Source organism: Chiloscyllium punctatum, chromosome 9, assembly GCF_047496795.1.
Source record: "Chiloscyllium punctatum isolate Juve2018m chromosome 9, sChiPun1.3, whole genome shotgun sequence".
Lineage (NCBI taxonomy): Eukaryota > Metazoa > Chordata > Chondrichthyes > Orectolobiformes > Hemiscylliidae > Chiloscyllium > Chiloscyllium punctatum.
In genome coordinates this window covers 126,497,252-126,629,628 of record NC_092747.1, presented here as the reverse complement: position 1 = coordinate 126,629,628, position 132,377 = coordinate 126,497,252, and the positions used below count along the sequence as shown (strand labels likewise).

The window sequence follows — 132,377 nt, the reverse complement described above, 5'->3', positions numbered from 1 at the left end:
TAACCACTGTGCCACCGTGCCGCCCACATGTGACTTTTAAAAAACGTTTTGTGATTTACATATGAAAGAACTGAAATCAACATAGTCATTCTAAAAGATGAGAGACTTAAACAATCCAGGTCTTTTTTAATGTATAAAAACAATTCCATCACACTGTAAATGTTTGCTATAAATTCTGTGTCTTATGATCTTATACTCCACAACCACCTGATGAAGGGGCAGCGCTCCGAAAGCTAGTGCTTCCAAATAAACCTGTTGGACTATAACCTGATATTGTGTGATTTTCAACTTTGAATAAATTCAATGACCCATCTTCCACTGCTTTCTGGGGAAGAGAATTTCACAGGGTCACACCTCTGAGAGAAAAACGACATTCTCCTAATCACTATTTTAAAAGCCAGTTCTTCTGTTATCCAATCCCATTCCCTCATTCAAGACTTGCGAACAAGGGGAAAATTGGGTTGAATCTTAGATTCTTTTGGCTAAGTCCGAGTTGTGTTGAGTTAGTTATCTGGCCTCATTAATTACCTACCTTGCCCTAACCTCATTTCTTATCTCTAATTTCTGCCCCATATTATCATGTACCATTCCCAGAACAACTTGCTCATCAGCTATCAGTCCAAAGACCAGCATCCTTTGCACCTGTGCCATCTTCAAAACACAGCATTGCATCTGGATAAAGACTGCCATTCCAAAGCTGCCCTATAGGTTGATCGACAGAATTGGAATATTGTGGAGAAATGGAAGATGGGAGCATGCTCCTCTCAGGGACTTCCATGTCCTGCTGGATAGGGTGGTGCAAAAGCTGATTGCCTTCTTCCTGGAGGACTGGTAGAGGAGGCTGCACCAGCAGATGCTGCCAAGCTGGTCTGAGGTCACCACCTGAGTCAGTGCTGCCTTTCGGTACAAATTTATGGCCAATAAAGTAGAAGGATGGTCAGTGAACGTCTCTGCTTCTCCAGGCGACGTACCACTCTCTTCTATCTGCCACCTCACTTTCAGTCTGTCAGTGCCACTGAACAAACCTCCTACCAAGGTTCATGTCCCACCAGCCTCACTGTCGCAGCCACCTGTTCATCCTCTCAGTGTCTCACACGCTAATCCTTTGTGTTGCTTCCTCAGTGCTTCAGCACAGCCCTCAGATGGACCAGCCCTGACTGATGTGCCACTCGCTGACATCTCCATCATTTCCCTCTCTTTTTCTTTTTACAGAACATGGTAAAGAGTGCCCTAAAGCATGGGGTGGTTCTGCCAATCTCCTGGCAAGGTTTGCAGGAAAGAATCTGACTGTTCTGGCCCTCTGAGAATGGGAGTACAGAGGTCTCAGAGAAGGAGATTGTCAAAGCATCCTCCTCCAGGCCTCAACAGCCCCACAGTGAGACACCTCGGTAGGAAATGGAGATGTAGAGAGTATGATCTTACAATCTATTGAACATCTCACTGAAACTTAGGTGTCTGAGGAAGAAATGCAGAAGAAAGTGAGGACTGCAATGGGTCAATGCCTTATTTGCATTTAATCGATGGTCCAAGTCCATAGCTCCCTGAAAGTGGCAACACAAATGGATCAGGTGGGTAAGAAGGCATCCGGAATATGTGCTTTCATCAAATAGCAGTGAGTATCAAAGCCATGTTGGGAAGCCATGTTGCAGCTGTATAAGACTTTATTTCGGCCAGATTTGGAGGATTGTGTGTGGGCCTGATTGCCATCCTATAGAAAGGATTTGGAGGTTTTGGAGACGATACAGAAGCGTTAACCAGGATGGTGTTTGGATGGACGTTCTTAGCTATCAGGAGAGGTTGGACAAACTTAGATTGGTTTCTCTAGAGCATCAGAGGCTGACAGGCGACCCTGATAGAACTGCACAAAATTAAGGGACATGGCTAGAGTGGATAGACAGAGTCTTTTTTTTTCCCAGGGCGGAGATGCCAAATATCAAGGGGCATAGGCCTAAAGTGAGAGGGAGATGTGTGAGGTAAGTCTTTGACGCAGACAGTGGTAAGTGCCTGGATTGCACCACCAGGGAGGTAGTAGAAGCAGATCCATTAGTTACACAAGGCATTTAGACAGACACATGAACAGCAGAGAATAGAGGAAAATGGACCATGTGCAGTCAGATAGGATTAGTTTAGACTGGCATCATGGTTGGCACAGACATAGTGGGCTGAAGGGCTTGTTCCTGTACTGGACAGTTGTATATTGTGACCCGTTTGGAGATGTTCAGATCTTCCATGGGTCAGGAGAGACAATGCTAGGGGAAGAGCAGGAAGTAGACAGTGTGTATTCTGGTCCTCTGATAGGCTGATGACCTCTGTTGTTTCCCTTTTAAAAGCCCCTTTGTCATTGTTGCTGTAGCCCGTCTCTGATTGGTTGAGACACTTAACCCATCCAATCACAGTGAACTTACAGCCATTTTCTTCTAATTACATTCTTCAGATTCCAGCATGAGGGAAAGTGACAGTGAGCAATCTTTTGTTAGAAGCTTCTAGCATCTTCCTGACCATGTTAGTGATGTCCTAGACATCAACATCCCATTTGAAACCGGCCATCCATCAGCCCCATAGGATTCACCCTTCTCAATGTCTCCACCCAGACCCTGGCATACACCATGACCATGCCTGGAGGGATCACGCACAGAACTCCCTCCCCTTTGAAGCAATCTTGCTCCTGGCTACGGACACTTCCCCCTCTCCACCCCAACTCTTATTACACTCTTCATGGTCAATGCTTATAGTCCTTTTGAAGTCCTGCTGCCCCCACTTCAAAATCCCACTGCACCATTTCCCAGAGCCTGCAGTCTCCAATGCTGAAGACAAAGCTGCTGAAGCTCAGTGTTCCAGGTAAGACAGTTATGGTCCCAGCACTGATCCCTGTGGAACTGCACTGGTCATGGCTCCTTATCCCCAGTCGCTATTTCCTGCTCATGAGCCAATTCTTCTTCACCCAGAGAGTGGTGGCTGTGTGGAATGCTCTGCCCCAGAGGGCAGTGGAGGCCCAGTCTCTGGATTCATTTAAGAAAGAGTTGGACAGAGCTCTCAAGGATTGTGGAATCAAGGGTTATGGAGATTAGGCAGGAACAGGATACTGATTAAGGATGATCAGCCATGATCATATTGAATGGTGGTGCAGGCTCAAAGGGCAGAATGGCCTACTCCTGCACCTATTGTCTATTGTCTTGTCTTTATCCATGCCAATAGACCATCTCCAATGCCATAGGATGTAATCGTACCTAGTCATGAAACCATGTTCACTCTGCTTGATTCATTTGAGGATTTTATTGTGATCAATGGAACCATGACACACAACTCAAAGTATGCTTTTCTGTTGTAGCCTGGCAGCATGGTGGCTCAGTGGTTAGCACTGCTGCCTCACAGCACTAGGATCCCAGGTTCAGTTCCAACCTCGGGTGACTGTGTGGAGTTTACACATTCTCTGCGTGGGTTTCCTCTAGGTGCTCCAGTTTCCTCCCACAGTCCAAAGATGTGCAGGTCAGGTGAATTGCCCATAGTGTTAGGTGCATTAGACAGAGGGAAATGGGTCTGGGTGGGTTACTCTTCAGAGGGTTGGTGTGGACTGGTTGGGCCGAAGGGCCTGTTTCTGCATTGTAGGGAATCTAATCTGAAAAAAAACTTCATATCAGCCCAGACCCTTGGTGTCTGAAAACCATGTAATGTTTGTTTATAAGGATATCTCTAAGAAACCTATTTGTTGGATTCTTCAATACCATGACCTCAATCAGTTTCTAATGTTATGAGGGATAACATAAGCATTGCCAGTTGCCACATCATTTAAAATATGCTGCTGGAGACAAAATTATACCAATTGTCTAATAGATGAGAATATATGCAGAGTCTCCCACTTTGTTTGTTATGACAGATAAAACCAATGAATGCCAATTAGAATGAAACATATTCTTTGCTGGTCCAAAATAGTGCACGTTTTCCACATTGATTAACTCAACTTGGTCTTATTGTCCCAATAAGACCACAGCAGAAGGTAAAACAGTGGATGTGAATAAATACTTTCAGAAGTGTGGAATTTACATGACAAAATAATGCCCTGCTACGAATGTGCTGCCTGAATGTTTCTTCTTGCTATTCGTCCCTAGTACATCACCAGGAAGGACCTAAGCTAGAGGGGGTACATGGTGCGATAATAACTCTGTCCCATGATCACACTCCACCTCGGATGCCTCAGGCTGCTTCATCCTCCTCCCCCAGGGTCACACTCTTTGGCTTTGACCTCTAGCAGAGATTAGGGTCACAGTGTGGGGGAGGGGGCAGCTGGAAGAGCAAGGGCCCTCTGGAGTGTTGAGAAGAAGCTACTTAAATGTCTTGGAGACAGTAAGGACTGCAGATGCTGGAAGTCGGAGTCAATAGATGTGAAGCTGAAAGTGCACAACAGGTCAGCCTACACCCGAGGAGCAGGAAGGTCAGTGTTGCCTCACCTTCTCCTCGGGTGTTAAATGACCTACTGTGCATTTCCAGCTCTATATCTATTGACTTCTGGAATGTCTGTTTAATGCTCCTGTTCCCTATGGGTGCTTCCTGATATCAGGGCAGAGTCTGCTTCAGGACGTGGCTGAAGAGCTTCATGTTTGAAAGGATGGGAGACCTGGAATGAGGTTGTGGCCCTTCATTCCACCTTGCCTTGCCATTGAGGATGAAAACACACAGCAGGTACAATTAAGTGCAAATCAAGCAGCATTCCTTGACACTGAGTGATGTGATACCACCAGTCAGAGCATAGAGGGCAGCAAAGGCTCATCATTTGTGAGGATGAGATGGCTGTAAACTCTTTGACTCACCATGAGGCACGAGATCCTCACATTTAGGGTGTAGGTTTGCTCACTGAGCTGTAGGTTTGATATCCAGACGTTTCATTACCTGGCTGGGTAACATCATCAGTGGCGACCTCCAAGTGAAGCGAAGCTGTTGTCTCCTGCTTTCTATTTATATCTTTCTCCTGGATGGGGTTCCTGGGGTTTGTGGTGATGTCATTTCCTGTTCGTTTTCTGAGGGGTTGATAGATGGTATCTAGATCTATGTGTTTGTTTATGGTGTTGTGGTTGGAGTTCCAGGCCTCTAGGAATTCTCTGGCATGTCTTTGCTTAGCCAGTCCCAGGATAGATGTGTTGTCCCAGTCAAAATGGTGGTTTTTTCATCCGTGTGTAGGGCTACGAGGGAGAGAGGGTCGTGTCTTTTTGTGGCTAGCTGGTGTTCGTGTATCCTGGTGGCTAACTTTCTTCCTGTTTGTCCTACGTAGTGTTTGTGGCAGTCCTTGCATGGAATTTTGTAGATGACGTTGGTTTTGTCCATGGGTTGTACTGGGTCTTTTAAGTTTGTTAGTTTTTGTTTGAGAGTGTTGGTGGGTTTGTGTGCTACTAGGATTCCGAGGGGTCTTAGTAGTCTGGCTGTCATTTCTGAAACTTCATTGATGTATGGGAAGGTGCTTAGGGTTTCTGGCTGTGTTTGGTCTGCTTGTCGTGGTTTGTTCTTGAGGAATCTGTGCACTGTATTTTTTGAGTATCCGTTCTTCTTGAATACGTCGTATAGGTGGCTCTCCTCTGTTTTCCGAAGTTCGTCTGTGCTGCAGTGTGTGGTGGCTCGTTGGAATAGTGTTCTGATACAGCTTCGTTTGTGTGTGTTGGGATGGTTGCTGGTGTAGTTAAGTATTTGGTCAGTGTTTGTCGGTTTTCTGTATACACAGGTTTGTAATTCTCCCTTGTCCTTTCTTTCTACTGTGACATCCAGAAATCCTCCCATTTGCAGTCAATCACTCTTGATGACCTTCATGTGAATCGCAGATTGGTGGCCCTCTGACAGAGAGATGTTGGTGCCACTTACCCTTGTGGAGTACAGCAGATCAGTGGCATTCTTGTGCCTCTGCTTGTTGACTCTGTCTGAGATGTTACCATGGTGATCTCCCTGCCCAGACTGGGTGGATCTGCTGAGATGGCTTTCTTATTTGATCAGCTAGAAAAAGGTCTGGCCTTTGTTGTTAAACCATGCAGCTACAGCACGAAGCCACGCTCACTCAGCTTTGGAACCTACTTGTTCAAGCGTTATCACATTCATTCCCAGGATGGCAGGACTGACATAGAGTCATCCAGCAGCAGAAGCAGACCCCTCGGTCCAACCAGTCCACACTAACCATGTCCCCAAACTAAACTAGTCACATCTGCCCCCTATCCCTCCAAACCTTTCCTAATCATGTACATATCCAAATGTCTTTAAAACATTGAAACTGTACCCACACTCACCACTTCAGAGATGCATTGAGTCGTAGAGATGTACAGCCCAGAATCAGACCCTCCGGTCCAACCCATCCATGCTGACCAGATATCCCAACCCAATCTAGTCCCACCTGCCAGCACCCGGCCCATATCCCTTCAAACCCTTCCTATTCATATACCCATCCAGATGCCTTTTAAATATTGCAATTGTAACCAGCCTCCACCACTTCCTCTGGCAGCTCATTCCATACACGTACCACCCTCTGTGTGAAAACGTTGCCCCTTAGGTCTCTTTTATATCTTTCCCCTCTCACCCTAAACCTATGCCCTCTCGTTCTGGACTCCCCAACCCCAGGGAAAAGACTTTGTCCATTTATCCTCTCCATGCCCCTCATAATTTTATAAACCTCTATAGGGTCACCCCTCAGCCTCCGACGCTCCAGGGAAAACAGCCGCAGCCTATTCAGTCTCTCCCAATAGCTCCAACCCTTCGTTGTTCAGTATTTCCCAGGAGCCAAAAAACTACGCCATGTTCTTTGTGACAGCAACACATTATCAATGAGGAGAGCACCTCACCAAGACCTTCCCCACACCTCCACTACTCACCTTTAAACAACCACCAAACTTCAAACAGATCATTGTTTGTAGCAAGCTGCCTGGCTTTCAGGACAACTCCATACAACTCTGTCACGGTTGATGCTGCAAGACGTGTCAGAGTGTGGACATAGATACCACCATTACGTGTGGGGACACCTCCCACCTTGTACATGGCAGGTACTCATGTGACTCAGCCAACGTTGTCTATCTTATACGTTGCAGGCAAGGATGCCCGGAGGCATGGTACATTGGGGAAACCGAGCAAAGGCTACGACAACGGATGAATGGGCACCGCACAACAATCAACAGACAGGAGGGTTCCCTCCCAGTTGGGGAACACTTCAGTGGTCCAGGACACTCAGCCTCGGACCTTCAGGTGACCATCCTCCAAGGTGGACTTTGGGACAGGCAGCAGAGAAAAGTGGCCGAGCAGAGGCTGATTGCCAAGTTCAGTACCCATTGGGAGGGCCTCAACCGGAACATGTCACATTACAGGTGACCAACATTGCACTATATACACACAGGCACTCCTACACACATTCTCACACACACACACACATGTGCGCGCGCTCCCACATACACTCCTATACACAGACATTCACACACACTCCCACATTCACAGACTTCGACACTTTACACTCACACACACATAAACACTCTCTCACAGAAACCCACAACCCCCCCACCCTAGACACACACACCCCCCCAAACTCTCACATGCATCCTCTCACAGACTTAGCCCCCTTTACATTTTCTCTCTCACACACACAGACATACACTCTGTCTCACGGACACTCACAACCCCCTACCCCAGAGACACACATACACACACACTCCTACACACACACGCACACACGCACACATGCACACACACATTTGTGGGGTGAACTTGTACTTGCAGAGTTACAATGTATTTTGCTTCAAAACAGCATGAATCCATGTAAGACTCTGCTAATTCACTTTTTAGATTAGAATCAGTCTAAATATTATGGCACAGACAGGGAACACAGGTAGTTGTAACCTAAGAATGTAACTTTTAAAAAAGGTTTTGTGATTTACATATGAAAGAAGTGAAATTATCATGGTCATTCTAAAAGATGAGAGACTTAACAAACAATCAAGGGATTTTCCACTGTATAATTTCAGTTACATCACACTAGAAACTTTTGCTATAAGTTTTGTGTTTTACAATTGTGTAGATTAGATTAGATTAGATTACAGTGTGGAAACAGGCCCTTCGGCCCAACTAGTCCACACCGACGCGCAACCCACCCATACCCCTACATTTACCCCTTACCTAACACTACGGGCAATTTAGCATGGTCAATTCACCTTACTTGCACATCTTTGGACTGTGGGAGGAAACCGGAGCACCCGGAGGAAACCCATGCAGACACAGGGAGAACGTGCAAACTCCACACAGTCAGTCGCCTGAGGTGGGAAATAAACCCGGGTCTCTGGCGCTGTGAGGCAACAGAGCTAACCACTGTGCCACCGTGCCTCCCACAACCACCTGATGAAGGAGCAGCGCTTTGAAAGCTAGTGCTTCCAATTAAACCTGCTGGACTATAATCTGTTGTTGTGTGATTTGTAACTTTTTCTAACCCTGGCAATATCCTAGTAAATCTTTTCTGAACCCTTTCAAGTTTTACAACATCTTTCCGATATGATGGAGATCAGAATTGCTCACAATATTCCAACAGTGGCCTAACCAATGTTCTGTACAGCCACAACATGACCTCCCAACTCCTGTACTCAATACTCTGAGCAATAAAGGAAAGCATACCAAACGCCTTCTTCACTATCTTATCTACCTGCGACTCTACTTTCAGTGAACTATGAATCTGCACTCCAAGGTCTCCTTGTTCAGCAACACTCCCTGGGACCTGACCTTTAAGTATATAAGTCCTGCTAAGATTTGCTTTCCCAAAATGCAGCATCTTGCATTTATCTGAATTAAACTCCATCTGCCACTTCTCATTGGCCCATCTGATCAAAATTCCATTGTAATCTGAGGTAACCTTCTTCGTTGTCCTGTACATCTCAAATTTTGGTGTCATCTGCAAACTTACTAACTATACCTCCTGAGGCAGTTCATTCCAAACACAATACACTCTGTATTAAAAAGGTTCTCAAGGACAATTGTATTGAATGAACTTCTGGAGTTTTTTCAAAGCCGTTTCACAGAGAATTGTTGAGGTCAATGTTATTGATGTGGTGCGCATGGATTTACAAAAGACCTCCAATGCACTGCCAACCAACAGACTTGTAGGGAAAGTTAAAGGGTCATTGTGGAGATAGAAATGTGGATATAACACTGACTGAGAGATAGGAAACAGAAATTAGTAATTAATAGGTATTTTTTGGTCAGGAAGGAGGTTTTTAAGTGGAACTCCCCAGGAATTTGCCCTGCAATCCTTGCTTTCCTGGTATCGTATCATGGAGTCATTGGGATTTACAGCACAGAAACAGGCCCTTCAGCCCATCAATTCTGCACCAGTCAAAAACACTCACCTAACTATTCCGATTCCATTTCCCCAGCACTTAGCCCAAAGCCTTGTGTACCATGGTATCACAAGTGCACATCTAAATGCTTCTTCAACTGCCATCTGCCATGCTTTACAGACCGTGAGTTCTAGCTTCCCCAAACCTCTGGGTAAGCATCCAAACCTCCCGTTCCTTGTGAGAAATTGATCCCTCCACTAAAAGGAAAGGGTCCTTCCTGTCTATCCTGCATCATATCCATCTTAAACACATGCTCCCACAGTCTCCTGTACTCCAAGGAAAACAATCCCAGTTTCTCCAATCTCTCTTCACAACTAAACTTGACTCAGCAACACCCTGGTCCGCACTCTTTCCAGAGCAATCACATCTCCCCTGTAATGTAAATTCCAGAATTTGACACAATATTCTTGTTTTGGCCTACTCAATGTTTCATACAATCCCAGCCTAATGTCTCTGTGCTTAACCACTATGCCTGAGCTTATAAAGTGTACTATTCTAAAGGGGGTGTTGCAGCAGGGTGACCTGGATTTATATGTATCTAAGTCAGTTTGGTAGTAGGACCCGGTGTAGAGCTATTAATAAACAATGCAATAGTCTCCTCAATCAGTGCATAGAATACAAGAGCGGGGACATTATGCTGAACTTTGCTAAGAGAATACTAGATCTCAGCTGAAGTATGGTAGCACTCTGAGATCACTATTTAAGACAGATGTCAACATACAGTTTAAAATCATCATTAAGCTTGCATCCACAGTTTTATTTTCTAAGAGGAGTTTTCATACTTCGGTTATCATCTGTATGACAAATTGTTTCCTAATTCCCCTCTCACAATTTATTGTGTTAAGAATTATTGTGAGTTCAAATTAAATTCTGCCTTGATGCACAGACAAATGAAAATCACTGTGTCTTTTAATGCGTACTTTATTTTTAACAGGATACATTGGTACATTGTAGTGGGATATAAGTGCACTGAATTGATGAGTTAGTAAAAAGCAACATTTTCCCCAAAATCTATGAATATTCTGTTTTCACCATAATTATGTGAAAATGACACACAAACATTCACCTTAAAACAAACTGCATGCATTGATCATTTATGTTGAGATACTTGGAACACTCAAGTGTCAAATTGGCATTCTTTTAGTGCAGGTAAAAACAATGACTGCAGATGCTGGAAACCAGATTCTGGATTAGTGGTACTGGAAATGCACAGCAATTCAGGCAGCATCTGAGGAGTTGTAAAATCGACGTTTTGGGCAAAAGCCCTTCATCAGGAATAACTTTTATTCCTGATGAAGGGCTTTTGCCCGAAACGTCGATTTTACTGCTCCTCGGATGCTGCCTGAACTGCTGTACTCTTCCAGCACCACTAATCCAGAATTCTTTTAGTACAAGTTATGCGTTGCATTGAACAATTAAATCAGCTGATTAATCAATTTTAAACTAAAATGCAATGGTTTTATCGGAAAAGAGTTAGTGGTTAAACTTCATCGAGTAGCTAATTTCATTTTATACCAATGATTATATTTCTATCTTCTTGAAACGACATTCTCAAAGTCTTGGAACCCAGCAGTCTGGTAGAAAAGCATGTCAGTTATTCACAGTTTAGCCATGGTTGTGGTTCAAACTGCTTGATCAAGCGCCTTCCCCTGAACATGAACACAGAAGATCCACTTATGAGGTAACGTCTCCCTGTCAAATGGAAAAGAAATGTAAATATTATTTGCTTAAAACATGGGAACTACATTTCATTGTGAGGTTCATCATTGTTGTGTTATAACTCTGGCAGGTGACCAGGAGAACTCCCTTCCTAACAGGTTTATTTGGAAGCATGAGCTTTTGGAGTGCTGCTCCTTCAACAGGTGTTTGTGTGATCTTTAACTTTGTGCACCCCAATCCAACACTGGCACCTCCAAATCATTCCTCCCCAACAGTGTTGTGAATCTACCTACACCAAATGGACTGTAGCAATTCAAGAAATCAGATCCTCACCGTCACCTTCTCAAGGGCAGCTAGAGCTGGGCAATAAATGGTGGCCAAGCCAGTGACACCCACATTCATGAATGAATAAAACAGAGAAAACCTTCAAAATAAACAGATGCCAAATTCCAGCTGATCTGGGAGTTTACATTTGTTCTTGTAATTGACACACACTTCATATAATGTAATGATAGTGGTACTTTCCCTTTCATTTCCCCCAGGTTTCCCTTGAAGAGAGATTTATACCCATCCAAAAGCTCTTGCAAACTTGTTTTTAAGTCCACCAATTTCTGTATTCAGGAACATCTGAAAAATGCAGGGTAATCTCCTTTCACTCTGTACAGAGACAGTTCAGCACACTGATCCCTTCAGTAGCACCGCTTGTTGAGTGTATGCCCACAGTGTAATCTTGGCATGCTTCCTGGCAGGGCCTTTAACCACTCCTAAATATAGATTTGGGAATCAGAGACACCCCTGCAGCTGTATCCACTTCCACCTTTACTGTGTTCCTGTCTAATTTGGGAATGATTCAGAAACAACCAGCTTCAGCCCACAACTGACAGGATGTTTAACTGAAACTCTGCCACCTTTGAGCCATCTGCTTCTCCCACAGATACAGCTAACACCCAGTCAACTCAGCTGGTGGTGTGCACCTCGTGCCTTGCCCTCTGAATTCTCTCCTTTAGATACCTCTTGTCTTGCTTGAGTTGTACCTGGCAATTTCATGCAACATGACCCACTTGCTTTCACCTGTGGCACTGGGCTTCTCAACTCCAGTATATTGACTCTTTCTGGCCACTTTACCATATCAGCGATGACATTCAAATGTTTGTTACTGCACTTTCTCGAGTATCCAGTACTTTATACACCCATCTATAGACTGCATCTACCAGGCCCTCTGTCAAGGAAAGGCCGCCAGCATTCTCAAAGATCCATCCCATCCTGGCAATGCTTTTCTACAACCTCTACCATCAGGGAGAAGGTACAGAATCCTGAACATACGCACCAGCCGGTTTCGTAACAGTTTGCACCCTACTGTTAGAATACTGAATGGACTCACAAACTCTTAACATTCGCCTGTACCTGTGTTTTTGTTTTTGCCGCTGTTTACCTATTATTTACTATCTATGCTACTTAACTCTGTGATCTGCCTGTATTGCTCACAAGACAAAGCTTTTCACTGTGCCTCGGTACACATGACAATAAACTCAATTCAATTTTAGTCTCAGGTGTTGTCACTGGCAGCTAACTCCACTGAGACAGCAATTTTGAAAACTGCCTTCAAATGCAGGTACATCCTTGTTGGTAGCTTCCATTGGATGGCTTTGTATGTGAGGCTGAAAATAGCCCACTAGGAATCTTGGAGGAATCCTCTGAATTTGCAATTCTCATTTGAGGTGGCTACAAATTAGGCAAGGGACTCTCCCTCATGCATACTCGCAACAGTACTCCTGAAAACTGGCACCACGATATCATCAGCCATATTACTCACCTTTAAGAATGCTCCAAGTACAAATCAACTTGCTGTCTCTTCATCGAACAACCCCATTACGCCAAACAGCCCCATCACTTCAAACAGCCCCATCACTCCAAACAGCTCCATCACTCCAAGCAACCCCATTACGCCAAACAGCCCCATCACTCCAAACAGCCCCATCACTCCAAACAGCCCATTACTCCAAGCAACCCCATTACGCCAAACAGCCCCATCACTCCAAACAGCCCCATCACTCCAAACAGTCCCATCACTCCAAACAGACCCATGACTCCAAATAGCTCCATCACTCCAACAGCCCCATCACTCCATACGTCCCATCACTCCAAACAATCCCATCACTCCAAACAGCCCATTACTCCAAAAAGCTCCATCACTCCAAACAGCTCCCTCTCTTCAAACAGCTCCATTCCTCCAAACAGATCCATCACTCGAAACAGCTCCATCACTCCAAACAACTCCATCACTCCAAACAGTCTCATCACTCCAACAGCTCCATCACTCCAAACAGCTCCCTCTCTTCAAACAGTCTCATCACTCCAACAGCTCCATCACTCCAAACAGCCCAATCACTCCAAACAGACCCATCACTCCAAACAGACCCATCACTCCAAACAGCCCCATCACTCCAAACAGCCCCATCACTCCAAACAGTCTCATCACTCCAACAGCTCCATCACTCCAAACAGCCCAATCATTCCAAACAACCCCATCACTCTAAACAACCCCATCACTACAAATAGTCCCATCAATCCGTACAGACCCATCACTCCAAACATCCCCATCACTCCAAACAGCCCCATCACTCCAAACTGCTCCATCACTCCAAACAACCCCATCACTCCAAACACCTCCATCACTCCAAACAACCCCATCACTCCAAACAGCTCCATCACACCAAACAACACCAACACTCCAAACTACCCCATTACTCCAAACAGCCCCATCACTCCAAACAACCCCATCACTCCAAACAGCTCCATCACACCAAACAACACCAACACTCCAAACTACCCCATCACTCCAAACACCTCCATCACTCCAAACAACCCCATCACTCCAAACAGCTCCATCACACCAAACAACACAAAACACTCCAAACTACCCCATTACTCCAAACAGCCCCATCACTCCAAACAACCCCATCACTCCAAACAGCCCCATCACACCAAACAACACCAACACTCCAAACTACCCCATTACTCCAAACAGCCCCATCACTCCAAACTACCCCATTACTCCAAACAGCCCCATCACTCCAAACAAACCCATCACTCCAAACAGCTCCATCACTCCATATACCCCATCACTCCAAACAGCCCCATCACTCCAAACAGCTCCATCACTCCAAACAACCCCATCACTCCAAGCAACCCACTCACTCCAAACAACCCACTCACTCGAAACAGCTCCACCACTCCAAACAGCCCCATCACTCCAAACAGCCCCTTCACTCCAAACAGGCCCATCAATCCAAACAGCTCCATCACTCCAACCAGCCCCAACACTCCCAACAGCCCCATCACTCCAAACAACCATCTCCAAACAGCTCCATCACTCCAAACAGCCCCAACACTCCCAACAGCCCCATCACTCCAAACAACCATCTCCAAACAGCCCCATCACTCCAAACAGCCCCAACACTCCAAATAGCCCCATCACTCCAATCAACCCCATCACTCCAAACGATCCCTTCAATCTAAACAGTCCCATCACTCCAAACAACCCCATCCCTCCAAACAGCCCCTTCACTCCAAACAGCCCCATCAATCCAAACAGCTCCATCACTCCAACCAGCCCCAACACACCAAACAGCCCCATCACTCCAAACAGCCCCATCACTCCAAACAGCCCCTTCACTCCAAACAGGCCCATCAATCCAAACAGCTCCATCACTCCAACCAGCCCCAACACTCCCAACAGCCCCATCACTCCAAACAACCATCTCCAAACAGCTCCATCACTCCAAACAGCCCCAACACTCCCAACAGCCCCATCACTCCAAACAGCTCCATCACTGCAAACAGCCCCATCACTCCAAACAACCCCATCACTCCAAACAGCCCCATCACTCCAAACAGTCCCATCACTCAAACAATCACATCACTCCAAACAGTCTCATCACTCCAAACAGCCCCATGACTCCAAACAGCTCCATCACTCCAAACAACCCCATCACTCCAAGCAACCCACTCACTCCAAACAACCCACTCACTCGAAACAGCTCCACCACTCCAAACAGCCCCATCACTCCAAACAGCCCCTTCACTCCAAACAGGCCCATCAATCCAAACAGCTCCATCACTCCAACCAGCCCCAACACTCCCAACAGCCCCATCACTCCAAACAACCATCTCCAAACAGCTCCATCACTCCAAACAGCCCCAACACTCCCAACAGCCCCATCACTCCAAACAACCATCTCCAAACAGCCCCATCACTCCAAACAGCCCCAACACTCCAAATAGCCCCATCACTCCAATCAACCCCATCACTCCAAACGATCCCTTCAATCTAAACAGTCCCATCACTCCAAACAACCCCATCCCTCCAAACAGCCCCTTCACTCCAAACAGCCCCATCAATCCAAACAGCTCCATCACTCCAACCAGCCCCAACACACCAAACAGCCCCATCACTCCAAACAGCCCCATCACTCCAAACAGCCCCTTCACTCCAAACAGGCCCATCAATCCAAACAGCTCCATCACTCCAACCAGCCCCAACACTCCCAACAGCCCCATCACTCCAAACAACCATCTCCAAACAGCTCCATCACTCCAAACAGCCCCAACACTCCCAACAGCCCCATCACTCCAAACAACCATCTCCAAACAGCCCCATCACTCCAAACAGCCCCAACACTCAAATAGCCCCATCACTCCAATCAACCCCATCACTCCAAACGATCCCTTCAATCTAAACAGTCCCATCACTCCAAACAACCCCATCCCTCCAAACAGCCCCTTCACTCCAAACAGCCCCATCAATCCAAACAGCTCCATCACTCCAACCAGCCCCAACACACCAAACAGCCCCATCACTCCAAACAGCCCCATCACTCCAAACAGCCCCAACACACCAAACAGCCCCATCACTATAACAGCCCCATCACTCCAAACAACCGTCTCCAAACAGCACCATCACTCCAAACAGCCCCAACACTCCAAACGATCCCTTCAATCTAAACAGTCCCATCACTCCAAACAACCCCATCCCTCCAAACAGCCCCTTCACTCCAAACAGCCCCATCACTCCAAACAGCCCCATCACTCCAAACAGCTCCATCACTCCAAACAGCCCCATCACTCCAAACAACCATCTCCAAACAGCCCCATCACTCCAAACAGCCCCATCACTCCAAACAGCTCCATCACTCCAAACAGCTCCATCACTCCAAACAGCCCCAACACTCCCAACAGCCCCATCACTCCAAACAACCATCTCCAAACAGCCCCATCACTCCAAACAGCCCCAACACTCCAAATAGCCCCATCACTCCAATCAACCCCATCACTCCAAACGATCCCTTCAATCTAAACAGTCCCATCACTCCAAACAACCCCATCCCTCCAAACAGCCCCTTCACTCCAAACAGCCCCATCAATCCAAACAGCTCCATCACTCCAACCAGCCCCAACACACCAAACAGCCCCATCACTCCAAACAGCCCCATCACTCCAAACAGCCCCTTCACTCCAAACAGGCCCATCAATCCAAACAGCTCCATCACTCCAACCAGCCCCAACACTCCCAACAGCCCCATCACTCCAAACAACCATCTCCAAACAGCTCCATCACTCCAAACAGCCCCAACACTCCCAACAGCCCCATCACTCCAAACAACCATCTCCAAACAGCCCCATCACTCCAAACAGCCCCAACACTCAAATAGCCCCATCACTCCAATCAACCCCATCACTCCAAACGATCCCTTCAATCTAAACAGTCCCATCACTCCAAACAACCCCATCCCTCCAAACAGCCCCTTCATTCCAAACAGCCCCATCAATCCAAACAGCTCCATCACTCCAACCAGCCCCAACACACCAAACAGCCCCATCACTCCAAACAGCCCCATCACTCCAAACAGCCCCAACACACCAAACAGCCCCATCACTATAACAGCCCCATCACTCCAAACAACCGTCTCCAAACAGCACCATCACTCCAAACAGCCCCAACACTCCAAACGATCCCTTCAATCTAAACAGTCCCATCACTCCAAACAACCCCATCCCTCCAAACAGCCCCTTCACTCCAAACAGCCCCATCACTCCAAACAGCCCCATCACTCCAAACAGCTCCATCACTCCAAACAGCCCCATCACTCCAAACAACCATCTCCAAACAGCCCCATAACTCCAAACAACCATCTCCAAACAGCCCCATCACACCAAACAATCCCAACACTCCAAAGAGCACCATCACTCCAAACAGCCCCATCACTCCAAACGGCTCCATCACTCCAAACAGCCCCATCACTCCAAACAACCCCATCACTCCAAACAGCTCCATCACTCCAAACAGCTCCATCACTCCAAACAACCCCATCACTCCAAACAGCTCCATCACTCCAAACAGCCCCATCACTCCAAACAGCCCCATCACTCCAAACAGCCCCATCACTCCAAACAACCCCATCACTCCAAACTGCTCCATCACTCCAAACAGCTCCATCACTCCATATACTCCATCACTCCAAACAACCCCATCACTACAAACAATCCCAACACTCCAAAAAGCCCCATGTCTCCAAACAGTTCCATCACTCCAAACAGTCCCATCACTCCAAACAGCTCCATCACTCCATATACCCCATCACTCCAAACAGCCCCATCACTCCAAACAGCTCCATCACTCCAAACAGACCCATCACTCCAAGCAGCTCCATCACTCCGAACAGACCCATCACTCCAAACAGCTCCTTCACTGCAAACAGCCCCATCACTCCAAACAACCCCATCACTCCAAACAGCCCCATCACTCCAAACAGTCCCATCACTCAAACAATCCCATCACTCCAAACAGTCTCATCACTCCAAACAGACCCATCACTCCAAACAGCTCCATCACTCCAAACAACCCCATCACTCCAAACAACCCCATCACTCCAAACAGCTCCATCACTCCATATACCCCATCACTCCAAACAACCCCATCACTACAAACAATCCCAACACTCCAAACAGACCTATCACTCCAAACAGCTCCATCACTCCAAACAGCTCCATCACTCCAAACAGCCCCATTACTCCAAACAGCCCCATCACTCCAAACAGCCCCATCACTCCAAACAGCCCCATCACTCCAAACAACCCCATCACTCCAAACAGCTCCATCACTCCAAACAGCTCCATCACTCCAAACAACCCCATCACTCCAAACAGCTCCATCACTCCAAACAGCCCCATCACTCCAAACAGCCCCATCACTCCAAACAGCCCCATCACTCCAAACTGCTCCATCACTCCAAACTGCTCCATCACTCCATATACTCCATCACTCCAAATGATCCCTTCAATCTAAACAGTCCCATCACTCCAAACAACCCCATCCCTCCAAACAGCCCCTTCACTCCAAACAGCCCCATCACTCCAAACAGCTCCATCACTCCAACCAGCCCCAACACACCAAACAGCCCCATCACTCCAAACAGCCCCATCACTCCAAACAGCCCCAACACACCAAATAGCCCCATCACTATAACAGCCCCATCACTCCAAACAACCATCTCCAAACAGCCCCATCACTCCAAACAGCCCCAACACTCCAAACGATCCCTTCAATCTAAACAGTCCCATCACTCCAAACAACCCCATCACTCCAAACAGCCCCTTCACTCCAAACAGCCCCATCACTCCAAACAGCCCCATCACTCCAAACAACCATCTCCAAACAGCCCCATCACTCCAAACAGCCCCAACACTCCAAACGATCCCTTCAATCTAAACAGTCCCATCACTCCAAACAACCCCATCCCTCCAAACAGCCCCTTCACTCCAAACAGCCCCATCACTCCAAACAGCCCCATCACTCCAAACAGCTCCATCACTCCAAACAGCCCCATCACTCCAAACAACCATCTCCAAACAGCCCCATCACTCCAAACAACCATCTCCAAACAGCCCCATCACACCAAACAATCCCATCACTCCAAACAACCCCATCACTCCAAACAGCTCCATCACTCCAAACAGACCCATCACTCCAAACAGCTCCATCACTCCAAACAGCCCCATCACTCCAAACAGCTCCATCACTCCAAACAGCCCCATCACTCCAAACAACCCCATCACTCCAAACAGCTCCATCACTCCAAACAGCTCCATCACTCCAAACAACCCCATCACTCCAAACAGCTCCATCACTCCAAACAGTCCCATCACTCCAAACAGCCCCATCACTCCAAACAGCCCCATCACTCCAAACTGCTCCATCACTCCAAACAGCTCCATCACTCCAAACAACCCCATCACTACAAACAATCCCAACACTCCAAACAGCCCCATGACTCCAAACAGTTCCATCACTCCAAACAGCCCCATCACTCCAAACAGCTCCATCACTCCATATACCCCATCACTCCAAACAGCCCATCACTCCAAACAGCTCCATCACTCCAAACAGACCCATCACTCCAAACAGCTCCATCACTCCAAACAGACCCATTACTCCAAACAGCTCCATCACTGCAAACAGCCCCATCACTCCAAACAACCCCATCACTCCAAACAGCCCCATCACTCCAAACAGTCCCATCACTCAAACAATCCCATCACTCCAAACAGTCTCATCACTCCAAACAGACCCATCACTCCAAACAGCTCCATCACTCCAAACAACCCCATCACTCCAAACAACCCCATCACTCCAAACAGCTCCATCACTCCATATGCCCCATCACTCCAAACAACCCCATCACTACAAACAATCCCAACACTCCAAACAGACCTATCACTCCAAACAGCTCCATCACTCCAAACAGCTCCATCACTCCAAACAGCCCCATTACTCCAAACAGCCCCATCACTCCAAACGGCCCCATCACTCCAAACAGCCCCATCACTCCAAACAACCCCATCACTCCAATCAGACCCATCACTCCAAACAGCTCCATCACTCCAAACAACCCCATCACTCCAAACAGCTCCATCACTCCAAACAGCCCCATCACTCCAAACAGCCCCATCACTCCAAACAGCCCCAACACTCCGAACAACCCCATCACTCCAAACTGCTCCATCACTCCAAACAGCTCCATCACTCCATATACTCCATCACTCCAAACAACCCCATCACTACAAACAATCGCAACACTCCAAACAGCCCCATGACTCCAAACAGTTCCATCACTCCAAACAGCCCCATCACTCCAAACAGCTCCATCACTCCATATACCACATCACTCCAATCAGCCCCATCACTCCAAACAGCTCCATCACTCCAAACAGACCCATCACTCCAAACAGCTCCATCACTCCAAACAGACCCATCACTCCAAACAGCTCCATCACTGCAAACAGCCCCATCACTCCAAACAACCCCATCACTCCAAACAGCCCCATCACTCCAAACAGTCCCATCACTCAAACAATCCCATCACTCCAAACAGTTCCATCACTCCAAACAGCCCCATCACTCCAAACAGCTCCATCACTCCATATACCCCATCACTCCAAACAGCCCCATCACTCCAAACAGCTCCATCACTCCAAACAGACCCATCACTCCAAACAGCTCCATCACTCCAAACAGTCCCATCACTCCAAACAACCCCATCCGTCCAAACAGTCCCTTCATTCCAAACAGCCCCATCACTCCAAACAGCTCCATCACTCCAAACAGCCCCATCACTACAAACAATCCCAAAACTCCAAACAGACCCATCACTCCAAACAGCTCCATGACTCCAATCAGACCCATCACTCCAAACAGCTCCATCACTCCAAACAGCCCCATCACTCCAAACAGACCCATCACTCCAAACAGCTCCATCACTCCAAACAACCCCATCACTCCAAACAACCCCATCACTCCAAACAGCTCCATCACTCCATATACCCCATCACTCCAAACAACCCCATCACTACAAACAATCCCAACACTCCAAACAGACCTATCACTCCAAACAGCTCCATCACTCCAAACAGCTCCATCACTCCAAACAGCCCCATTATTCCAAACAGCCCCATCACTCCAAACAGCCCCATCACTCCAAACAGCCCCATCACTCCAAACAACCCCATCACTCCAAACAGCTCCATCACTCCAAACAGCTCCATCACTCCAAACAACCCCATCACTCCAAACAGCTCCATCACTCCAAACAGCCCCATCACTCCAAACAGCCCCATCACTCCAAACAACCCCATCACTCCAAACTGCTCCATCACTCCAAACAGCTCCATCACTCCAAACAGCTCCATCACTCCAAACAGACCCATCACTCCAAACAGCTCCATCACTGCAAACAGCCCCATCACTCCAAACAACCCCATCACTCCAAACAGCCCCATCACTCCAAACAGTCCCATCACTCAAACAATCCCATCACTCCAAACAGTTCCATCACTCCAAACAGCCCCATCACTCTAAACAGCTCCATCACTCCAAACAGACCCATCACTCCAAACAGCTCCATCACTCCAAACAGTCCCATCACTCCAAACAACCCCATCCGTCCAAACAGCCCCTTCATTCCAAACAGCCCCATCACTCCAAACAGCCCCATCACTCCAAACAGCTCCATCACTCCAAACAGCCCCATCACTCCAAACAACCATCTCCAAACAGCCCCATCACTCCAAACAACCATCTCCAAACAGCCCCATCACACCAAACAATCCCAACACTCCAAACAGCACCATCACTCCAAACAGCCCCATCACTCCAAACAGCACCATCACTCCAAACAGCTCCATCACTCCATATACCCCATCACTCCAAACAGCCCCATCACTCCAAACAGCTCCATCACTCCAAACAGACCCATCACTCCAAACAGCTCCATCACTCCAAACAGCCCCATCACTACAAACAATCCCAACACTCCAAACAGACCCATCACTCCAAACAGCTCCATCACTCCAATCAGACCCATCACTCCAAACAGCTCCATCACTCCAAACAGACCCATCACTCCAAATAGCTCCATCACTCCAACAGCCCCATCACTCCATACGTCCCATCACTCCAAACAATCCCATCACTCCAAACAGCCCATTACTCCAAAAAGCTCCATCACTCCAAACAGCTCCCTCTCTTCAAACAGCTCCATTCCTCCAAACAGATCCATCACTCGAAACAGCTCCATCACTCCAAACAACTCCATCACTCCAAACAGTCTCATCACTCCAACAGCTCCATCACTCCAAACAGCTCCCTCTCTTCAAACAGTCTCATCACTCCAACAGCTCCATCACTCCAAACAGCCCAATCACTCCAAACAGACCCATCACTCCAAACAGACCCATCACTCCAAACAGCCCCATCACTCCAAACAGCCCCATCACTCCAAACAATCTCATCACTCCAACAGCTCCATCACTCCAAACAGCCCAATCATTCCAAACAACCCCATCACTCTAAACAACCCCATCACTACAAATAGTCCCATCAATCCGTACAGACCCATCACTCCAAACATCCCCATCACTCCAAACAGCCCCATCACTCCAAACTGCTCCATCACTCCAAACAACCCCATCACTCCAAACACCTCCATCACTCCAAACAACCCCATCACTCCAAACAGCTCCATCACACCAAACAACACCAACACTCCAAACTACCCCATTACTCCAAACAGCCCCATCACTCCAAACAACCCCATCACTCCAAACAGCTCCATCACACCAAACAACACCAACACTCCAAACTACCCCATCACTCCAAACAGCTCCATCACTCCAAACAGCCCCATTACTCCAAACAGCCCCATCACTCCAAACGGCCCCATCACTCCAAACAGCCCCATCACTCCAAACAACCCCATCACTCCAATCAGACCCATCACTCCAAACAGCTCCATCACTCCAAACAACCCCATCACTCCAAACAGCTCCATCACTCCAAACAGCCCCATCACTCCAAACAGCCCCATCACTCCAAACAGCCCCAACACTCCGAACAACCCCATCACTCCAAACTGCTCCATCACTCCAAACAGCTCCATCACTCCATATACTCCATCACTCCAAACAACCCCATCACTACAAACAATCGCAACAATCCAAACAGCCCCATGACTCCAAACAGTTCCATCACTCCAAACAGCCCCATCACTCCAAACAGCTCCATCACTCCATATACCACATCACTCCAATCAGCCCCATCACTCCAAACAGCTCCATCACTCCAAACAGACCCATCACTCCAAACAGCTCCATCACTCCAAACAGACCCATCACTCCAAACAGCTCCATCACTGCAAACAGCCCCATCACTCCAAACAACCCCATCACTCCAAACAGCCCCATCACTCCAAACAGTCCCATCACTCAAACAATCCCATCACTCCAAACAGTTCCATCACTCCAAACAGCCCCATCACTCCAAACAGCTCCATCACTCCATATACCCCATCACTCCAAACAGCCCCATCACTCCAAACAGCTCCATCACTCCAAACAGACCCATCACTCCAAACAGCCCCATTACTCCAAACAGCCCCATCACTCCAAACGGCCCCATCACTCCAAACAGCCCCATCACTCCAAACAACCCCATCACTCCAATCAGACCCATCACTCCAAACAGCTCCATCACTCCAAACAACCCCATCACTCCAAACAGCTCCATCACTCCAAACAGCCCCATCACTCCAAACAGCCCCATCACTCCAAACAGCCCCAACACTCCGAACAACCCCATCACTCCAAACTGCTCCATCACTCCAAACAGCTCCATCACTCCATATACTCCATCACTCCAAACAACCCCATCACTACAAACAATCGCAACACTCCAAACAGCCCCATGACTCCAAACAGTTCCATCACTCCAAACAGCCCCATCACTCCAAACAGCTCCATCACTCCATATACCACATCACTCCAATCAGCCCCATCACTCCAAACAGCTCCATCACTCCAAACAGACCCATCACTCCAAACAGCTCCATCACTCCAAACAGACCCATCACTCCAAACAGCTCCATCACTGCAAACAGCCCCATCACTCCAAACAACCCCATCACTCCAAACAGCCCCATCACTCCAAACAGTCCCATCACTCAAACAATCCCATCACTCCAAACAGTTCCATCACTCCAAACAGCCCCATCACTCCAAACAGCTCCATCACTCCATATACCCCATCACTCCAAACAGCCCCATCACTCCAAACAGCTCCATCACTCCAAACAGACCCATCACTCCAAACAGCTCCATCACTCCAAACAGTCCCATCACTCCAAACAACCCCATCCGTCCAAACAGTCCCTTCATTCCAAACAGCCCCATCACTCCAAACAGCTCCATCACTCCAAACAGCCCCATCACTACAAACAATCCCAAAACTCCAAACAGACCCATCACTCCAAACAGCTCCATGACTCCAATCAGACCCATCACTCCAAACAGCTCCATCACTCCAAACAGCCCCATCACTCCAAACAGACCCATCACTCCAAACAGCTCCATCACTCCAAACAACCCCATCACTCCAAACAACCCCATCACTCCAAACAGCTCCATCACTCCATATACCCCATCACTCCAAACAACCCCATCACTACAAACAATCCCAACACTCCAAACAGACCTATCACTCCAAACAGCTCCATCACTCCAAACAGCTCCATCACTCCAAACAGCCCCATTATTCCAAACAGCCCCATCACTCCAAACAGCCCCATCACTCCAAACAGCCCCATCACTCCAAACAACCCCATCACTCCAAACAGCTCCATCACTCCAAACAGCTCCATCACTCCAAACAACCCCATCACTCCAAACAGCTCCATCACTCCAAACAGCCCCATCACTCCAAACAGCCCCATCACTCCAAACAACCCCATCACTCCAAACTGCTCCATCACTCCAAACAGCTCCATCACTCCAAACAGCTCCATCACTCCAAACAGACCCATCACTCCAAACAGCTCCATCACTGCAAACAGCCCCATCACTCCAAACAACCCCATCACTCCAAACAGCCCCATCACTCCAAACAGTCCCATCACTCAAACAATCCCATCACTCCAAACAGTTCCATCACTCCAAACAGCCCCATCACTCTAAACAGCTCCATCACTCCAAACAGACCCATCACTCCAAACAGCTCCATCACTCCAAACAGTCCCATCACTCCAAACAACCCCATCCGTCCAAACAGCCCCTTCATTCCAAACAGCCCCATCACTCCAAACAGCCCCATCACTCCAAACAGCTCCATCACTCCAAACAGCCCCATCACTCCAAACAACCATCTCCAAACAGCCCCATCACTCCAAACAACCATCTCCAAACAGCCCCATCACACCAAACAATCCCAACACTCCAAACAGCACCATCACTCCAAACAGCCCCATCACTCCAAACAGCTCCATCACTCCAAACAGACCCATCACTCCAAACAGCTCCATCACTCCAAACAGCCCCATCACTACAAACAATCCCAACACTCCAAACAGACCCATCACTCCAAACAGCTCCATCACTCCAATCAGACCCATCACTCCAAACAGCTCCATCACTCCAAACAGACCCATCACTCCAAATAGCTCCATCACTCCAACAGCCCCATCACTCCATACGTCCCATCACTCCAAACAATCCCATCACTCCAAACAGCCCATTACTCCAAAAAGCTCCATCACTCCAAACAGCTCCCTCTCTTCAAACAGCTCCATTCCTCCAAACAGATCCATCACTCGAAACAGCTCCATCACTCCAAACAACTCCATCACTCCAAACAGTCTCATCACTCCAACAGCTCCATCACTCCAAACAGCTCCCTCTCTTCAAACAGTCTCATCACTCCAACAGCTCCATCACTCCAAACAGCCCAATCACTCCAAACAGACCCATCACTCCAAACAGACCCATCACTCCAAACAGCCCCATCACTCCAAACAGCCCCATCACTCCAAACAGTCTCATCACTCCAACAGCTCCATCACTCCAAACAGCCCAATCATTCCAAACAACCCCATCACTCTAAACAACCCCATCACTACAAATAGTCCCATCAATCCGTACAGACCCATCACTCCAAACATCCCCATCACTCCAAACAGCCCCATCACTCCAAACTGCTCCATCACTCCAAACAACCCCATCACTCCAAACACCTCCATCACTCCAAACAACCCCATCACTCCAAACAGCTCCATCACACCAAACAACACCAACACTCCAAACTACCCCATTACTCCAAACAGCCCCATCACTCCAAACAACCCCATCACTCCAAACAGCTCCATCACACCAAACAACACCAACACTCCAAACTACCCCATCACTCCAAACACCTCCATCACTCCAAACAACCCCATCACTCCAAACAGCTCCATCACACCAAACAACACAAAACACTCCAAACTACCCCATTACTCCAAACAGCCCCATCACTCCAAACAACCCCATCACTCCAAACAGCCCCATCACACCAAACAACACCAACACTCCAAACTACCCCATTACTCCAAACAGCCCCATCACTCCAAACTACCCCATTACTCCAAACAGCCCCATCACTCCAAACAAACCCATCACTCCAAACAGCTCCATCACTCCATATACCCCATCACTCCAAACAGCCCCATCACTCCAAACAGCTCCATCACTCCAAACAACCCCATCACTCCAAGCAACCCACTCACTCCAAACAACCCACTCACTCGAAACAGCTCCACCACTCCAAACAGCCCCATCACTCCAAACAGCCCCTTCACTCCAAACAGGCCCATCAATCCAAACAGCTCCATCACTCCAACCAGCCCCAACACTCCCAACAGCCCCATCACTCCAAACAACCATCTCCAAACAGCTCCATCACTCCAAACAGCCCCAACACTCCCAACAGCCCCATCACTCCAAACAACCATCTCCAAACAGCCCCATCACTCCAAACAGCCCCAACACTCCAAATAGCCCCATCACTCCAATCAACCCCATCACTCCAAACGATCCCTTCAATCTAAACAGTCCCATCACTCCAAACAACCCCATCCCTCCAAACAGCCCCTTCACTCCAAACAGCCCCATCAATCCAAACAGCTCCATCACTCCAACCAGCCCCAACACACCAAACAGCCCCATCACTCCAAACAGCCCCATCACTCCAAACAGCCCCTTCACTCCAAACAGGCCCATCAATCCAAACAGCTCCATCACTCCAACCAGCCCCAACACTCCCAACAGCCCCATCACTCCAAACAACCATCTCCAAACAGCTCCATCACTCCAAACAGCCCCAACACTCCCAACAGCCCCATCACTCCAAACAGCTCCATCACTGCAAACAGCCCCATCACTCCAAACAACCCCATCACTCCAAACAGCCCCATCACTCCAAACAGTCCCATCACTCAAACAATCACATCACTCCAAACAGTCTCATCACTCCAAACAGCCCCATGACTCCAAACAGCTCCATCACTCCAAACAACCCCATCACTCCAAGCAACCCACTCACTCCAAACAACCCACTCACTCGAAACAGCTCCACCACTCCAAACAGCCCCATCACTCCAAACAGCCCCTTCACTCCAAACAGGCCCATCAATCCAAACAGCTCCATCACTCCAACCAGCCCCAACACTCCCAACAGCCCCATCACTCCAAACAACCATCTCCAAACAGCTCCATCACTCCAAACAGCCCCAACACTCCCAACAGCCCCATCACTCCAAACAACCATCTCCAAACAGCCCCATCACTCCAAACAGCCCCAACACTCCAAATAGCCCCATCACTCCAATCAACCCCATCACTCCAAACGATCCCTTCAATCTAAACAGTCCCATCACTCCAAACAACCCCATCCCTCCAAACAGCCCCTTCACTCCAAACAGCCCCATCAATCCAAACAGCTCCATCACTCCAACCAGCCCCAACACACCAAACAGCCCCATCACTCCAAACAGCCCCATCACTCCAAACAGCCCCTTCACTCCAAACAGGCCCATCAATCCAAACAGCTCCATCACTCCAACCAGCCCCAACACTCCCAACAGCCCCATCACTCCAAACAACCATCTCCAAACAGCTCCATCACTCCAAACAGCCCCAACACTCCCAACAGCCCCATCACTCCAAACAGCTCCATCACTGCAAACAGCCCCATCACTCCAAACAACCCCATCACTCCAAACAGCCCCATCACTCCAAACAGTCCCATCACTCAAACAATCACATCACTCCAAACAGTCTCATCACTCCAAACAGCCCCATGACTCCAAACAGCTCCATCACTCCAAACAACCCCATCACTCCAAGCAACCCACTCACTCCAAGCAACCCACTCACTCGAAACAGCTCCACCACTCCAAACAGCCCCATCACTCCAAACAGCCCCTTCACTCCAAACAGGCCCATCAATCCAAACAGCTCCATCACTCCAACCAGCCCCAACACTCCCAACAGCCCCATCACTCCAAACAACCATCTCCAAACAGCTCCATCACTCCAAACAGCCCCAACACTCCCAACAGCCCCATCACTCCAAACAACCATCTCCAAACAGCCCCATCACTCCAAACAGCCCCAACACTCCAAATAGCCCCATCACTCCAATCAACCCCATCACTCCAAACGATCCCTTCAATCTAAACAGTCCCATCACTCCAAACAACCCCATCCCTCCAAACAGCCCCTTCACTCCAAACAGCCCCATCAATCCAAACAGCTCCATCACTCCAACCAGCCCCAACACACCAAACAGCCCCATCACTCCAAACAGCCCCATCACTCCAAACAGCCCCTTCACTCCAAACAGGCCCATCAATCCAAACAGCTCCATCACTCCAACCAGCCCCAACACTCCCAACAGCCCCATCACTCCAAACAACCATCTCCAAACAGCCCCATCACTCCAAACAGCCCCAACACTCAAATAGCCCCATCACTCCAATCAACCCCATCACTCCAAACGATCCCTTCAATCTAAACAGTCCCATCACTCCAAACAACCCCATCCCTCCAAACAGCCCCTTCACTCCAAACAGCCCCATCAATCCAAACAGCTCCATCACTCCAACCAGCCCCAACACACCAAACAGCCCCATCACTCCAAACAGCCCCATCACTCCAAACAGCCCCAACACACCAAACAGCCCCATCACTATAACAGCCCCATCACTATAACAACCCCATCACTCCAAACGATCCCTTCAATCTAAACAGTCCCATCACTCCAAACAACCCCATCCCTCCAAACAGCCCCTTCACTCCAAACAGCCCCATCACTCCAAACAGCCCCATCACTCCAAACAGCTCCATCACTCCAAACAGCCCCATCACTCCAAACAACCATCTCCAAACAGCCCCATCACTCCAAACAGCCCCATCACTCCAAACAGCTCCATCACTCCAAACAGCTCCATCACTCCAAACAGCCCCAACACTCCCAACAGCCCCATCACTCCAAACAACCATCTCCAAACAGCCCCATCACTCCAAACAGCCCCAACACTCCAAATAGCCCCATCACTCCAATCAACCCCATCACTCCAAACGATCCCTTCAATCTAAACAGTCCCATCACTCCAAACAACCCCATCCCTCCAAACAGCCCCTTCACTCCAAACAGCCCCATCAATCCAAACAGCTCCATCACTCCAACCAGCCCCAACACACCAAACAGCCCCATCACTCCAAACAGCCCCATCACTCCAAACAGCCCCTTCACTCCAAACAGGCCCATCAATCCAAACAGCTCCATCACTCCAACCAGCCCCAACACTCCCAACAGCCCCATCACTCCAAACAACCATCTCCAAACAGCTCCATCACTCCAAACAGCCCCAACACTCCCAACAGCCCCATCACTCCAAACAACCATCTCCAAACAGCCCCATCACTCCAAACAGCCCCAACACTCAAATAGCCCCATCACTCCAATCAACCCCATCACTCCAAACGATCCCTTCAATCTAAACAGTCCCATCACTCCAAACAACCCCATCCCTCCAAACAGCCCCTTCACTCCAAACAGCCCCATCACTCCAAACAGCTCCATCACTCCAAACAACCCCATCACTCCAAACAACCCCATCACTCCAAACAGCTCCATCACTCCATATACCCCATCACTCCAAACAACCCCATCACTACAAACAATCCCAACACTCCAAACAGACCTATCACTCCAAACAGCTCCATCACTCCAAACAGCTCCATCACTCCAAACAGCCCCATTACTCCAAACAGCCCCATCACTCCAAACAGCCCCATCACTCCAAACAGCCCCATCACTCCAAACAACCCCATCACTCCAAACAGCTCCATCACTCCAAACAGCTCCATCACTCCAAACAACCCCATCACTCCAAACAGCTCCATCACTCCAAACAGCCCCATCACTCCAAACAGCCCCATCACTCCAAACTGCTCCATCACTCCAAACTGCTCCATCACTCCATATACTCCATCACTCCAAATGATCCCTTCAATCTAAACAGTCCCATCACTCCAAACAACCCCATCCCTCCAAACAGCCCCTTCACTCCAAACAGCCCCATCACTCCAAACAGCTCCATCACTCCAACCAGCCCCAACACACCAAACAGCCCCATCACTCCAAACAGCCCCATCACTCCAAACAGCCCCAACACACCAAACAGCCCCATCACTATAACAGCCCCATCACTCCAAACAACCATCTCCAAACAGCCCCATCACTCCAAACAGCCCCAACACTCCAAACGATCCCTTCAATCTAAACAGTCCCATCACTCCAAACAACCCCATCACTCCAAACAGCCCCTTCACTCCAAACAGCCCCATCACTCCAAACAGCCCCATCACTCCAAACAACCATCTCCAAACAGCCCCATCACTCCAAACAGCCCCAACACTCCAAACGATCCCTTCAATCTAAACAGTCCCATCACTCCAAACAACCCCATCCCTCCAAACAGCCCCTTCACTCCAAACAGCCCCATCACTCCAAACAGCTCCATCACTCCAAACAGCCCCATCACTCCAAACAACCATCTCCAAACAGCCCCATCACTCCAAACAACCATCTCCAAACAGCCCCATCACACCAAACAATCCCATCACTCCAAACAACCCCATCACTCCAAACAGCTCCATCACTCCAAACAGACCCATCACTCCAAACAGCTCCATCACTCCAAACAGCCCCATCACTCCAAACAGCTCCATCACTCCAAACAGCCCCATCACTCCAAACAACCCCATCACTCCAAACAGCTCCATCACTCCAAACAGCTCCATCACTCCAAACAACCCCATCACTCCAAACAGCTCCATCACTCCAAACAGTCCCATCACTCCAAACAGCCCCATCACTCCAAACAGCCCCATCACTCCAAACTGCTCCATCACTCCAAACAGCTCCATCACTCCAAACAACCCCATCACTACAAACAATCCCAACACTCCAAACAGCCCCATGACTCCAAACAGTTCCATCACTCCAAACAGCCCCATCACTCCAAACAGCTCCATCACTCCATATACCCCATCACTCCAAACAGCCCATCACTCCAAACAGCTCCATCACTCCAAACAGACCCATCACTCCAAACAGCTCCATCACTCCAAACAGACCCATTACTCCAAACAGCTCCATCACTGCAAACAGCCCCATCACTCCAAACAACCCCATCACTCCAAACAGCCCCATCACTCCAAACAGTCCCATCACTCAAACAATCCCATCACTCCAAACAGTCTCATCACTCCAAACAGACCCATCACTCCAAACAGCTCCATCACTCCAAACAACCCCATCACTCCAAACAACCCCATCACTCCAAACAGCTCCATCACTCCATATGCCCCATCACTCCAAACAACCCCATCACTACAAACAATCCCAACACTCCAAACAGACCTATCACTCCAAACAGCTCCATCACTCCAAACAGCTCCATCACTCCAAACAGCCCCATTACTCCAAACAGCCCCATCACTCCAAACGGCCCCATCACTCCAAACAGCCCCATCACTCCAAACAACCCCATCACTCCAATCAGACCCATCACTCCAAACAGCTCCATCACTCCAAACAACCCCATCACTCCAAACAGCTCCATCACTCCAAACAGCCCCATCACTCCAAACAGCCCCATCACTCCAAACAGCCCCAACACTCCGAACAACCCCATCACTCCAAACTGCTCCATCACTCCAAACAGCTCCATCACTCCATATACTCCATCACTCCAAACAACCCCATCACTACAAACAATCGCAACACTCCAAACAGCCCCATGACTCCAAACAGTTCCATCACTCCAAACAGCCCCATCACTCCAAACAGCTCCATCACTCCATATACCACATCACTCCAATCAGCCCCATCACTCCAAACAGCTCCATCACTCCAAACAGACCCATCACTCCAAACAGCTCCATCACTCCAAACAGACCCATCACTCCAAACAGCTCCATCACTGCAAACAGCCCCATCACTCCAAACAACCCCATCACTCCAAACAGCCCCATCACTCCAAACAGTCCCATCACTCAAACAATCCCATCACTCCAAACAGTTCCATCACTCCAAACAGCCCCATCACTCCAAACAGCTCCATCACTCCATATACCCCATCACTCCAAACAGCCCCATCACTCCAAACAGCTCCATCACTCCAAACAGACCCATCACTCCAAACAGCTCCATCACTCCAAACAGTCCCATCACTCCAAACAACCCCATCCGTCCAAACAGTCCCTTCATTCCAAACAGCCCCATCACTCCAAACAGCTCCATCACTCCAAACAGCCCCATCACTACAAACAATCCCAAAACTCCAAACAGACCCATCACTCCAAACAGCTCCATGACTCCAATCAGACCCATCACTCCAAACAGCTCCATCACTCCAAACAGCCCCATCACTCCAAACAGACCCATCACTCCAAACAGCTCCATCACTCCAAACAACCCCATCACTCCAAACAACCCCATCACTCCAAACAGCTCCATCACTCCATATACCCCATCACTCCAAACAACCCCATCACTACAAACAATCCCAACACTCCAAACAGACCTATCACTCCAAACAGCTCCATCACTCCAAACAGCTCCATCACTCCAAACAGCCCCATTATTCCAAACAGCCCCATCACTCCAAACAGCCCCATCACTCCAAACAGCCCCATCACTCCAAACAACCCCATCACTCCAAACAGCTCCATCACTCCAAACAGCTCCATCACTCCAAACAACCCCATCACTCCAAACAGCTCCATCACTCCAAACAGCCCCATCACTCCAAACAGCCCCATCACTCCAAACAACCCCATCACTCCAAACTGCTCCATCACTCCAAACAGCTCCATCACTCCAAACAGCTCCATCACTCCAAACAGACCCATCACTCCAAACAGCTCCATCACTGCAAACAGCCCCATCACTCCAAACAGCCCCATCACTCCAAACAGCCCCATCACTCCAAACTGCTCCATCACTCCAAACAGCCCCATCACTCCAAACAACCATCTCCAAACAGCCCCATCACTCCAAACAACCATCTCCAAACAGCCCCATCACACCAAACAATCCCAACACTCCAAACAGCACCATCACTCCAAACAGCTCCATCACTCCAAACAGACCCATCACTCCAAACAGCTCCATCACTGCAAACAGCCCCATCACTCCAAACAGCCCCATCACTCCAAACAGCCCCATCACTCCAAACAGCTCCATCACTCCAAACAGCCCCATCACTCCAAACAACCATCTCCAAACAGCCCCATCACTCCAAACAACCATCTCCAAACAGCCCCATCACACCAAACAATCCCAACACTCCAAACAGCACCATCACTCCAAACAGCCCCATCACTCCAAACAGCTCCATCACTCCAAACAGACCCATCACTCCAAACAGCTCCATCACTCCAAACAGCCCCATCACTACAAACAATCCCAACACTCCAAACAGACCCATCACTCCAAACAGCTCCATCACTCCAATCAGACCCATCACTCCAAACAGCTCCATCACTCCAAACAGACCCATCACTCCAAACAGCTCCATCACTCCAAACAACCCCATCACTCCAAACAACCCCATCACTCCAAACAGCTCCATCACTCCATATACCCCATCACTCCAAACAACCCCATCACTACAAACAATCCCAACACTCCAAACAGACCTATCACTCCAAACAGCTCCATCACTCCAAACAGCTCCATCACTCCAAACAGCCCCATTAGTCCAAACAGCCCCATCACTACAAACAATCCCAACACTCCAAACAGACCCATCACTCCAAACAACCCCATCACTACAAACAATCCCAACACTCCAAACAGCCCCATGACTCCAAACAGTTCCATCACTCCAAACAGCCCCATCACTCCAAACAGCTCCATCACTCCATATACCCCATCACTCCAAACAGCCCCATCACTCCAAACAGCTCCATCACTCCAAACAGACCCATCACTCCAAACAGCTCCATCACTCCAAACAGACCCATCACTCCAAACAGCTCCATCACTGCAAACAGCCCCATCACTCCAAACAACCCCATCCCTCCAAACAGCCCCATCACTCCAAACAGTCCCATCACTCAAACAATCCCATCACTCCAAACAGTCTCATCACTCCAAACAGCCCCATGACTCCAAACAGCTCCATCACTCCAAACAACCCCATCACTCCAAGCAACCAACTCACTCCAAAAAAACCCACTCACTCGAAACAGCTCCACCACTCCAAACAGCCCCTTCACTCCAAACAGGCCCATCAATCCAAACAGCTCCATCACTCCAACCAGCCCCAACATACCAAACAGCCCCATCACTCCAAACAACCATCTCCAAACAGCTCCATCACTCCAAACAGCCCCAACACTCCAAACAGCCCCAACACTCCAAACAGCCCCATCACTCCAATCAACCCCATCACTGCAAACGATCCCTTCAATCTAAACAGTCCCATCACTCCAAACAACCCCATCCCTCCAAACAGCCCCTTCACTCCAAACAGCTCCATCAATCCAAACAGCTCCATCACTCCAACCAGCCCCAACACACCAAACAGCCCCATCACTCCAAACAACCATCTCCAAACAGCCCCATCACTCCAAACCGCCCCAACACTCCAAACAGCCCCATCACTCCAATCAACCCCATCACTCCAAACGATCCCTTCAATCTACACAGTCCCATCACTCCAAACAAACCCATCACTCTAAACAATCCCATCACTCCAAACAGCTCCATCACTCCATGCAGCCCCATCACTCCAAACAATCCCATCACTCCAAACAACTCCATCACTCCAAACAAACCCATCACTCTAAACAGTCCCATCACTATAACAGTCCTATCACTCCTAAGAGACCCATCACTCCAAACAATCCCATCACTCCATACAGCCCATCACTCCAAACAGTTCCATCACTCCAAACAGTCCCATCACTCCAAGCAACCTCATCACTCCAAACATCTCCATCACTCCAAACAGCTCCTTTACTCCATGCAGCCCCATCACTCCAAACAGTCCCATCACTCCAAACAACCCCATCACTCCAAACAGCTCCATCACTCTAAACAGCTCCATCACTCCAAACAGTCCCATCACTCCAAGCAACCTCATCACTCCAAACATCTCCATCACTCAAAACAGCTCCTTTACTCCATGCAGCCCCATTACTCCAAACAACCCCATCACTCCAAACAGTCCCATTACTCAAACAGTCCCATCACTCCAAACAGCTCCATCACTCCAAACAGCTCCATCACCAGAAACAGTCCCATCACTCTAAATAGTCCCATTACTCCAAACAGTCCCATCACTCCAAACAACCCCATCACTCCAAACAGTTCCATCATTCCAAACAGTCCCATCACTCCAAACAGTCCCATCACTCCAAACAGCCCCATCACTCCAAACAACCATCTCCAAACAGCCCCATCACTCCAAACAACCCCATCACTCCAATCAAACCCATCACTCCAAACGATCCCTTCAATCTAAACAATCCCATCACTCCAAACAGCCCCAACACTCCAAACAGCCCCATCACTCCAATCAACCCCATCACTCCAAACGATCCCTTCAATCTAAACAGTCTCATCACTCCAAACGACCCCATCCCTCCAAACAGTCCCGTCGCTCCAAACAGTCCCATCACTCCATACAGTCCCATCACTCCAAACAGTCCCATCACTCCAAACAACCCCATCACTAAAAACAGCTCCATCACTCCAAACAGTCCCATCACTATAACAGTCCTATCACTCCTAACAGACCCATCACTCCAGGCAATCCCATCACTCCATACAGCCCCATCACTCCAAACAGTTCCATCTCTCCAAACAGTCCCATCACTCCAAGCAACCTCATCACTCCAAACATCTCCATCACTCCAAACAGCTCCTTTACTCCAAACAATCCCAACACTCCAAACAGACCCATCACTCCAAACAGCTCCATGACTCCAATCAGACCCATCACTCCAAACAGCCCCATCACTCCAAACAGCCCCATCACTCCAAACAACCCCATCACTCCAAACAGCTCCATCACTCCAAACAGCTCCATCACTCCATATACCCCATCACTCCAAACAACCCCATCACTACAAACAATCCCAACACTCCAAACAGCCCCATGACTCCAAACAGTTCCATCTCTCCAAACAGTCCCATCACTCCAAGCAACCTCATCACTCCAAACATCCCCATCATTCCAAACAGTCCCATCACTATAACAGCCCCATCACTCCAAACAACCATCTCCAAACAGCCCCATCACTCCAAACAGCCCCAACACTCCAAACAGCCACATCACTCCAATCAACCCCATCACTCCAAACGATCCCTTCAATCTAAACAGTCCCATCACTCCAAACAGCCCCAACACTCCAAACAGCCCCATCACTCCAATCAACCCCATCACTCCAAATGATCCCTTCAATCTAAACAGTCCCATCACTCCAAACAACCCCATCCCTCCAAACAGTCCCGTCGCTCCAAACAGTCCCATCACTCCTAACAGACCCATCACTCCAAACAATCCCATCACTTCATACAGCCCCATCACTCCAAACAGCTCCATCACTCCATACAGCCCATCACTCCAAACAGTTCCATCTCTCCAAACAGTCCCATCACTCCAAGCAACCTCATCACTCTAAACATCTCCATCACTCCAAACAGCTCCTTTACTCCATGCAGCCCCATCACTCCAAACAGTCCCATCACTCCAAACAACCCCATCACTCCAAACAGCTCCATCACTCCAAATAGCTCCATCACTCTAAACAGCTCCATCACTCCAAACAATACCATCACTCCAAGCAACCCCATCACTCCAAACAATCCCATCACTCCAAGCAACCCCATCACTCCAAACATCTTCATCACTCCAAACAGCTCCTTTACTCCATGTAGCCCCATCACTCCAAACAACCCCATCACTCCAAACAGCTCCATCACTCCAAACAGTCCCATCACTCCAAACAACCCCATCACTCCAAACAGCTCCATCACTCCAAACAGTCCCATCACTCCAAACAGCTCCACCACTCCAAACAGCTCCATCACTCCAAACAGCTCCATCACCAGAAACAGTCCAATCACTCCAAACAAACCCATCACTCTAAACAATCCCATCACTCCAAACAGCTCCATCACTCCATGCAGCCCCATCACTCTAAACTGCCCCATCACTCCAAACAGCTCCATCACTCCAAACAGCCCCATCACTCCAAACAACCATCTCCAAACTGCCCCATCACTCCAAACAGCCCCATAACTCCAAACTGCCCCATCACTCCAAACAGCTCCATCACTCCAAACAGCTCCATCACTACAAACAGCTCCATCACTCCAAACAACCATCTCCAAACAGCCCCATCACTCCAAACTGCCCCATCACTCCAAACAACCCCATCACTACAAACAGCTCCATCACTCCAAACTGCCCCATCACTCCAAACAACCCCATTACTCCAAACAGCTCCATCATTCCAAATTCACTCTCCATTTTGTTTCTCTGACACTCAAGTCTAAAAACAGTTTGTATCCTGAGTCCCCTTGGTGAACACTCTCCTTGTTAGCTGCTCTCTCTCTCTGACTGTGTTATCACACACTTGTTCGCTGGTATTGACCACAGCCTATGTGCCGTCAAATCCACTTCTCTCCATGTTACCTGCACAATCCCATGCCATTTCCAAAATCTGGGTGATGTCCTTCCTCCGCAACAACGTAGGTGGAGGGTAAACGTGAATGAGGAATACTTTATTGTGCATGCTCTCAGCTTCACAGTCAGGTTTCAACCATCTCCCCTGGTCCCTGCTCTGTATCACCTGATCCTTAAAGGGGTAAGACACACCCAACTACACCCGTAACATGAACCACGCCTCATAAGCCAAGTGCATCATTCTTGAGGTCATTTCTGTAATCCTCCTCTGGGCCCCATTCCAGACCAACATATCCTTCCGGAGATATGGGGCCCAAATCTGCTCATAATATTCCAAATGTAATCAGACCAGAGCCTTATACAGCCTCAGCAGTATATCGTTGTTCTGGTATTCTCGCCCCTCTTAAAATTAATGCTAACATTGCATTTGCTTTCCTGACTGCCTATTGAACTCACATGATAACCTTAAAACTCCCAAGTCCCTTTGCACTTCAGATATCTGAAGCCTTTCTCCATTTATAAACTAGTGTTATGTCTCTATTCTCCCTATCGAAGCTCTCGCCAAGATTTATGTCTCAGGTGTCGCTGAGGAAATCTCAGTTGTTTTATTGACAGAATGTCTGGCTACTTCATCTGGTCTCAAATTCATTTGAGAATTGAAAGCAATACAAATCAGGAAGAAGGAGAGTTTGGGACCAGAGATCCCCAGTTTGGAAGTTCACAATTACATGCAAAGAATTCAGAGATATGCAGATAAGGAAAACAAATTGCATTATTTATTTCAGGTTCTTTTGGTTTAGCTTAAAGAACGCAGCCAGGAAGAGACAAAACTAAAGTACCAAATGACATGCAGTTGCCATCTTAATACTGTTCCAAGGAGATTATCTACAAAATCAGTGTTGAACATTACAGCCCAATTGTGACTGGTGTACAAGTCAAACTTACATTTACGTCGAAAAGCTGCATCAACATTGGAAATCCCTTTAAAAACATCACGTATTAATCTTGGAGAGCTGCTGGTCATTTGTCTGGTTCGTAAGTTAAAACTAAAAAAGAGCACAAAAAATATTGTAATGTTTGCCTTCCAGGCAAAATGCACAGCAAAAGCATCAGAAAACTGGTTGAGGATTATTTTATATAAAGCTAATACCTCCAAAGATGATCTTCTACAAAGAACAGTATTCTCCTTCTCAAGGACAATGCAGCATCTATTTTACTAACATTTGGTGAAAAACCAAAATCAGTGATATTTCTTGGGAATTTTAGATGCCATCTAGAACTCCAGTATTGAGATCCTGCACAATGAACAGCATTTATTTAAAATTTAATCATAAAATGATTGGTCAAACCCATCACCCCATCTTATCACATAACAGAGATTACAAGGTGGTCTACGTTTCAGACTCATAAGCACAAGTCAACTCACATTGATTACTGGCATCAATGGATTGTTATTGTACCCAAAATATTTGGCATACCTGATATAATAATCCACTATGAGGAGGAACATCAAATCATAATTTGGAAATCATGACTGGAAGATAATTGTAATAATTTGATATGTACTAATAAACTCTCTCAAAATGCCTGTGCATTCAGCAATATCCATGTTATTCAATGACTTCTCCACTATAATGGGAAAATAAATCAGCAAGACTGTCTCTGGCAACCTTGGTTGCTGATTATTTATACAGAGATGGTTATGTATCAGTCTTTGAAGTTGATCCTGTCTTCAGCATTTGCATTGTGTGTGAAAGTGTCAGCAAGTGGAACAGATTTGTTAGGGAGCTGATGGAGGAAATTAGTGTTGATTCATTCAAATACAATTAGACTGATGTCTTACACAAAATAATATTTTGGGTTTCAGTACATTAGTTTGAAACGTGGCATAAGTGTAACATGCCTGTGAGGGAAAAGGGGATTTGAACCACTCAGCTGTGAAATAGTCACCTGTTATAATTACCCGCTGCAACAGAGGCACAAAGGAAGAAGTTTCCAGCCATTTCCACTGAAGCTCTGTCACTGGACTACTGTCACACATTGGGGTCAGTGTACTGCGAGTGCACCATTATTGGCTGAATGCGATGTTTGGGACATGGTTGCATGTTTTGAACTGTGCAGGACAAGGTCACATGCTTTCATAATCACTGCCAAATGATGATTCAGCTGCTTGTGGGACTATACCTTCAATAGTGACCTCAATTATCCATGGGAGGAGGCAGCTGCTGATCAATATGGAGGAATGCCTCCACAAAATACACATGAACAAAATATGGCCCACTGCTATTCTCTTCCTGGGCAAAAAATGGTGGTCTATGCTTGTGGCTGGAATTCTGCACTTTGGCCTTCATCGTTTTCACAGTGATGGAGAGACCTTTCATTGTCACAAAACTTTAGTTTTTTGTCAATTACATCTCCAGAATTTGCTGATCAATTCATGTCTTGTGGCTGTTAACTTCACATACTAGCTTCATATGTCTGAGCTATTTTTATGATCTTGGCAGATTTGCAAATTATTTGATTATTAAACTCAGTCCAGGCACACTTTTGACATTGTAATCATTGTTTTTGCAATGCTAATCAAAATATACACTTAATGGTAAGGTCCTAGGGAGTGTTGCTGAACAAAGAGACCTTGGAGTGCAGGTTCATAGCTCCTTGAAAGTGGAGTCGCAGGTAGTTAGGATAGTGAAGAAGGTGTTTGGTATGATTTCCTTTATTGGTCAGAGTATTGAGTACAGGGGTTGGGAGGTCATGTTACGGCTGTACAGGACATTGGTTAGGCCATTGTTGGAATATCGCGTGCAATTGTGGTCTCCTTCCTATCGGAAAGATGTTGTGAAACTTGAAAGGGTTCAGAAAAGATTTACAAGGATGTTGCCAGGGTTGGAGGATCTGACCTACAGGGAGAGGCTGAACAGGCTGGGGCTGTTTTCCCTGGAGCGTCGGAGGCTGAGGGGTGACCTTACAGAGGTTTACAAAATTATGAGGGGCATGGATAGGATAAATAGACAAAGTCTTTTCCCTGGGGTCGGTGAGTCCAGAACTAGATGGCATAGGTTTAGGGTGAGAGGGGAAAGATATAAAAGAGACCTAAGGGGCAACATTTTCACACAGAGGGTGGTACGTGTATGGAATGAGCTGCCAGAGGATGTGGTGGAGGCTGGTACAATTGCAACATTTAAGAGGCATTTGGATGGGTATATGAATAGGAAGGGTTTGGAGGGATGTGGGCCGGGTGCTGGCAGGTGGGACTAGATTGGGTTGGGATATCTGGTCGGCCAGATAGCTTCTCTGCCCAGAAGGGAAGTGATTTGAAGTATTGAGTCTTATTTCTGCTTGCAGTTGATTTGCCATCATGATGTTAAACATGGAGAATTGCCCATTATCTTCTCCTTGCCCCAGTAAGTTACAATCCAAACTACATATTAACTCAACAATTAGGTAAATGTCAAACTAATTGCATACACCACAGCAAACTTTGATCCAGGTATAATGTGTAATTTAGGAAAATTCTGCATAAAACTGTAAAACAACTTTAACGATATCTGACTACTATGCAACAGAGACTTTTTGATATTCCTGGCATGGTAATAGGTTCATTACAAAAAAATCAACAGAAAATGTGTCACCTGTAAACAAAAATGTTCTCCTTCTCCATCTGCGGAATCTCCTGTGTAATCGGACAGTCACAGCAGCATCAATGTTTGACTTGATTTGTGGCCAAAATTTGTCAACTGAGAATATCCCACGACGTAAAATCCTAACGGTCCTGAAAACCAATGAAAAAAATTGCATTGACAATTAACCTGATGTGATGGGCTAATTTTCTATATTTCTGTTGATAGCTGGAACTCTGAGCCATCACTACATAATCAGGAATGACTTCAATATCCTTCAACTGATCTTTATGGGGGAAGAATATCTGTGCTAGCTGTGTATAGCAATATTGTAAACATAGAGCCATAGAGTCATAGACTCGCAGAGCTATACTGTATGGAAACCAACCCTTTGGACCAACTCATCCGTGCTGACCAGATATCCTAAATTAATCTAGTCCCATTTGCCAGCATTTGGCCCATATCTCTCTAAACCCTTCCTATTCATATACCCCGGAGATAGTGAGGACTGAAGATACTGGGGAGTCAGAGTCAGAGCCTCGATGAAGGATCCTACCCGATCACCGACTCTCCTGCTCCTCACATGCTGCCTGTACTGGTGTGCTTTTTCCAGTGCAACACCTTATTCATATACCCATCCAGATGCCGTTAAAATGTTGCAATTGTCCCAGCCTCCACCATTTCCTCTGGCAGCTCATTCCATACACGTACCACCCTCTGTGTGAAAAAGTTGCCCCTTAGGTCCATTTTAAATCATCCCCCTCTCACCCTAAACCTATGTCCTCTACTTTTGGATTCCCCCACCCCAGGGAAAATGTCTATTTATTCTATCCATGCCCCCCATGATTTTATAAACCTGTATAAGGTCACCCTTCAGCCTCAGACGCTCCAGGGAAAACAGCCCCAGCCTATTCAGCCTCTCCCTGTAGCCCAAATCCACCAACCCTGGCAACATCCTTGTAAATCTTTTTTGCATCTTTTCAAGTTTCACAACCTCTTTCCGAAAGCAGTGAGACCAGAATTGAATGCAGCATTCCAAAAGTGTCCTAACTAATGTCCTGCATAGATACAACATGACCTTCCAACTTCTATACTCGATGCTCTAACCAATAAAGGAAAGCATACCAAACACTTCCTTCACTACCTTGTCTGAGACTCCACTTTCAAGGAGCTATGAACCTGCACTCCAAGATCTCTTTGTTCAGCAACACTCCCTAGGACCTTAACATTAAGTGTATAAGCCCTACTAAAAATTGCCTTCCCAAAATGCAGTGCCTCACCTTATCAAAATTAAACTCCATCTGCCACTTAGCCCATTGGCCCATCTAGTCAAGATCCTGTTGTAATCTGAGGTAACCCTTTTTGCTGCCCACTACACCTCCAATTTTGGTGTCATCTGCAAACTTACTAACTGTACCTCTTATGCTTTCATCCAAATCATTTATATAAATGATGAAAAGTAGAGGACCCAGCACCGATCCTTGTGGCACTCCACTGGTCACAGGCCTCCAGTCTGAAAAATAACCCTCCACCACCACCTTCTGTATTCTACCTTTGAGCCAGTTCTGTATCTACACATCTTAGTCAGGAGTTTCTAATTATTATTTTGAGTTTTTTATTTCAGCAAATCCCAGCTCAAATTGGCTAACCAGAAATAGCACAGATTATGGGCAGCACAATACCTACAGTAGCCACAAACACAGCCTTCACAACTGTATCAGTTCAAAGGCAACATACCATTACCTTCTCAAGAACATTTAGGGATGGGTAAGAGATGCTGGATAGCCAGCAATACTCCCATATTACAAATAAAGACAACCTCTCATGACCTCTTTTGAGGCCGTGATCTTCACCCCACCCACTGCCCCAACACACACACACACACACACACACACACACACACACACACACACACACACACACACACACACACACACACACACACACACACACTGGATAATGCCCCTGCCCACTACTCCTCGCTGCTGCCAGGGGTGTGCAGCCTGAGCTGCTCAACAGCACAGGTGTCCTGCTGCTGAGAAAGCAAGATCTGCTGGAAGTTAAAATCACCCCCCTGAGTCTGATTCTCATTCAGATGTGTATCACATAAAAATTGTAAAAGTAACAGATGGATTTAGGAAGTATGATAATTACCCATTCTTGAATAAAAGTATGCGTCCTTTTATTACAGTAGCAGCATCTGCAAAGAGATCTGGGTCACACATCTGTGGCTGTTCAGTTGTAGTCTCTTCTAGAGTCTGAGTTGTAGGTGTGTCTGGTGTCTGGGTCGTAGGTGTGTCTGGTGTCTGGGTTGTAGGTGTGTCTGGTGTCTGGGTCGTAGGTGTGTCTGGTGTCTGGGTTGTAGGTGTGTCTGGTGTCTGGGTCGTAGGTGTGTCTGGTGTCTGAGTTGTAGGTGTGTCTGGTGTCTGGGTCGTAGGTGTGTCTGGTGTCTGAGTTGTAGGTGTGTCTGGTGTCTGGGTCGTAGGTGTGTCTGGTGTCTGGGTTGTAGGTGTGTCTGGTGTCTGGGTTGTAGGTGTGTCTGGTGTCTGGGTCGTAGTTTCTGTTGTTACAACGTTGGCTCCTAAATTGAAAGAGATATGATATGATTTTAAATCACATGAAATTCACAAAAATAATGAAATCAAAATGTCAAGTGTGAATACAATAATTTGGAACATGGAAGGAAAGGTTGATTGATGGTTTAAATTTATTTCATCTTTAGTTTTCACAGATCTTTCAGCAACCTTCACCACACCGTCCCTGAATATACTCTGTACCACCAACTAACCATAGATGGCAGTGCAATTAGATCGAATTAGGAAGGAATATTCTGGGAATATTCAACACTTGCTTTGGACTCCATGAACCTCATGGTATGAGGTTAAACATAGACAAAGCAACCTCCTTATGATTACTTACACCGACCAAGTTAGTTGATGATTCAATACTCTTCAATGCTGAATACCAATAGCAAGAAACATTGAAGGCACAAAAGGCAATAAATGTACTCTGCTTAAAGTCTTCAATGTCCATCAGTGTCAATGCCTAAGATCCCGCAGTAGTAGTGTGCTATCAGTGTAACGTTTTATAGGATAGATACATTTTAGAATGCTTCTTTACATCAAAATAAAATAAAATAATAGATCTACCATTAGTTTTGTTTGATGATTAAAACAGCTGGCCTAATTATCAAAGACCAACAGATTCAGACCTTCTATTACAAGTCAGATACAGTCAGTTCTGATGTAATGCGATAGTCCCCTTCGTGCGCAATAGCTGCCTTTTAAACCAATGGAGTTAGACTCGTGTTATAGAAACACAGGTAGGAAAGTTCATATTCTACAAATAATGGTCTAATTCCTCAATCATATTAAAGAAACATGTGTGCTAGCAGAATAGACTGTACCAGGTTTAACACCTGAATACAAGGAACTGACTTTGCTTTGAATAGATTTACTGACTCTCAGTCAGGGAGTAGAGTGGTGTTGGAAAAGCACAACCGGTCAGGCAGCATCCGAGGAGCAGGAAAATCGGCATTTCAGGCAAAAGCCTTTCATCAGGAATAGGGGCAGGGTGCCTGAAGGGTGGAGAGAGTCATAGTCAGTGACTCTGGACAGAGACAGAGATGGAGAGAGAAAAACAAGAGAAAGAGAATGACAATAAGAGAGAAGGCATGTGAAAGATCTCAAAGCCTTAGAATAAACATTTGGAAGAGAAAGGTTCTCTAGCAGCACTAACCTGCCTTTAATCATGTTCCAGAGTGAGGCTCTGAAGAGTGAGCATCAATTTCCGAAGGCTCCAGCAACTGCTGAAAGTGAGGGCAGAGCCAGTGATGAAATGGAACACTGTCTCCAGAGAAGCTTCTGACCATCTGAGGAACTGAGATTTAGTGAACAAAACCTCACAGCTAATACCAACCTCAGGAGAAAGTGAGGATTTCAGATGCTGGAGATCAGAGTCGAGAGTGTGGTGCTGGAAAAGCTCAGCAGGTCAGGCAAAGTATCGACGTTTCAGGCATAAGCCTGTCATTAGGAAGTTCCTGATTCTCCTGCTTCCTGGATGCTGCCTGACCTGCTGTGCTTTTCCAGCACCACACTCTCGACTTTGAAACCAAGCTCAAGCAAGCGTGAAACCTGAGAGCAGATTTAGGCCATTCAGCCCATCAAGTCTGCTCCACCATTCTATTATGGCTGATAAGTTTCTCAATCCCATTCTCCTGTTTTCTCCCTGTAATCATTGATTGCCCGACTAACCAATGGGTCATGGTAGAAGGCTGTTTGAGTGACTAGAAGCTGCAGTCCAGCGTTGTACCATATGGATCAGCATTAGCACCCTTATTAGAACATAGTACAGCATTGTACAGAACAGGCCCTTCAGCTCACGATGTTGTGCCGACCATCGATCCACATGTAAGGTAAGCTTAATGTATGCACCCTCAAATTTCTGTGACCATATGCATGTCCAGCAGTCTCTTAAATGTCCCTAATGACCTTGTTTCCACAACTGCTGCTGGCAACGCATTCCATGCTCTCACAACTCTCTGCGTAAAGAACCCGCCTCTGACATCCCCTCTATACTTTCCGCCAAACAGCTTAAAACTATGACCCCTCGTGTTAACAATTTCTGCTCTGGGAAAAAGTCTCTGGCTATCAACTCTATCTATGCCTCTCATTATCTTGTACACCTCAATTAGGTCCCCTCTCTTTTTTCCAATGAAAAATGTCCGAGCTCATTCAACCTCTCTTTGCAAGATAAGCCCTCCATTCCAGGCAGCATCCTAGTAAACCTCCTCTGAACCCTCTCCAAAGCATCCACATCTTTCCTATAATAGGGTGACCAGAACTGGACACAGTATTCCAAGTGCGGTCTAACCAAAGTTTTATAGAGCTGCAACAAGATCTCACGACTCTTAAACTCAATCCCCCTGTTAATGAAAGCTAAAACACCATATGCTTTCTTAATAACCCTGTCCACTTGGGTGGCCATTTTAAGGGATCTATGTACCTGCACACCAAGATCCCTCTGTTCCTCCACACTGCCAAGAATCCTATCCTCAATCCTGTACTCAGCTTTCAAATTCGACCTTACAAAATGCATCACCTCGCATTTATCCAGGTTGAACTCCGTCTGCCACCTCTCAGCCCATCTCTGCATCCTGTCAATGTCATGCTGCAGCCTACAACAGCCCTCTATACTATCAACAACACCTCCAACCTTTGTGTCATCTGCAAACTTGCTGACCCATCCTTCAATCTCCTCATCCAAGTCATTAATAAAAATCACGAAGAGTAGAGGCCCAAGAACAGAGCCCTGTGGAACACCACTCACCACTGACTTCCAGGCACTTTCCTTCCACTACCACTTGCTGTCTTCTGTCAACTAGTCAATTCTGTATCCAGACAGCTAAATTTCCCTGTATCCCATTCCTCCTGACCTTCTGAACGAGCCTACCGTGGGGAACCTTATCAATTGCCTTGCTGAAGTCCAAATACACCACATCCACTGCTCGACCCTCATCAACTTGTCTAGTAACATCCTCAAAGAACTCAATAAGATTTGTGAGGCATGACCTGCCCCTCACAAAGCCGTGCTGACTGCATTTAATCAAGCCATGCTCTTCCAGATGGTCATAAATCCTATGCTTCAGAATCCTTTCTAACACCTTGCAGATGACAGACGTGCGACTGACTGGTCTGTAGTTGCCGGGGATTTCCCTATTTCCTTTCTTGAAGAGAGGAGTTACATTTGCCTCCCTCCAGTCCTCAGGTACGACTCCGGTGGAGAGCGAGGATGCAAAGATCTTCGCAAGCGGCGAAGCAATCACATTTCTCGCTTCCCAAAGCAGCCGAGGACAAATCTGGTCTGGCCCTGGCGACTTGTCAATCTTAATGCTTGTCAAAATTTTCAACACATCAGCTTCCTCAATCTCTATCTGTTCCAGCATGTTACCTGCTCCTCAATGGTTTCATTCACTACAAGGTCCTTTTCATTAGTAAAGACAGAAGCAAAAAACTCATTTAGGGCTTCCCCTACCTCCTCTAAACACAAGTTCCCTGTGCTATCCCTGATTGGCCCTACTCTTTCTTTGATCATTCTCTTATTCCTCACATACATGTAAAATGCCTTTGTTAAATACATAAATCATATTGATGAAAGTATAGGGGCAATGTTATACACCAAGCTTGTTAGCAAAAACAGAAGTTGCTGGAAAAGCTCAGCAGTTCTGGCAGCATCTGTGGAAGAAATCAAAGTTAACTCAGTTCTGAGGAAGGCTCACTGAATGCAAAATGTTAACTTTGATTTCTCTTCACAGATGCTGCCAGACCTGCTGAGCGTTTCCAGCAACTTTTATTTTTGCTAACAAGCTTGGTGTATAACTTTTGTTTTTGCTTCTGATTCACAGTAACCACAGTTCTTTTGGTTTTTACCAAGTTTGTTAGAGTGGTTGATAGTGAAGATGATGATTGTAGGTTACAGAAATGATTTTGAATGCAGGTGGAGGTGAACAAAGTTAAAAACCACACTATTTGGAAGCACTAGCTTTCGGAGCGCTGCTCCGTCACCAGGTGGGTGTGGAGGACACAATTGTAAGAATTCTGTGTCTTACGATCATATACTCCACAACCACCTGATGACAGAGCAGTGCTCCAAAAGCTAGTGCTTCCAAATAAACCTTTTGGACTATTACCTGACGCTACAGGAAGATATCGATGGGTTGGTCAGATAGGCAGACCAGTGCCGGATGGTACTTAATCCTGATAGGTGTGAGGTGATGCACTTTGGAAGAAGAAACAATCGAGGGAGTATTTAATGAATAATAGGACACTGGGTAACTTAGAGGAACAGAGGAGTCTTGGGGTAATTATTCACAGATCCCTGAAATTGACAGAGCACGTGAATTGGATAGTCAAAAAGGTAAATAGCACTTGCTTTTATCAGTCAGGACATCGAGTATAAGAGCAGGGAGGTAATGTTGGAGTTGTACAGAGTGTTGGCCAGCCCACAGAGAGGGTACTGCGTGCAGTTCTGGTCACCTCACAACAGGAAGGATGTGATAGCACTGGAGAGGGTACAGAGGAGGTTCACCAGGATGTTGCCTGTGATGGAGACATTGAGGAATAAGGAGGGACTACATCAGCTTGGATAGTTTTCTTTAGAGCAGAGAAGACTGTGAAGGGGTGACCTGGTAGGTGTATAAGATTATGAGTGACAAGGACAGGGTGAACAGACAGCAGTAGTTCCCATAGGTTGAGGGGTCAATCATGAGAGGGCATAGTGTTAGGATAAGGGGCAGGAGATTCAGAGAGGTTTTGGGAAGAAAATCTCTTCACTCAAAGAGTAGTGGGAACCTGGAATGCACTGCTTGGGAATGTAGTGGAGACTATAATTCTTACAACCTTTAACAAATATTTGAATGAGTACTTCAAATATCATCACATTCAAAGCTATAGGACAAGTACAGGAAATTGGGTTTAGCACATTTTAATGATAGTTAAGTCAGTGCAGACTTGATGGACTGATTGATTTGAATGTCATGTGTATGGAGTTACAGTGAAAAGCTTTGTTTCTGAGCAATACAGGCAGATCATAGTCAGTAAGGATGCACAGAAGGGGCTTTTCTGCTCTGAATGAATCAATGAATCTATGAAACATTAATAATTATGGCGATAACAGTGATTCCTGCATAACTCTAGTAGTCACCAGCTGCCATCCTGAAAAAGATCCCTTTATCTTTTCTCTCTGCCTTCTGCCAGACAGTCAATCCTCTATCTCTGCCAATACCTTGCTCTTAACATCATGGGTTCTTGTCCTATTTAGCAGTATTCTGTGCGGCACCTTGTCAAAGGATTTTTGGAAATCCAAATAGATCATGCCCACTGATCTCCTTTGTCTAACTTGCTTGTTACATTCCCCAGGAATTCTAACAGATTTGTCATGCTTAATCTTCTGTTTACAAAACCATGCTGACTCAGCCCTATTTTATCATACTCTTTCACAGGCGCTCAGTAGTTAGCACTGCTGCCTCACAGCGCCAGGGAGCCAGATTTGATTCCAATCTCAGGTGACTGTGTGTGTGGAGTTTGTACATTCTCCCTGTGTCTGCGTGGGTTTCCTCCGGGTGCTCCAGTTTCCTCCCACAGTCCAAAGATGTGCAGGTCAGGTGAATTGGCCATGCTAAATTGCCTGTAGTGTTAGTTGCATTAGTCAGAGGGAAATGGGTCTGGCTGGGTTGCTCTGCTGAGGGTTGGTGTGGACTTGCTCAGCCAAAGAGCCTGTAGGGAATCTAATCTCATCTAATCATTCAAATATTCTGTGATCTTATCCTTCATTTTGGATTCTAAAACCTTCCCAGTGACCAAGGTCAGGCTAACTGGCTTGTAGTTTCCATCTCTTCTTAAACAGCCCTGCCACATCACGTTCAAGTAATGAGCATCTTCAGCCAGAGATGATCTGATCTGAGGTTCAGCAGCATTGCCGTTACTGAATGACCCCCACTATCAGTCCTGAGGAAAGGGAGAATGGTTGGGGAAAGGGGCTTGGTTACCATTAACAGGATCTTAACCAAACCAGCCACAGAATATAATAGTTACAAGAACAGGTTGGGACTGGGAATTTTACAGGAAGTAAAATTCTTCCTCAATCCTCACATCCAGTCCACCATCTGGATAGTAGAGTGTCAGGTATGTGATGGTACACTCCCCATTGGCCTGGATAAGTGCAGCTCCAACAATACTTGAGAAGTTCAACAGAATTCAGGATCAAGCAACTCATCTATCATCCTCGATACTCATTCCACCTAAGACTGGTACACAATGGCAGATGTGTGAACTGTTTACACGCAACTTACCCACACTGTTTGAACCGCATATTTCAAATCTGTGCCCTTTATGATATAGAATGCCAAAACTATCAGGGTTACACTCTAACCTCCCCTTCAGATCACATGTTTTTCTGACGTCATCCTTGAGATTAGCCATGACCTCACTGAACAGTGGAACAGGCTCTAGGGGCTGAATGGCTTAATCTTGTTACAGAGTCATAGAGTCACAGCTGTACGCATGGAAACAGACCCTTCAGTCCAACCCGTCCATGCTGACCAGATATCCTAAATTAATCTAGTCCCATTTGCCAGCATTTGGTCCATATCCTTCTAAACCCTTCCTATTCATATGCCCCTCCAAATGGCTTTAATTGTTGTAATTGTACTGGCCTCCACCACTTCCCCTGGTAGCTCATTCCACACACACAGGGAAGATTTACAAGAATGGTTACAGAGCTAAGCAATTTATGAGGAAATATTCATGCACTGATGATGTTCTCCATAGAAATTATTAAAAGATTTGATAATGATATTGAAAATCACCATGAATTGAAATAGAGTAGGTAGAGACGATATCCCACGGCATGGGGGTCAAGAATCAGAAACCATTGAATTAAGGCAATTGCAAAAGAACCAAATGAAAGAAAAGAACATTTTTAGGCAATGATTGTTCAAGATTTGGACTGCAATGCCTGAGAGGGGTAAAATTCAATCATGGCTTCCCAAAGGGAATTGAGATAATGGTTTGAAAGAAAATATGTTACAGGATTACAAGGAAAGAAGAGGATATTGATGGGTGCGGGGAGGAGTAAGGAAGTGGGATAATTGGAATTGCTTCTACAGAGTCTCGGAATGGTTATGAGAGGCTGAATCATCCTCTGCTGTGCTGTAAACATTCTCTGATTCTATGTAATTTCAGCTGGAAGTCCTGTACAAGTTTCTCCCAACACCCTGCATAAATTCGCCTGGGAAAGTTGACAGAAATCCCAGAAAGAATGACAATATGAAATGTTCTCATCGTTACTCCAAAGTTTCCATTGATCATCTCCTAAGGTTTTGAAAAAACAATTTCATTATGAGGACGGCCAATACCTGCTGGCCCAGTCAGAGACACTCACACTCCAAGAATGAATTTTTTTAAATCTCCACTACATATTTATTTATTTGTAATTTGAGAACTGCTATGGAAAGTACCCTCCAAAATATCATTAAAAAGTAAAATAAACTATCACAAAATCATGTCGAAGAATTTGGAGAAATGGCAAAATCTTGGTTGTGAACAGTTAGGCAGGTTTTAAAGGTAGAGAGTGTAATGAAAAGGAAGAAGTTCTTAAGAAGACAGTACCAGAATATAAAGGAAAACAATGCATCAGCTGAAAAGAATGGCATACATAGGTCTCAGATATACTCACTGACCTACTTTAACATCCAGTGAAGAAATCCTTAATTTTAAAACTGTGTTCAACATCCTTGATGGCCTTGACCTCTCTATCTTGGCGATCTCCTCCTACTCTGCAGTCTCCAACACACATGGTACTCTATTAATATTGGTCCCTGAGATTTCCTGCTATTAATACCTCTACTTCTGGCTCTCACCATGGCTTTAAGTGATGAGGTTTTCTGCTGAAATCACTCTACAGGTAACCTGTCTTGCCTCTGTTCAGATAGTGCTCTTTGCTCAAGCTTTTGGTCATCTGTGTTGATATTTCCTTAAGGATTAGTTGTCAAACTCTGTTTGATTATTCACCTGCTTAGCGATTTAAATTTAAATTTTAATATAAATACAGATCAAAGCTGTTATACCATATAAAATCTGGATTCCTGCAATATCATCACGCGAAAGCTGAAATGGATCCTGAAACATGTAAGTGGGAAACATCACAGCGGTTGAATCATTCGAATGATCAAGTCCCAGAGAATGTCCAATTTCATGGGTGCCAACTATCTCCAAGTTGATTCCTAGAAAAACAACATTAAAACATTGTGTTCAAAGTTGGCCATAAATATATGTCAATACTTTTATGTAATCTTACTTTGGTCCTTCAGAACAATAGAAATGGCTGGTGACACACAGTGGTGCTGTGACCCTTTTTCAGAAAGGTAGGCCCTTCTGCTGCCGGACATACTGAGATTCTTCAGGCATTTCTGTTTTTGCTTCAGATTTCTAGCATCTGCAGTTCTGTGTTTTATTTTAGATTTTTTGTCAATTATTTATGTCACTATTGAAATTGATTCTACAGATAAATAAATATGTAGTGAGGTTATTTTTGTTCATTCTAGGGATGTGGGCATCTCTGTCTGGGCCAGTATTTATTGCTCATCCCTAATTGCCCCAGAGAACAGCTAAGAGGCAGATACATGGCTGTGGGTCTGAAGTCACATGTAGGCCAGACCAAGTAAGGATGGCAGATTTCCTTCACTAAAGGACATTAATGAACCTGATGGGGGTTTTATGACAATTGACAATGATTCCATTAGGCTAGATTTTAAAAGAATTTCAGAATGTTGTTGAGTTGATTTTCACCATAGTGGGATTTGAACCCAATCCTCCAGATCCTTAGCCTGTGGTTCTGCAATATCAGTGCAATGACAACATAACTGTGCAACCATCTCCTCCCAAGAGATTTCTGCCTTTCATCAAAGTGTTTCTTACAGGTCACAGCTTTATACTGTCTCAAAGTGTTTCAGTTTCAAACAGACCCCTCAATGATCACAAAAATGAAAACAAGTAAATGAATTACTTGATTTCCAGTGAAGCACATGTTGTGCTGGAAATCAAGTACCATATATACTCGTATAAAAGTCGGTCTCATGCAAAATTTGACCCCTAACTGTTGGCCAAAAAGTCTTGCATTTTCCATATATCTGGTGTAAAACGTCGACCCTACTAGGAAACTGCATGTTCTGTTTAACCCACTTAAATGAAATCGCATTCATTCATCCATTCATACCAGTAACGCTGCTCATTGGTTTTTGTTTACTATATCGCATCTCTATTCATTCATTCATAAATCTCTTTAGCCAACTTGGTTTACTACACTACGTTTTGATTGATCCATTCATTCAGACCAATACAAGTCTATTGGTACCTATTGCAGTTTGTTCACTATACATCCAAAAATTAATTTCGTTAAAAAATTAATCATTTTAATTGTGCCATCGTATATGAATAAAAGTGAGACATATTAGCTACATATATCTTTAGTTCTTTAACAAATTTGTTACTATTGCTGAGCTTCGTAGCATATGAGAGGAAATGGGAGGGAGATGAATGAATTTGACAGGAAAGTTCAAGATGCTTACACATTCAAAATTTAATAAGTGTTTCATTTTAAGTGTGCCATTATACCAGGCCATGATGATGTGGAACATTTTGCAGGATTTCAATGAATCTTTGACATGTTATATTTTCATACCGGTATGTATAAATAAAACTTCCTATCAGTAATTCATTCTTGTTTCTCTTGTTTTTATCCAGCAATTACCTTTACCATAATTCATTGTGTTTTTCTTTTTTACCTGGGACTAGCTGAGCAAGCAAATTAACTTCTGCTAATAATACGATATTTCAAACTGCAGCATGAATTTCAAAACTATTATCTGTGTATTAGTCGATCCTATAAATTGAACCTTTAAAAATAGTCTAAAGTATTCAACTTTTACTTGAGTATATATGATGAATCAAGGATACAGGGGCAGCACGGTGGCTTAGTGGTTAGCACTGCTGCCTCATGGTGCCAGGGACCAGATTTGATTCTACCCTCGGGTGACTGTCTGTGTGGAGTTTCCTCCCGCAGTCCAAAGAGGTGCGGGTTAGGTGGATTGGCCAATGGAAATGCAGGATTACATGGATGGGGTGGATAGTGAGGGGGGTGGGGGGGTGGGGGGGGGGGGGTTAATGCAGGTCTGGATGAGATGCTCTCTGGAGGGCTGAATGGCTTGCTTCCACCCTGCAGGAATTCTATGGTACTGGAAGATTATTCAATATTCAATAAGATAAATTTTCAGCTCCTTAACTTTGAATATAGAGTCTCGAGCAATTAATTCAATGCACTCATACGTTTCTAGCTGCTATGCACAGAAGAACTTGACTGCCTGGGAGAGAACAGGACAGGAACAGGCCCTTCAGCTCATCATGTGTGTGCTGACCATGATACCATTCCCAACCAATCCCATCTGCCTGCACATGCTCCATATCCCTATATTCCCTGCTGGCTCCTGTGACTGCCTAAATACCTATTAAATGTTGTTAACATATCTGCCTTTTGCACCTCCCCTGGCAGTGTATTATACTGTATGTAAAACATGTGCCTCTCATATATCCTTTAAACTTTCCCCCTTTCGCTTTAAACCTGCGCCCCCTAGTATCTGGGAAAAAGAATTATGATTATCCACTCTATCCATGCCTCTCATGATTTTATATATTTCTGTCAGGTTGCACCTCAGCCTCTAACAAAAGAAATCCAACCTTGTCCAACCTCTGCTTATAGCTAATACACTCCAATCTTGGCAACATCCTGGTAAACTTCTTTTGTACTCTCTCCAAAGCCTTACATTTCTTCCTTTAATGTGGTGACCAGAACTGCACATAATAGTCCAAATGTGGCCTGACCAAAGTCTTATACAATGCTATATGTCTTCTTTACCACCTGCATCTGTTCACTAGTAAGAGTGTAGATATCATGTTATTGCATAATGGAATAGATAAGATACATGGGCAATTTGAGCCAGATGTGAGGACCATTGATGGGAAATCATGAGGGCCAACCCAGTGATTCAAACCCTGAAGTGGACAAAATACCTCAAATAAACCTCAGGGGTGGCAGTAGCTGATCAGCAACGGATTTCAAGTTTGACTTAGGCACTGAGTTGTGGAATTGGAAAGCCTGAGCTGAGGCTGGAAACAACATGCAAGAAAACCTAGAGCAAAGTGGACAGTCTGCAACAGAAAGAAACCATTCAGTTGCAATAAGGAAAGTAAAAACCAAACAAAAGTACTTATAGAGTTAAGAAGAAATTAGTGCTCAGGAAATGGACTGATGGCAAATGTGTAAAGAAACAAGGCACATTCAAGGAAGATAGGAACAGGAATAGGATATTCATTGCCCTGAGCCTGTCCGTCCATTCAATAAGATCGTGGCTGATAGAGATGTACAGCATGGAAACAGACCCTTCGGCCTAACTCATCCATGCTGACCAGATATCCTAACCTAATCTAGTTCCTTTCCCAGCACTTGGCCCATATCCCTCTAAACCCTTCCTATTCATATACCCATCCAGATGTCTTTTAAATGTTGTAATTGTACCAGCCTCCACCACATCCTCTGGCAGCTGTCTGTGGCCTAACTCCATAAACTTCTCTTTGGCCCACATCCTTAATACGTTTGCTTATCTAAACATTATCCATCTTAGATTTAAAATTAACAACTGATCCATCATTGACGACCATTTATGGAAGAGAGTTCCAAACTCTCCCACCCTTTGTGTGTGGAAATGCTTCCTAACATCTCTCCTGAATGGTCTGGCCCTAACTCTCAGACTATGCCCCTAGTTCTAGAATCCCTGATGGAAATAGTTTATCTTATCCTGTTAATATCTTGAAGACTTTGGTCAAATCACCACTTAACCTTCTAAATTTAAGAGAAAACAGGCCTGGTTTGTCTAATCTTTTCAAATATCTTAACTCGTGAAATCCAAGTATCATTCTTGTGAATCTATATTGTATTACCTCACGGCCAATATATCCTTCCCGAGGTATGGTGCCAAGATCTGCACACCATACTCCCAGATGGTGCCTACCCAGGATTTAGTATAGCTGCATCATAATTTCTGCATCCTCTACTCCATTCCTTTAGATATAAAGACCAGTATTCATTAGCTTTCTTGACTATTTCCTGCACCTGTTCATGGCATCTTAAGAATCTATTCACTGGATCCCTCCAGGTCTTTTTGGTCATCCATTGTGTGATGATGATGTCACTTTAAAAAGGTTATTTTGTCCTTAGTTTTTTTTTAAGAAAGGTCGTAAAGGCAGAGGTGTAACAATGGAATGGGAGTGGCCAGTTTAACAATGGAAGGGGATTGGTCAGTTTAACAATGGAAGGGGATTGGTTGGTTTAACCATGGAAGGGGAGTGGCCAGTTCTCCCAGTTCAGGTTTTTTCTCGTTTAGCTGCAGCAGTCACAAGATGTGAGAGTGCAGGGGGGTTGCAATCTTCAGTCAAGAACTCCTCTGACCTTCTTCTGAAATCTCTTTGGAAGTTGTTCCCTCCAGCCTGACAGAATCTGTGTTTGAATTTACCTTTTTACCAACGGGTGTGTTTATGGGATGTTACTGTGTTGGAACAGTTAATTAGTAGCAGTCACTGTATCAAGTCGGTTAAGTTTTCCAATAGGGTAAAAACAATGACTGCAGATGCTGGAAACCAGATTCTGGATTAGTGGTGCTGGAAGAGCACAGCAGTTCAGGCAGTATCCAAGTAGCTTCGAAATCAGGATGAAGGGCTTTTGCCCGAAACGTCGATTTCGAAGCTACTTGGATGCTGCCTGAACTGCTGTGCTCTTCCAGCACCACTAATCCAGAAATAAGTTTTCCAATAGTTCAGTTATTCTAAATTCCGATTTTTTTTCTTGTTTCAGCTGTAGTGCTTAAATAAATTCTGTTTTGCTTAAAGCTGAGTGGTTTGACCAGCTGCATCCCACCTGGAATATCCACATCACATCTACCTTTAAAATAAGAAAAAGTTAGGGTCTAGGCTAACTTCTTAAACTATATGGAAGGGAGCTAGCCTGGTCTACAACACTTGTATTTACACCATCATACTATTTCGAAAGTACACAGCTTTATCCTTTCTGTGTCCAAAATGGATAATCTTATATTAGTTTATGTTGAAACCCATCTGCCCCAGTTTTGCCTATCAGTGTTCCTTTGTAACTTTGTGGCAAAGAACTCCACAGCACTGAGCAAAAGTCAAATTCACAGAGTTGTGAAAACAAAAAGACAGAAACCAGTTTGATGCTGGTTAATACAAAATACTGAAACAGGTAAAGAGTATCGGTGAGGTATTTTGCTGGTAGCAAGTTTTGAGAAGATTGAGGTTAAGGTTCTGAAAGTAAGTTTGCTCACTGAGCTGGAAGGTTCATTTTCAGACATTTCATCACCAAACTAGGTATCATCGTCAGTGAGCCTCCTTTGAAGGACTGGTGGTATGGCCTGCTTTCTATTTGTGTGTTAAGGTTTCTTTGGGTTAGTGATGTCATTTCTTGTGGTGACATCATTTCCTATGGTGGCATCATTTCCTACTCTTTTTCCTAAGGGGTAGTAAATGGGATCCAAGTCAATGTTTGTTGATAGAGTTGCAGTTGGAATGCCATGCTTCTAGGAATGCTCACAAGTGTCTCTGTTTGGCTTGTCATAGGATGGATGTGTTGTCCCAGTTGGAGTGGTGTCCTTCCTCATCTGTATGTAAGGATACTAGTGAGAGTGAGTCATGTCTTTTTGTGGCTAGTTGATGTTCATGTATCCTGGTGGCTAGTTTTCTGCCTGTTTGTCCAATATAGTGGTTGTAACAGTTCTTGCAAGGTAATTTGTAAATGACATTAGTTTTGCTTGTTGTCTGTATAGGGTCTTTCAAGTTCATTAGCCACTGTTTTAGTGTGTTGGGGGGGTTTGTGGGCTACCATGATGCCAAGGGGTCTGAGTAGTCTAGTAGTCATTTCAGAGATGTCTTTGATGTAGGGGAGGGTTTCTGGATGTGTTTCATTTGCTTGTTTGGGTTTGTTGCTGAGAAATTGGCGGACTGTGTTCATTGGGTACCCATTCTTTTTGAATACACTGTATAGGTGATTTTCCTCTGTTCTGTGTAGTTCCTCTGTTCTGCAGTGTGTGGTGGCTCATTGAAATAATGTTCTAATGCAGCTTCATTTGTGGATGTTGAGATGATTGTTTCTGGAGTTCAGTATTTGGTCCGTATGTGTTGTTTTCCTGTAGACGCTGGTTTGAAGTTCCCCATTGGCTGCTCGCTCGACTGTGACATCTAGGAATTGCAGTTTGTTGTTGTTTTCCTCCTCTTTAGCGAATTTTAAGCCATTAAGGGTATTATTAATGGTCTTGAAGGTTTCCTCTAATTTGTTTCATTTGGTGATGACAAAGGTGACATCCATATAGTGGACCAAGGTTTGGGTTGGATGGTTGGCAGAGCTGCTTGCTCAAGTCTCTGCATTACTGCCTCTGCTAAGAACCCTGATATCAGAGATCCCATGGGTGTTCCATTGGTTTGTCTGTAGGTTTTGTTGTTGAAGGTGAAGTGAGTAGTAAGGCATAGGTCCACTAGCTTGACAATACTGGCCTTGCTGATGAAGTTAGTGGTGTTTGGTGTTTGTGTCTTTGGGTCTTCTAACAGGGTAGTCAGTGTTTCCTTGGCCAAATTAATGTCGATGGATATGAACAGGGCTGTTACATCAAAGGAGACCATTATTTCATCCTCTTCTGTCTTGGTGTCTTTGACGTTCTTCAGGAATTCTTGGGTGGAATGGATGGAGTGTCTTTTACTAAGCGGTTTAGTCTATGGTGTAGCTCCTTGGCTAATCTGTAAGTTGGTGTTCCAGGTCATGAGACTATTTGTCTGAGGGGGGCTCCTGGTTTGTGAATTTTGGGTAATCCGTAGAAGCGTGGTGTGTTGGAAACATCAGGTTTCATTTTCTGGAAGTCAATCTTATTTATTTCTCCAGATTTCTGAAGTTTTTTCAGTAGGGCTGTGATTTGGTTCTATAGTTGTGGGGTCAGCTCTATCGCCACTTGTTGGTAAGTGTTGGTATCTGCATGTAGTGCATTCACTTTTTCAAGGTCGTCTCTTTGATTTAAAATGACTGTCAAGCGTCCTTTGTCTGCAGGTAGGATAACAATGTTTTTTCTTTAAGTCTTTCTAGTGCTTTCCTTTCTTGTGTATTGAGTGTGTTTCCTTCTTTTTTTCTGCTTAATGTTGGTGTGACTGTGTCTAGTGCTGGGGTGCTTCTGTGAGTTGGTTGTCTTTCAGTGTTGTTTCTAATGCTGCTAAGAAATCTTTCTTGTCTGCATCCTGGAAGTTGTAATTTAATCCTCCCATGAAGATGGCTTTTCGAGTGTCTGTTAAGGGTCAGTCAGGTAAGTTCTTTATCCATGCTTCTATGTTGTCTGTGTTGTTATTTTATGTACGTTTCTCCAATTTTATCTGCAGCTTTTTCTGGATCCCATTTACCATCCCCAAGAAAAAGAGCAGGAAATGATGTCACCACAGGAAATGATGCCACAAACTCAACAAAACCTACGCACATAAATAGAAAGAGGGCTATTCCAGCAGTGATTCATCTGGAGGCTCACTGATTATATAACCCAGTATGGTGATAAAACATCTGAAAATGAACCTTCAGGCTCAGCGAGCAAACCTACATCCAGTATTTTGCCATTGGGCACTCTAGAAAGAGGGGACACAATTTAAAAATTAAGGAGGATGTCTCTTAGGTTTGAGATGAGGAGAATTTATTTTGCTCAGTGGACTGTGAACCTTAAGAATTCTGTACCACAAGGGGACTATGGAAGCTTAGTCTTTGAGTATATAATAGACAATAGACAATAGGTGCAGGAGTAGGCCATTCAGCCCTTCGAGCCTGCACTGCCATTCAATATGATCATGGCTGATCATTCCTAATCAGTATTCTCTTTCTGCCTTATCTCCATAAGCCTTGATTCCACTATCTTTGAGAGCTCTATCCAACTCTTTCTTAAATGAATCCAGAGACTGGGCCTCCACTGCCCTCTGGGGCAGAGCATTCCACACAACCACCACTCTCTGGGTGAAGAAGTTTCTTCTCATCTCTGTCCTAAATGGTCTACCCCGTATTTTTAAGCTGTGTCCTCTGGTTCAGCACTCACCCATCAGCGGAAACATGCTTCCTGCTGCCAGAGTGTCCAATCCTTTCATAATCTTATATGTCTCAATCAGATCCCCTCTCAGTCTTCTAAACTCAAGGGTATACAAGCCCAGTCGCTTCAGTCTTTCAGGGTAAGGTAATCCCGCCATTCCAGGAATTGACCTCGTGAACCTATGCTTCACTCCCTCAATAGCCAGAATGTCTTTCCTCAAATTTGGGACCAGAACTGCACACAGTACTCCAGGTGTGGTCTCACGAGGGCCCTGTACAGCTGCAGAAGCACATCTTTGCTTCTATACTCAATTCCTCTTGTTATGAAGGCCAGCATGCTATTAGCCTTCTTCACTACCTGCTGTACCTGCACGCTTGCCTTCATTGACTGGTGTACAAGAACACCCAGATCTCTCTGTACTGCCCCTTTACCTAAATTGATTCCATTGAGGTAGTAATCTGCCTTCCTGTTCTTGCCACCAAAGTGGATAACCATACATTTATCCACATTAAACTGCATCTGCCATGCATCTGCCCACTCACCTAACTTGTCCAGGTCACCCTGTAATCTCCTAACATCCTCCTCACATTTCACCCTGCCACCCAACTTTGTATCATCAGCAAATTTGCTAATGTTATTGCTGATACCATCTTCTATATCATTTACATATATTGTAAAAAGCTGCGGTCCCAGTACTGATCCCTGCCGGACCCCACTGGTCACTGCCTGCCATTCCGAAATGGAGCCGTTTATCACTACTCTTTGTTTCCTATCAGCCAACCAATTTTCAATCTAATCTAGTACTTTGCCCCCAATACCATGCGTCCTAATTTTACTCACTAACTTCCTATGTGGGACTTTATCAAAAGCTTTCTGAAAGTCCAGATACACTACATCTACTGGATCTCTCTCATCCATCTTCAGAGTTACATCCTCAAAAAATTCCAGAAGGTTAGTCAAGCATGATTTCCCCTTCATAAATCCATGCTGACTCTGACCTATCCTGTTACTACTATCCAGATGTGCCGTAATTTCATCCTTTATAATAGACTCCAGCATTTTTCCCACCACTGAGGTCAGACTAACTGGTCTATAATTTCCTGCTTTCTCTCTCCCACCTTTCTTAAAAAGTGGTATAACATTTGCCACCCTCCAATCCGCAGGAACCGACCCCGAATCTATTGAACTCTGGAAAATAATCACCAATGCATCCAGGATTTCCCGAGCCACCTCCTTCAGTACCCTGGGATGCAGACCACCAGGTATATTTAAGGTAGAGATTGGTAGCTGACTGGTTACCATGGTGTACAAGGTCATGAGGAGGGGTGGGTAAAAGGTTTTCATATGTTTGATCAGCCATGATCCTATTGAATGTTGGGATAGGCTCAATGGGCTGCATGGCCTCTTCCAGTTCCGATATTTCCTCTGCTCATAAAACCACAAAGCCCATCAATGGCCATATGCTGAGAGTGAATCTATAAACTTTATCTGGGCACCTATCCGAAGCGATTCTTACATGGATGGGTCATTACTGATCTAGCTGCTTGCATGAGCAATTCCCATGCTGCATAAGCTGGTATCCTGAACTCCAGTCTCTATCCTTGAATTTGTACTTGTACCATTTTGAACTCTGCAGGCTGATTGTTAATTTTCCTTTAAATTCACTCGCCATGTAATTGTGTGAATTGAGGGTAAATTTTTGGAAATTGTGATCCCACTGCAGAGTCTGGCCATGAAGAGAACAGACTGTGACATTTGATCAACTCAAAAATGAAGGGTTACGTCGGTAATTTGTTGACACAGTATTCAAAATCAAGTTGCCAGCTCAGACAATCTTAGGTTTATTTGTTGCTTAAGCATAATTCGATGGTAGTGAGAAATAAATCATCAGTCAGTATGATTATTCCATTATTGAATATTTCAAACTCATTCTTGTAACAAACAACAGTATTGTGCCCCTCAGCTACCTCAAACACAACTCTCAAAGATATCTGAATAGCAGCAGCTGCTGTTTACCATTATCCAAGACTACAGCAACTTCACTCAGTGTGCTTCAAGTAAGGATGAAAACCATTTACCATTACTTCCTGTTACCCACGGCTCAGCCTCATCGAAATGAATATCACCTCCAATGTTCGGTCCAGGAGCAAAGGCGTGAGCCAGAACACCATTCTGTCCGTCAAAAGGAAATCCATCACCATGATCTAGCAAAAGGTATTGAACAGATATATTAGGAAAGGATTATTTCAGGCTAAGGAAGAAAACAGATCAGTATTTGTTTGAAGCATGAAACAAAACAGAACAATACTGTTAAAACAATTGACTGATCATATAAACCTAATTTTTCCATCATATTTATTTTATTCATTAAAATTGAATTTATCGGCTGTCCAGTTGAGATTTGAATACAGGACCTTCATTTTATTCTGTAGGCACGACATCCCTGTCACTATGTCTACTTGGCCAGTTCGCCCTGCAACCATTCAACAACTGTTGAGTTGTTCATTGATTTGAGGCAGGTCTTTTGTCTCATTCCAACTGGAAATCCTGCCTCTAAGAGAAGCCATCAATCAAATAGCCAGCAGTACCATCAGATACTGTTCAGACTAAACCTGCCCCAGTGGAGCACGTCAGCAATGAAAGCCAGACAGAGAGGTGACTCCTGGGTCCCCCTGCTCCCATCGAGGGAAGCATTAGGAAGGGACAGAAGCCTTAAGAAAGGAGTCAGACTCTTCTGCCCAGCGGCCACCAGAATTCCAGGTCCCATCTGATGTTCTGAAAAATTGGCATTGGAAGGAAGAGGTCCTTAAATGGTCATTAATTGACAGATTAAAGGTAACATTAGCACAGGAGTGATCACACTGACTGCAGGTACTTTTCAGCTGCTATGGCATCCCACCAGCCTGCCAACAACGCCTCAAGGGCAGGGGGTGATGGCACAGAGGGGATGGAGGAGCTGTAGTTTTGAAGTCATCGTTCTGGGATTCCTGATTCCTTGTACAGTAACATCATCGATAATACTTAATCGTACACCTATGGACTTGGTTACAGATACTGACTGGTCCACTAAGTAACTCAAGAACATCTGTACTAATGTCAGAGTTTCAGCATTTGCAGTTGTTAGTTTTAATGTTATTTGAACATACCTCTTGCAGCAAAGATGATTTCAATATCTGATATGGTATCTATCTTTGTAAATGTTAACACAGTAACATTACTCCAATGTTCGAAAGCTCGCTTCAAAATTTTATCCACAGTGTTATTTGGCAAGTCGGGTGTATATTGCGTTACTCTGTGAGAAGATAAATTCAAACATATAATTAATGTTTAAACATTTTGAAAAGGTTATGCTGATCACATGTTTTGGAGATCAATGTTTGCTCTTCTGAAAGCACAGCATACCACCTGCTCCAGTCACATCGAATCATCGAGTCAGAGAGCTGTACAACTCAGAAACAGACCCTTTGGTCAAACTCATCCATGCCAACCAGATATCCAAAATAATTCTAGTCCCATTTGCCAGCCCTTGGCCCATATTGCTTTAAACCCTTCATAATCATATGCCATCCAGATGCCTCTTAAATGTTGCAATGGTACCAGCCTCCACCACTTCCCCAGGCAGCTCATTCCATACACATACCAACCTCTACATGAAAAGGCTGATCTTTAGGTTCCTTTTAAATCTTTCTCCTCTCACCCTAAACCTATGCTCTTGAGTTTTGGGCTCCCCAACTCCAGGGAAAAAACCTTGGCTACTTACCCTATCCATGCCCCTCATGATTTTATAAACCTCTATAAGGTCACCCCTCAGCTTCCGACGCTCCAGGGAAAACAGCCCCAACCTGTTCAGCCTCTCCTTATAGCTCAAATCCTCCAACCCTGGCAACATCCTTGGAATCTTTTCTTAACCCTTTCCAGTTTCACAACATCCTTCCGAGAGGAGGGAGGTCAGAATTGCACACAATATTCCAAAAGTGGCCTAACCAATGTCCTGTACAGCCACAACATGACCTTCTGACTCCGATACTCAATGCACTGACCAATAAAAGAAAGCATACCAAACACCTTCTTCACTACCCTGTCTATTTGAGACTCCACTTTCAAAGAACTATGAACCTGCACTCCACATTCTCTTGGTTCAGCAACACTCCCCAGAACTATACCATTAAGTATAGAAGTCCTGCTCTGATTTGCCTTTCCAAAATGCAACACCTCACATTTATCTAAACAATCTAACAATGTGACACATACTCGCACCCTAATATTAACAGGGCTGATCAGGTGACCAATTGTAAGGGGAACACAATAGGAGTCACTGAGCAAGAACACAAAAACAACTCTGATAGGGATCCCATTCTTGATTTCCTTCATTTGTTGAGCTCACGAGCATGTACCTTAAAGGACAAGTCAGCAAATGGAGTATGCAGATTCAGCACTTGCTAAATGCATCTCAGAATGTGACAAGCAGCATTTCGATGAAATCAGTCCATATTTGTACCATGTTGAGTAATTGATTAAGTTACTGAATCCTGTGCAAACCTAAATCTTCTACATCAGATCCTCAGAGCTAAGGGACTAAGCTCAGGCATAGCACCCTTATGGGGTATGGTAGACCAATATGACACTGCTTATAACCCAGAAGTTGTCAGATCATTAATTATCCATTCAACATTAGGATAGTTAACTCAATGCATCTGATCATTTGTGGGCCAAGATATGAAAATGGATTGCTGTAACATTGCAGTTGGTTCACTGAAGTTTGTCATTCCTACCAACCATAATCTGTATGTGACTGCAATCTCACACGAGATATGATTGATCATATTTGGATGAATGCGAACTCTCTTTCCTGAGGATTCATTCTGGAGTATAGTGACCTCATAGCCACCAATAAAGATTGAGGAAACCTGAAAACTAGTACATTATACTTCTAAATGCTGGATTGCAAGGATTGGGAGATCTTGAAATCTGTGTTGAGCGATATAATGTAGCTATGGTACGCAGATGGCAGGATGATATAACTGCTGCTGAAGGAGGTATGAAGACTGAGAAGATTACAAATGAGGAACCTCAGGCACTCAGCAACTGTCTACAGTTATGAGGTTCTTGTGTGAATGGGATCAAGGACTATAGAGACGATGGACAAAATGATCACAGCACCTTGGTACAGGGAGCCATTCAATTTGGGGGAGTAAATGGGAATGTTGTTCCGGTAATGGGTTTTTATAATTCATGGAATGATACTATGTTCTGGAGATATGAGCAGAATCCTGAAGGCTGGTGCTGGGTTTAAGGACCTCCTTGTGCGGTGAGGACGGTGAGACCCCATCCAGAGTGAGACTCAGCGCGAGTTCGTACATTGTTTGGGGAATTTGGTAGTAGTGTGGGAATTTGGTGCAGTGGGGAACAAGGTACTTTTTGCTTGCTGTTTTGGTATGGTCCATATCTTCCAAGACTTTTTAACAGGAGAATTAGGGGCCCTGCACAAGAGTGACATCACACGTAAACAGTAAGTTCATTGGTTGGTCATAGCTACTAACTTGACTATTAACAGATACTTTTAGATTGAAGGTAAATATTTACAGATTACAAAGCAAAAGACTACTACAAGGCTTTTAACAATCAAATTAAGAACAAATCATTAGAATAGAGATGCCAGGCCAGGCAATGAGTTGGAAGTGCATGATGTTAGAGCTGGTGAACCTCACTGTGACCAGAGTGACCACATCAGAAGCAAGTGTTGGTTACTCAGGGAGCTCTGAAAATGAGCCTGAGTCTGAGGTTTGAATTCTGCCACACACCAGTGAGGAGAAGAGTCACCTGGACACTGTGTTTCAGGAGGCAGTCACTCGCCTTAGATTATCTTGTAATTCAGTGAGCGGGCAGGGATGGGAGGGTGTGCCTATTAGCAAGACAGGTAGAGGGATCCAGGAGATGGTGCTGAAGGTTTGAGATTCTTGCTCCCTGTGGGGATGAGCAAACAGACCATAGCATTGCAGTACAGGGAGTCATTCAAGAGTGGGGAGAAAAGAGAAATGTAATTGTAATTGGGATAACTATAAAATCAGGGAAATAGACATTGTTCTGTGTAGCTGGTATTGAGATTTTCCAGGCTGCCTTGCCTCGTGCCCAGGTTCAGGATATTTCAGCTGGGCTGCAGAGGAACTGGGAGAGGGAGGGGAAAGATCCAGCTGTCGTGGTCCATGTGGATACCAACGACATCAGTAGAAAGAGGAAAGAGGTTCTGCTGAGGGAATATGAAAAGCTTGGGGCTAAATGTTTAAAAATAGCCAAACCAAAAAGGTAGTAATCTCTGGATTACTATCTGTGTCATGAGTAATTTGCCACAGAGTAACAAGACTAATGAGGTAAACACATAACTTTAAGGTTGGTGTGGGAGAAACCGCTTCAAATTCATGGAATATTGGCACCAGTACTGGGGAAGGAGGGAGCTATTCCAATGGGACAGACTCCACACTGGGACCAGAGTCCTGGTGAATCACATTCCTAGGATTGCAGCTAGGGCTTTACTAATTAGAAGGGAGATAAGCAAAAGAGAAGAAATGATAGACCAGGCAATGGGCATAGTTTCGAGTCCATTATTAAGGATGAGGTTGTGGAGTACTTAGAAGTGCACCATAAAATAGGGTGGAGTCAGCAAGGCTTTGCAGAGGGGAGGTCATGCCTGACACATCTGTTTGAATCCTTTGAGGAGGAAATGAGCACGTTTGACAAAGGAGAGTCAATGGACACGATCTATTTAGATTTCCAGCAGGTCTTTGACGATCTGCCACAAAGGAACTGACAGTATTGTTGATACATTTGCAGATGACACAAAGATAGAACATAAAATATATAGAACATATAGCAGATAGAACAAACAGAACATAGAAAAGTGTAGCACAGTACAGGCCCTTCAGCCCACAATGTTGTGTTGACTTTTATCCTACTCTATGATCAAACCAATCTACATACCCTTCATTGTGTGATCATCCATGTGCCTATCCAAGAGTCGCGTACATGTCCCTCATGTATCTCAGTCTACTACCACTGCTGGCAGTGCATTCCACACACACCCACCACTCTCTGTGTAAAGAACCAACCTCTGACATCTCCCCTAAACCTTCTTCAAATTCACTTAAAATTATGTCTCCTAGTGATAGCCAATTCTGCCATGGGAAAAAGTCTCTGGCTATCCACACTATCAATGCCTCTGATAATCTTGTACACCTCTATCAAGTCACCTCTAATCCTTCTTCACTCCAATGAGAAAAGCCCTAGCTCCCTCAGCCTTTCTTCATAAGACATGCCCTCCAGTCCAAGCAGCATCTTGGGAAATCGCCTCTGCACCCTCTTTAAAGCTTCCACATCTTTCCTTATATGAGGTGACCAGAACTGAACACAATACTCCAATGTGGTCTAACCAGGACTCGATAGAGCTGCAGCATAACCTCGCAGTTGTTAAACTCAATCCCCCGCTAATTAAAGCCAACACACCAAACACATTCTTTACAACCCTATCAACCTGGGTGACAACTTTGATGGATCTATGGACATGGACTCCAAGATTCCTCCGTTCCTCTACACGGGCAAGAAGCCTGCCTTTAACCCTGTATTCTGCATTCAAGTTCAACCTTCCAAAGTGAATGATTTCACACTTTGCCAGGTTGAACTCCATCTGTAACTTCTCAGCCCAGCTCTGCATCCTGTCAATGTCCCATTGCAGCCTACAATAGCCCTCCACACTATACACCACTCCACCAACCTTCATGTCATCGGCAAACTTACTAACCCACCCATCCACTTCCTCTTCCAAGTCATTTATAACAATCACAAAGAGCAGAGGTCCCAGAACTGATTCCTGCGGAACACTGCTGGTCACTGAGCTCCAAGGCTGAATACTTTCCATCTGCCACCATCCTCTGTCTTCTATGGGCCAGCCAATTCTGTATCCAGACAGACAGTATCCCTGTATCCCAGGCCTCCTTACTTTCTGAATGAGCCTTCCATAGGGAACCTTTCAAATGCCTCACTAAAATCCACGTACACCACATCCACTCTCTACCTTCATCGATGTGCTTTGTCATCACCCTCAAAGAATTCAATAAGGTTTGTGAGGCATGACCTGCCCATCACAAAGCCATGCTGACTATCTCTAATCAAACTGTTTCTCAAAATCCTCTCTAATAATTTGTGCACCAGTGACAAAAGACTGACTAGTCCATAGTTCCCAGGATTATCCCTATTCCCTTTCTTGAACAAAGGAATAACGTCTGCCACCCTCCAATCATCTGGTACTACTCCAGTGGACAGTGAGAATGCAAAGACCATCGCCAAAGAAGCAGCAATCTCTTTCCTCACTTCCTGTAGTAATCTTGGGTATATCCCATCTGGCCCAGGGGATTTATCTATCCTTACGTTTTTCAAACTTTTCAGAACATTCTTCTTCCTAACATCATACTGTCAGAGCGTATCAGTCTGTTTCATGCTGTCCTCAGAAATGTCAAGGTCCCTCTCAGTAGTGAATACTGAAGCAAAGTATTCATTAAGGACCTTCCCTACCTCCTCCGACTCTAGGTACAACTTCCCTCCACTACCCCTGATTGGCCCCCACCCTGCACACTGGCCATCCTCTTGTTTCTCACGTAAGTGTAGAACACCTTGGGGTTTTCCTTCATCCTACCTGTTAAAGCTTTTCCATGCCCTCTTCCAGCTCTCCTAAGTCCAGTACAGCACAGAAACAGGCCCTTCAGCCCCCCCAAGCCTGTGTTGACGCATTTTGCTCTTCCATAATAAAACTGTCTTCACTACAGGAACCAAGTCCCTCTATTCCCTCCTTGTTCATTTATTTGCGCAGGTGCTTCTTGAATGCTGCTATTGCGTCTGCTTCCACCCCCTCCTCTGGCAGAGTGTTCCAGGCGCTCACCACCCTTTGTGTGAGAAACCTGCATCACACATCTCTATTAAACATCCCCCCTACATTTTGAACCTGTGCCCTAGTATTTGACCCTCCACCCTGGGAAAAAAACCTCAATCTCCTCATTCTATCCATACCATTCACAATCTTATCAGCCTCATCAGGTCACCCCGACCTCCTGCATTCCAGTGAAAACCAGCCCAGTCTATCCACCCTTTCTTCATAGCTAAAATCCCCCATACCAAGCAACATCTTGGTAAAACTTTCCTGTACCCTCTCCAAAACATCCACATCCTTCTGGTAGTGTGGTGACCAGAAGTATATTCAATATTCCAAGCATGGCCTAATTAAAGTTCTATAAAGCTGCAGCATCACTTGCCTATCCTTATACTCAATGCCCCTTCTAATGAAGGCAAGCATTCTATAAGCCTATTTTATACTCCTTTATCTACCTGTGCAGTCACCTTCAGTGATCTGTGAACCTGCACACCCAGATCCCTCTGCATATACTCCTGAGAGTTCTGCCATTCACTGTATAATTGCCACCCATACTTGACCTTCTAAAATACATCACCTCATATTTTTCTGGATTAAACTCTATTTGCTATTTTTCTGCCCATGTCTTCAACTGATCTATAGCCTGCGGTATCCTCTGATAATCCTCCTCACTATCCACACCTTCACCAATCTTTGTATCATCAGCAAACTTATTAATTAGATGAGTTACATTTTCCTCAAAATCATTTATGTAGATCATGAACAGCAGAGGTCCTAGCTCTGATCCCTGTGGGACACCACTAGTCACAGCCCTCCATTCTGAAAAGCATCCTTCCACCGCTACCCTCTGTCTCCTATGACTAAGTCCGTTCTTCTGTATCCATCATGCCTAATACCATGTGACTTCACCTTTTGTACCAGTCTGCCATGAGGGGACCTTGTCAAAGGCTTTACTGAAGTCCATGTAGAGCACATCCACTGCTTTTCCCTCATCGATCTTCATCACCTCCTCACAACTTCCCCTCATGAAATCATGCTGTCTATCGCTAATAAGTCAATTTGCTTCTAAATACATAGAGACCTTGTCCCTGAGAATCTTTTCCAAGAATTTCCGTACCACCGACATTAGATTCCAGAATTATTGCTGTTACTCTTCTTAAACAATGGGACAGCACTGGCTATTCTCCAGTCCTCTGGCACCTTACCTGTGGCCGGAGAGGATACAAAGATGTCTGTCAATGCTCCAGCAATTTGTGCTCTTGCCTCCCTCAATATTCTGGGAGTGTCCCATCAGGACCTGGGGACTTATTTACCTGAATTTTTTTTTAAGATGCATAACACCTCTTCATTTTTAATAGCAACTTTGTTTAGAAATTCAACAGCCCATTTTTTGAGATCATCCGCCACCAATTCCTGCTCTTAGTGAATCCCGACACATAGTATTTGTTTAGGACCTCCCCTTCCACTTCTGGCTCCACACACAGATTCCCTTCTTTGTCCTTAAGTGGGCCAACCCTTTCCCTGGCTACCCTTTTGCTTTTTATATCCGTATAAAAAGCCTTGAGATTCTCCTTTATCCTGTTTTCTAATGCCTTTTCTTGACCCTTTTTAGCCCTCCTAATTCCTTGTTTAAGTTCTTTCTTACTTTACTTATATATTTCAAGGACTTCATCAATTCCCATTCTCCTAGACCTTACATATGGTTACTTTGTCTTTTTGACCAAGATCATAACATCCCTGGTAGTCTAGGGTTCATATAACTTACCATACCCATCCTTAATTCTCACAAGAACATGCTGCTTCTGACCTCTCATCAAGTGGAAACTGTCCACAGTATTCCAGCTGTGCTCTAACTCATACCTTGTATAATTTTAGCAAGACCTCTCTATTTTTATAGTCCATTCCCTTTGAAATAAAGACCAATATTTTTAGTTTATTCTTTTCTTTTCCATTGCTGTATAGTGTGGGGTTATGGAGCCAGGCTCATTCTCAGCTCAGTCTGCAGTGAGCTGCCATCTCTTTCACATTGAGTTCATCTGCCTGCCTTCGCACGATCCCCCTCAGTGCAAAATCACTTCCTGAATCTCTGGAGCGTATTTTCTAGGGTCAGCTTTGCGAAAGTAGCAAAGTCCTGTTCCTGTGCTATTGATCCAGGAACAAAACTCAGAACCATAATTTCTAGATCTCAACAATCTTGCCCAAGTGAAGTTTGTAAGCACTCGGTGTCACATGCTGTACCCAGCTGTACGCTAGAGCACTGAGCAGAACAGCTTGAGTCTACATAATTAATAAGCTACATACTTTGTGCTTGATGTCCATCCATTTCAGACTAACTACTAACAGATGTTAATGAATAAACAGCGCATATCATATAAGCAAGGTCCATACCTGTAAGTGAGATCTGTCTTCTCAAAAGTAGGCATACCAGGAAAAAAGCCAAAATTATTTGTATCGGTCACTCCACATCGAGGTACCCCGTCTTGACTTGCTGTTCCTTGAACTATGCTTTGACCTATTTTAAGTTTCCATGGTACCTAGAAGTAAGAAATGGATTTATTTTCATGTGATATCATTTCATTCCCATGTTTTTATGGTCATTTTATTATTACTTGCAATTATTGGCTGAGGCCTGAATGTTTGTTGCCTTGTTACATAGGGACATGATCTGGATTTACATTTGAACAGTTGCAAAATCTTGCTACCAATTTTAATTCTGAACTCACTGAGAAAAGCGAACACTGAGGTTAAATTACCCAACCCTGCAACCTGACTCCTAGAGGTTTACATCCTGGCCTCAGTTAAGTTTTGGAAATCTGCTGCTCAAATTCAGTAAGACCAGAGAACCAAGTACGTAGGAGCATACATTGGCCATTCAGCCCATTGAGTCTGTTGTGCCATTCCATTAAATCATAAGTAATCTGATAAACCTCAACTCCATTTTCCTGTCTTTTCCTTATATCCCACAATTCCCTTTCTGATTAACAATCTACCTCAGCCTTGAATGACCCAACCTCAGAGGGCAACGGTCTGAATGGCATCCTCCTGCACTTTAAGACTTCTATGATTCCGTAAAGATTTCCCCAGATTCACCACCCAGGCAGAGATAAAGTCTCTCCTTCTCTCTGTCCTAACCGGGTGTTTGGGATGGGCTGAAGGGCTAACATTGATGATATTTGATAGGTGCATGAGCTTGAATGATTCTGGGGTCATCATTCCTGTGCATGCTGAAGATGGCTTGTTTTCTGTATTTGCTTTTCTGTACTTGCTGTTGTTACACTGTATAAGAAAGAGAGTTCCATTCAAGTCACTGGACTTCACATCAGACCCAGAGAGTGAACAGTGCCAAGAATAAAGCTCAGCCTCCAGACCAGCCATCAATCAAGGAACCTCTGACGTGCAAGAGGGCGTGAGCCTCATTGCTTTCATTTCTTCCTTTTCCATTTTTTATTACTTAATAGATGCTCATATTTCAGTTTGTTTTTCCTTTTTTTATTGCTACTTAATAAACATTTGTATTTATGCAAATTGCTATTGTTGAGTCTTCACTTAACTACATTTAACTGAATCTGAATCTGATACATCTGTAATCTCTGGACTGCCTCAAATACCATCTTCCCTCAGAGAAGGCATACCAAATCTGTTTACAGTATTCCAGGTTTTGTTTCTTTGAAAAAATAGAGCCCTCTGAGATATTGTTGACTCACTCAAGTGTGATCCAGTTGGTGAGATTCTTGACTGGGTGGCACGGTGGCTCAGCAGTCAGCACTGCTGCCTCCCAGTGCCAGGGACCCAGGTTCGTTTCCAGTCTCAGCCAACTGTCTGTTTGCACATTCTCCCCTTGTCTACATGAGTTTCGTCCGGGTAGTCCGTTTCCTCCCACAATCCAAAGATGTGCAGGTTAGGTTGATAAACTGCATATAATGTTCAGGGATGTGTAGGTTAGGTGTATTAGTCAGGGGGTACTTGTAGAGTAATAGGGTAAGGGAATGGGGTTGGGTGGGTTGCTCTTCGGGGGTCGGTGTGGACTTGTTGGGCTGAAGGGTCTGTTTTGGGAATCTAATTTAATCAAATGTTCCAGGTTGAAGTTCCACTCCAGGACTAACACACAAAAATCAATGTTAACACTGCAGTGAGGGACTGCTGCACCATCAAGCCAGGGTCTTCCAGATGAAACTTACATTAAAGGCCCCAGCTGCTTATTACAACAAAAATGTTCTGCAGGGTTTCTGGCAACCTCTGGGAACGTGCTGAAAGAATTCCTAGTGTTAAATAAGTGTTTGGGACCTGTCTCTAGATTGTCATGATTGTGAACGGAGAAGTAAAACCAGTCCACAAGGAATTCAAGACAGTAGTTGTACATTTTCACCTCTGGTTTCACTTCTCAGTGCAAGATTTCACTGCGGTCACTGCCATGGCTGGCAAATAGAGTCATTTAGAGGTCAAAATGACACAGTTGAAGTTTGAATTTAAAACGTGAATGAGTCCTTTCTCTACCTGAAGCAGACTACTGGAAGCCTAGTAGTTAAAATAGTTAAAGGATTACCCAGGATATTTAAATGACATGTACACTTCACTTCCTATGGCAGGAAGGATAAAATTCAAAACTATCAGTGTTAACATGTTCAATGTAATTAGAGTTTCCTTTAGAGAGCAACTGGAACAATTATTTCCAAAAGAATATTCATTTTACTCTGCATTTATCCTCTGCAGACAAACAGCTAAACTAGTTGTGTTCAGTGTTTAAAAAGTATTTAAACTGTATTCTGTTCCTACATAGAAATAAAGAAGGCATTCTAACGAATAGTGAATTTACGTGCATTGCCTGTAACACCAGTTACAGGAAGTTAATGACAACATGAACAAAACATTGTTGCCTTCATTTCCTTTTCCCCTATCCGCATCATAATTGGAAGAATTTACCCAGTACAAATTCAACAGGTAAGTGATCTGAAAAATCGCAGTGTCGCAAACTTATCACCCAACAGGATTTCTGGCTTTATGAAAATTACAAGTTATTATAAAATAATGATAACTTATAATTCCTCTATAAATATTAATAAAATAATGCTAAGGAATTACTTTTGTTCTTTAACAGTAACCAATATGACAGAAACTGGGAAGATTCCAGCCCAGATGTTAGCAACAGTAGAGAGACTCTCAATGGTAGAAGATTCAGAAATTCAGAAGACCCAGAAATTCTGAAGACCTGCCCTCAATCCCAGTATTCTGCATTTTGGCTGGGATGGTGGTGGAGTCAGATCGTGTTTTGTACACTTTACAGAGTCAGTTGGCTATTTAAACCATGAGATTTCTTCACTGCATGAGGATTATGGTTTCTTTGTATTGATGAAGCCAGAGTGTGGATATTATGAGCAGATCAGAGCATTGTGAATTTGTTTGGACAGTCAGTTCCCACTTTGGAGAGGTAAGATAACCCAGTGGATAGGAGCCTGCAAAAATGTTTGACAGGTGGGGATGGTGACTATCGGGTTTTCTACGGGAGCACCCTTTGGGGAGTGTCCTTTGCAGGCTGGGATTCAGAAATACTTTGAAATTGGTAAGAGTATATTTACATTGCCTGAAGTGAACCTAAATCATTGAATTATTGGCTGTTGAAGAACTGTCAAAAAAGGTGGATTTTTTTAAAAATGCTAGATATTTCAGTCGGACCTGTTGATAAAAAGTAATTGTTGGACTTATGCAGCAGGACTGATTTCCTGAGAATTTTCATAGTGGAGCACCTGTCAGGTGTGAAGTTTGATAACAGAATGGAGAGCATTTAGAGAATAGAAATATTTGTTTTATCAATGATTATTGGAAAGAATTTCAAGAGATTCGATATGCTTTTTTAAATGAATGATTGTGTTTTATTATCATAATGACTTCAACAATAGACACACACTATTTTAAAGTCAGCATGGTTACTGAGCTATGTCCATGGCTGATACTTGGTCAATTGACGTGAAATGGGAAAAGAAAAATGGTGGGTGGGTGGAAATCAGAGGTTGACTGCACTACCCCTTCATGTCCTATTCCCCCACCAAATTAATTTAAACCCCTATCAACTGCACTTGTAAACTTCTCTGCAAGAATGTTAGTCTCCTTCCAGTTCAGGTACAGCCAATCAGACTCATGTAGGCCCCACCTTCTCCAGAAACAAAGCTAGGAATCTAGAGCCCTTCCTCCTGCTCCAATTCTTGGTTCATAGGTACATATGTTCTTAAGGTATAGGAGTAGTATTTAGGCCATTCAGCCCATCGAGTCTGCTCCACCATTCGATCATGGCTGATATGCTCCTCACTCCCATTTTCCTGCCATCTCCCCATATCCCTTCAACCCAATACCAATTTAAAAATCTGTTTCATACCTCATTAAATCTGTTCACTGTCCCAGTATCTACTGCACTACGGAGTAGCAAATGCCACCGATTCACAACCCTTTGGGAGAAGTCGTTTCTCCTCAACTCTGCTTTAAATTTGCTGTCCCTTATCCTAAGACAATGGCCTCTCATCCCAGAATGCTCCACAAGAGGAAGCATCCACTCCATGCCTATTTTATCTACAACTTTCATTATCTTGAACCCCTCAAATCCCCTCATTCTTCTAAATTCCAGAGAGGATAGGCATAAACATTTCCAGAGAGTATCAGCCTTCTGCCACATACTTAGCAGTTCTATCCATCTATTTGTATACTCACTAGTATGTCATAGTGGGAGTAATCCAGAGATTATAACTTTATGGTCTTGCTTTTTAATGCTAGCTCTCTAAATTCTCATCCTTCTTTCTCCCTAGGTCCTGGATATACAGAGATCTGGGTGGGACAAGGCAGTTGTGTCCGAGAAGAAAAACTCACTTGAAACTGGTAGAAATTTCATATTTGTGTTTAGCTGCCATTGAGCCAGTCACTTAGAGTCATTGAGATGTACAGCATGGAAACAGACCCTTTAATCCAAATTGTCCATGGTGACCAGATATCCCAACCCAATCTAGTCCCACCTGCCAGCACCCGGCCCATATCCCTCCAAACCCTTCCTATTCATATACCCATCCAAATGTCTCTTAAATGTTGCAATTGTACCAGCCTCCACCACTTCCTCTGACAGCTCATTCCATACACACACCACCCTCTGTGTGAAAACGTTGCCCTGTAGATCTCTTTTATATCTTTCCCCTCTCACCCTAAACTTATGCCCTCTAGTTCTGGACTCCCCAACCCCAGGGAAAAGACTTTGTCTATTTACCCTATCCATGCCCCTCATGATTTTATAAACCTCTATAAGATCAACCCTCAACCTCAGATGCTCCAGGGAAAACAGCCCCAGCCTGTTCAGCCTCTCCCTGTAGCTCAGATCCACCAACCCTGGCAACATCCTTGTAAATCTTTTCTGAACCATTTCAAGTTTCACAACATCTTTCCGATAGGAAGGAGACCAGAATTGCACACAATATTTCAACAGTGGCCTAACCAATGCCCTATACAGCCACAACATGACCGCCCAACTCCTGTACTCAGTACTCTGACCAATAAAGGAAAGCATAAAGCATACCAAATGCCTTCTTCACTATCCTATCTACCTGCGACTCCACTTTCAAGGAGCTATGAACCTGCACTCCAAGGTCTCTTTGTTCAGCAACACTCCCTAGGATCTTACCATAAAGTGTATAAGTCCTGCTAAGATTTGCTTTCTCAAAATGCAGTACCTCGCATTTATCTAAATTAAACTCCATCTGCCACTTCTCAGCCCATTGGCCCATCTGATCAAGATCTCATTGTAATCTGAATTGAGAGTAAATAATTAAAGTAAAAATAAATCTTCAATTGTAAATAATTGTTGTGATTTTGTGTTCTTTAATCCCATTAATTTTACATTTTGGAGGGCTTTCTCTGCTATCTTAACAAAAGTTCAAAACTGAGCTATTAACTTTTCCTCATCACAATCCTTGTGGCTGAGATACCTCAATTTTCATCAAGCACAATTTATCAATGAAGTTTAATATTCATCTTAACACCAAAAGGCATTATTTAAGATGTGCCTATCAGAGAATCAATAACAGTACAACAACAAAGATGACGCAAATGGTTGGTTAATCTGTTTGAGCTGGAACGAATGGTCTATCAGACAGCTATCACAAACAACCATTTCCAACTACAATCAGAATGCTTACACAGGACCAAAACGCAGACCAAACTGATGGCTAACTGAGATTCACCATTTTCTACTGGCCCCAGTAACTGGCAAACTACCATTTGAACTCCTCTGGTTAAATTGCCTGGTTCCCATTGTGTCTCTACTCCTGAGATTAAAAGTATCATAGAGAATGGGGTCAATCTGTGGGCAACCTCAAGACATTTCACCCAAATTTCCAACAGTAGGATCTGTGTCAAAGGAATCCAAGAAGTGCTCTGGGCTATCTAACTGTGTAACGTGCAATGGGCATATGATCCCAAACCAAGAATTTCTTGCTGAGAAACTTGATTTTCTTTGGAAGAACAGCTACATTAAGCACTTTATGCAATGGTGGATAGCCCTAATTCCCCAATCTTAACCAAAGCTGCAGCTTGGTTCAATTCTGACTAAACTCCAGCTTTATCAGGTCAATCATTCATAACTTTTCATCTTTCTACCAGCAATGTTTAATTAAAAACATTAAAACATGAACAAAAATAAAACAAAACAGGAATCACTTGATACCCTCACATATATAAAATAAAGAATAACATTAGAGATGCACAAAGTCACAACCTGATGCTTGAACATACCTCATTGTATTGTTGGGATGACTGCATTTGTGTTCCTACACTTGCAGCTAAAGAAATGGCTAACAAGCCAAGTGCAACAGTAAGGAGAAAGCACATTGTCTTCATTTCGGTTGTTTACTGTGTTGTAAACAGCCTCAAGATAAAAGGCACAATCCATTGTCTTTCTTTATATAGAGCCAGAATATTAATCAACACCATGACTCAGAAGAAAAATTCATACCTTAGAGTAATTATTACTGAGACAGTGCAGAAGTATTTTGTTTCATAGAGATTATGTTGTCACATAACATAATTTCAACAATTTCCTTCTTGTTTAAGAAAGAAAATGGAAAAGCATAAAACCCTTGAAAGTAAATGATACTTGTATGATCAACCATTAGATAAGCAGTCGGATAAGATAGAATGTATGTAGTATTTTACAATCTGGCATTTATCAGCTCTGTTACTTACCTTCAAGCCAATACAAACACAATGCTTTCAGTAGGTTGTATGAGGTTTGCCAGAGTTTATTCTTTCTGATATAAAATAAATCACCCAAAACAGACAGCCAAAGAGTTCCTTAAAAAAGGAAGAGAGATGAACAGAAGTAGAAAATATGAGACTAAACTTCCAGAGCGTAGGCTTTAACCTGCAGAGGGGGTGGTGGAGCAATGAAAGTCAGGAATGTGCAAGAGGAAGAATTGAAGGAATGCAGTGATCTTGGTGACTTGGAGCACTGAGGTAGGGTACAGCAACAGGGAGATTGAGAGTGTGTTGATTTCTGAAACAGGGTATTTCAGTGGGTAAATAGGGCTCAGTATTAACTAGAATAATGTCAACAAAAATGTTTGCATGAACATAACTTTATGAAAGCTGTAAGGTGAGAAACTGGCCATGAAAACTATGGAATATTTCACTCTAAAAGTGGCCAAGGCATGGATGACGTTTTCCACAGCAGGACATGAGGCAGGGTTCAGATGAGCTGAAATGAAAGAATAGTTTTGGTGATGAAGAGATTCTGGGATTGTCAGCTCTGCTCAGGACCAGGTACAACAACCTGAGAGTGGCCACGGAGAGTTGGGATTTTCGTACAAAACTAAATATAGACTCAGATACACAAACACCAATAGCCATCTGATGACTTAAATACCTTTCAGAAACAAACCACAGGGGACTGAATTTGGACAATCGTCTGTTCTATAAGGTATACATTGCTGGAACTATGAATTTTCTAGCATTTGAGTATACCAGCAGGCAATGAGACATTCACACATCACTCGATCTTAAAATCATTCCATAAGAATTGGAAAATACTAAGAAGAAAAGAATTGTCTGTTTTCCACACAAACATTTGGATCATAAAAAGCCCAATGACTCTACATATTATGGCTGCAGAGAATGTAGATTTTCACCTATTAAAACGATTTGAGTAAATTTATGAACTTTTATTCTTGTCCATGAAGAACACACTCAAGGAATACATTGCTCTATTTCCCACACAGCAACTCAACATGTATTCATGTTATTAGCTACTATCTAACAATATAGTAACAAAAACAGAACTAATTGAAAATTAAATTTAAAATTAAAAGTTATTATTGAGGATTAATGAAAGGTGAACTAATTGTCTGAATGTAACAGAAATGAATAAGATGTCAATTTTGGAGAGTTTTAGGAGGGTTTCTCCCATGAGGCTTAGCAAATGTTCTCATTATGTTCCAAAATTTGCCTCATGGCCTACACACTTTTGGCACCCTGCTAACTATATCCTCCCACTTTCTACAGCACTGGCTGCTGCGGGACCTCCTGGGGTCACTGACAGTAGGGTCACATTTGGAGCCAGATCAGCCACCTGGTCCAGTGCTGGCTGTCCATAACATTTCCACATGCTTCCTTTCCCTTCCTTCACAGCAATGTCAGACCAAGAGGAACTGGTGTTCTTCTTTGCCGATGGGGACCCAGAGGTCAAGGTGTATGTGGTTTGTGCACAAAGATATTGGTGCCTGGGGTCCAAGATGGAGGACAACCTGCTGAACTGGAGTTGGCATGTTACTGCTCTGACTTTTTTGTAGGAAATAGTTTAATCAGGTGAAGGATGGAAAACTATGTATCAATGAGTCAAGACATTAAAAATTATGTGGGGTCAATGCATGCCAATTTCATGACTTCCAATTTCTCATAATAGTTGTGCGCAAGAAAAGTTTCTGAATCAGTATGTGGATGTACCTACTAGACAAGGTGCAAAATTTGACCTACTCTTGGGAAATGAGGCAGGGCAAGGGACTGAGGTGTCATTGGGGGTGCAGTTTAGGGCCAGCGACCATACAGGGGAAACTCGATTATCCGAACGAGATGGGCGGGCACTATTTCATTCGGATAATCAATTATTTGGAGAATCGCTTAAATGCCTTTCTTCTGGGACTCGGAGTTTTTGAAGTCTACTCCCTGTTCAGGAGAATGCAGTAGCACACAGTGCGTGAGACCCCGCCCCTAACACCGCCTTGCCCCAGCCCCCCTCCAACACAGGGGCAGCCATACCTTACAGCAACAACAAGACTGCTGCTACTGCCTTTGTGGGGTAAGTCTCCAAATGGCACACACAGCCACGCGCGCACACAACTTTTTACTGCAACTTTTTGACAGGTTCCACGTTTACCCTGTACACGACAATGTTCGAGAGATTATCTGGGGAAGTGGGGTTTAGGGTACACCCCTGTGTAGAACTCCAGGGAAAGTGTGGGGAGAGAGAGAGGGTGGGAGGTCAGTCATTTGGAGACGATGCCTGTTAATCAGTGTAAACAAAAGACGCAATCACTGTTGGAAACACGTCTTTGATGCAACATTTCTATCGGGACCATGAGATCTTGTTCAGATAATCCGATCTTCGAATCATTGATATTTGGATAATCGGGGTTCCTCTGTAATTCTAATAAATTTAAACTAGAGATGGAAAATGATAGACTGGATCTAAACGTTGAAGTTTTAAATTGGAGGAAGGCCAATTTTGATGATATTAGGCAAGAACTTTTAAAAGTTGATTGCAGATGGATTTCACAAATAAAGGGATGGCTGGAAAATAGAAGCCTTCAGAATCAAGAAAACAAGAATCCAGAGAAAGTATATTCCTGTTAGGATGAAAAGAAAGGCAAGAAGGTGTAGGAAATGCTGGATGACTAGAGAAGTTGAGGTTTTGGTCAAGAAAAAGAAGGAATCATATGTCAAGTATAGACAAGAGAGATCGAGTGAATACTTAGAAGAGTATAAAGGCAGTAGGAGTAAACTTAAGAGGGAAATCACGACAGCACAAAGGGGACATGAGATTGCCTTGGCAAAAAGGGCTAAGGAAAGTCCAAAGGTATTTAACATATACATTGAGGACAAAAGGGTAACTAGGGAGAGAATAGGGTCCCTCAAAGATCAGCAAGGCTGCCTATGGGTGGAACCACAGATGTTGAGTATTTTGCATCAGTGTTTACTGTGGAGAAGGACATGAAAAATATAGAATGAGAGGAAATAAATGGTGCCATTTTGAAAAATGTCCACAGTACAGAGGAGGAAGTGCTGGACGTCTTGAAACGCATAAAAGTGGATAAATCCCCAGGACCTGATCAGGTGTACCCTAGTACTCTGTACGAAGCTAGAGAAGTGATTGCTGGGCCTCTTGTTGAGATACTTGTATCATTTTTAGACTGGAGGCCTGTGACCAGTGGAGTGCCATAAGGATCGGTGCTGGGTCCACTGATTTTCATCATTTATATAAATGATTTGACTATGAACATAGGAGGTACAGTTAGTAAGTTTGCAGATGACACCAAAATTGGAAGTGTAGTGGGCAGCAAAGAAGATTACCTCAGATTGCAACAGGATCTTGACCAGATGGGCCAATGGGCTTAGTGGTGGCAGATGGAGTTTAATTCAGATAAATGTGAGGTGCTGCATTTTGGGAAAGCAAATCTTAGCGGGACTTATACACTTAATGGTAAAGTTCTAGGGAGTGTTGCTGAACAAAGAGACCTTGGAGTGCAGGTTCCTAGCTCCTTGAAAGTGGAGTCGCAGGTAGATAGGATAGTGAAGAGGGGATTTGGTATGCTTTCCTTTATTGGTCAGAGTATTGAGTACAGGAGTTGGGACGTCATGTTGTAGCTGTACAGGGCATTGGTTAGGCCACTGTTGGAATATTGCGTGCAATTCTGATCTCCTTCCTATTGGAAAGATGTTGTGAAACTTGAAAGGGTTCAGAAAAGATTTACAAGGATGTTGCCAGGGTTGGAGGATTTGAGCTATAGGGAGTGGCTGAACAGGCTGGGGCTGTTTTCCCTGGACTGTCGGAGGCCGAGGGGTGACCTTATAGTAGTTTATAAAATCATGTTTGATTTGAAGCACTAGCTTTCGGAGCACTGCTCTGACAACCATCTGATGGATTATAACCCTGTGTTGTGTGATTTTTAATTTTGTACACCCCAGTCTAATATCGGCATCTTCAAATTATAAAATCATAAGGGGCACTGATAGGATAAATAGAGAAAGTCTTTTCCTTGAGGTGGGGGAGTGCAAAACTAGAGGGCATAGGTTTAAGGTAAGAGAGGGAAGATTTAAAAGGGACCTGAGGGACATCCTTTTCACGCAGAGGGTGCTGTGTGTATGGAATGAGCTGCCAGAGGAAGTGATGGAGGTGCGTCACTGGGCGGCACGGTGGCTCAGTGGTTAGCACTGCTGCCTCACAGCGCCAGAGACCCGGGTTCAATTCCCGCCTCAGGCAACTGTCTGTGTGGAGTTTTCACATTCTCCCCGTGTCTGTGTGGGTTTCCTCCGGGTGCTCAGGTTTCCTCCCACAGTCTAAAATGTGCAGGTCAGGTGAATTGGCCAGGCTAAAATTGCCTGTAATGTTAGGTGAAGGGGTAAATGTAGGGGAATGGGTCTGGGTGGGTTGCGCTTTGGAGGGATTGGTGTGGACTTGTTGGGCTGAAGGGCCTGTTTCCACACGGTAAGTAATGTAATCCAATTACAACATTTAGAAGGCATCTGGATGGGTAAATGAATAGGAAGGGTTTAGAGGGATATGGGCCGGGTGCTGGCAGGTGGGACTCCATTTATTTAGGATATCTGGTCAGCATTGATGAGTTGGACTATTTCCGTGCTGTACTTTTCTATGACTCTTTTTCATCAATGTCTGTATCATACAATTGCTGGGAGCATTCAAGCCCACCTTCGTTCACTGAATCCCCTACAGTGTAGAAGCAGGCCATTTGGCCTATCAGGTCCACAGTGACATTCCACCCAGATCCAGCCCAATAACTCTGCATTTCCCATGCTCAATCCACATAATCTGCACAGCTTTGGACTGTGGGAGGAAACCCACGCAGACCCACAGGGACAATGTGCAAACTCCACGCAGATAATCACCCAAGGGTGGAATCAAACCCAGGACCCTGGTGCTGTGAGGCAGCAGTGCTAACCACTGAGACACCATGGTGCCCCTTTAAGGGAACAGCTTCAGAAATCACAAAATTTGACAGAGGTGGCTGGTTAACTAAAGGTGAAAGAGCAAACCATACAATTATAGAATCCCTACAGTGTGGAAACAGGCCATTTGGCCCAACAAGTTCACATCAACCCTGTGAAGAGTAACCCACCCAGATCCATTCCCCTCCTCTATTACTTTACATTTACCCCTGACTAATACACCTAACCCACACTATGGGCAATTTAGCACGGCCAGTTCACCTAACCTGTACACCCATCAAACCTGTGGACATTACGAACAAAATGTTCTTCATCAAAGTTTTTTTTTCAGATTTTGACTTTTGACCTTAATACCCATTAAGGTGGAACATAAAAAAAACTTAGGAAATGTAGATCCAATTTTTAAGATTCCATAAGAAACGTCTGGCTGACACAAATTAATTTCCTTCACAAATATTTGCATTTACACAAAGTTATCTGAATGTTTTTTCCATTTGGGTTGGGAGCAGTTTGCAATGGTCAACATGTTCTCTATTTAAATCGAGAATGGTTTATAAAGAATTGATTTTTTAAGAGATACTTTTTAGTGCTTCTTTTTACAATATTAAAATGTGGGATGAGATCATGGTTTTGGATACTGATTACACTGTGCTTAAGGTAGATTTTATTAAATTTTAGTCCCACATTGGAACATCCTCAAAGCTATTTATTCTAATTGACTTAATGCCTTCAAAATAGTTTAATGAGGAAATTCATACCAATGCTGATGAATAAGATTGCATCACAGCATAACATTGTGAAGTAGTGATGTGTTGAAAAATGTGAGGGAGTTTAATTATAGTAAACATGTGTCATTAATTTCAATTAAGACATTAGCTGCAGAAAGGGAGGTCACCGAGGAGGGTTTGCCTACAGTGTCAGTAGCGGTAGAAGTCAAAAACAGGAAAGGAGCAGTCACTTTGTTGGGTGTTTTCTATTGACCTCCCCCAGTTGTAACAGAGACATGGAGGAGCAGATTGAGAGGCAGATTTTGGAAAGCTGCAGAAGTAACAGGTTTGTTGTCATGGGAGAATTTAAATTCCCTAATGTTGATAGGAATCGCCTTAGTTCAAACAGTTTGGATGGAGCAGATTTTGTCAGGTGTGCCCAGGAAGGATTCCTGACTCAATATGTAGGTAAGCTGACTAGAGGGGAGGCCATATTGGAATTGGTGCTTGGCAACGAACCTGATCAGATTTCTCGGGAGATCATTTTGGTGATAGTGATCACAACTCCCTGACCTTTACTATTGTTATGAAGGGTGATAAGAGCAGATAGTATGGGAAAATATTTAATTGGGGACGGGGAATTGCAATGCTATTAGGCAGGAACTATGGAGCATAAACTGGGAACAGATGTTCTCTAGGAAATGCATGGCAGAAATGTGGAGGCTGTTTTGGGAGCACTTGCTGCGAGTGCTAGATAGGTTTGTCCCACTGATGCAACGAAGGGATGGTAGGGTGAAGGAACCTTGGGTGACAAGAGATGTGGAACATCTAGTCAAGAGGAAGAAGGAAGCTTACTTAAGGTTGAGGAGACAAGGATCAGATGGGGCTCTAGGAGGTTACAAGGTAGCCAGGAAGGAACTGAAAGTGGGGAGATCTAGAAGGGGACATGGAAAAGCTTTAGTGGGGAGGGTTAAGGAAAATCCTAAGTCATTCTACACTTATGTAAGGAACAAGAGGATGGCCAGAGTGAGGGTAGGGCTGATCAGGGATAGTGGAGGGAAGTTGTGCCTGGAGTCGGAGGAGGTAGAAGAGGTCCTTAATGAATATTATGCTTCAGTATTCACTACTGAGAGGGACTTTTTTGTTTGTGAGGACAGCATGGAACAGACTGATATGCTCGAAAGGGTTGATATTAAGAAGGAGGATGTGCTGGAAATTTTGAAAAACATAAAGATAGATTGGTCCCCTGATCCAGGTGGGATATACCCAAGGTTGCTCCAGGAAGTGAAGGAAGAGATTGTTGTGCCTTTGGCGATGATCTTTGCATCCTCACTGTCCACTGGAATAGTGCCAGATGATTGGACGGTGACAAATGTTATTCTCTTGTTCAAGAAAGGGAATAGAGATAATCCTGGGAATTACAGACCAATCAGTTTTATGTCTGTGGTAGGCAAATTATTGGAGAGACTTCTAAGAGACAGAATTTATCATTACTTGGAAAACCATAGTTTGATTAGAGATAGTCAGCATGGCTTTGTGAGGGGCAGGTCCTGCCTCAGAAGTGGATGTAGTGTACATGAGTTTTAGCAAGGCATAAGAAATAAGATGGATGAGTTTGAGGCTCAGTTGGAAACTGGCAGCTATGATGTTGTGGGGATAACTGAGATGTGGCTTCAAGTGGACAGGGCCTGGGAAATGAATATTCAAGGCTACACTTGCTATCGTAAGGACAGACTGATGGGCAGAGGGGGTGGGGTGGCCCTGTTGGTGAGGAATGATATTCAGTCCCTTGTGAGGGGGGACATCGAATCAGGAGATGTAGAGTCAGTCTGGATAGAGCTGAGAAATGCTAAGGGTAGAAAGACTCTCATGGGAGTTATCTACAGGCCCTCAAACAGTAGTCTGGATGTAGGGTGTAATCAGGAGCTGAAATTGGCCTGTCGCAAAGGTAGACCACATTTGTTATGGGGGATTTCAACGTGCAGGTAGACTGGGAGAATCAGGATGGTACTGGACCCCAAGAAGGGGAGTTTGTAGAGTGCCTCTGAGATGGATTCTTAGAACAGCTTGTGCTGGAGTCTACGAGGGAGAAAGCAATTCTGGATCTGGTGTTGGGCAACAAACCGGATCTGATCAGGGATCTCAAAATAAAGGAACCATTAGGAGGTAGCGACCATTAATATGAGAGGTTTCAATCTGCAATTTGAGAGGGAGAAGGGAGAATCGGAAGTGTCAATATTGCAGTTGAACAAAGGGAGCTATGGAGCTATGAGGGAGGAGCTGGCCAAAGTTCAATGGTGCAATATCCTAGCAGGGATGGCAGTGGAACAGAAATGGGAGGTATTTCTGGGTATAATGCAGAAGGTACAGGATCAGTTCATTCCAAAGAGGAAGAAAGATTCTCAGGGGAGGCAGGGGTGGCTGTGGCTGACAAGGGAAGTTAAGGACTGTATAAAGATAAAAGAGAAGAAGTTTATAGTGGGTTTGTGGCACAACAGGAGTGCATCTGACTCCAGATTAGAAGGTTGCATGTTCAAATCACGTCAGGTTCACTGAGCTTAATTGAAGCTCAATTTCTTGGGTGGCACTGTGACTCAGTGGTTAGCATTGCTGCCTCACAGCACCAGGGTCCCAGGTTCAATTCCAGCCTCAGGCAACTGTCTGTGTGGAGTTTGCACATTCTCCCCGTGTCTGTGTGGATTTCCTCCCACAGGCCGAAGATGTGCAGGTCAGGTCAATTGGCCCTGTTAAATGGTCCATAGCATTAGTCAGAGGGAAACGGGTGTGGATGGGTTACTCTTCAGAGTGGACTTGTTGGGCCTGTTCCCACACTGTAGGGAATCTAATCATAACATAGCAAAGATGAGTGGGAAGCCAGAGGACTGGGAAACATTAAAGAGCAGCTGGGGGTAACTAAAAATGCAATACGCAGAGAAAAAAATGAGGCACGAAGGCAAACTGGTCAAAAATATACAGGAGGATACCCAAGTTTTGTTTTAGGTATGTGAAAAGAAAAAAAATGGTTAAGCCAAAAATTGGGCCCTTGAAGACAGAAACTGGTGAATTTATTATGGGGAATAAGGAAATGACAGAAGAGTTGAATAGATACTTTGGATCTATCTTCACTGGGAAAGACACAAGCAATCTCCCCAATATAATAGTGGCTAAAGGACCAAGGGTAATGGATGAACTGAAGGGATATAAGGCAGGAAATGGGCTTGGATAGACTGTTAGATCTAAAGGCTGATAAGTCCTTAGGACCTGATGGTCTGCATCTCAGGGTACTTAAAGCAGGTGGCTCTAGAAATCATGGATGCATTGGAAATCATTATTCAATGTTCTACAGAATTAGGATCAGTTCCAGGTTGGTTAATGTTGTCCCACTTTTCAAGAAGGGAGGGAGAGAGAAAACAGGGAATTATAGACCGGTTAGCCTGACGTCAGAGGTGGGGAAGATTAGATTAGATTCCCTACAGTATAGGAACAGGCCCTTCAGCCCAACAAGTCCACACCAACCCTCTGAAGAGCAATCCTCCCAGACCCATTTCCCTCTGACTAATGCATCTCACACTATGGGCAATTTAGCATGGCCAATTCACCTAATCTGCACATCTTTGGACTGTGGGAGGAAACCGGAGCACCCGGAGGAAACCTACACAGACACGGGGAGAATGTGCAAACTCCACACAGACAGTCACCCGAGGCAGGAATTGAACCCGGGTCCATGGCACTGTGAGGCAACAGTGATAACCACTGAGTCACCGTGCCATCTCTACAGATGCTGGAGTCAATTATAACAGATGAAATTACGACCCATTTGGATAGCAGTAACAAGATAGGTCAGAGTCAGGATGGATTTATGAAGGGGAAATCATGCTTGACTAATCTTCTGGAATTTTTTGAGGATGTAACTATGAAGACGGACAAGGGAGATCCAGTAGCTGTAGTGTACCTGGACTTGCAGAAAGCCTTTGATAAAGTCCTACATAGGAGGTTAGTGAGCAAAATTAGGGCACATGGTATTAGGACAAAGTACTGACTTACATTGAAAATTGGCTGGCTGACAGGAAACAAAGAAAAGTGATAAACAGCTCCCTTTCAGAATGGCAGGCAGTGACCAATGGGGTACCACAGGGATCAGTGTTGGGACCGCAGCTGTTTACAATATGCATTAACGATATAGATGAAGGTATTAAAAGAAATATTAGCAAATTGCTGATGACACAAAGCTGGGTGGCAGGGTGAAATGTGAGAAGGATGTTAGGAGAATACAGGGTGACCTGGACAGGTTAGGTGAGTGGATGGATACATGGCAGATGCAGTTTAATGTGGATAAATGTATGGTTATCCACTTTGGTGGCAAGAACAGGAAGGCAGATTACTACCTAAATGGAGTCAAGTTATGTAAAAGGGAAGTACAACGAGATCTAGGTGTTCTTGTACATCAGTTAATGAAGGTAAGCATGCAGGTACAGCAGGTAGTGAAGAAAGCTAATGGTATGCTGACCTTCATAACAAGAGGGATTGAGTATAGAAGCAAAGAGGTCCTTCTGCAGCTGTACAGGGCCCTAGTAAGACCGCACCTGGAATATTGTGTGCACTTTTGGTCTCCAAATTTGAGGAAGGACATTCTGGCTATTGAGGGAGTGCAGCGTAGGTTCACGAGGTCAATTCCCGGAATGGCGGGACTATCATATGTTGAAAGGTTGGAGCGACTGGGCTTGTATACCCTTTAGTTTAGAAGACTGAGAGGGGATCTGATTGAGACGTATAAGATTATGCAGGTCAGGCAGCATCCAAGGAGCAGGAGAATCGACGTTTCGGGCATGAGCACTTCCTGAACCAGAGGACACAGTTTAAAAATAAGGGATAGGCCATTTAGGACAGAGATGAGGAGAAACCTCTTCACCCAGAGAGTGGTGAGTGTGTGGAATGCTCTGCCCCAGAAGGCAGTGGAGGCTAAGTCTCTGATACTTTCAAGAAAGAGTTGGATAGAGCTCTTAAGGATAGTGGAATCAAGCGTGAAGGGGATAAGGCAGGAACAGGATACTGATTGTGGATGATCAGCCATGATCATAACGAATGGTGGTGTAGGTTCAAAGGGCCGAATGGCCTACTCCTGCACCTATTGTCTATTGTCTATTGTTTGATATGGTTCCCCATGGTAGGCTCATTCAGAAAATAAGGAGGCATGAGATGCAGAGACATTTAGCTGCCTGGATACAGAATTGGCTGGCCCATAGAAGACAAAGGGTGGTAGTAGATGGAAAGTATCAGCTTGGAACTCAGTGACCAGCGATGTTCCACAGGGATTTGTTCTGGAACCTCTGCTCTTTATGCTTTTTATAAATGACTTGGGTGAGGAGGTAGAAGGGTGGGTTAGTAAGTTTGCCGATGACATGAAGGTTGGTGGAGTAGTGGATAGTGTGGAGGTCTGTTGTAGATTGCAATGGGACATTGACAGGATGCAGAGCTGGACTGATAATTGGCAGATGGAGTTCAACCTGGAAAAGTCTGAAAAGATTCATTTAGGAAGGCTGAATTTGAATGCAGATTACAGGATTAAAGGCAGGATTCTTGGCAGTGTGAAGGAACAGAGGGATCTTAGGGTCCATGGGATAGCTGGAAAATGGGAAGCCTTCAGAAATGAGACAACAAGAATCCAGAGAAAGTATATTCCTGTCAGGGTGAAAGGAAAGGATGGTAGGTATAGGAAATGTTGGATGACTAAAGAAATTGAGGGTTTGGTTAAGAAAAAGAAGGAAGCATATGTCAGGTATAGACAGGATAGATTGAGTGAATCCTTAGAAGAGTATAAAGGAAGTAGGAGTATACTTAAGAGGAAAATCAGGAGGGCAAAAAGGGGACATGAGATAGCTTTGGCAAATAGAATTAAGGAGAATCCAAAGGGTTTTTATAAATACAATAGGACAAAAGGGTAACTAGGGAGAGAATAGGGCCCTCAAAGATCAGCAAGGCAGCCTTTGTGTGGAGCCACAAAAAATGGGGGAGATACTAAATGGGTTTTTTGCATCAGTATTTACTGTGGAAAAGGATATGGAAGATATAGACTGTAGGGAAATAGATGGTGACATCTTGCAAAATGTCCAGATTACAGAGGAGGAAGTGCTGGATGTCTTGAAATAGGTAAAGGTAGATAAATCCCCAGGAACTGGTCAGGTGTACCCAAGAACTCTGTGGGAAGATAGAGAAGTGATTGCTGGGCCTCTTGCTGAGATATTTGTATCATCGATAGTCACAGGTGAGCTGCTGGAAGACTGGAGGTTGGATAATTAGATTAGATTACCTACAGTGTGGAAACAGGCCCTTCGACCCAACAAGTCCATACCAACCCTCCGAAGAGAAACCCACCCAGACCCATTCCCCTACATTCACCCCTGACTAATGCTCCTAACACTACAGGCAATTCAGCATGGCTAATTCACCCAACCTGCACATCTTTGGACTGTGGGAGGAAACCGGAGCACCTGGAGGAAACCCATGTAGACACAGGGAGAATGTGCAAACTCCATGCAGTCAGTCGCCTGAGGCTAGAATCAAACCTGGGGCCCTGGCGCTGTGAGGTAACAGTGATAACCACTGAGCCACCGTGCCGTCCGGTGCCACTGGTGTGGTGCCACTGTTTAAGAAGGCTAGTAAGGACAAACCAAGGAACTATAAACCATGAGCCTGACCTCGGTGGTGGGCAAGTTGTTGGAGGGAATCCTGAGGGACAGGATATACATGTATTTGGAAAGGCAAGGAGTGATTAGGGATCGTCAACATGGCTTTGTGTGTGGGAAATCATGTCTCACAAACTTGATTGAGGTTTTTGAAGAAGTAACAAAGAGGATTGTTGAGGGCAGAACGGTAGATGTGATCTATATGGACTTCAGTAAAGCGTTCGAAAAGGTTCCCCATGGGAGACTCGTTAGCAAGGTTAGATCTCATGGAATACAGGGGGAACTAGCCATTTGGATACAGAACTGGCTCAAAGGTAGAAGACAGAGGGTGGTGGTGGAGGGTTGTTTTTCAGACTGGAGGCCTGTGACCAGTGGAGTGCCACAAGGATCGGTGCTGGGTCCTCTACTTTTCGTCATTTATATAAATGATTCGGATGTGAGCATGGGAGGTATAGTTAGTAACTTTGTAGATGACACCAAAATTGGAAATTAGTGGACAGCGAAGAGGGTTATCTCAGATTATAACGGGATCTGGACCAGATGGGCCAATGGGCTGAGAAGTGGCAGATGGAGTTTAATTTAGAATAATGTCGAGGTGCTGCATTTTGGGAAAGCAAATCTTAACAGGACCTACACACTTAATGGTAAAGTCCTGGGAAGTGTTGCTGGACAAAGAGACCTTGGAATACAGGTTCATAGCTCCTTGAGAGTAGAGTCACATGTAGATAGGATAGTGAAAAAGGCGTTTGGTATGCTTCTCTTCATTGGGCAGAGTATTGAGTACAGGAGTTGGGTGGTCATGTTGTGGCTGTACAGGACATTGGTTAGGCTACTGTTGGAATATTGTGTGCAATTCTGGTCTCCTTCCTATCCAAAAGACATTGTGAAACTTGAAAGGGTTCAGAAAAGATTTACAAGGATGTTGCCAGGGTTGGTGGATCTGAGCTACAGGGAGAGGCTGAACATGCTGGGGCTGTTTTCCCTGGAACGTCGGAGGCTGAGAGGTGACCTTATAGAGGTTTACAAAATTATGGGGGCATGGATAGGGAAAATAGACAAAGTCTTTTCCCTGGGGTCAGAGAGTCCAGAACTGGAGGGCATAGGTTTAGGGTGAGAGAGGAAAGATATAAAAGGGGCAACTTTTTCACGCAGAGGGTGGTACGTGTATGGAACGAGCTGCCAGAGGAAGTGGTGGAGGCTGGTACAATTGTAATATTTGAAAGGCATTTGGATGGGTATTTGAATAAGAAGGTTTTGGAGGGGATATGGGCCGGGTGCTGGCAGGTGGGACTAGATTGGGTTGGGATATCTGGTCGGCATGGACAGGTTGGACCGAAGGGTCTGTTTCCATTCTGTATGTCTCTATGACTCTATGTCTCTCTATGGATTTCACTAAAGTGTTTGATAAGATTCACCATGGTAGGCTATTGCACAAAATACAGAGGCATTGGGTTGAGGGTGATTTAGCAGTTTGGATCAGAAATTGGTTAGCTGAAAGAAGACAGAGTGTGGTGGTTGATGGGAAATATTCATCCTGGAGTTCAGTTACTAGTGGCGTACCGCAGGATCTGTTTTGGCGCCACTGCTGTTTGTTATTTTTATAAATGATCTGGATGAGGGTATACAAGGCTGGGTTAGTAAATTTGCAGATGATACTAAGGTCAGTGGAGTTGTGGATAGTGATGAACAATGTTACAGGGGGATATAGAGAAGCTGCAGAGCTGGCGAATGAATTAGATTACTTACAGAATGGAAACAGGCCCTTCGACCCAACAAGTCCACACTGACCCTCCGAAGAGAAACTCACCCAGACCCATTCCTCAACACCTAACACTATGGACAATTTAGCATGGCCAATTCACCTAACCTGCACGTTTTTTGGACTGTGGGAGAAAACCAGAGCGCCCAGAGGGAACCCACACAGACACAGGGAGAATGTGCAAACTCCACACAGACAGTTGCCCAAGGCTGGAATTGAACCCGGCTCTCTGGCACTGTGAGGCAGCAGTTTAAACCACTGTGCCACTGTGCCGCCCCAAATTTAATGTGGAAAAGAGTGAGGTGATTCACTTTGGAAGGAGTAACAGGAATGCAGAGTACTGGGCTAATAGTAAGATTCTTGGTAGTGTAGATGAGCAGAGAGATCTTGGTGTCCATGGACATAGATCCCTGAAAGTTGCCACCCAGATTGATAAAGCTGTTAAGAAGGCATTTGGTGTGTTAGCTTTTATTAATTGAGGGACTGAGTTTTGGAGCCATGAGGTCATACTGCAGCTATACAAAACTCTGGTGCAGCCGCACTTAAATTATTGTGTACAGTTCTGGTCACCGCATGATCGGAAGGATATGGAAGCGTTAGAAAGGGTTCTGAGGAGATTTACTAGAATGTTGCCTGGGGCGGAGGGAGAGTCTTATGAGGAAACGCTGAGGGACTTGAGGTTATTTTCATTAGAGAGAAGAAGGTTGAGAGGTGTCTTAATTAAGACATATAAGATAATCAGAGGGTTAGATAGTGTGGACAGTGAGACCCTTTTTCCTCAGATGGTGATGGCTAGCACGAGGGGACACAGCTTTAAATTGAGGGATGGTAGATATAGGACCGATGTCAGAGGTAGTTTCTCTACTCAGTGAGTAGTAGGGGCATGGAACGCACTACCTGCAACAATAGTAGACTCACCAACATTAAGGGCATTTAAGTAGTCATTGGATAGACATATGGATGAGAAAGGAATTGTGTAGGTTGGATGGTCTTCAGATTGGTTTCACAAGTTGGCGCAACATCGAAGGCCAAAGGGCCTGTGCTGCGCTGTAATATTCTATATTCTAAGTATTTTCCCTGGGGTGAGGAAGTCTATAACTAGAGGGCATAGGTTTAGGGTGAGAGGAAAGATTTAAAAGGGACCTAAGGGGCAACTTTCTCATGCAAAGGGTGGTGTGTGTATGGAACGAGCTGCCAGAGGAGGTGGTGGAGGTGGGTACAATTACAATGTTTAAAAGACATCTGGATGGATACATGAATAGGAAGAGTATAGAGGGATATGGGCCAAGAGCTGGCAAATGGGACAACATTGGGTTAGGAACTCTGGTCAGCACGGAAGGGTTGGACTGAAGGGTCTGTTTCCATGCTGTACATATCTATGACTTTATAGCAAGAAAGAACCTGTAGGAAATGATGATGAACAGATTGGGTCCACATCAATTAGAATCAAAAATTGGCAGGCATATCTATGGGCTCCGTGTAAACAGATTGGAGCAAGTAGAAAGGCAGGTCAAGGCAAACAACAAAGTAAAACAGCAGAACAGATAGATGTCGTGCAGTCTTTAACCCCTTGTGCAAACCTTCCCATTGGGGGGGTTCTGTCTCAGAGGAACATCTATCTGTTATTGATTAAGTAACATCTCTTTAAATAGTAGCCTTTGCCTGTCTACTTTAAAATATTTTTATCTGGTTTTCCAATCAGTCTGAGCCAACTTGCTCCTTTGTACCTCTGTACTCTCCAGTGATCAACTTAAAGACCCTAATTTCAAAATGTCCCACATTTAATGAAAAATTATATTCTTCTGTGGTCATGATTTCCCAAAGAGACCTTTACAGTAAGGTTATTAATTAGCCCTTTCTGACCTTTAGATATGAAATCTAAAGTAGCTCAATTTGCAGGTGATTTTTCAACATATTGCTCCTGAAAACATTCTCCTGTGCATTGGAGGAATTTGTCCTGCACAACATTACTGCATAATGTGGAGGAGCCAGTGTTGGACTGGGTTGGACAAAGTTAAAAAATCACACAACACCAAGTTTTTATAGTCCAACAGGTTTAATTGGAAGCACTAACGTTCGGAGCGCTGCTCCTTCATCAGGTAGCTGTGGAAGAGGATCATAAGACACAGAATTTATAGCAAAAGATCTCAGTGTCATGCAACTGAAACAATATATTGAACAAACCTAGATTGCTGTTACGTCTTTCATCTTTTAGAATGGGTTGCAGGTTTCAGTTCATGAATATGTAAATCCCAGAACTTCTTTCCAGTTATGTTATCAAGATAACTTGATAAAAAAAAGTGACATCTCAGATTGGACAATGCATTAAACATGTGAGGTTAGAGTCTGCCTGCATCCCAATCTTGAGCCAGACTGGTTCTATTTCCAAAGTAGAAATTTATAAAATGCTGCATGGATTTACTGCTTGCTTTGACTGCCTGCAGATTGTGTTCTTTTTGAACAAAATAGAATGTATCTGCAATTACATTTCTGCAAATGCAAATTCACCCCCTAGAAGTATATGTGTGTGTGCGTGCATGTGATGGGGGGGGACGTGGGGGGCGGGGGACAGAGAGAGAGAGAGAGAGGGGGGGGGGGTAGAGAGAGGGGGAGAGAGAGAGAGAGGGGGAGAGAGAACGAGAGAGGGGAGGGAGAGAGAGAGGGAGGGAAGGGGACAGAGAGAGAGCGGGGGGGAGAGAGGGGGAGAGAGACGGGGGAGAGAGAGTGAGAGAGGGGGAGGGAGAGAGAGAGAGGGAGGGAGGGGAACAGAGAGTGGGGGGGGAGAGGTGGGGGGAGGGAGAGAGAGAGAAAGAGGGAGGAGAGAGAGAGCGAGAGAGCGAAATTTTGTGTGTGTGTGTGTGTGTGTGTAGTGCTGTGGGCTCATCTGTAGTGTGACATGAACCCAAGGTCCCGGTTGAGGCTATCATCATGGGTTTGGAAATCAGCTCTCAGGCTCTGCTCGACCACCCTTCATTGCTGCGTATCCCAAAGTCTGCCTTGGAGGATGGTCACCTGAACATCCGTGGCCAAATGTCCTGGACTGCTGAAGTGTTCCCCAACTGGGAGGGAACACCACTGTCTGGTAATTGTTGTGTGGCATCCATTCATCCGTTGTTGTTGCGTCTGTTCAGTCTCGCCAATGTACCAAGCCTCAGCGCATCCTTGCCTGCAGCATATAAGATAGACAACGTTGGCCGAGTCACATGTGTACCTGCCGTGTACATGGTGGGAGGTGTCCCAATGTGTAATGGTGGTATCCATGTCCACACTCTGACACGTCTTGCAGCGGTTGTCATGACTGGGTTGCATTACTGTAGATTATGTTTACCCAGTCTCCATACAAATTGAAATCATGGCAGTCTCTCCAAGCGTGGTTATCTCAGCTCTGAGGAGCGGTCTCCCGGTGCTGATGTCTCGTTGACAGTCTGCCTTATTTCAGTGAACACTGCCGGCCTGGTGTTCCAATGACCCCCACGGCATTTTCACGTGTGGTGACCTTGTCCCGACAGTGTTTTCTTTGGTGGGTGCTTCTGTCCCAGTGACCTGTTTGCCTGGCACTTTAATTGACCTTCTTGTCAGTGGTTTGCTTCGGAGGCATTCAGCCCAGTTTTCCCGGCGTTCTGATGTTTTGGTTTTTGCTCCAGTGTGTTGTTCTCATAATGGATGACGTTTTCACTCCTTCTGTGTGTATCATCTCTTGATCAGCTTCCTTCAAGAGCCTTTAAATAGACCTTGATGAACTTTGGTCTTAAATTTACTTTAATTGCCAGTTATAAATGTACTTATGATCCCTGTCGTTAATATAGGTGCCATATGGAAGGGCAACTTATAACACTTTTCACTGTATTTTGTTTGTAAAAGTACAGATTCTATACTTTCCATAGAAATGAGTTCTATAATTCTATAATAATTCTCATTATTACAAATATATAATGACAATTTACAGCCAGAAAAGTTGCTGTGGCAACCTTTTAAGATAATAAAAAAGTAGAGTCTGAAACAAAGACAGCTAGTAATATAAAACAAACAGCAAGACTTTGAAGAAGAATTGAGTAACTCAATTTATGTTGGTCCTTTAGAGCTGGAGTCCAAGGAATTGATAATGAAAAACAAATAAATAGCAAAGTCTTTGGAACGTCTTCACATTTGAAGACACAGAAACTTTCCCAAAGAAAACTGAAAATCAGGAGGTGGTGATTGAGATACAAAATTGAAGCACAAGTGGCCACAAAAAGTATGGAACCAGGAGATTGATAGGTCCTCAGGCTGGATTACCTCCTCAGACCTAAAATGGCAGCATGGTGGCTCAGTGGTTCGCACTGCTGCCTCACAGTGCTGGGAGCTGGATTCAATTCTACCCTCAGGTGACTATGAGTTTGTACAGTCTCCCCGTGTCTGTGTGGGCTTCCTCCGGGTGCTCCAGTTTCCTCCCACGGTCTAAAGATGTGCAGGTCATGTAAATTGGATATGTTAAATTGCCCATAATGTTCAGGGATGTGTAGGTGAGGTGCTTTAGTCAGGGATAAATGCAGGGGTATGGGCCTGAGAAGGTTACTGGTCAGGGGGTCGGTGTGGACTTGTTGGGCCAAAATGGCCTGTTTCCACACTGTAGGAAATCTATCTGATGAGGAAAGTGGCTGCAAAGAGAGGAGATGCATTGGTAGTAATCTATTGGATTTTGAATAGGTGCTAGTGGATTGGAAAAGTGCAAATGTAATACTTGCATTCAAGTTAGGAGGCAGGTCCCTAGCACTGTGAGGCAGCGGTGCTAACCACTGAGTCATCTTGCCATTCTAATGGAGAAAATAGACCAAGCAGATGTGATGCACATGGAGTTCTGAAAACTGTTTGATAAAGTTTGTGTGTCAGATAAGAGCAATGGTGTATGAGGAAACATATGAATGTGGATAAAGAATGAGGTCACTCTTAAGAAGCAGAGAGTGTGGATGAACAGGTCATTGTCAGGTTGACAAGCTGTGACCATTGGAGTTCCTCAAACCACCAGTTCTTAAGCCACTCTTATTTACAGCAAATATCAATGATTTGGGTGACAGACTGAGTATGGGTTAGCTAAATTTGCTGACGGTACCATTATAGGCAGGAAAGGAAGTTATCAAGAGGAGATCTGCAAGGAGATATAGACAGGTGAAGTGAGTAGGCAAAATAGGAGTTTAACAATAGGTACATGTGAACTTGTCCATCTTGGCAGGCTGAATAGAAAAGCAGTATGGAAGGAGATTGCAGGATTTAATGTGCAGAGGTATCTGGGCTCCTGATCCATAAATCACTACATGATAGTATATAAGAGAGGTGAATAATTAGGAAGGGAAATGAATGTTCTCTACTGCAGGAAAATGGAATAATAAAATAGGGAAGACTTACAGTCGCTGTACACTCTATTGGTGAATGTGTGCAGCAAAGGCTCACCCAACACATGCCCTCAATTGCATGAAAAGTTCATCTTAAGAGGAAAGATTGAACAGTTTGGACCCATGTTCATTGAAATGTAGAAGAATGAAAGCTAATCTTCTTGAAACAGAGAAGATCCTGAGTGAATTTGACAGGGTGGCATCTAGGAAGATATTCCTGGTGGAGTCTAAAAACAAGGGGGCATGGTTTAAAAATAAGAGGGCTCCCTTTGTCGATAGGGATAAGGAGACATTTCCTTCTCTTGGAGCCTTGTTAGAATATGGAACTCTCTTGCCCAAAGTAGAAACTGGTCCTTTATTCAAGAGTGAGTTACAGAGGCTTTTTGAGAGACAATAGACAATAGACAATAGGTGCAGGAGTAGGCCATTCTGCCCTTCGAGCCAGCACCACCATTCAATATGATCATGGCTGATCATTCTTAATCAGTATCCTGTTCCTGCCTAATCTTCATAACCCTTGATTCCACAATCCTTGAGAGCTCTATCCAACTCTTTCTTAAATGAATCCAGAGACTGGGCCTCCACTGCCCTCTGGGGCAGAGCATTCCACACACCCACCACTCTCTGGGTGAAGAAGTTTCTCCTCATCTCTGTCCTAAATGGTCTACCCTGTATTTTTAAGCAAGGGAGTTGAGTACAGCAGGAAATTTGAGGTGAGACCAGAAAAGAATCAACAATAATCTTATTGAATGATTGGCTCAGTTCAAAGGTCAAATAGCTTCTTGTTGCTATAAATCCAGGGTTGCTTGGTTAATGAGAGGGTTGAGAGCATGATGGAACAGAGATAGAGTGCATATGACTAATGTCAGATGGACATGCAAATGGAGAGCATTCTCAATTACAAGGGCCACTGGAGAAACAAGACAATTCCTGCCTCGGGTGACTGTCTGTGTGGAGTTTGCACATTCTCCCAGTGTCTGCATGGGTTTCCTCCGGGTGCTCTGGTTTCATCCCACAATCCAAAGATGTGCAGGTTAGGTGAATTGGCGATGCTAAATTGTCCGTAGTGTTAGGTATAGGGGAATGGGTCTGGGTGGGTTGCTCTTCAGACGGTCGGTGTGGACTTGTTGGGCCGAAGGGCCTGCACAGTTACTGCCTTTGCTGTTTGAATTCGTGCATCGTTGGACATCGGAGTGCATCTGGGAAAATTAACGAACAGTGAAATTCACAACCAATCTTGGAGGAACTGTTGGGTGAAGTTCACAGCACAGAATCAGATAAGTTAATCGTTGTTTTAAGTCTGTCCAAGAGAAAGGCTGCAGTAGTGAGTATAGTGGATTCTTTCTTGATTATATGTTTTTGGAGATAAGTCTCTTGTTTAAACTTAAAATATAAGCCACAGCTATTAATTTAACCTGGGGTAGTGTTTGTAGAGGAATAAGACGGTGCTATTTTCTGGGTCTGTAGATTGTGAAGGAGCAAAAATGGCCTTTACTAGAGTGATATGTACTTCTTGTCAGTTGCGGGAGTTTAAAGAGAGTTTAGGGTTACTGCGGATTATATCTGTCATAAACGCTGTTGGATGTGAATCTTATCAGATCGAATGGATCAGTTGGAGAGACAAATAGAAGCGATGAGGAATTTGCAACAGCAACAGTATGTGATGGATGGCAGTTATAGGAAGGGGGTAAAGTCTCAGATATAGTCACATAGATGGGTTAACTCCAGGAAGGGTAAGAGAGGTAGGCAGCTAGTGCAGGAGTCTTTTGTGGATATACCCATTTCAAACAGGTAGGCTGTTTTGGAAAATGTAGGGGGTGATGGATTCTCTGGGGAACATAGCACGAACAGCCAAGTTTCTGGTATTGAGACTGGCTCTAATGCAACGAGGGGTATGTCAGCTTCCAAGAGATCAATTGTGTTAGGGGATTCTGTAGACCGAGGTACAGACAGACGTTTCTGTGGCCAGCAGAGATAAAGCAGAACGGTGTGTTGTTTCCCTGGTGCCAGGATCAAGGATGTCTCAGAGAGGGTGCAGAATGTTCTCGGGGGGGGGGGGGGGGGGGGGGCCAGCAAGAGGTCATTGTCCACATTGGAACCAACGACATAGGAAGGGAAAAGGCTGAGACTCTGAAAGGAGATTACAGAGAGTTAGGTAGAATTTTAAAAAGGAGGTCATCAAGGGTAGTTAAAGCTTGATTTACTCCCAGTGCTATGAGCTAGTGAGGGCAGGAATAGGAGGATAGAGCAGATGAATGCATGGCTGAGGAGCTGGTGTATGGGAGAAAGATTCACATTTTTGGATCATTGGAATCTCTTTTGGGGTAGAAGTGATCTATACAAGAAGGACGGATTGCACCTAAATTGGAAGGGGACTAATATACTGGCAGGGAAATTTGCTCAGGAAGATTTAAACTAGTAAGGTGGGAGGGTGGGACCCAGGGAGATAGTAAGGAAAGAGATCGGTCTGAGACGGGTACAGCTAAGAACAGAAGTGAGTCAAACAGTCAGGGACAAGGTAGGACTAATAAATTAAACTGCATTTATTTCAATGCAAGGGGCCTAACAGGGAAGGCAGATGAACTCAGGGCATGGTTAGGAACATGGGACTGGGATATCATAGCAATTACGGAAACATGGCTCAGGGATGGGCAAGACTGGCAGCTTAATGTTCCAGGATACAAATGCTAAAGGAAGGATAGAAAGGGAGGCAAGAGAGGAGGGGGAGTGGCATTTTTGATAAAGGGATAGCATTACAGCTGTGCTAAGGGAGGATATTCCCGGAAATACATCCAGGGAAGTTATTTGGGTGGAACTTAGAAATAGGAAATGGATGATCACCTTATTGGGATTGTATTACAGACCCCCCCAATAGTCAAAGGGAAATTGAGAAACAAACTTGTAAGGAGATCTCAGCTATCTGTAAGAATAATAGGGTGGTTATGGTAGGGGATTTTAACTTTCTAAACATTAACTGGGACTGCCATAGTGTTAAAGGTTTAGATGGAGAGGAATTTCTTACGTGCGTACAAGACAATTTCCCGATTCAGTATGTGGATGTACCTACTAGAGAAGGTATAAAACTTGACCTACTCTTGGGAAATAAGGCAGGGCAGGTGACTGAGGTGTCAGTGGGGGAGCACTTTGGGGTCAGCGACCATAATTCTATTCGTTTTAAAATAGTGATGGAAAAGGACAGATCAGATCTAAAAGTTGAAGTTCTAAATTGGAGAAAGGCCAATTTTGACGGTATTAGGCAAGAACTTTCGAAAGCTGATTGGAGGCAGATGTTCGCAGGTAAAGGGACGGCTGGAAAATGGGAAGCCTTCAGAAATGAGAACAATAATCCAGAGAAAGTATATTCCTGTCAGGGTGAAAGGGAAGGCTGGTAGGTATAGGGAATGCTGGATGACTAAAGACATTGAGGGTTTGGTTAAGAAAAAGAAGGAAGCATATGTCAGGTACAGACAGGATAGATTGAGTGAATCCTTAGAAGAGTATAAAGGAAGTAGGAGTATACTTAAGAGGAAAATCAGGAGGGCAAAATGGGGACATGAGATAGCTTTGGCAAATAGAATTAAGGAGAATCCAAAGGGGTTTTACAAATATATTAAGGACAAAAGGGTAACTAGGGAGAGAATAGGGCCCCTCTAAGATCAGCAAGGCAGCCTTTGTGTGGAGCCACAAAAAATGGGGGAGATACTAAATGAATATTTTGCATCAGTATTTACTGTGGAAAAGGATATGGAAGATATAGACTGTAGGGAAATAGATGGTGACATCTTGCAAAATGTCCAGATTACAGAGGAGGAAGTGCTGGATTTCTTGAAAAGGTTAAAGGTGGATAAATCCCCAGGACCTGATCAGGTGTACCCGAGAACTCTGTGGGAAGCTAGAGAAGTGATTGCTGGGCCTCTTGCTGAGATATTTGTATCATCGATAGTCACAGGTCAGGTGGCGGAAGACTGGAGGTTGGCAAACGCGGTGCCAATGTTTAAGAAGGGTGGTAGGGACAAGCCAGGGCTATAGACCAGTGAGCCTGACCTCGGTGGGCAAGTTGTTGGAGGGAATCCTGAGGGACAGGATGTACATGTATTTGGAAAGGCAAGGACTGATTCGGGATCGTCAACAGGGCTTTGTGCGTGGGAAATCATGTCTCACAAACTTGATTGAGTTTTTTGATGAAGTAACAAAGACGATTGATGACGGTAGAGCGGTAAATGTGATCTATATGGACTTCAGTAAGACGTTCAACAAGGTTCCCCATGGGAGACTAGTTCGCAAGATTAGATCTCATGGAATACAGGGAGAACTAGCCATTTGGATACAGAACTGGCTCAAAGGTAGAAGACAGAGGGTGGTGGTGGAGGATTGTTTTTTTAGACTGGAGACCTGTGACCAGTGGAGTGCCACAAGGATCGGTGCTGGGTACTTTTTGTCATTTACATAAATGATTTGGATGCGAGCATAAGAGGTACAGTTAGTAAGTTTGCAGATGACACCAAAATTGGAGTTGTAGTGGACAGCGAAAAGGGTTAACTGAGATTACAACAGGATCTTGACCAGATGGGCCAATGGGCTTAGTGGTGGCAGATGGAGTTTAATTCAGATAAATGTGAGGTGCTGCATTTTGGGAAAGCAAATCTCATCAGGACTTATACACTTAATGGTAAGGTCCGAGGGAGTGTTACTGAACAAAGAGACCTTGGAGTGCAGGTTCATAGCTTCTTGAAAGTGGAGTCGCAGGTAGATAGGATAGTGAAGAACGTGTTTGGTATGCTTTCCTTTATTGGTCAGAGTATTAAGTGCAGGAGTTGGGAGGTCATGTTGTGGCTGTACAGGGCATTGGTTAGGCCACTGTTGGAATATTGCGTGCAATTCTGGTCTCCTTCCTATCGGAAAGATGTTGTGAAACCTGAAAGGGTTCAGAAAAGATTTACAAGGATGTTGCCAGGGTTGGAGGATCTGAGCTACAGGGAAAGGCTGAACAGGCTGGGGCTGTTTTCCCTGGAGCATCGGAGGCTGAGGGGTGAACTTATAGAGATTTACAAAATCATGAGGGGCATAGATAGGGTAAATAGACAAAGTCTTTTCCCTGGGATTTGGGAGTCCAGAATTAGAGGGCATAGATTCAGGGTGAGAGGGGAAAGATATAAAAGAGACCTGAGGGGCAACTTTTTCATGCAGAGGGTGGTTAGTGTATGGAATGAGCTGCCAGAGGATGTGGTGAAGGCTGGTACAATTGCAACATTTAAGAAGCATTTGGATGGGTATATGAATAGGAAGGGTTTGGAGGGATGTGGGCCAGGTGCTGGCAGGTGGGACTAGATTGGGTTGGGATATCTGGTCAGCATGGACGGGTTGGACCGAAGGGTCTGTTTCCATGCTGTACATCTCTATGACTCTATGACTCTAATCTAATCTAATCTAATTCAAACACCTGAAAATTGTTTAAGTGCTTAAATGCATCTTGTTGTGATTGCTAAATGACTGAGCAACTATGTGAGGCTCGGGTGCTGTGAAAAGATAATTAGTGCCCTGGAACGCTATGTTGCATTAAATGTTTCACAATGTCAAAATCTGACTAAGTTCTTCAAAAGTACTTTATGTTTCATCATCTTTATTTATACTTCTTCGGTATATGTCATTATTAAACTATGATGTACAAAGGATACCTGTTGTAATTCCAGATATTAGAGGTTGAAACTTGCTTGACACACAGACTACTGTTCAGGTTGTGATCATAGAGTTATTAAGCCATAGAGTCACACAGCACAGAAACAGACCCTTTAGTCCAACCTTTCCATGCCGACCAAGTTTCTTAAACTGAACTAATCCCATTTTCCTGCATTTGACCCATATCCTTCAAAATATTTCCTATCCATGTATCTGTCCAAATAGTTTTTAAATGATGTACTTGTACCCACTTCTTTCACTTCCTCTGGCAGCTCAATGCATACACACACCATCCTCAGTGTGAAAACTGTCCCTCAGATCCCTTTCAAATCTTTCCCCTCTCACCTTAATCCTATACCCTCAAGATTTGGACTCCTCCTTTCCGGGGAAAAGACCTTGACTATTCCCTGTATTCATGCCCCTCATGATTTTATAAACCTCTATAAGGTCACCCCTCAGCCTCCGATGCTCCAGGGAAAACAGCCCCAGCCTGTTCAACTTCTCTCTCTCACCTCAGCAAACATCCTTGCAAATCTTTTCTGCACTCTTTCAAGTTTAACATCTTTTCTACAGCAGGGAGACCAAAATTGAACTCTGTATTCTAAAAGTGGCCAAACCAATGTCATTTACAGCCATAGCATTATATCCCAATCCTGTATTCAGAGACCATCGCTGAGACACACACACTAAACAACCCCACTGCCCTGTAGCTGAACCCTTCAACTCACCCTCCCACTCTGCCAAGGACATGCATGTCCAGGGCCTCCTCTACTGCCAAACCCTAACCACCCAACACCTGGAGGAAGAACGCCTCATCTTTTGCCTTGGGACCCTCCAACCACAGGGCATCAATGTGGATTTCCTCATTTCCCCCTCCCCTCACATTATCCCAGTCATAACCTTCCAACTTGACACCACTCTCTTGAACCGTCCCACCTGTCCATCTTCCTTCCCACCTATCCACTCCACCCTCCCGTCTGACCTATCGCTTTCACCCTCACTTTCGTCTACCTATTGCATTATCAGCTACTGTCCCCCCCCCAGCCCCAGCCCCAGCCCCCTCCCATTTAGCTCCCAGCCCCTTTGGACCATAAGCTTAATGAAGGGCTTATGTTCGAAACATCAATTCTCCTGCTCCTCAGATGCTGCCTGACCAGCTGTGCTTTCCAAGCACTACACTCTTGAATTCCTGTTTTCAATGCACTGCCCAATAAAGGCAAGTGTACCAAACACCCTTCTTCACTACCCTGTCTACCCGTGACTCTGCTATGTATCTACACCACTAAGTCTCTCTGTTCAACAACGCTCACCTGGGCCCTGTCGGTAACTGTACAAGTCCTGCTCTGGTTTATCTTACCAAAATGCAACACCTCTCATTTATGTAAACTACACACTACCTGGAATTCCTCAGCCCACTGGCCCAGTCAATTAAGATCGCATTGTACTCTGGGATAACCTTTTTCACTGTCCATTATACCATCAGTTTTGGTGACATCCACAAACTTACTAACCATACTTCCTGAGTTCTCAGCTATATAGTTTGCATTAATGATGAGTAATGGTGGATCGGGAACCAATCCTTGTAGCACACCGCTGGTTATAGGGCTCCTGTCTGAACAACAACCCTCTACCATCACTCTCTGTCTCTGGAGATGCCGGTGTTGGACTGGGGTCTACAAAGTTAAAAATCACACACCACTAGGTTATAGTCCAACAGGTTTAATTGGAAGCACACTAGCTTTCGGAGTGACGCTCCTTCATCAGGTAATAGTGGAGGGCTCAATTGTAACACAGAGTTTATAGCCAAAATTTACAGTGTGATGTAACTGAAATTATACATTGAAGAATTGATTGTCTGTTAAGCCTTTCATCTGTTAGAATACAGTGATAGTTTCACTTCTTTCATGTGTAAATCACAAAACCCTTTTTTTTAAAGTTGCATTCTCAGGTTAGCTATTAACAATGGTGATAGTTAGACAATATGTTGAAGGTGTTGGCCCCCTGTGTTCTCTGTCTATGACCTGATGTTTAGATTGATTCTAATCTAAAAAGTGAGATAACGGAGTTTTACATGAATTAATGCAGTTTTTGAGCAAAGTGCAATGTAACCCTGAAAGTACAAATTCACCCCACAAGATATATGTGTTGCTGTGGGTCTTTGTCTGTCTGTGTGTGTCTGTCTGGGTTGGGGGTTGTGAGAGTGTGTGTGTGTGTGTGTGTGTGTGTAGTGAGTGCAGAGTGTCTTAAGTCTGTGAGGGGGGTGCATGTGAGAGTGTGGGAGTGTGTGCCTCTATAAGGGTGTGTGTGGGTGTCCGTGTGCTCATCTGTGTGTACCTGTGTCTGTGTGTATGTGAGTGTGTGTGTGTGTGTGTGTAGGAATATCTGTGTGTGTGTATAGTCCAATGGCGCCACAACCTTGAAATTCAGATGGAGTCCACACTCTCAGCCTGAACACAGGATATATCAGTACAATTATGTGACATTGCCAAACAGACAAGGCGACAAAACTACACCAGATACATGCACGCCAAGAACAAAAAACTGGAGAAGCTTGGCATTCTTACCAGTAATAGCAAAGCCCACCCTGGAACCACAGAAGACAACATTATCACTGTGGGGAAGTCTATTGTCAACTTATCGGACCACACCCTTCGACCGGAAGAGATTGAAGTCGTGAGTAGGGGTCTCAACTTCTGCCCCACCACCAAAATGGACCCGTTGGTTCTGGCAGCAGACACAGAGGAGTTCATCAGACGAATGAGACTCCGGGAATTCTTTCAAGGTGCCAGCACTGATCCCACTGATGAACTGGAACAGTCATCACAGGGATCTGTAGAGGAGTGACCAAAGAAGGTGTCAACATGGACCCCACCTGAGGGCCACTGCCCTGGGCTTGACATGTATGCTCAAACCATCAGGAAGGACATAAATGCCAGATTCATCAGCCGTACCCACAAGGTAGAGCAAACCATCACCCGTTCACAATGCAATGCCAACCAGGCTCTCAAAACCAATCACAACATTGTCATCAAACCAGCAGATAAAGGAGGAGCCATTGTCATTCAGAATTGAACAGATTACTGCAAGGAAGTGTACCGACAACTGAACAACCAGGAACACTACAGGCAACTACCAGCTGATCCGACCAAAGAACATACCTGAGAATTAAACACACTGATCAGAACTTTGGATCCAGTCCTTCAGAGTTCCCTACACCCCCCTCATCCCAAGTACTTCTCGTGTAGGCGACTTCTACTGCCTTCCAAAGGTACACAAAGCAAACACACCAGGATGGCCCATCGTGTCGGGCAATGGGACCCTATATGAGAATCTCTCTGGCTATGTGGAAGGCATCTTGAAACCTATCGTACAGGGGATCTCCAGCTTCTGTCGCGACACTACAGATTTCTTACAGAAACTCAGCACCCGTGGACCAGTCGAACCGGGAACATTCCTCGTCACAATGGATGTTTCTGCACTCTACACCAGCATCCCCCACAATGATGGCATCGCGGCACAGCCTCAGTACTCAACACCAACAACTGCCAATCTCCAAACACCATCCTACAACTCATCCACTTTATCCTCGATCACAACATCTTCACCTTTGACAACCAGTTCTTCATCCAGACACACGGAACAGCCATGGGGACCAAATGTGCACCCCAATATGCCAACATTTTTATGCACAGGTTCGAACAAGACTTCTTCTCTATGCAGGATCTCCAACCAACATTGTACACCAGGTACATTGACGACATTTTCTTCCTCTCGACCCATGGTGAGGAGTCACTGATAAAACTACACAGTGACATCAACAAGTTTCATCCCCCCATCAAACTCACCGTGGACTACTCTCGACTAACTGTCTCATTCTTGGACACATGCGCCTCTATCAAGGATGGACACCTCAGCACCACACTCTACTGCAAACTCACAGACAACCTCACAATGCTACACTTCTCCAGCTTCTACCGAAAACATATTAAAACAGCCATCCCCTACGGACAAACCCTACGTGTACACCGGATCTGCTCAGATGAGGAGGAACATGACAAACACCTGGAAATACTCAGGGATGCCCTCACAAGAACGGAGTACGATGCCCAACTCATCGATTGCCAGTTCCAACGTGCCACAGCAAGGAACCGTAATGACCTCCTCAGGAGACAGACACTTGCTGCAACCGACAGGGTACCCTTCGTTGTTCAGTATTTCCCAGGAGCTGAAAAACTACGCCATGTTCTTCGTGACCTGCAACACATTATCAATGAGGAGAGCACCTCACCAAGACCTTCCCCACACCTCCACTACTTGCCTTTAAACAACCGCCAAACCTCAAACAGATCATTGTTCATAGCAAACTGCCCAGCTCTCAGGACAACTCCATACAACCCTGTCACGGTAGGCGCTGCAAGACGTGTCAGATTGTGGACATAGATACCACTATTACGCGTGGGAACACCTCCCACCTTGTACATGGCAGGTACTCATGTGACTCAGCCAACGTTGTCTATCTTATATGTTGCAGGCAAGGATGCCCGGAGGCATGGTACATTGGGAAAACCGAGCAAAGGCTACGACAACGGATGAATGGGCACCGCACAACAATCAACAGACAGGAGGGTTCCCTCCCAGTTGGGAAACACTTCAGTGGTCCAGGACATTCAGCCTCGGACCTTCGAGTGAACATCCTCCAAGGTGGACTTCGGGACAGGCAGCAGAGAAAAGTGGCCGAGCAGAGGCTGATAGCTAAGTTCGGTACCCATAGGGAGGGCCTCAACCGGGACCTTGGGTTCATGTCACATTACAGGTGACCACCATTGCACTGTACACACACAGATATTCCTACGCACACACACTCTCACATACACACGGACACAGGTACACACAGACGCTCACACAGACACCCACACACACCCTTACAGACACACACACTCCCACACGCACCTTCTCACAGACTTAAGACACTGTGCACTCACTACACACACACACACACACACACATACACACACACACCAACCCAGACAGACAGACACACACACAGACAGACAAAGACCCACAGCAACACATATATCTTGTGGGGTGAATTTGTACTTTCAGGGTTACATTGCACTTTGCTCAAAAACTGCATTAATTCATGTAAAACTCCATTATCTCACTTTTTAGATTAGAATCAATCTAAATATCAGGTCATAGACAGAGAACACAGGGGGCTAACACCTTCAACATATTGTCTAGCTATCACCATTGTTAACAGCTAACCTGAGAATGCAACTTTAAAAAAAAGGGTTTTGTGATTTACACATGAAAGAAGTGAAACTATCACTGTATTCTAACAGATGAAAGGCTTAACAGACAATCAATTCTTCAATGTATAATTTCAGTTACATCACACTATAAATTTTTGCTATAAATTCTGTGTTACGATCGAGCCCTCCACTATAACCTGATGAAGGAGCGTCGCTCCAAAAGCTAGTGTGCTCCCAATTAAACCTGTTGGACTATAACCTGGTGTTGTGTGATTTTTAACTGTCTCCTACCATTAAGCCAATTTTTTTTCCAACTGGCTTGCTCTCCCTGGATCCTAGGTGACCTAACGTACTGACGAATCCATCATGCAGAGCCTTGTCAAATGCTTTGCTGAAGTATTTGTAGACAATGTGTATCGCTCTGCCTTTATCTATCTTCTTGGTCACCTCTTCAAAAAACTCAATCAAATTTGTGACTCCCCATTTACAAAGTCATGCTGACTACTCCGAATCAGTCCTTGCCTAACCAAATGCATGTAAATCCTGTCTCTCGGAATCCAGTCCAACAACTCACCCACCACTGATGTCAGGCTCACTGGTCAGTTGTTCTATGACTCTTCCTTGCAATCTTTCTCAAAAAATGGCCCAACATTAGACACTCTCCAGTCTTCTGACACCTTACCTTCCCCCACGACTTAGTTTAAACACACCTGTGCTGCAATGGCGGGACTATCATATGTTGAAAGATTGGAGTGACTGGGCTTGTATACCCTTGAGTTTAGAAGGCTGAGAGGGGATCTGATTGAGACGGATAAGATTATTAAAGGATTGGACACTCTGGAGGCAGGAAGCATGTTTCCGCTGATGGGTGAGTCCCAAACCAGAGGACACAGCTTAAAAATAAGGGGTAGGCCATTTAGGACAGATATGAGGAGAAACTTCTTCACCCAGAGAGTGGTGGGTGTATGGAATACTCTGCCCCAGAAGGCAGGGTAGGCCCAGTCTCTGGATACTTTTAAGAAAGAGTTGGATAGAGCTCTTAAGGATAGTGGAATCAAGGGTTATGGGGATAAGGCAGGAACAGGATACTGATTGTGGATGATCAGCCATGATCATAATGAATGTTGGTGCAGGTTCGAAGGGCCGAATGGCCTACTCCTGCACCTATTGTCTATTGTCTAGACATCAAGGCGGCACTTGATTATGTGTGATTTCATGAAGATCCACCAACACTGGAATCAATGGGTGTCGGGGGTAAACTCTCCGCTGGTTAGAGTCATACCTGGCACAAAGGAAGATGGTTGTGGTTGTGGAGAATCAGTCATCTCAGCTCCAGGACATCTCTACAGGACTCTCTCAGGGTAGTGTCCCAAGCCCAACAATCTTCAGCTGCATCTCAATGACCTTGCCTCCATCATAGAATAGAATAGAAAAGTACAGCACAGAACAGGCCCTTTGGCCCACGATGTTGTGCCAAGATTTAATCCTAATGTAAAATACAGTAACCTAACCTACACACCCCTCAACTCACTGCTCTCCATGTGCATGTCCAGCAGTTGCTTAAATGTCCCTAATGACTCTGTTCCACCACCACAACTGGCAATGCATTCCATGCATTCACAACTCTCTGTGTAAAGAACCTTCCTCTGACGTCTCCTTTATACCTTCCTCCTAATATCTTCAAACTATGATCCCTCGTGCCAGTCAATCCTGCCCTGGGGAAATGTCTCTGGCCGTTGACCCGATCTATTCCTCTCACTATTTTGTACACTTCGATCAGGTCTCCTCTCTTCCTCCTTCTCTCCAGAGAGAAAACTTCTAGCTTATTCAACCTTTCTTCATAAGGCAAGCCCTCCAGTCCAGGCAGCATCCTGCTAAACCTTCTTTGCACCCTCTCCAAAGCCTCTGTATCTTTCCTATAGTAGGGCGACCAGAACTGGACACAATATTCCAAGTGTGGTCTCACCAGGGACTTGTAGAGCTGCAGCAAAACCTCACGGTTCTTAAGCTTGATGCCCCTGTTAATGAAAGCCAAAACACCATAAGCTTTCTTAACAACAAAGTACAAAGGGATCTGGGAGTGCTAGTCGAGGATTCTCTAAAGGTAAACATGCAGGTTGAGTCTGTGATTAAGAAAGCGAATGCAATGTTGTCATTTATCTCAAGAGGGTTGGAATATAAAAGCACCGTTGAGCTACTGAGACTTTATAAAGCTCTGGTTAGGCCCCATTTGGAGTACTGTGTCCAGTTTTGGTCCTCACACCTCAGGAAGGACATACTGGCACTGGAGCGTGTCCAGCGGAGATTCACACGGATGATCCCTGGAATGGTAGGTCTAACATACAAGGAATGGCTGAGGATCCTGGGATTGTATTCATTGGAGTTAAGAAGATTAAGGGGAGATCTAGTAGAAACTTACAAGATAATACATGGCTTGGAAAGGGTGGACGCTAGGAAATTGTTTCCGTTAGGCAAGGAGACTAGGACCCGTGGACACAGCCTTAGAATTAGAGGGGGTCATTTCAGAACAGAAATGCGGAGACATTTCTTCAGCCAGAGAATGGTGGGCCTGTGGAATTCATTGCCGCAGAGTGCAGTAGAGGCCGGGACGCTAAATGTCTTCAAGGCAGAGATTGATAAATTCTTGATGTCACAAGGAATTAAGGGCTACGGGGAGAATGCAGGTAAGTGGAACTGAAATGCCCATCAGCCATGATTGAATGGTGGAGTGGACCCGATGGGCCGAATAGCCTTACTTCCACTCCTATGTCTTATGGTCTTATGGTCTAACCACTTGGGTGGCAACTTTGAGGGATCTATGTACTTGCACACCCGGATCCCTCTGTTCCTCCACACTGCCAAGAATCCTGTCTTTAATCCTATATTAAGCATTCGAGTTTGACCTTCCAAAATGCATCACTTCACATTTATCCAGGTTGAACTCCATCTGCCATTTCTCAGCCCAGCTCTGCATCCTGTCTATGTTGCGCTGCAGTAGCCCTCGATACTATCGACGACACCTCCAACCTTTGTGTCATCAGCAAATTTACTAACCCACCCCTCAACCTCCTCATCCAAGTCATTTATAAAAACTACAAAGCGCAGAGGCCCAAGAACAGAGCCCTGTGGGACCCCACTTAACACTGACCTCCAGGCAGAATACTTTCCATCTACAACCACTCTCTGCCTTCTGTCAGCCAACCAATTCTGAATCCAGACAGACATATATCCCTGTATCCTATACTTCCTGACTTTATGAATGAGCCTACCATGGGGAGCCTTATCAAATGCCTTGCTGAATTCCTTATACACCACAACCACTGCTCGACCTTCATCAACCTGTCTTGTCACCCCCTCAAAGAGCTCAATAAGATTTGTGAGGCATGACCTGTCCCTCACAAAGCCATGCTGACTGCCTTTAATCACAGGGAGAAAGTGAGAACTGCAGATGCTGGAGTATCAGAGCTGAAAATGTGTTGCTGGAAAAGCGCAGCAGGTCAGGCAGCATCCAAGGAGCAGGAGAATCTGACCTGCTGCGCTTTTCCAGCAACACATTTTCAGCTCTGCCTTTAATCACTACAGTACGTTTTGCCAAATTGTCATAAATCCTATTCCTCAGAATTCTTTCCAAAACCTTGCTGACCACAGATGTAAGACTGACTGGTCTGTAATTGCCAGGGATTTCCCTATTCTCCTTCTTGAAAAGAGGAACAACATCCGCCTCCTTCCAGTTCTCTGGTGCGCTTCCCGTGGAGAGTGAGGAGGCAAATATCCTCGCCAGTGGCTTCGCAACCTCCTTTCTTGCTTCCCAGAGCAGCCCGGGATAAATCTGGTCTGGCCCTGGGAACTTATTAATCTTAATGTTTGCCAAGATTTCCAGCACCTCATCTTCATCAATCTTGATCTGGTCAAGCCTGTAACCCAACTCCTCTAAGTTTTCATTTACAACAAGTTCCCTTTCCTGAAGCAAAAAACTCATTTAGGGCTTCCCCCATCTGCTCAGGCTCCATGCACAAGTTCCCTCCACCATCCCAGATCGGCCCTACCTTCTCCCTGATCATTCTCTTATTCCTCGTGTATGAGTAAAATACCTTTGGGTTCTCCCTAATCCTTCTTGCAAGCCTTTTTCGTGCCCCCTCCTGGCTTTCCTCAGTCCATTTCTGAGCTCCTTTCTAGCAAACCTGTAATCCTCTAAAGCTGTGCTAGATCCTTGCTTCCGCCACCTTATGTAAACTGCCTTCTTCCTTTTGACAAGAAGTTCCTCTGTTTTCATCATCCAAGGTTCCTTAATCTTACTCCTTCTTCCCTGTCTCAGAGGAACAAATTTGTGCTTCACTCACAACAACTGCTCCTTAAGTAGTCTCCACATGTCTGTTGTGCCCTTTCTGTGGAACAATTGATCCCAGTCTATACTTCCCAACTCCTGTCTGATAGTGTCATAATTTCCTTTTCTCCAATTAAATATCTTCCCTCGGTAACTGCTCCTTTCACTCTCCAAGGCTATGGTAAATGTGAGGCAGTTGTGATCACTGTCACCAAAGTGCTCTCCCACCGCGAGATCTGACACCTATCCTGGCTCGTTGCCGAGCACCAAATGCAAAATGGCCTCTCCCCTCATCGGCCTGTCTCCATACTGAGTAAGGAAACCCTCCTGAATATACCTGACAAAACGGTTCCATCTAAACTTAGGAGGTTCCAGTCGATATTGGGAAAGTTGAAATCACCCATAACAACAACCCTGCTACGTCTGCATTTTTCCAGAATCTGCCTGCCTATGAGACCTTCAATCTCTCTACTGCTATTGGGTGGTCTGTAGAAAGCCCCAATGCGGTGGCTGTTCCCTTGCTGTTCCTAACGTCCACCCATACTGACTCAGTAGACAAACCTCCCTCAACAACCTTCGTTTCTGTAGCTGTGATGCAGTCTCTGATTAGCAATGCTACACCCCCTCCTCTTTTTCCACCCTCCCTGTTCTTTTTAAATGTTCTAAACCCTGGAACATCAAGCAACCATCCCTGCCCCTGTGAAAACCACGTCTCCATTATGGCCACAACATCGCAGCCCCAAGTACTGATCCATGCTCTAAGTTTGTCACTTTTATTCCGGACACTCCTTGCAATAAAGCAGACACACTTTTACCGATTCCTTTGTTTCATCACATGAGAAACCTTCCTGATAGATTCAATATATCCTGTCACTGTCCTGTCTGCAACTGACCCCCTCTCAAACATGTGGCTCCGATTCCCATCCCCCTGCTAAACTAGTTTAAATCCTCCCGAATCACACGAGCAAATCTCCCACCCAGGACATTTGTGCCCCTCCAGTTCAGGTGCAACCTGTCCTTCATGTACAGGTCCCACCTTCCCCAGAAGGCATCCCAATGGTCTAGGTATCTGAAGCCCTCCCTCCTGCACCAGCCTCGCAGCCACATGTTAAGCTGCATTCACTAACTGTTCCTCATCTCACCGTCTCGTGACACCGATAGCAAATCTGAGATCACTACTCTACTCGTCCTGCTCTTCAGCTTCCAACCTAACTCTCTGCAGTCACTTTTCAGATCCTCAATCTCTTTCCTAGCGATATTATTGGTACCAATATGTACCATGAGTTCTGGCTGCTCATCGTCCCCTTCAGTATCTTGTAAATACGATCAGTGACATCCCGGACCCTGGCACCTGGGAGGCAACATACCTTCCAGGAGTCCTGTTCCTGACCACAAAATCTCCTGTCAATCCATCTAACTATTGAGTCCCCTACCACTAGCACTTTTCTATTCCCACCCCCCCAACCCCCTTCCCTTCTGAGCCACAGTGTCAGGCTCAGTGCCAGAGACCTGACAACGATGGCTTTCCCCTCATAGGCCGTTCCCACCAGGTATACTTATTGCTGAGGGGAACGGCCACAGAGCATCCCTGCCCTGACCGTCGGTTCCCTTTCCTCCCCCTGACAGGTAACCCAGCTGTCCTTATCCTGTGCCTGGGGAGTGACCACCTTCCTGTACATCCTCCCAATTTCCCCCTCAGCCTCCCAGATGATCCATAGTTTATCCAGCTCCAGCTCCAGTTCCTTAACTCGGTTTTCGAGGAGCTGGAGTTGGGTGTACTTCCCGCAGATATAGTCATCACAGACATGTGAAGTGTCTCTCACCTGCCACATTCTGCAGGAGGAACATGCAACTGCCCTGACATCCATATCCCGCTATTCCGAAAGCCTGCACAGAACTAAACAAAGGAAGAGAAGAAAAAGAGAAAAACCTGAAAACTTACCGAGTTTACAGATTCTTAGTAAGGTTAGAGGAGGTGGGTGGGAGGGAGGCCCTACGGTGTCGGGTCTCGGGTTTTAATCTCACCCCCTTAAAAACTCCCCAGAAGTCCTTCGCTTCTCCCTTGCACCTCTCGTTAAAAGTCATAAGGTCAGAAGTGGGAATGGTCACCGATGATTGCATAATGTTCAACACCATTCCCAACTCCTCAGATACTGAAGCAGTTCTTGTTCAAGTGCGACAAGATCTGGACAATATCCAGGCTTGGACTGACATGGCAAGTAACATTCACCCACATATATGCCACACTATGACCATCACCAATAAGAGACAATCTAACAACTACCCTTTAACACTCAATGATGTTACCATGACTGAATGCCTCACTATTAACATCCTGGGCATAGCCATTGACCATGAACTCAACTATACTCACCACATAAACACAGTGGCTACAAGAGCAGGTCAGAAGACAGGAATACTGCAGCGAGTAACTTACCTCCTGACTCCCCAAAGCCTGTCCACCATCTACAAGGCACAGGTCAAGAGTGTGATGGAATACTCCCCACTTGTCTGGATGGGGGCAGTTCCAACAACACTCAAGAAGTTTGACACCACCCAGGACAAAGCAGACTGCTTGATTGGGACAATATGTGCAAACATCCCCTCCCTCTATCGCTGACCCTTAGTAGCAGCAGGGTGTACCATCTACAAAATGCACCAAATATCCTCAGACAGCACCTTCCAAATCCATGGCCACTTCCATCTAGAAGGACAAAGAGCAGCAGATACATGGGAACACCACCCCCTGCAAGTTCTCCTCCAAGCTCGTCACCATCCTGACTTGAAAATATATCCCTGTTCCTTCACTGTTACTGGGTCAAAATCCTGGAATTCCCTTCCTAGGGACATTGTGGGTCAACCATCAGCAGGTGGACTGCAGTGGTTCAAGAAGGCAGCTCACCCCCACCTCCTCGAGGGCAAATAATGGAAGGGCGATTATCGCTGATCCAGTCAGCAATACTTACATCCTGTGAATGAATTTAAAACAGTGGAAACGAGCAAGGTCCCCTGGATTTGGTTCTGGGTAACGAACCAAGCCAGGTATTAGAACTAGAGGTAGGTGAGCACTTTGGGGACAGTGACCACAATTCGGTGATTTTTACTCTAGTGATGGAGAGGGATAAGTGTGTGCTACAGGGCAAGAGTTATAGCTGGGGGCAGGGAAATTATGATGCGTTGAGGCATGACTTAGGATGTGTGGATTGGAAAAGTAGATTCCAAGGCAAGAGCGTAATTGATATGTGGAACTTGTTCAAGGAGCAACTATTGAGTGTCCTTGATAAGTACGTACCTATCAGGCAGGGAGGAAAGGGTCGTGTGAGGGAGCCGTGGTTTAATAAGGAATTGGAATCCCTTGTTAAATGGAAGAGGGCGGTCTTTGTAAAGATGAGGCGTGAAGGTTCAATAGGGGCGATTGAGAGTTATAAGGTAGCCCGGAAGGACCTGAAGAGCAGCAAGGAGGGGACATGAAAGGTCCTTAGTTGGTAGGATTAGGGAAAACCCTAAGGCTTTCTATAGCTATGTTAGGAATAAAAGAATGACTAGGGTAGGAATAGGTCCAAACAAGGATAGTAATGGGAAGTTGCGTGTGGAGGCTGAAGAGATTGGGGAGGCGCTGAATGAATACTTTTCGTCAGTATTCACTCAGGAACAGGACATTGTTGTCGATATGAATACTGAGGCACGAATAAGTAGAATGGATGGCTTTGAGATATGTAGAGAAGAGGTGTTGGAAATTCTGGCAAGGGTGAAAATAGATAAGTCCCCTGGGCCTGATGGCATTTATCCTAGGATTCTCTGGGAAGCAAGGGAGGAGATTGCAGAGCCATTGGCCTTGATTTTTGTGTCCTCTTTGTCTACAGGAGTAGTGCCAGAGGACTGGAGGCTTGCAAACGTGGTTCCCTTGTTCAAGAAGGGGAGTAGGGATAATCCTAGTAACTATAGGCCGGTGAGTCTCACTTCTGTTGTGGGCAAAGTCTTAGAGAGAATTGTAAGGGATAGGATTTATGCACATCTGGATAAGAATAATGTGATCAAGGATAGTCAGCATGGTTTTGTGAAGGGCAGGTCGTGCCTCACAAACCTTATTGAATTCTTTGAGAAGGTGACTAAGGAGGTAGATGAGGGGAAAGCGGTAGATGTGGTGTATATGGATTTTAGTAAGGCGTTTGATAAGGTCCCCCATGGTAGGCTACTGCAGAAAATACAGAGATATGGCATTGAGGGTGAGTTGGAGGTTTGGATTAGGAATTGGCTGGCTGGAAGAAGACAGAGGGTAGTAGTTGATGGCAAAGGTTCATCTTGGAGTGCCGTCACTAGCGGTGTTCCGCAAGGATCTGTTTTGGGACCATTGCTGTTTGTCATTTTTATAAATGACCTGGAGGAAGGGTTAGAAGGTTGGGTGAGCAAGTTTGTGGATGATACGAAAGTCGGAGGAGTTGTAGACAGTGAGGAAGGATGTGGCAGGTTACAGCGGGATATAGAGAAGCTGCAGAGCTGGGCAGAAAGGTGGCAAATGGAGTTCAATGTAGCTAAGTGTGAGGTGATTCACTTTGGTAAGAGTAACAAAAAGATGGGGTACTGGGCTAATGATCGGATACTTGGTAGTGTGGAAGAGCAGAAGGATCTTGGTGTCCATGTACACAGATCTCTGAAAGTTGCCACCCAGGTAAATAGTGCAGTGAAGAAGGCATATGGCGTACTGGCTTTTATTGAGTTCCAGAGTCCTGAGGTCATGCTGCAGTTGTATAAGACTCTGGTGCGGCCGCATCTGGAATATTGTGTGCAGTTTTGGTCGCCATACTATAGGAAGGATGTGGAGGCACTGGAACGGGTGCAGAGGAAGTTTACCAGGATGTTGCCTGGTATGGTAGGAAGATCCTATGAGGAAAGGCTGAGGCACTTGGGGTTGTTTTCATTGGAGAAAAGAAGGTTTAGGGGTGACTTGATAGAGGTGTACAAGATGATTAGGGGGTTAGATAGGGTTGACAGTGAGAACCTTTTTCCACGTATGGAGTCAGCTACTACAAGGGGGCATAGCTTTAAATTAAGGGGGGGTAGGTATAGGACTGATGTTAGGGGTAGGTTCTTCACTCAGCGAGTCGTAAATTCATGGATTGCCCTGCCAGTAGCAGTGGTGGACTCTCCCTCTTTATGGGTATTTAAGCGGGCATTGGATAGGTATATGGAGGATAGTGGGTTAGTGTAGGTTAGGTGGGCTTTGATCGGCGCAACATCGAGGGCCGAAGGGCCTGTACTGCGCTGTATTCTTCTATGTTCTATGAAATGTTACAGTTTCCATTTGGAAGATCCACTGAGAATAGAGCAGAGACTATGGCTTTCTTGTTGCTCAGAGGGAGAGGTTAATCAAAAAGGCAGTCAAGGCTTGAATTCCAAAGTTCTTGCCCTGAATCCTGCTCCTGCTGTGTACTCCGAGGAGGGGGAAGGGGGAAGGGCCTCTATTCTGGGGTTTACAGAGGCAAGTAAAGTTCAGCTGTATCAGCCAGATTGGACTTTTGTGAAGGGGATGTCTGAACATACACTTGTGTGTGTTAAACGTGGTAGGAGAAGCTCTCTTTTGCAGTTCTTTGAAGATGTAGATTACCCTCCTGAAGAGATAAGGTTTCTGTTTGAACTGGTCACTGTACACCTTTAGGAGAGGTTAGGTGAGTTTTGGGAAGAGTTCAAATATCCTCAGTCTGATTAAAAGTGAATGTAACTGACTATGAAATGCATATAAACTCTTTGGAACTATCGTGCTCAACAAAAGTGTTAAGGAAACTGTTAAGAGAACACTCAAGTCATAAGGACCTTTCCACGAATACAAAAAATAGATTCTCGTATGTTAAAACAATTCTGTGCTTGCCTTCTGGCTTTATCAGCTGCTGCCAATCTAAGGATTAGAACAGTAACAGAATGTGTGATATGTCAGAATTTTCACACCAGAGGATTGCACACAATCCAAGATCCTTGCACCACCCAATCTATAATTAGCTGGAATGGCAAAGACAACGTCACAAAGGCAGACTAAATCACCATGTGGAAACAGTTTCGGATGACAGAAATGCCACCCTCAAACAATTACAGAATATTTGAAAGTTTCCAGAACAGTTGACAAACATAAAGAGAATGTCCATCAACTTTGCGGTGACGGGACCCTGGTAAAATGTTGCGTGAGACTGATATCTATAAAAGTGAAATAGTCGCAACTAATTTACTAGACTAGATTCCCTACAGTGTGGAAACAGGCCCTTCGGCCCAACCAGTCCACACCGACCCTCCGAAGAGTAACCCACCCAGACCCATTTCCCTCTGACTAATGCACCTAACACTATGGACAATTTAGTATGGCCAATTCACCTGCCCTGCACATCTTTGGACTGTGGGAGGAAACTGGAGCACCCGGAGGAAACCCACACAGACACGGGGAGAATGTGCAAACTCCACACAGTCAGTCACCCGAGGCTGGAATTGAACCTAGGACCCTGGTTGCTATGAGGTAGCAGTGCTAACCACTGTGCCACCCTAGCTACTGTTACCAACTAATAATCCATTTGAGTGCATTAACAAATAATTATCGCATTCAGCAAATTTGACCACAGCAGTAGAGCAGTAACAGCTTTGCCTTGAAACTGCATAACAATCCCCTTCATCCAGTGCAGCTGCAGGTCTCTGCCCGATTTTAATACTAAGGAACTCCTGACACCAAACTAGCCTCAATGAACCTTCAGATCCCAAACTCTCCAGTTATTCAATTCTCAATGCAAGGATAGACTCAAAGCTCAGACAGTACAGAAACTTCAGGAGGATTGCATAGGTATATCTGCAGATTATTACCTGGCCTTCTATGAAAATGTAGGATCTCTGATGTGGTAACTTGTTCTTTGAAAAAGAAGTATTACATACAAAAAAATGTAACCCCTGATAGTGATGATGTTGGACTGTCTGAGATGTCAGTGAAGTGACAGCTTTTTCTGCCTGTGGTTAGACAATCTCGCTGACAGAATACATATACAACAAGGGCCACAGGCAATGCCCTGCTTTCTAACCCCAGCCAGTCTCTGCCAGGCATAGCCAGCACACAGACTCAATATTGCCTAATTCCTCCAAACAATATCTGTCTCATCATTGACAGTTATTGTTCTCAGCAATAAAGGCCATCATGATCTCGACTAAGATTATTCTGAATATGTACAGGTATAGAGGAAAAGCAATGGAGAGTGAGAGGCTGATGTCGTCCATTAACATGTCTCGAAAAATTTTGAAAGAAAATAAAGAGAAACAGGTTCCAGAGGAGGAAAGGCCAGTCACCAAAGGTTTAAGATAATTGACAAAAAAACATAAGGTGAAAGAACAAATCATTTTTTGACACAAGTTCTGATTTGGTATACATGGCTTGAAAGGGTGAGTGAAGTAGATTTAATAACCTCCCAAAGGAAATTTGATCCATTAGATAAAGGGAGAGTGGTTTTCATAGCAATAGAGAAAGAGCAGTGGAACTGAACTATTGAATAGCTTCTTGAAAGACCTGGCAGCCACATGGACTGAGTTGCCCCTTTCTGTGCTGTGCCTCACTTTCTTTGCTTATTCTGACTGTCTGGAGAATTTGAACTTAAGTCCCCTAAACATTAGTTGAGTTTCTGGATTAATAATCCAGTGACAAAAACCTCTCGGCTAGTGTCTCACCAAGGAGTCTAGGTTCGAATTTGAATTCTATGCTTTAAAACATTGGAATTAAGTGTCTAATGATGACCATGAATTCATTGTCAATTGTAGGAAAAAAACTTTCTGATTCACTAATGCCCTTTCAGGAAGGAAACTGCCATCCTTACCTGGTCTCCAGACCCATAGCAATGTGATTGACACTTGGCTGTTCTCTGGGATGGGTAACAAATGCTGGGCCACCCAAGACCCCCTCATCCTGTGAGATGAATAAAAAGAAACCTGGGTCTCTGGACTAACAGTCTAACCATTATACCAGTTGGCCATCTTCTCCCCGTTATGATTATCTGCAAACTTAGAATACTCTCCAGTCTAAAAATCTTATATTGCTCTTAAAGATTTACCTACTAAAATAAATTACCATAATCAATAAATACCTGCACTATCTCATGTTTTTAAAATTATTTTCCTCATGGACTCTTTTAGTTTTGCTTTCTTATTTTCTCATAATTTTCTTTCGTTTTTGAATTAATTTTCATCTTAAAACTTTTTGGTTTGTCCATGGCATCTTAAAAGCATGAATAGATTCTTCCTTGTATTTAATAAATACCTGTCATGCAATCTCTCTAAAACTATTCCACTGTTGTACTGTGTGGCAATTTCCTCCTCCAGCATGTCATTCCCCCCCAATCAGACAGAGTGATTGAATCTGACTTGCTTTTCTAATCACTTTTTAATTGGATAGTACATACTATGGTCAGTACTCATGAGATGTTCGTGCACACCTAGCTGGTATTTTCCAAAGAAGGTGATGTTGCCCATTTAAGGAGCCAGTATTAGACACAATATTCTGAGTGGCACTCTGTGAGTCTGTAACTCTGACAGAGGATTTCTACATTAATTATCTATTGATCAGAATTAAGGAAAAATCAATGCAGAAAATCAAAGTAACCCAAAACACAACTTTATCTTAAATCTACAACCAGGTTAGAGTGATGATTGGAATAATAAAGTTCAATTTTGGGTAACTTTTGGCAGGTTATTGAATCTACTTCACCCTTTCAAGCTATGTATACCAAATCATCACTTGTGTCAAGATAATGATTCGTTCCTTTACCTTATGTTTATTTGTCGATTACCTTAAACTTTGGAATCTGTTTCTCTTCATTTTCTTTCAAAATCTTTCAAGACATGTTAATGAAAGGCATCAGCCTCCATTGCTCTTTCTCAATACCTGCAACAATATTGCCAGGGTTGGAGGGTTTGAGCTTATAGGGAGAGGCTGTTTTCCCTGCAGCGTCGGAGACTGAGGGGTGACCTTATAGAGGTTTATAAAATCATGAGGGGCATGGATAAGATAAATAGACAAAGTCTTTTCTTTGGGTCGGGGAGTCCAGAACTAAAGGGCATAGGTTTAGGGTGAAAGGGGAAAGATATAAGAGACCTAAGGGGCAACTGTTTCACACAGAGGAAGTGGTGGAGGCTGGTACAATTGCAACATTTAAAAGGCATCTGGATGGGTATATGAAAAGGAAGGGTTTGGAGGGATATGGGCCAGGTGCTGGCAAATGGGACTAAATTAGATTAGGATACCTCGTTGACATGGATAAGTTGGACCGAAGGGTTTGTTTCCGTGCTGTACACCTCTATGACTCAATGGTGAATAATGTATGTGTTCTTATCCTACATTGAAGGTAAGGTAATGAATTTGAACCATTTCCTCTTTGAAATGCTTGTTGCAAGTCACTAGCTCACCCATGCTATTGGATTGGTTGCACACATTGACAGTGGGCCTGCCTTCACAAGTTGTCAGCCTGCTCCTCCAAATACACCGCAGTCACAAGAGTTGGAGGCAGATGCTTTAGAAGACAAGCTGAGTGCTAATGCTTGGAACAATGCATGACCATCTGATCGAGCCAGCGTGCAGGTTATCACACAATACAGTGGGTCTCTCAGCGGAAGATGTGGAAAGGAGGGGAGGTATCATGACTGATCAGTGAGAACAGAAAGGTCAGCCATAGGATGCTCAGGAGACCCTTGAAACAGAAGTGCCACAGATCAAGAAGGTGAATGCAATGGAGGAAGTATTGTGACGAAATTACGAGTTATCATCTTTAAACTGCACCACCTGCCTTGCATCTTCCTCAATTCTCCACATCCACTTACCAAATAATTTTATCAATACTCAACTTAACAACCATACATTTAGCATGACTCATCACGCTCTCTGTCCTGCATGCTGACAACTACTCGATATTCAAGGGGGCACAATCCTGATGGACCGCAAGACACTCACTACACACTCTGCTCTTTCACAGAGTAGACAATGGGAGACAATTCCAAGCACTAGCACAGACCTGGAGAAGGCTAACGGCATCTGCATGGTTAAGTGGCTGCTGCCCACTTTGCATAACAACATCAAGGAGCTATGGTCACTACTAAGGATAGGGAATTGGGGATGCATCTATCAGCTGACCAACATCTTTCTATCATTCCTTCCACCTCACCTTGGTTAGGCCACTGTTGGAATACTGCGTGCAATTCTGGTCTCCTTCCTTTTGGAAGGATGTTGTGAAACCTGAAAGGGTTCAGAAAAGATTTACAAGGGTGTTGCCAAGGTTGGAAGGTTTGACCTATAGGGAGGGGCTGAACAGGCTGGGGATGTTTTCCCTGGAACGTTGGAGGCTGAGGGGTCCATTATAGAGGTTCATAAAATCATGAGGGGCATGGATAGAGGAAAGAGACAACGTCTTTTCTCTGGGGTCGGGGAGTCCAGAACTAGAGGGCATAGGTCTAGGGTAAGAGGATAAAGATATAAAAGAGACCTAAGGGGCAATGCAGAGGGTGGAATGAACTGCCAGAGGAAGTGGTGGAGACTGGTATAATTACAGCATTTAAATGGCACCTGGATGGATATATGAAAAGGAAGCATTTTGAAGGATATGGGCCAGGGTGCTGGCAAATGGGACAATATGAGGTTGGGATATCTGGTCGGCATGGACAGGTTGGACCGAAAGGTCTGTTTCCATTCTGTACACCTCTATGACTCCATGATTCTAAATGGTTTAACTTGTTCTGTACAGCCAGAACATGACCTCCAATTCCTGCACTCAGTGCACTGACCAATAAAGGAAAGTATACCAAACGCCTTCTTCACTATCCTATCTACCTGCGACTCCACTTTCAAGGAGCTATGAACCTGCACTCCAAGGTCTCTTTGTTCAGCAACACTCCCTTGGACCTTACCATTAAGTGTATTAGCACATTCTCCCTATCCCCCCTCCCTCTGCCCCCTCCCTGATCCCCCCTCCCTGTCCCTCTCTCCCTGTCCCCCCTCTCTAAGATTTGCTTTCCCAAAATACAGCACCTCACTTTAACTGAATTAAACACCATCTGCCAATCCTTGGTCCATTTGTCCATCTGACAGGGAGAGGGGGACAGGGAGTGGGGGCAGGGAGTGGGGGCAGGGAGGGAGGACAGAGAGGGAGGACAGAGAGGGAGGACAGAGAGGGAGGACAGAGAGGGAGGACAGAGAGGGAGGACAGAGAGGGAGGACAGAGAGGGAGGACAGACAGGGAGGACAGACAGGGAGGACAGACAGGGAGGACAGAGGGGGGGCGGGGGGGACAGAGATGGGGGGACAGAGATGGGGGGACAGGGAGAGGGGGACAGGGAGAGGGGGACAGGGAGAGGGGGACAGGGAGAGGGGGACAGGGAGAGGGGGACAGGGAGAGGGGGACAGGGAGAGGGGGACAGGGAGAGGGGGACAGGGAGAGGGGGACAGGGAGAGGGGGACAGGGAGAGGGGGACAGGGAGAGGGGGACAGGGAGAGGGGGACAGGGAGGGGGGGACAGGGAGGGGGGGACAGGGAGGGGTCGGGGGGGACAGGGATGGGGGGGGACAGGGATGGGGGGGGACAGGGAGGGGGAGGGACAGGGAGGGGGAGGACAGGGAGGGGGAGGACAGGGAGGGGGAGGACAGGGAGGGGGAGGACAGGGAGGGGGAGGACAGGGAGGGGGAGGACAGGGAGGGGGAGGACAGGGAGGGGGAGGACAGGGAGGGGGGGGACAGGGAGAGGGGGGACAGGGAGAGGGGGGACAGGGAGAGGGGGACAGGGAGAGGGAGACTGGGAGGGGGAGACAGGGAGGGGGAGACAGGGAGGGGGAGACAGGGAGGGGGAGACAGGGAGGGGGAGACAGGGAGGGGGAGACAGGGAGGGGGAGACAGGGAGGGGGACAGGGAGAGGGGAACAGGGAGGGGGCACAGGGAGAATGTGCTAAAATGTGCATACAAGAATGAAACGTGCCTGCAAATAATGGTAGATGGTACAGACAAATAGATAAGGTGCTGTGAGGATGTAGGTTAAGCCAGATATGCTTGTACAAGCAGTAGTTATAAACATCTGTTTCCCACTTTTACAGAAACACAGGAACAAACCCCAATTAAAAGGTCATAAGGATCAGTATGGTTGGGGAAAGGGAGGAAATGTCACAAGTGGCGGAAATAGCAGTGCAGGAGGATATACCTAACAATGGGTCACAGCAGGATGTGGTGAAATGGCTAAGTAAAACTTGTACTTTGTTATGCACAAGGCCGGATAAGGCAAGAGATAGACAATAGTAATAGGCACCGGGTTTGGACTAGTGAATCCTATATAAGATATGTACTCGCTAAACTCTGGGTATCTATTCCAGGCACCACACTTGCAAGTGTATAATAAACATACTGATTGCTTCAGATCTTGTCTCGGACTGAAATTATTGAAGTGAGTGAGCTTCGTTTCTCACAAGATCAATCTGGGTCTTGAAGGGAACTGTGTCCTTCACTCAGCCTCTAATGTACTGCAGCCGCGAACCCACAGGAGGAACAAAACTCAGGACGTTTCACAAAACCAGAATGCTGCAAATGAAAATAACATCCAAAAGGACAGCAGAGGCTTGCACCAATTAAAATTAAACCCTGAAAGAGGAAGTGAGTTTAGACTGCCCCAGGGACTGGCAATGGTGACAGAAGAGAGTGTGAGTCAGCAGAAATAAGGTAGAGCCTGGCACTGTGCAAAGTACAAGATCCTGAAATGTTGCATTGGCAGGTGTGGAGGAGGAGAGGTCCAGAGAGCCTCCAGTCGCTCCCACAAGACAGTGGGACTGTTCGCTATCCTGGGCAATGGCAACGATGCCAGCACAAGGACATCAGTATACAGAAACAATTAGTGAGCTCACACAACCCCCTTGTCCGTTTCTGTGGATACTTTTTCAAAATGCCATATTCTGACGCAATTAAAGCCAATCAACATTATGCAAGACAACATTAATGACATGGGAATTGTTTTAATCAATTATAGTACATAGCTAACGATCACGGCTTTATCCCACTCAATGACAGCTCCGAACCACGGAATAACAACATCCAAACAGATTGAACCACTCACTCACTCACTCACTCAATGACCCTTTCATTTAGCAGGAGCAGGTGCTGGACAGCCAAAGGCAACAGACCCTGAACTGGGGGCAGTGTCAGGGAGAGGGGTCAGGTAGGGGGGGTCAGACAGAGGGGTCAGGATATGGGTCAGGGAGGGAGGTCAGGGAGCGGGGATAGGGAGTGGGGACAGGGAGGGGGTACGGGGAGGGGGGAGGGGGAACGGGGAGGGGCGTCGGGGAGAGGGGACAGGGAGAGGGGGACAGGGAGAAGGGGACAGGGAGAGGGGGTCAAGGAGGGGGGACAGGGAGAGGGGGTCAAGGAGGGGGGACAGGGAGAGGAAACAGTCAGAGGGGACAGGAGTGGGGGACAGGAGTAGGGGACAGGGAGAGGGGGACAGGGAGAGGGGGACAGGGAGAGGGGGACAGGGAGAGGGGGACAGGGAGAGGGGGACAGGGAGAGGGGGACAGGGAGAGGGGGACAGGGAGAGGGGAGTCAGGAGGGGGGATCAGGGAGGGGGGTCAAGGAGAGGGGACAGGCAGAGGTGACAGGGAAAGGGGACAGAGAGGGGGGGGAACAGAGAGGGGGGGGACAGAGAGGGGGGGGACAGAGAGGGGGGGGACAGAGAGGGGGGGACAGAGAGGGGGGGGACAGAGAGGGGGGGGACAGAGAGGGGGGAACAGAGGGGGGGGGAACAGAGGGGGGGGGAACAGGGGGGGGGGGGAACAGGGGGGGGGGAACAGGGGGGGGGGAACAGGGGGGGGGGGAACAGAGGGGGGGGGAGACAGAGGGGGGGGGGAGACAGAGGGGGGGGACAGAGAGGGGGGGGACAGAGAGGGGGGGACAGGGAGAGTGGGACAGGGAGAGTGGGGCAGGGAGAGGGGACAGGGAGAGGGGGACAGGGAGAGGGGGACAGGGAGAGGGGGACAGGGAGAGGGGGACAGGGAGAGGGGGACAGGGAGAGGGGGACAGGGAGAGGGGAAGGGGGGGCAGAGAGGGGGGGACAGGGAGAGGGGACAGGGAGAGGGGGACAGGGAGAGGGGGACAGGGAGAGGGGGACAGGGAGAGGGGAAGGGGGGCAGAGAGGGGGGGACAGGGAGAGGGGGACAGGGAGAGGGGGACAGGGAGAGGGGGACAGGGAGAGGGGAAGGGGGGGCAGAGAGGGGGGGACAGGGAGAGGGGACAGGGAGAGTGGGACAGGGAGAGTGGGACAGGGAGAGTGGGACAGGGAGAGTGGGACAGGGAGAGTGGGACAGGGAGAGTGGGACAGGGTGAGGGGACAGGGTGAGGGGACAGGGTGAGGGGACAGGGTGAGGGGACAGGGTGAGGTGGCAGGGAGAGTGAAACAGGGAGAGGGGAACAGGGAGGGGGGAACAGGGAGGGGGGAACAGGGAGGGGGGAACAGGGAGGAAGGATAGGGAGAGGGGACAGGGAGAGGGGAATAGGGAGAGGGGAATAGGGAGAGGGGAATAGGGAGAGGGTCAGAAAGAGAGGTCAGGAAAGGGGCAAGTGCAGTGGAAGGTAAGGAGTAAGGAACAAGGGATGAGGCATGAGCAGGGGCAAGAGATAGGAGCTGAGGAGGGGAATGGGGGCCAGGGCAGGGGCGATGAAGGGATAGGATCAGGATAGGGGCAGGCAGAGGGGTCAGTGGTGAGCAGAGGGTACGACACGTCTAAATGTTTTTACTAACATGGGGCAGGGAGGGCGATCATCATCATTGAGTGCACGTGACTGAGAACATAGACTTCTCTGGACCTGAAGCACTCAACCTGCTTCATACCGAGTTACTCCCTCACAGCCCCATTCCCCTGCAACTGATAAACAGCTTTGATGACACCAGATGGTGTAAACATGTCCGTCTTCTCTTCCTTAACCCCTCCATACAAACCTCATCTGGTCACACAGAAACAGAAAATGTTGGGAACTCTGGGGCAGGACTAGTGACAGCTGGAGAGAGAGAAATAGAGTTATCATTTGAGTCCGATATGACATTTCCACAGAACAATTCTTCTTCACTTCTGAGGAACAGTCTGGTCGGATGTGAAATGTTGTGCTGCAACTCACTTTTTTTTCGTCTAACTGTGAGTTGTGTTAGTCTTTATGGAGGGATTCTCACCGTGAAGTCTCGTGAGATTTCTCATTGTATCTTATTAAACTTGACCCATTACCTCGGTAAATAATGGGCCTGATTAACTCTCCACCCATTGGATTTCTGCCAAGACCAGCATCGCTTGGACCTACACCATCTGCATTGGCTTTCCAAGGCGGCTCGATTCAGCCAAGGACCAAATCTGAACGTGTCAGAGAAATGAAAAATGGCAGCACCATTCTCTGATAAGGGCTTTGAGGTCCTGGTACAGGGGGAGCTGCAAATTAGGGCTCCCCTTGATTGGGAGGACTGCCATCCAATCAGAGGTTGCCATCTGAGTCAGTACCATCTCAGCGGTGTGGAGGAATTTGCAGCAGTGCTGAAAGAAGGTCAATGACCTTCTGTTGTGCCAGGCTAAGGGCCACACTCTTCTTTCTGGTACCTGACACTCTCACTATGTCTGTCACTGCGCCCACCTCCCAACAATGCTCACGCTCTCCCGCTCTTCCTGTTATCCATAAGATCTTCCCACAGTCAATCCCACCCCCACCCCCACCTTCCAGCCCTACCTTCTCCATGGCTTGCAGGGCCTCTGTACTGCCTCCCAACTCATCACCTACACCAGCCAGGGCACACTGTTCAACCTCACTCAATCCCACACTATCACATTCCAGGGGAACCCAGCCTGTATTGGGCCAGAAAGGCCCCAGCACCGGTGCAGGGGATGCCCAGCGACCAGCTCCTGGGGAACCGGGACTACCCCAGCAGAGATTCCAAGACACTACGGCCCAGCAAGCAGGTAGATACCACTCTCCATTCGCTGTGACTCCCCCACCCCCAGTCCTACACGTCTCACTCAACACACACCCTCTAATCCTGCGATGGATTCCCAGACGTCATTTGATAAGGGTGGGGGCAGGGAAGGTAACATATTGGTGGAGATTGTGGATTGGCTGGTTAACAGGAAGCAGAGAGTAGGAAGAAGGCGTCTTACTCAGGCTGCCACAATGTCATGAGTGGTGTGTCACAGGAGTCATTGCTGGATCAATTCTAATTTATTTGATGATTTTGAGGAGGAGGTCAAAGGTGAGGCAGTTAAATTTGCTAATGTCATAAAGTGGGTTGTGAAGAGGAATTAAGGAGCTTACAAAGGGACAGAGGTAGGATCTGTAATGGCCAAAGGTCTGGTAAATGGAGTATAACATGGAAATTGTGAAATTTTGTCTAAAAGAATGACTAAAAAAAATTATTTGAACAGTGAGAGGTTGCAGAGTTCTGGGAAACAAAGGAGCTGGGTACCCTCATGTATGAATCACCGAAGGTTAGTCTGCAGGTACAAAATGATCAGGAAAGCTCAGAGAATGACTTATTTGATTATGAGGGGAATTGAATACAAGAGTAGAGAGGTTAGGCTTCAGTTTGGCAGGGCATTGGTGAGAACACGTCCGGTCTCACCGTACTTGCAGAGGGATGTTAATGTGTTGGAAGGTGTTCAGAGAATGTTTACAGGACTAATCCCTGAAGGAGTGGATGACCGAATGAGAAAAGGCCAGACAGGTCAAGCCTGTATCCTCTGGAGTTTAGCAGAGTCTGAATCCTGAGGGACCTGATTGTGTGGATGTTAAAAGGATGTTTTCTCTTGTTTGAAAATCTTGAACTAGAGGTCATATTTTAAAATAAGAAGGCACCCATTTAATACTGTGGTCAGGTAGCCAGCAAGGGAAAGACTATTTCAGAACCAAAATCAAGCATGCTGGGAAATTTGGTGAAGCTAGTTTAGAATCATTGAACTGGTACAGCATGGAAAGAGGCCATTCAGCCCACTGAATTCACACTGATTCTCAAAAGAGCCTGGTACTTCGGCCACTCCCCGTAACCTTGCTATCCCCATGGCTAACTCACCTAGCCTGCACATCCCTGGATTCTATGAGGCAATTTAGCATGGCCAATCCAGTCTAACCTGCAATTCTTTGGAATGTGGGTAGGAACCCATGTAGAAATGGAGAGAACGTGCAAACCCCACACAGATAGAAGCCCAAAGGTGGAATTGAACCTGTGTCCTTCACCACTGAACTGCCCAGGAGTTTAAGTTCTGACTTTGGTTCAATCTGCACCTAGGACATAATGTGATCTGTCCTGAAACTGCGACCTGCAGTTTCCCGTATTGACCAAATAAGGAAGTTGTATGTTGGTCTGCTCGACATGTTACCTTCCATAGAGGGTGGCATGTGGCTGGTTATGATTTGGTTTCAACATTTCAGAGTTGTTTACCAGTAAACTCCACTGGCTAGGATCCAACATTGGGATCAGGTTTGGTCAATTACTTGGCTGACTACCAGAGAAGTTTCCAGAAAATGAGCACACTTGGGAAAAACGTCACCAGCACCGATGATTTTGCAGGAGTGAGCCTTGAGAGCCACATTTGAGAAGTACGCACCTTGACATTACATTCTCAGGGACAAAGAACCACCCAGCCAGATCAACACTGACAGCGACAACTGGCCATTTCACCCGAATCGAGGTGGTATTGACTTCAAGCCAAGCCTTATTAGAGTTAAAGTTAGCTTTAAGTGAAGATTAAATTAAAGTTAACTAAAGTGAAGTTAAATGAAGTGAGTTAAAGTTGAAATTTGGTTAGATGAAGTTAGAAGTAAATGTTTCAATTAATTTCAGTTTTACATTGAGTATTGGTACCTGAAGAGTTAAATAAGGAAGGGTTTGTTTAATTAAAGTCTGAGTTGACTCACTGTCTTTTGACTCTTGCACAATGGAAGAATTCCTGGGGACAAGGCTCCACCCCTTCACTCAGGTAATCACACAGAGATGCAGAGTTTGGATTCTCTCACACATTTGTAAATCTTTGGTGAGCAGGGAGCTGAAGATTATTCAGGGAATGCAGGAATGTCGAGTTGAGGTTAAAGTCAAACCCAGGCTAGATCTTATTAAAGTCAGACTCACGCTAGATCTTATTGAATGGTGGAGCAGGCTTGAAAGGACAATGGCCTACTCTTGTCCCAGTTTTTTATGAAAGTTTTTTTTTTGTCTGGGAGAATGGAGGTAATTTGTTAGCAGTTGAGGAGATTTGTTAGCAGTTTTGTCTGGGAGAATTGTGGAGATTTGTCAGCAAAAAACAAAGAAAATTTACAGCCCAGGAACAGCCCCTTCGGCCCTCCAAGCCTTAGCCGATCCAAATCCACTGTCTAAACCTGTTGCCCAATTCCTAACCATCTGTATCCCTCTGCTCCCCACCTACTCATGCATCTGTCCAGACACATCTTAAATGAATCTACCGTGCCTGCCTCTACCACATCTGTTGGCAACGCGTTCCAAACGCCCACCGCCCTCTGTGTGAAGTACATGCAGCGTGTATCCCCATTAAACTTTCCACCTCTCACCTTGAAAGCCTGACTTCTCGTTACTGAATCCTTCACCCTGGGAAAAAAGCTTGGCTCTATCCACCCTGTCTATGCCCTTCACGATTTTGTAGACCTCAATCTCCTTTTTTCTAATGAAAACAAGCCTAACCTACACAACCTCTCTTCATAGCTAGCACCTTCCATACCAGGAAACATCCCCGTAAACCTTCTCTGCACCGTTTCCAAAGTGTCCACATCCTTTTGGTAATGTGGCGACCAGAACTGTACACAGTATTCTAAATGTGGCTGAACCAATGACTTGTACAATTTTAACATGACCTGCCAGCTCTTATACTCAATACCCCGTCCAGTAAAGGCAAGCATACCATATACCTTCTGACCACTCTATCCACCTGTGCAGCAACCTTCAGGGTACAGTGGACCTGTGCTCCCAGGTCTCTCTGCCCATCAACTTTTCCCAAGGCTGTTCCATTCATTGTATG

The 132,377-nt window shown here is 45.4% G+C and overlaps 1 protein-coding gene across 1 annotated transcript; it reads right to left on the bottom strand.

Annotated features, from left to right (window-relative positions):
* Nucleotides 1–10,733: 10,733 nt before the first annotated feature.
* LOC140481669 (stromelysin-1-like) lies at nucleotides 10,734–78,245 on the bottom strand. The gene is made up of 10 exons (XM_072578222.1): nucleotides 78,141–78,245; nucleotides 71,769–71,914; nucleotides 63,613–63,758; nucleotides 62,545–62,670; nucleotides 52,370–52,525; nucleotides 43,900–44,326; nucleotides 41,758–41,897; nucleotides 39,276–39,420; nucleotides 39,071–39,171; nucleotides 10,734–11,027 (listed from the first exon to the last, which is right to left on the bottom strand). The coding sequence occupies exons 1-10, from the start codon at nucleotides 78,243–78,245 to the stop codon at nucleotides 10,930–10,932; spliced, it is 1,590 nt and encodes a 529-aa protein (XP_072434323.1). The 3' UTR covers nucleotides 10,734–10,929.
* Between the last annotated feature and the right edge of the window lie 54,132 nt (nucleotides 78,246–132,377).

What these genes read in the sequence shown, in the direction of transcription:
- LOC140481669 (XM_072578222.1), bottom strand. Translation starts at nt 78,245, where the DNA reads ATGAAGACAATGTGCTTTCTCCTTACTGTTGCACTTGGCTTGTTAGCC. An exon ending in CATCCCAACAATACAATGAG is followed by an intron (nt 71,915 to 78,140) that starts GTATGTTCAAGC and finishes TCTTACTTCTAG; the next exon opens with GTACCATGGAAACTTAAAAT. An exon ending in TGCAGCTTTTCGACGTAAAT is followed by an intron (nt 11,028 to 39,070) that starts GTAAGTTTGACT and finishes TCCATTTGACAG; the next exon opens with GGAGACGTTACCTCATAAGT.